The sequence below is a fragment of the Myxocyprinus asiaticus genome, chromosome 20 (assembly GCF_019703515.2).
Source record: "Myxocyprinus asiaticus isolate MX2 ecotype Aquarium Trade chromosome 20, UBuf_Myxa_2, whole genome shotgun sequence".
Taxonomy (NCBI): domain Eukaryota; kingdom Metazoa; phylum Chordata; class Actinopteri; order Cypriniformes; family Catostomidae; genus Myxocyprinus; species Myxocyprinus asiaticus.
The window spans coordinates 11,597,795-11,741,973 of NC_059363.1; the positions used below are offsets into that span (position 1 = coordinate 11,597,795).

Below are 144,179 nucleotides of genomic sequence, written 5' to 3' on the forward strand. Positions count from 1 at the left end.
TGCAGCTACACAATAGCTTTGTGTGAGAAACAGAGAAAAAATTCAGTCATTATTCAGTGATAATATCACCGTCCGCATAAGTCCAGAATGTGTTAGAAAATCAAAAATGGTTCACTGACCACATTGACATCAAAGCAGTATTGTTCTCATGTGTGTATTACAAAAAAAAAAAAAAAAAAAAAAAAAAAAAAAGGGAGGTGGCAATTTCTTGGTTTTGGACGTAAACACTGGTAGACCGGATTATCAGTGAATAATGATATACTGTATAATTTGGGTTGTTTCTCACACCAAGCTATCATATGTCTTTAGAAGACTTGGAATAGAGCATACAAGTGTGTTTGTAAGTTAGTATTACTTCATGGTGTTTTTGGGTGTTTTTATGTTTGTGTGTTTCCTTTTTGGAGCATGTAATTGTATGGAAAATTCCGCACAATTCTTCAAACATTTCTACTTTTATGATCTACATAAAAAAAAAACAAAGGGATCCAAATCTTCCAAAACCATTTCCATGGGTACAATAACACCTACCTGGATTCTCATTATGTTCCTTCTACGACAGCATATGGCAAAACAAAAGGATAAAAGAGTATTATATTGCTGCTTTATGCCTATAGCCAGCATGTGGTCATAATCTGATTACATCCAACTACAATTACATGGCACTCTTTTCTTTAGCTACTGTAGATGTAGCACACAGCAGTACCTACCGAGCTATATCATTTACATGCTTTGAAAACACAAACAAATAGGAACTTAAATGATGATACTAGGAAATTATGCTTTAGATTCTGATAACGGCACATTTTTTACCCTTCCAACTTCCTGCCTGCCGTCCTTAATGACAACAGGAGCTACAAGCACTTAATCAATGAATTAACAGTGTAAGATATGCAGAGTGGGCCTGGGGTTATAAGGAGATGAACAGGCCATTTGAGTTATGTGATGAACAGCGCGCAGTGTGCAATAACTGACCAGGCGGTAATTTGCTTAATAGCCCGTCAAATCTGTAATGCACAGCTCAGGAATTGGCAGACACTTTGAAGAGATGAGAGACAGTGACCTCTCTGTGATAAATTGACAACCTGTCTGGTGAGTTAGGGAGAGAGTGAGGCTTGCCTTTGGCCATGCCACTTTGCTGGCTAGCAATCGGACTAATAGAGAGTGCGGCTAGACAGGTTTTGTGTTTTAACCCTGTGGCACGAGCCTTGTGAGAAAGCTAGGCATAAGGCCAAGGTCATTGGAATGAGGTGAGGCATGAGTGCTTCAGAGGCTGGCATCATGTCTTCTTCTCTGTTAATAAATGTATATTATCTAGTTAATACATTATGCATTGTCTTCTTGAATTTAAACAATGGCAATATCTGATCAAGGCTGGGTTTTCTAACAATGTTGCAAATCATCCCAATGTATGTTAATGTTATTTTAAGATGAATTAAAAAAAAAAAAAAAAAAAAAAAAAACACAGATTGTGCATGCTTTATATAATAGTAGTTTGTGAAATAAATATTATTATTAAGAATATCATACCTCTATAGAGTGAAACAATGCAACACTTTTTCAAGTGTCTTGGTTCTGGAAGACACCTGAAAATTGGATTCCCATTCTTTTTTATTTCCCCATAGTGATTTTGTAAAGTACTTCACAAAGGAGTTGTAAGCCTTAAAACCATACTTACCAGCTCCATGGGGAATCATATCATTGCAAACTTAGATTTGAAACATTCAAGCATTTGAAAATCAGAAAAAAGACAAAGTTACATGACTGTGTACTTAACATCTTTAATAAGGACACAACCCCATGAAGCAATTCAATAATCTAATAATCAATTTGTATATATCTGATCTATTTTACTTCCGGAACCAGACTGTTGTGCTCTACTCTTGCAATTATTTAGTAATGCTTATTTCGGTAAGCCCACAAGACATAAAGTTCATAAAGATCATAAAGCAAGTGGCAAGCAGATTTTTTTTTTTTTTTTTTTTTTTTTGTAATTACATGTAAAAACTTTTTTACATGCTACGATGGCAATACTTTTGGGAAATATGTTATATGGATTATGTACTACTTCTACGTGCTTCTAACATTCTACTTGGTGTATTCCCATAGCTCAACTGGTGGCGTATAGCATTAATAATGGCAGGGTCATGGGTTCAATTCCCAGAGAACACATTCTACTGGTAAAGTATACAGTATGCCTTGAATACAATGTAAGTAGCTTTGGATAAAAGTGTCTACCAAATGCATAAATGTAAATGTAGTGCTTTGGTAAACCAAGCCAATTAAAAATATGACACATTGATTAGCACTATCCAAAAACTAAGCATTTTGCTAAATATTTCCAGGCCCATACACCAAATCCTTTAAATAAGAGATTGCAAAAACAAAACTCACTCCTCGAAACAGAGATACTGAGAGTATAATTTTGATGAATGTCCAGAAAAGCCAGTGTTTTTTGTTCAGCTAAAATTTCATGCAAGATTTATCTGTTTGCCAATAAGTAGGTGACCCACTGGTTTCTTTATGCATGTTCTGTTACAGTGGATAAAAAGAAATCAGACTGGATTTAAAGTATGCAACATTTAAATAGGATTGCATGGCATCTTAAATGAAGGCAAATTATTTCATGGTTGCTTAATTTGTGGTTATAATACAAGATTTCCACAGCTGATCTTTACATATAATTTATTTTACATCAAATGTATGCAGGGGTTACTAGTCTATCAGAGGGCTTTGCCACAGCAAAACATACAAATTTGAAATATAAAATTAGAGGCTATACATTTCTGTTTATATCCAACATTATATTCCACTTCTTGGATGAAATCTGCAACCTTTTACAGTAGAATGACTTAGCTTTCATTTTCTCATAAGGAAGTCTTTCACAGAGAGTCATTTTAGAAATGTTAGTTTTTAAACAACTGTACTCCAAGTGCAAAAACTCCGTTGTTACAAAATGAGAACCTGTACACAAGTAATTAGTAGTGCTGGGATGTTTGATTAGACAAGGGCATAGTCAAAGTGCAGAATTCAATTGTTTAGAATGAATAAATAGATAAACAGTTAAATTATAAAATTATAAATAAATAAATGGCACAAAAAGCTGATTGATGTCCATACATACAGGACTCCCTAATGAAATGGAACTGACAGTGATTGCAAAGGCCCATTTAGCAGTTGATGTGTTATTATGATTGGACATGTCAGTCTTTCTCCACTGATTAAAAAGAAGCAAATACCCCCAAAAATGTACCCAGTGTTCACAGTTTTTCTTTTTCTTTTTTTTTCTTTTTTTGCATCTGCAACATGATGAGTGCATATTATTCTGTCAATCTTGAGGAACCAGTGACATTCAAAGTGAAGCCAAAGATGACAAAGAAAAGGCGTTCTCATGTAGAACTTATGCCCACTCCCCCCAAGCCTAAAGAAATAAAAATAAAACAACAAAAAAGCTGAAATAATATTTAATGAGATGACAGACAAAAAGTCAAAGAAGTGACTATAATTTTCTGGATCTCAAGTAAAGAAATGTGTACTTGAAGCATATTTCTGTAACATTTTCAAGGGCAGACTGACAGTCGATCGACCCTGCCCATACCTACTGGTGTCTGCTTGTTTGTTAAGAAATACAGACACATGTCTTTCCAGAAGACGTGCATTGTCTTGGAGCTGAGCTGACGGCAGGGGTCCACTTGTCCTTCTTATCTGGTGGTTTTCACTGTGACTGCTGAAGTTTCCTGTTGTGTTAGTGTGTCTATGTGTGTGTGTTTTGCGCTCGCATGGACTGACGTGGTTTTTAGACCTCTCACTGGCACTACGTAGACAGTCCTCCCTGTCACTGAAGAAGAAAGTACAGCGGAATCAAGACATGTCTCAACCTGGTCTCATAGAATCACATTACTATACCTACATTTTTGCTAAATGACTCGTTGTACGTATCACTGCCCTTTTGTGGTGAATGAACACTAGAGGGTCTACAACAACAATGACATTAATTTCCTTTCATATAAATCACAAGATAAACAGCAGATTATTACAGTTCGTAAATACCTACTTAATTTTCACCTTGTTTCTTACACAATGCTATGCTATGACATATTAACACCTTTACTATAGTGCATGACTTACATTTATACATTTCAACATTTGTATTACATAATCAAATTGTGGGGTCGCTCAACTGATGTAACTTACACTGATTGCACTTGCTATGCAAAGGACCAAGAAACAAATCCTGAACACCTGTGAACCTGAGTCAACACGTGAGCCAAAAGTGTCATAGAAGCACCTCTGAAAGACGTAGTTGCTTCAGCAATTGTGTTTTTCATCTCACATTTGCTTTTTATGACACTTTCAGTTAGGTTTAGGTTTAAGGTTTACATTGTAAAATAATTGACATAAAATCAACAGTAACTTACTGGCAACAAATAGCCAGCAAGCTGCTGCATTCCATACCACAGTAAAATTACTGTTAAACTATCAACAGTAGTTTACAGCATATTGTATAATGATTTATAGTATGTGCTGTATTGTCAAATTAATTACAGTAATTGTTTGTATGTTGTATATTAAATTGCAGTGTCCATACCGTATAACTAACCACAGTAAGCACAGTTTTAGAGTAACAAACTTCTATCTATTACAAGTAAAAAAAAAAGAAGAATGAAACAATTGAGGCCTTTTTGCAAACTGAACATTTATAACACAATGGCACTCAAATATCATATAAATGTTACTCATAAATGTAAATTATGACTATACACACATAAAAGTCCATTCAAAAACTTCAATATTAAGTTTACCAGATACCAAATAACTCTCCAATTCTTTGCATGTCCAGACCTAGAGAACAAAATACAAAAATCAATTCATATCTTGTAACTTCAGTCTTGTTTTTATATCAACATGACATATACTGTAAGCTACAAGGGAGAAAATACACTCTCAACTACCAAGGTTGTGCATTATTCAGAAAGGACTGAGATAGAAGTTACTTACATACATATCGAATAAAATCCAGAGCAAAACATTGACATAAATAAAGTGGCCGGTATAATACCGCAGATCAAATAAAATAAAACAAAATTTAAAAATTTAAAAATTTTAAAAAACGGAGCATCAAATGAGTTGCACACGTTCGACTGGTGTAAACAACATTTGTTCTTAGACAAGGTAATTTGGTTGGTTACGTCAAAACTTGTAAGTGCTTACTTCAATACTAAATAGAATGGTCATTATAACTAATGCTAGTATCTGTTTGAGAACGTAAACTTTATAGTTACAAAGCTAAAATTACGTACTGATTTTCATTGTCAAATGATGAATGTTTGAAAAATTATTGTAAACTGCTAAAAGATGTTTTGTGCGATTTTTGGTGCTCACCTGGTTCAGTAGAAAAGAGATCGCCTTGCTTCTGCTCCTCTCAAGGCTAAAGTGACGAAGAGTCGAGTGCAGGCTCAATGTTCATAGGTTACCAGGTGCATTCTCATACAGTTCTACTTTTTATGCAATTGTATGAGTAAATCCAATGCAGAGAAGGCATCTCCTGAGTTTCATCTTTTTGATAATAGATCACTGAATAATACCACAAATTTTCCCTCTAAATTGTGTATGTGCAGGTTTGAGATTGGGCCAGTTCTCATGCAATTTAAAAGTAAATTACTGTAATTATTTTCCTGCTCATTTTTTTCCCCAAAAATACAGCTCAGTTTGATAGTAACATACTGTAAACAGTTTCTACAGCAAGGCATGGTGGAAAATACAGCAATAATACTGTAAAAACAACAAAATTGACAGCAACATTCTGTAAACAGTATCTACAGTAAGATGCAGTTGGAAATACAGCAATAATACTGTCAAAACAACAAAAATCATTTACAGTGTAGGGTAGGGAGTTCAGTTATGTTGCTTTAAAACGCCCTACAGTATTAACTTTCAAAACCTCATCTGTTTTTTTTTTTTTTAAATCTCACATCTGCTTTTTTTGTTTTGTTTTTTTTTAACACTATCGGTTAGTTTTAGGTTGAAGGTTTAGGGAAGTAATAGTAAGGAAAGTAGGTTTTGTTGATTTACAGCTTAATTTTTACTTGAGCATAAACCTTAATCTGTTTGGGAGGTAATTTAGCTCGCTTTTAGCGCCACACAGTGGACATTGGAAATTTTGTGAAACGTATAAGGAACTTATTAATATTTTTAACCATGGTAGTTTGATAAGCGTGTTAAGCTTTAGCTGTTAGAAAATTGGCACAATGCAGACCTCACGGAAAAGTTGAAGTTCTTCCCTTTTTAAAGCACTTCTAGTACAGCCATAGATATTCAGAGAGATGTCTTTGACTGTTGCGTCTTGCACTGTTTTTGGAGCATCTCACAGTGAGCTTTGTGGTTTTAAGATAGCGTGTCAAGTTTAACATAGACAACTTTAAAAACGCGTCTCGAGGCCACTGCATTCCATCTCGTTGTGCTTTGTCTAGCTGTTTTTGAACACGAGAACATGTAATATGTAAACGCCCCTTTAAGAAACTCATCCAATCGGGATCAGGCAAAACCAGCCTGATTATACAGGGCTCCTTTAAGACAACAGACTAGTCGATTTTGAAAATAATAGTTGTGCACATTCTTATATTACGCGCATACACTATTTTATTCATGTTTCATTATCTCTAACACCGTGACACCATTGATTGAGTTGTACAGGCTTTGAACTGTCATGTTTCTGCCATTTAAGATCTGACTGACAGCAAACATCATGACTCAGTAAGTGCAAAGTTACAAATTACTTTAAATATGGTCAGATTTATTTTAAGATTATATAAATCTCACACCTTCTCTATAAATGTGACCATGAATATGCCCAAACACACTTAGCTGTTGCACTTTGCAACTGAGATCATTTAAACTGTCTGTCACGCTGCAGCAATCAGCATATATAAAGAAATGAAAATGGCTAATGTTACCCGGTCAATAAAGGCCACTGTAATAAATTACGCAGACTTTGGTTCAAGAGAAGAGAGCAAGAATGAGTTTCCACCACCCATGTCATTTTAATATTGTGTTTTAATCATTGCAGGGGTTGTTAAAGGCTTTGGCTCACATACGCTGTACATGCCATTTCTGGCCCAGTAAGCTCGCCACGGAAGAACGCTAAACCATCATCTATATTTTCATCATTCGCATCATGCCGAACTACCACGGCACATTCTCGGCAGTCAACACAGACTGCTTGATATATTCATTTTTTAAATTAAAAAGACAAATGCCACATGTCTGGCAATAAAAGGGCTTTGATGGGAAATGATTCCAGGGGCGCCCATTTATCCTGTTACAAAAGCCTTTGTGCGGCGCTGGAAAGGGAGCGTGTGCGGGAAGGCTGGGACGGGGTCACGAAGACAATTCGAGCAGAAGTTGAGTGTTAATACGGAGATTGGCCAAAGATTATCGCAGGTTCAGGCAGATTCAGTCACATGGTTTAAGTCACTGCTTTTCCCCACTGGTAACCATGCCAACCGTGCCAGGAAACTATTAAATGTCTCTGCATCCAAAAACAGAGATCTTCAAAAGCCAAAATGCATGTCTATCACACCCAAAACAGGATAAGTTCTTCTGCGTGCAGGACAAAGCATTTTGGGTTTTTTTTTTCCTCAGAGAAAGGGAGTTGGGATTCAAAACTCATTTTCATACATATTGTCTCTCCTACATTCTGGTGGGTTTGAAATGAGAATGTGCGAAATGGTGGTATTCAAAGCGACTCATTTGTTTAACATCTGAATATGCTGCATTGAATGCAAAAAAGGCATTCAAATGCATCTAACAGTCAAAGTGTTTCAAACTATTTTAATTTACTAAAATGTTTGCTTTGGTCTCTTAAAGAGGGATATGTTGTGGATTTGACAGAATGATCAACTGTGCAAATGCAAACATGGCCCTGAGGAAGTGCTTAAGGCCAGCGTGACAGAAGCCCTCCCTGCATAGGCTCTGTGGACACTATTGTCCCTTAAAACAAAGAGCCCCCACCTCTCCGTCCCTTTCCCAGCTAAACCGAACCCATCCTACTTTCCCTTCTCTTTTCATTGACCATAACAAAACAAAAAACAAAACAAAAGAAAACAAACAACAAAAAACCCATAATTATGGCCTAGGTGGCATGCAGGGGTAAGGGCCTATACATCCTGCCCAGGCCACAAGCTGTGTAAGGCAAGAGCTGAGAGTATAGAGTCTCCCAGGACAGGTAGGCCTGGGTACTCAACCGTGCCAGCATTCCCTTACCCTGGGTCGTAGCATAATGATGCCCCATGTATGCCCCCTTGTGCATCTCTATGGTTTTATGCAGGCTTGACAATGGGCTGTTTCTGGCAGGAAGCTGGGGTGGGGTGTAGGGGTTAACCTGGCTCACTCCATGGGAAAGAAAACATCAATAGAACTGGGTATTAGCAATAACCAGCCATAGGTTACTCAGGAATTAATGAACTTTCAGGCAGACTCCTTATCCCTGTATTGACAAGATGAAGTTGAAAAGCAGCTCAGGTCTCGAGTGGAGAACCATGTGGAGGAGGGGTTGTGAGTGATTGCCTCCAGAGGAAAAAGAGCTCCCTGAATGGGGAAAAAGTGAAGAGAAAGAGAAAGAGAGATGAAACACCATTTCATTCAGCCATCGACCATGTTTTTATTACCTTAACAAGTCTAGTCTAATGTTAAATCTTAATATGTTAAATCTTAATGTTAAAGGTATAGTTTACATTTTGCAATCATTTACTAAACCTCATGCTGTTCCAAACTCATTTGTCAAATATCCGTGGAACACAAAAGGATGTTTGACAAATTGGGTTGGCACCCATTCACTTGCATTGTATGGACCTACAGAGCTGAAATAATCTTCTAAAAAATCATAATTTGTGTTCTGCAGCATAAAGAAAGTCATACACATCTGGGAAGGAATGAGGGTGTGTAAATGATGTGAGAATTTTCATTTTTAGGTGAACTATTCCTTGAAGGGTGACTGAGAAAAACATACTGCCTAACATCTCCTTTTGTGCTTGAGGGAAACAAAAAAGTCAGAGGTCTGAAAGAACGTGAGGATGAGTATGAGACTGGGACATGAAGTGGGCCAGATTTTAACTCGTATTCCCCACATGAGCACCATGGCTCCATTTATCTGGAACATGTGTGCCAACTTTAGTCCAATTTTTCTACATTTTTCAATGTTGTTTTTCTGTAATTATTTTATCATGGTTTCGTCTTTTACAAAAATTATGTTGTGTGTCACAGCTCCCATTTTTCAATGAGAGAGAGACAAGAGTCAGAAAGAGAGAATGTGTGGTGAGAGAGAGATGTGTGTACCTGTCCTGGCGGTAACACAGCTGTGTGTGAGACTCCCGTGGTGTCAGTGGTGGCAGGGGGAACCTCCCACCTGAACAGCATGGGCTGATCGGGGCAAGGCTGTCAGCAGAGTTGGGTGGTTGTCAGTCAGCTGCTGCCCCTGCTGAGGAGTTTGGCCCATTTTGCATTAACACCCTGCTGAGATAACGCCTCTGATCGTGCTCACCACTCCTATCACCACACCGCAGCACCGTCATGCTCCGTCTTCATAATTGAGTCATTTATTCTACGTATTTCAGATATATCATTGTTCCTCGGGTGTACACCCAGAGACCAGAAGTGAAATGGATGGGGTGACAGACCAGTAGATCACAGTTTTGGCAATGATCTAGTGTGAAAAGAGATTTGACTAAAGCAGAGATGTAACAACTAGTATTACTGGAGAGATGTGTCCCACCAACTTTTATAAACCTCTAAAATCATTGTATTTTGAGATTCGTTTTGCTTGGACGCAGTGAAAAGAAAAATGCCGGCCGCAAAAAACTATGACTTAAAAGGGATAGTTAATCAAAAAATGAAAATTCTGTCATTTTTTACTCGTGTGACTTTCTTTCTTCTGTCAAACACAAAAGCAAATGTTGGGCACAATGTTAGCCTCAGTCACCATTCACATTCATTGTATGGAAAAAGATGCAATGGAAGTGAATGCTAGCATCAGTGTGGATTGAATGAATGTGCAAGTGGCAAGCAGTATCATACAGTGGCTTGCACCTATTTACCATTGTCTGCCTTTCAGCAAATCAGTTAGGACTACTTGTCAAACCTATCATTACATAATATATTAATATTAATTAATGTTCATGAGAATATACATATACAGTGAATATACAGTATTTAATGTATAAATATAAATAAAGTCTCCTGGTTGAATGCCATGTCACATAATTAATATTCATGATTAATATTTATAATTGTGTCCCCACACTTTTTCAGATCGTCCTTACACTCCTGGATTAGAATAAGTAAACGTATGTGTGGATGAAGACTTTTGCTCTGTATGTTGGCAGAGGGGGAGATAGAGCAGCAGTGGTTGGTCTGACCAGGGTAGAGGGGTGGGGGGATTGTACATGCCTCAGGGGACATAAGCCTCACACTCCACTATCAGTGCAGCAAGGTGAAAGAGATGTCCAGCTAATTATACTAGCAGTGCTGAGGCATTCTGCATGAGTGCCTTTACCCTGATGAGCTGAAAGGGGAAAGCCAAGGATGCCATTTGAATAAATGGAGGGAAAAGAAGAAGAAGAAGAAATGAATAAAGAAGAAAGATGAATGCCTTTGGTCATGAAGTGTAATCCCACGCTTGCTTTTATCAGCCTTACTCTGCTGCACCTGAAATGTTGCCCGCTGCTTGCGCGCACTAAGCCTTAGCATAGCAAAGAGGAAAAGCCTGCGAAATTTCAGCTTCCATAGTTTTTTTTTATTTTTATTATTTTTCCTGCCTACCTTTTGTTGTGTGACTACGATGCATAATTATTCAAATCCCTGCATGTTTTTTTTTTTGTGTGTGTGTGTGTGGTGGTGGGTGCAAATGAAAGCAGCCTTGGTTCGGATACCCTGGGGACCAGCGGGGCGTGAGGAGAGCGCTGATTCAGACTACACAGTGCCACCTTGAAGTTGTACTGTTTGTCCTACCTGGTACCAGGCTATTCGCTCGGCTCTGGGTAGAAGCCCTGAAGACTGGGCGGAAAGCAAAAGCTAAGCCCTTTAATATGACCCAGCCACTGTGCTACTCTTTCTGCATATGAAAAATACCTGCATAAACATGCTGTGCCTGTCCTCCAGTGGCTGAAAAATGACTGAAGTGCACTTTGCTCTTTATGTATGACAGATTAAGCTAAAGAGAGGTTTTATGGCCACATTTAAATTTCACCGTCTTAAGCCAGGTACACTCTGGGACATTTTATTTCTGTCCTTTACGATTGTTGCTTGTCAGACTGTATGATATGGCCCCGGTGAGATCTTGCGAAAAAGCCAAGGCAGACCATGCGACACAAAGGCGTGAATTCATCACAAAGCCATTTAATCGGACATCAGTGAGCATGTTGCACTAAGCTATCAAAGATGGCTAAATATTTCCCAACGGCAAAGGAAACAGTTCCTAAAATTAGTCTCAAATGGTAAAAAACTTACTGTGTACACCGGGCTCTAGTTGCCATAAAATATTGAGTGTAATAATAAAGTAATTTTCCACTATTAGGCCAAATGGTTCTGAGCACAGTAACTTAGTAACAGTTCCAGTAGCATTTCTACTTGAGTATGGTTCGGTATGGTAAGTTTACAAATAACAGGAATGCCTGTAATTATGTTGCAACTCATGATTGGTCACTTGCCTAGTCAGACCAAACTTATCCTGATTTTGCTACACCACAGTGGAAAAAGAACCCATAAGCGTGCCAACGAGCCCTGATCAGTAAGGAACGGCATGGTTATGCAACGAGAACAGTTCGTCCCAATGGTTAAAATGCACCTATAGTTTACTTGCTACAAGAATATTTGCAGACATTGATGAAGCCCCTTCTTTAGGTCTTGGCATGCATTTTGTTGAGGGTTTGGCGCTCGAGGAGCTTGATAAACACTTGGACTTGCTTTGCACACACTAGCAAGCAGATTGTATCTTGGCCCCTTTGTCTTGCTGTATCAGGAAACAGAGCGTGAACATGCTTGGATAGCTAGGACCAGATGATCAGGTCAAAAGGGCCCCGGATCACCAGATTGGAAGCTTCTGGGCCAATGTGATCCCCTCATTCTACGAACACCTTGAACTTCTCCAACCCTTCTGTCACAACAATGAATACTACATCCACCAGCAGCTTACTGCCTCGGTCCAGGCCATGAAACAATAGGGCTGGCTATCACCGGAGGCTGGTGGGCTCAGTATCTCTAAGGTTATCTCCCGGTCTCACCGGCCCTTCAGTGTAATTATGCATAATTGCCCTGCCACATGGAGTACAAATGTAGCAGATGAGAAAAGGTCCATGAAAAGATATACACATTACACTGAAGATTTATAAGTCTGTCCCCTCTGAAAAATCACCTTTGACTTTGACTTCAGTGTGCCCTGTGTGGTCATTAAAGGCCATGACTTTTGAGGAGGCTGACTCTGCCAAAGGGTCATTAAATGCAAGAGAGTTCTCTCTTGTCAGCCCTCTAGCTACTGGCTGGGTTGCATATGGCCATGTCAGAGACCTTACTCTGAAGATCTGTCCTGGACAGGGGCCACTCTTAATGGCCAGGTAAAGGAGCAGCAAATAGCAGGAGTTGACAATGGAAAGCCTTGGGAGGAGGGGATGGAAAGGAAGAAAGAGTTCGAGAAGTGACCTGAAGTAGGACGTGGGTAATGGCATAAGACTGTCCTTTCAGACAGACATGGTGCCCTCCAGTAATTAGACAGGAAGCTGATGTCACCCGCCACCTCTTGTGTGGCAGAGAGATGAAAGAAGGGGGCCAAGGTGGCTGCTCTTTTCCTTTGTATCAACCGAAGTAGACAAAAGCAATTGCTACCTTATTTACATTTTAGGGCATGGAATCCTTCATAAACACAATGTTTCTTCCACATGCACTGCTTGTGAGTCAGTTAGTGGCAAACATTCATTCGTTCGTTTGTTCGGTCGTTCATTTTTTCGTTCGTTCATTCGTTCATTCATTCATTCAGTGGTAAGGTATAGATGAAAATCATGATTCCTTCCATTTTTGCATTGTATTTTAAGACCTAATAAAATCAAAATTGTAGTATTGTGACTTGTCTGTTAGCTTTGAGGCCGTCTATATTTTGGTTTCAACCTAGTCTCATAGAATGTGCTTTACTATAACACAGTTTGAGCAAACTGAGTTTTACGTGCCACAATCTCCAGTTTCCTGGTGAAATTAACACTAGGGGCTCTATTTACATGAGTGCATAAAGCGCAGCGCTACACGATACGACCATGCACAGCGTATTATTCAATTTTCGTGAGAGCGCTAATTTTAATCGCAATTTTCATTCCAACGCAAAGTGCAAGTGGGCATGGGTGGGAGTGTTTGCGCTATTGTGTGTGTGCCAGCAAACTATGGGTGTATTGTATGTTAGTGAAGTGGCGCAAAGCAAAATGTACTATTTTCCTGAGAAATAGGTCGTTGCACTAAGACGTTTGAAAACCACTTCTTAACTCAGCGCAAAGTCTAAACTCAGTTTCTGCATTTGCAGTTTGGAGATTCCATCAGCAGATGGTAAAAAGTTAATGTCCAAACTCTGAAAATATAGTTGAACATCAAATTATGTCCCTTACAATCAGAGTTGTAGCCATCTTATATAAAACGAGAATTTATGAGATATGTGTTAAACTATCTATAGGTCATTGTTTTATTTTTCAATTAATATTATTATGTTTAAATTTACAGTTGTATTTATGATCTAATTTGTAATGGAATATTATCAACTGTTATCGTAGAGTGATTTCTAAAGGGGTTATGACATGAGGACTACAATTTTCCTTGATCTTTTGACATATAGGAGGTCATTGTACTATAAAAAACATTAGGGTGACCATACGTTATCTTTTTCCCGGACATGTCCTCTTTTTCGGACCTTAAAAAAGCATCCGGCCGTAATTTCTAAAATGCATTTTGCAAAAATGTCCAGGATTCGGCTTTAGTTGCATTATGATGTGCATCTGATCTAATACTTCATTGTGTGTGCGCGCATATTTGCATTGCTTTAACCCCTCTTTGTAAGTCCCACCTTCTCGCACACCAATTGGTTGATTTATAAGAGGCTTGCAGCAACTATTGGCCAAATTCCTGACTGTCAATCTCTCCGTGAACGCGCGAAGTGCTGTTGTGTTCGGCCTCAAACAGTTGCTTGACAGTAGCAGCAAATGACGGCTGAGTGGAAACAATGCCCAAACGAAAAAGCAAATTTAGAGAAGATTTACACAAAAAATTCCCATGCTTTCGTCCAGGTCGAGAATGTATGACATGTAAAGCTGGCACTTATGTGTCAGTTGCTAATAAAGGTGCAAGTGATTTAGAAGCACACATTAGCTCTACGAAGCATAAAGGGTCAGCAAAAGGTGAAAGTTCATCAGGCAAATTAATGGACTACTTTTTGCGACCAGGTAAAATTGTTATCACATTGCTTCGTTTTCCATGGCCATTCAAAATAATAGTAATAGTAAATGAAGGTACACTCATGGCATCAAATATTTTAGTACATGGACATTCAAAAGAGTGTTGGACATTTTTATTTATTATAAATATTTATGTTATGCTAATAGAGTGTATTTTTCACTGTATTAAAATTTGCATTCATAGTAACACTGTTTTGAACCCTATTATTCCTAAATACCAAAACTTCATGGCCATGCCCACTGACTTTGCACTTATGACTTATGGCATAGCGCTACGCTTAACGCTAGCTTAAAATAGGGCCCTAGAGGTGCTAAAATAACAAATGTGCGTTTTATTCACTTTCACACAAATCACAAGTACAACGACTTATTTTTCACCCTATTACTCACACACTGCTATGTTTTTATATCAAAACACTCTAATGCATTATTTGAAAAAAAAAAAAAAAAAAAAAAAACAACAACAACATACATTTTAGGCTTGTATTACAGACCCATTGTCATTTACACACTTATTCAAACATGATTATCTTGCACGGTAGCTCACCTGATAGAGTGTTTGATATTGGACATGGAAGACTGAGGCTCAGGCCCAGCCAAGCACGCATGCTGACATGTGAGATGAAAGTGTCATAGAAGTGATACGAAATGACATGGTTGCTTCAGAAGTTGCTTTCACAGGATTTTTGTCTAGGTTTAGGTGTTTACCTCTCATTTGCTTTTAAGACACTATTGCTTAGGTTTAGGTTAAGGTTTTAGGTATTTTTTACCCTGGTTTACCCATTAAAACCTCCATCTAATGTTCACCTTACCCTCGTCTGATTAAGACACCATTTCACTCGCTTTCCACACCCCTCGCTGAACATTTCACTGGGAAAATTCAGTGGAACGTGTAATGAAGCACATAATTTTGTTTGGCAAAAATGTTGCCAAGATAACATTATTTTCAAGAGATCAGGCTGGTTACTTTACCCATAATAGTAGAAAAAAATAAAAATAAAAATGATAACCATTATCAGATGTGAACAGAGTACCTGTCCAAATATCGTACTCATGAGCATATACAAGTATTTTGCTCAATAAAATGCTGTCTATAATGAGAATAGAAGAACACTTCGATATGTCCTGCACGAGTGTTGTTGTTTTTTTCAAGAGGACATATATCTACTTTGGAAGGAAACCTAATATTGACAAAGCCATTTCATGGGTCTTTTAATGTTCAACATGGTAGTGTCATTAGTCATAATTCTAGTTCTCTAAACCTGTCCAATTCACCTGATAGCTTTTAACACTCTTCATCTTGTGTATAATGGAGCTGCCACACCTCTGGACCACTAAAAAGCACTTATGGAAAAAAATAAAATAATAATAACGTCACTTTTAAATTCAAAGTATGGAGGTCAACAGCAATTCTGCCCACTATTTCCTGAAGTTGGCTTGCCAGCGGGTCCCTCCATTGGCCTTTCAGGGTCTTTTCTTGCCCTGCAAGTTACTGGCCCTCACTGTCACTCTCTCTGTGTGTCAGGGTCTTATATCCATTCTACACTCGTGCACTTACTGTCTCCTTCAGGCCTCCCCGAGCCACGACTGCCAGAATTAGGGAGCAATTAATGTCAGTGCTGATGGCAGTGGTTATGTTAAACTGACTTCTGTCTTCAGAATTTAAGCACATTCACTCCATTATTCATTAACTGTGAGGGTTGAAATTACTGTCAGATAAAGAAATCAGTGTCAGGTAGAAATGGTTGGGCTGTTCGGATGGTGACTCAGTCAGTGCTGCGTTTCCGCTACTGGTCTTGTCGGGTTCTCACAGTGGCCCTTAATGGCCCTTGTGACTACAACGCCTGGGTATTGTGGGTATTTGAAGAAATAAACTGGCTCCATTGCATGCTAAAACAACTCTTTTAATCCTGCATTTTTTATTTTTTATTTTTATATATAGTAAGCCAACTATAACAAGAACTAAAATATAAGAAGGGAACAATGTAAAGTCAGCTTGTTATCAATGCAAAATAATTTTCTTGTATCATCCTAAAGGGGTTAATTTTGCAAAAATTACCAGCTGAATGTACATTACCCCACTTAAAACTAGGGTTGGGCATTTTTGAGTAATTTTGTACCCACTAAAAGCGAGTACCCGATTACTCATAAATTAAAATGCACGTAAAAAAAATAAAAATAAAAATAAACACCATACATACAAGAAACTTATATTTTATTTTAATCACAAAAGATACCAAGAACAGTTTCAAAATAAGATAACTTCAACAAACTATGTTTTTCTTTTGGGAATAAATAAATAAATATTGAACAATATGTTAATTAATTAATAAAAATGGAAAACAAAAACTCACCTGGAGTATGTTCTTTAGGGGCGTATGGGGACTGTGGCAGACTGCGGGAGGTGCTGCAGCCTATAATTGGTCTACACATATGACACACAAATAGAATTGAAAAAGGAGAGGAGTTCCACAGCCGCCATTTGTAAACAACTAGCCACTAGCCTGCTACTCAGAGGATTAAGCAAATTTTGCAATTCCCTTAACAGAAATAAAATAAAACCAGCAAAGTATACAAAGAGGATCACCTGTTTCACATGTGTGTGTGTGTGTGTGTGTGTGTGTGTGTGTGTGTGTAACTTCATCGGGAGATGCACTTTAAATTTTCATCACATCTGTACTGTTTGTACTGTGTGACTATACAGAAAATAAAGTTATTTCTATATTACTACATCGAAATTTTCCTGGGATGATGGATATAAATATGAATATAAAATTTGTTTATTGAGAGTGGGTAACTTAACTATTATACTAAACCGTCATGAAATCTAGTTTACATAAGCGTAGTATTGCGTGCCTGTCACTGTGTGGTTAACTTGCATCAAGATGTCTTTTTTAAGTCAATGATGAGTATTTCAGTACAGTAATTTATGTTGAGTCATAAAAGACTTTATAGTAAAAGATCATGTTGATAAATAGGTTTAGTGCATTTTCATCATGTTGTCCACTAAAGTCAGTGCGTGGTCCGTGGTAGTCTGACCGCCTCCCCTTTCCTCTCACTCCGGCTGCAGCAGCACGGAGCTCCGTACGCACAGCTCTCATGCCCAGTTTAAACTGTCACCTGAAGACACAGATTGCGTCCGACAACAGCAAAATGCTGCCTTTGGGGGATGTATAAGGAGGTTGGATGAAATAAGGTGCTTTTTAATCAGTTTAGAGACCAGTTTTACTCTTTTGTTTAAACCATTAATTGATTAGGCATCTGCCTATGTTCCCCTTCTGTCACTCACTCGATGTTGTGTCGATGTAGTGACACTAGGGGTCGATCTTGAGAGCCCGAGACACCTTCAGATCTTTGAGAAAAGGCCAATGAGAATTGGCGAGTAGAATTTGCATGCCACTCCCCCAGACATACGGGTATAAAAGGGAGGCTGGAATGCGGATTCATTCCGATTTTTTCTTCAGAGCCGAGCGGTTGTATTTCAGCGAGCTGAATACTACTACTGATCCATTCACCTCTTCAGAAGCATGTGCTGTTGCATATACAGCGCATTCCAGCGGCTTTCTCTCCACTCTGCACTCCACTGCAGACTACGCCCCTGGGCCCTTCGACTGCGCTTTAAAAGAGTTTATTTCCTCTAAAAAGTATATTTCCTCTATTAGAGCAGGCACAGTGACGTTGAATGTCTTTTTAAAAATGCATCTTTTTAAAGATGCCCTTCCGTCTCTGTGCAGTTCCTGGATGCGGTCGTTACCTCTCTGCCTCTGACGGTCACGATCACTGCCTCACGTGCCTGGGCCAAAATCACATTGAGGAAGTGTTCGTGGATGGTTCATGTTCTCATTGTGAGAACATGACAATGTCAGCGTTGCAGTCGCGGCTTTCCTTCTTTCGAGGGAAAGCCACTTCAGCTGTCCCCCCGTTGGTCCTTCTACCTACAGGTATGAGGCCGCCCTGGTTGACGCTGAAGGTGATTCGGGGGCTTCAATGGGTACGGTTCCGCCGGGTAAACCCCCACGGACCGCCCACTCCCCAGTACGCTCTTTGCGCCCATCCAGTTCTGGGATGAGACAGGCAGCTTGCCTCAGTGCCAGCCTAATGTCTCTTTCGGAGCTCGTGAGCCGGATGAGATGTCGATCGCTGCATCGGAGAGCACCTTGGTGATGTCGGACGCCGAGGACTCCACCCGGGCCGCCACAAGCTTGACGACTGGTTTCTGGGTTCGGTGCACCGTTTGCGGCAATGCCCCCCTCCAGTCCCCTTCTTCCCGGAAGTGCATGACGAGCTGACACAATCGTGGAGGGCACCTTTTGCTGCCTGGACCCGATCCTTCAGTTCATCCGCTCTCACAACACTCGACGGTGGGGCGGCCGAGGTTTATGCCACGATACCACAGATGGATAAGGCAATCGTGGCACACATATGCCCGCTGAGCGCCACCACCTGGCAGAGTCACCTGGCACTCCCTTCCCGAGCCTGTAGGACGACATCGTCTCTGGCGTCTAAAGCCTACAGCGCTGCTGATCAGGCCGCCTCCGCCATGCACGCCATGGCCCTCTTACAGGTCCATCAGGCCAAGGCTTTGAAAGAGCTACACGAGGGTAGTTCTGACCCCGGTGTGCTACAAGAGCTTCGCTCGGCGACCGATCTCGCCCTCCAAGCGACTAAGGTCACAGCGCGCTCACTCAGGCAGACGATGTCCATGCTTGTGGTCCAGGTGCGCCACCTGTGGCTGAACCTGGTCGAGATGAGGGACGCGGACAAGGCGCGGTTCCTTAACACGCCAATCTCTCAGGTTGGCTTCTTCGGTGGCACCATCAAGGACTTCGCCCAGCAGTTCTCGGTGGTGAAGCAACAGATGGAGGCCATTTAGCACATCTTGCCCCGACGTGGCTCAAGAGTGCGCACCCCGTCTGTTCACCAAGGGTGTCCCCCTGCGGCGACACAAACTCAACTGGCTCTGCCCCAGCCCGAGCCCTCGGCCCTGGCGTAGAGACCCCCACAGGAGAGGGACACCCCCCGCTTCTCGGCCAGCTGCGAAGACCCCCAGGAGGGCTCCCAAGCGCCCCTGAGATGGGACACCCAAGGATCGAGATGTCTGCAGGTACTCCGGAGCTGGTAGCCAGACCACTCCATCCCCCGGTGGAGGGCCGGGAGGAAAATCTTTTGTTCCTTTTTCTTTTCTGTTACCCACACCTGGTACGGGCTGCGGTACCCACATTGTCAAAAAAAGAGCAGTTTCCTCTCTCCTCAGGTCACACTGCCAGTTCTCACGGTGACCTTCGTGATGATGCGAGGGGACAGGGACAAGCCGAAGGGGAGGACCTTGTACTTTTCTCAGCAGTTAGACTCGGCGTACGGAGCTCCGTGCTGCTGCAGCCGGAGTGAGAGGAAAGGGGAGGCGATCAGACTACCACAGACCGGTTCGTGTTCGACGGTCGGGCATATCAGTACAAGGTCCTCCCCTTCGGCTTGTCCCTGTCCCCTCGCATCTTCACGAAGGTCACAGAGGCAGCCCTTGCCCCATTAATGGAAGTGGGCGTATGCATACTCAATTACCTCGATGACTGGCTGATTATAGCACATTCTCGAGAGTTACTGTGCACACAGGGACCTGGTGTTCACACTCCTCAGCCGTTTGGGGCTTCGGGTCAACTGGGAAAAGAGCAAGCTCTCCCCAGTTCAGAGCATCTCTTTTCTCGGCATGGAGTTAGACTCGGTGTCAATGATAGCGCGCCTCACATGCAAGCGCACGCAGTTGGTGCTGAACTGCCTGAACTTATCCAGGTGGGAAATGTCGGTCCCACTGAAATACTTTCAGAGGCTCCTGGGGCATATGGCATCCTCAGTGGCAGTCACGCCGCTCGGGTTGATGCATATGAGACTGCTACAGCACTGGCTCCAGACCCGAGTCCCGAGGTACGTATGGCGCCACGGCACACACCGCGTGGCTCTCACGTCCGCCTGCCGCCACTATTTCAGCCCTTAGACAGACCTTGCGTTCCTGCGGGCTGGAGTCCCCATACAGCAAGTGTCCAGGCACGTCGTGGTTACGATGGACGCCTCCAAGGCAGGCTGGGGCACCGTGTGCAACGGGCATGCAGCCGTTGGCTCCTGGAAAGGACCTCGCCTGCGTTGGCACATCAACTGCCTCGAGTTGCTGGCAGTACTGCTCGCCCTCTGGAGGCTATTGCCATTGATCCAGGGCAAGCACATGTTGGTCCGGTTGGACAACACGACAACAGTGGCTTATATAAACCGCCAAGGTGGTTTACATTCTCGTCGCATGTCGCAACTCGCCCGTCACCTCCTCCTCTGGAGTCAGTGGCGATTCAGGTCGCTGCGGGACACTTATATCCCTGGCAACCTCAACACCACAGCAGATGCTCTGTCCCAGCAGGTGACGCTCAGGGGAGAGTGGAGACTCCACCCCCAGGTGGTCCAGCTGATTCGGAGCCGATTCAGCAAGGCACAGGTAGACCTGTTTGCCTCCCGGGAATCCTCCCACTACCCGCTCTGGTATGCCCTGACGGGAGCTCCCCTCAGTACAGACACACTGGCACACAGCTGGCCCGGGGGCTGCACAAATACGCATTCCCCCCAGTGAGCCTACTTGCACAGGTTCTGTGCAAGGTCAGGGAGGACGAGGACCAGGTCATTCTTGTGGCTCTGTATTGGCCCACCCAGACCTGGTTCTTGGACCTCACACCCATCATGACAGCACCTCCCTGGCAAATTCCCCTGAGGAAGGACCTTCTTTCTCAGGGACAGGGCACCCTCTGGCACCCATGCCCAGACTTCTGGAATCTCCATGTCTGGTCCCTGGACTGGATTTGAAAGACCTAACTGGTTTACTGCCCACAGTTGTTAACACGATCACTCAGGCCAGAGCTCCTTCTACAAGGCAGCTGTATTCCCTGAAGTGGCGTATCTTTGCTAAGTGGTGTTCTTCCCGTAGCAAAGACCCCCAGAGGTGCGCAGTCAGGTCAGTGCTTTCCTTCCTGCAAGAGAAGTTGGATGGGTGGCTGTCCCCCTCCACTCTCAAGGTCTATGTGGCTGCTATAGCAGCACACCACGACGCTGTTGAAGGTAAGTCTCTCGGTAAGCATGACCTGATCATCATGTTCCTGAGAGGCGCCAGGAGGTTGAACCCTCCTAGGCCACGCCTCTTTCCCTCATGGGACCTCTCCGTGGTCCTTTTAGGCCTATGGAGAGCCCCGTTCGAGCCCCTAGAGTCAGTCGAGTTAAAGGCCATCTCATTGAAGACTGCCCTCCTGGCCGCACTCACTTCCATCAAGAGGGTCGGGGAACTTCAAGCGTTCTCTGTCAGCGAAGAGTGTCTAGAGTTCGGTCTGGAAGACTCTCACATGATCCTGAGACTCCGACCGGGCTATGTGCCCAAGGTTCTTTTAGGGATCAGGTGGTGAGCCTGCAGGCGCTGCCCTCAGAGGAGGCAGACCCAGCCTTATCGTTGCTGTCTCCGGTGCGTGCTTTCACATCTACTTGGATCGCACGCAGAGCTTTAGATGCTCTGAGCAGCTCTTTGTCTGCTTCGGCAGACAGCGGTAAGGGAACACTGTCTCCAAAGAGAGGCTTGACCACTGGATCATGGATGCCATCACTTTGGCCTACCAGACCCAGTCCATGCCCGCCCCCTTGCGGGTTCGAGCACACTCCACAAGGAGTGTGGCATCCTCATGGGCGCTGGCCAATGGCACCTCTCTAGCATCTGTAGAGCAGCGGGCTGGGCAACACCCATTACCTTCGCAAGATTTTACAATCTCCGGGTTGAGCCTGATTCGTCCCGTGTTCTTTCAGGTACAAACAGGTACGTTTCGTTATGCGGGGCAGCTGGCCGGGTGTACCGCTTGTGTATAGCGCCTTTCCCCTCCACGAGGTGAAGCCGTGCACTCTTCTCTCCCGTGCGTGTTCACGACCTGTGAACCCTGGATGTCCTTCCTCCTAGCCCTCTGGCTCACGAATTTAGTGGAGGAATTTGTAGTCGGAGCACGTGTGCTAACGTATCCTGTACTGGGGTAAGTGCTCCACAGGTGTCGGTTACCCTGGTAACCTCCTGTGATGTATCTTACGTGGTACGGTCTCCCTTTTTTGGTAGACCCACGTCTCCCTTGGCAGAGCCCTCTCTGCCCCAGTCACTGCATTTGTAGAGCTCCTCCCCTACGAAAGGCAGGACCTACCGCCGCACCTCTTCCATGTGCGGCCTTAGGCCCATATGATCTATTCGCCACTTTTTTACCCTCCCCTTCAGGGCAGGGTGTGGCCTCCGTGGGGTCTTTTCCCCCTGAAAGAATAGGAACGGAAAAGAACACCTTCCCCGGCACATTTTATGAGTATTAAAGGCCCCAGCCGAATCTAATTTTCTGTGGAGAGAAAAACTCGGCTGGCCCGGCCTGCTCCCATACTAGATACATCTCCTTCCCCTCCTCAGGGTTGTTAAGAATTACATGACGTTTTGGGGTGTCTGGGGAGGCTACGTGCAGTCTGAGTGCATCTGTTCCTATGCTCACAGTAGCTTGCCTACACCTGCATCAGCAGTTCACATAACACAGTTCAGCCATTGTGGCATTTCGTATAGGGACCCCTAGTGTCACTGCATCGACACAATGTTGAGTGAGTGACAGAAGGGGAATGTCTAGGTTACTGTTGTAACCTCTGTTCCCTGATGGAAGGAACGAGACATTGTGTCCCTCTTGCCACAGGCTGAACAACACTGCTGTAATGGCCAGAACCTTGTCTCAGCTCCTCAGTGCAAAAACCTGAATGAATCCGCATTCCAGCCTCCCTTTTATACCCGTATGTCAGGGGGAATGGCATGCAAATTCTACTCGCCAATTCTCACTGGGCTTTTCTCAAAGATCTGAAGGTGTCTCGGGCTCTCAAGATTGACCCCTAGTGTCACTACATCGACACAACGTCGAGTGAGTGACAGAAGGGGAACGTCTAGGTTACTGTAGTAACCTCCGTTCCCTGATGGAAGGAACGAGACGTTGTGTCCCTCTTGCCACAGGCTGAAAAACACCACTGTTATGTCTGGGAACTTGTCTCAGCTCCTCAGTGCAAAAACCTGAATGAATCCGCATTCCAGCCTCCCTTTTATACCTGTATGTTGGGGGGAGTGGCATGCAAATTCTATTCACCAATTCTCACTGGCCTTTTCTCAAAGATTTGAAGGTGTCTTGGGCTTTCAAGATCAACCCTAGTGTCACTACATCGACACAACGTCTCGTTCCCTCCATCAGGGAACGGAGGTTACAATAGTAACTGAGACGTTTTCAGATGCAGCCCTAACAAAAGTGTAACTCTGATTCTGACTTCCTCCGTTGGTGTTGTTGATTTCATTGTTGCTGCTACTGAATCGCACGTTCCAACAACATCAGAAGAAAAATGGTCGATACAAGATGACGTCACTATGGGGTACTTTTGGGAAGGCGAATGCAACAGGGGAAAAGTCTCCTCGGGTGTTCCGCTCCTCATAAGAGTTCTCATCTTTAAAGTTACTAAAGGAAAAGTATCAGGACTATAGGTTGTAAAGGGCCTATAATGGTCTGATCAGCTTCCGAGTTCGCTTTGCATTTTTTCCAACAAAAAAGCAGATCCTTGTCTGTTGGTTTGCACGACTCCAATAAGAACCGAATACAAATAGAGTAGAATTCAATAAGGATCAAAATACTACAAGTATTGCCTTGTAATATAACTTGGCTTTGCTTTAGAAGCACAGACACCATGATATATTTTCTTCTCTCATCCAATACCTCAACAACACTTATCCACAGCGCTCCCCCAGGGGACACAATTGTTACTGCTTGATTAGGTGAGCGATTCAGAGGGAAAACAGTGTAATTCTGCACTGCTCAAAGGCAGGGAAATGTGCAAAGGAAAATGTATTTGTGATATTCGAGTAGTGTTTTTAATACTCGAGTAGCTGGTGCAGAACGAGTACTTGATTACTCGTGTACGTCCCTTACGTCCCTACTTATTTTATGGCTACTTACCAAATATAGTAATAAATGGACATGACAAATTGATTTGAGTTTAAATGATTTGATTAAGTGAGAAATGAAAAAAGAGTGGTACGAGACACAGGAATTATAACGGCAAGTTCATGTACATCTTCAATTATAATGCAATTGATTTCAGAATTTCAGAATGAATTCATGTGGGGTGGGTGTAATAGAATGGACCGAATATGGTTTAGGAAAGATTACACACATATACACATTCAAATCTACATGCATTGTTAGTGTTGTGTTTAGTTGGCTCAGAGCTTATTCCAAAACAATCCATTACAAAATGGTTTGGATGTCAGCAGCCCAAATTCATTTGGGTATAGTTGGCTGCAGTTGTGTCTACCATGTAGACCATCATGTGGCCAAATTTACAAGTGTTGGTTTTACAGAGAAATGGAAGAAAGGAAGGGGAAAATGGATTTAATTACTCACAGATAAAACAAAGCACGCAAACCATTTTGGTTTTCCATTAAATTCTCTCTTATTTCAATACCTATTTTTTCCCTCTCCGCCTTTCTTTTCTGTGGTGCGACTGGGGAGAATGTTGGTCTCACACGTTTTTGCGGATGACCAAGGCCAAGCTGGTAACACAAAGAGCGTGGGGCACGAGCCAACAGTTTCAGGCAAATCATAAAAGCAATCCATAAAAAAAAAAAATTACAAAAAATTTAAAAATAAAAAAAATTAAAAAACGAGAGGACTATTGAGTGGAGCAGAGCTGGAAGCCACTCATTAAGGTAAAATGTGCCAAGGTCTGCGCTCACAAAGGACTCTTATGCGCACACCCCTAGATCCTTTTTGTGCGAGCGTGATGTCATTCATTGTGATACAGAATCCAGAGAGAGTGCCACACACAAGTGACTAGCCCTATATGAGTTTTATTTCCTTATAAACACATTCTCTCTCTATGCCTCTGTGTCTCTCTTTCTCTCGCTCACTCACACAATACTCACACAAGCATACACACACTTTCACACTCTTTTTACTTTTCTTGATATAATTCTTCCAGATTACTACAGCAGGGGGCAGTTTGGCATCTGCATGGATCACTGGCACTGCCACTGGCTCATTGGCTTCCTGAGATGCCTGTTAGTGTTCTTGTGTGTGTGTGTGTGTGTGTGTGTGTGTTTGTGTGTGTGTTTCTGTGCTCACTACACTATGAGTGCTTCTAAGGAGAGGGTAGTAAGAGGCTGTCTAGCCACCAAGACACCTGTAAATACCACCTACTTCACCTTTGTACCTTTCCAAGAAAGCACGGAGTAGCATTGAAAACAGGATGAGAGAAAATGTACTTTGTGCTGTCTTGAAAGTGCTGGAGGGCAGATAGACAAGTGTTACCAGTGGTGATCAGATACTGTATATGTAATACACAGTGTTGCCTTCTTCACAGTAATCTCTATTTCTAAGGAGTTTATTTCAAAATACTGGAGACAAACTTTTCGTAACCATAGAATGTGGCCTTAAAATCACAATGTGATTTATTACAATGTTTTAATTAAGTAAAAAAAAAAAAAAAAACACACACACACACACACACACACACAAAAACAGTCTAGGGCCTAATGCAGCAGAATTGTTAAACATTTTGTCAAAACTTAATTTCATTGTGTGCAATCCATTTAAACTTGTACAACAGAAGGTTACCTAATCTATTTGTGCTGGTCTTCATAAATACTTTTTGTTGGCATTAATGTAGCATTGTCCAAACTCTGCAATGGATTTCCAGTTTTGCATGGGGATGGGGAGAGTAAATGTTAAAATTATTATTATTTTTTTTTATCAAAATAAGAAAATGGGGAAATTTACTACTGTATAATGTACCGTTACTGTATGTTTGGATTTAGAAGAGATTCTGTTATGTTTGAGCCTAGATTTAGGATGTGTACAGGAAGACAAAATTAGATGCTGCTTTACTCAAAAGCACCTATAGCGCGGTAATCAATGCAAGGACAGAGCCCGTCATCCTTCTTGCCAACGAAGAAGAACCTGACTGCCACGGGTGAGGTGGATGGTCGGATGAAGCCCTTTGCCAGTTCTTCCTCAATGTAGTTTTTCATAGCCTCAGACTTGGGTTCAGACAAAGGAAAGATCATACCTCAAGGTAATGTAGTGCCGGGCAACAGTTCAATAGCACAATCACTGGAACGGTGAGGAGGAAGTTGAGAGGCTTTGGCCTTGCTAAAGGCTTCAATAAGGTCGTAATACTCAGAGGGTAGGTTAAGCACTGAAGAGGGAACCTCCATGACAGTGGACAGTAGGGTGATATCCGTAGTGGTGAAGTGAACATGGCTGGTTCCCAGGGGGCATCCATCTAATGCTGCCACTACCAAAGGGGATTCACAGGGGATTAGTGGTATCTCAAACTTCTTGGCTAAGCCCTCATCAATAAAATTGCCTGCGGCACCAGAATCGATCATGGCTTGGGTGGTGATTATATTCTGACAACCAGTTATAGTGACGGGTACCTTAATACAGGAAGAAGTGAATAGAGGAGTCAAGACGTCACTCACCGCTGGTTTAGGTGATTGGACTAGCCGTAAGGGACAGGATTCTCATAGATGTCCAGCTTGAATGTATAACACAATTTGAATGTCGACTTAACATGTTTAGAAAGGTTTATATATCTGTAACATCTTGTAAGTTCAGTAATTATGTGACAAAGCGCTCCCTCACTATGTGCGCTTACACTAAACTCAGCAACTGCTCAATGCACTGCTGACAGCTGCATTAGGGAGAGAGGGAGATGCTTGCGGGAATGATTAAAATTGTGTGCAATACCCGCAATTCCACACCAAATTTCATGCCCTGTGCTCTACTAGTCATTTTAAAGTGGTGGGCATGCCTTTGACCTATATTAACCCTCTGCAACAGTGCCTTTTTCTGGTTCTAGGACTCATATTATGAACAGCAATAGATAATGTTAATCAAACAGATGCACAGGTAGCTGTAATAACCTGACAGACATTGTTGCCTGCCGCACCTCAAATTACTTGCAAACAGGGTTCTGTATGTCATAATACCTCGACACGACCATATGCGCCAACCCGTTGACCAACTGGCACCGAGATGCACACTCAGTGCCCTACTGGCACTGGCACCATACCTCTCGGTAACTCAGTGCCACCGGTTCCGTATGGCATACTACCTCAGCACAAGCCCTCACCACATATCACACAGGTTCCCTATTCCTCAGTTTCCTACTTCTGAACCTCCCACTTTTTGTCCTTCCTTCTTAACCATTGCCAGAAACTCCCTTTCTCAGATTCCTCTGCTAATTCCCCTTTTTTGAAACTGCTCCTACGATGCCAATGTCTCTAAAAAGGTGCTGCATTGATGTTCCCATAAATCCAGTAGGTGGCAGTCCTCCATCCATTTTCCCTGCACTCTGCGGTCAGATCAGCATATGTTAGCTTCTTCCCCTCATCTTCAGACCCTCTTAAGCTCAATCATTGCTATTTTCCTAACTGAAGCCGACTACAACACTACATCCAGCCTCAAGGAGGGAATGGCAACCTCAGTAGGAAAGTTTAGCTGCTGGCCAAGGTCGACCATCATTAACTAATTACTTCCAGGTGCCAAGATTGATCTGGCTTCCCTCCGTGCTGTGCCTTGAGCATGGATGCCTTTGTTTGCCTTCACTCTATGTATCTCTAGGATATCTGCCAGCTTCTGCAGGACCTGATCATGCCGCCACCTTTACCATCCTTGTGCTAGGGCTAGTGCTAGTCTTGCACCCAACCAATATGTGCTGCAAGTTTGCTCTTGGGTCCTCACAGAGGGGGCAACTCTTTGCCATACCACAGAGACAAAGTCCTAGGGCTTGGTAAAGTATTGTAGGTGGATCTTATTAGAAAACTTAACCTGCCCTGGGGCACCTTCCACAGGTCAGCCCATCTTAACACTATCAGATATCCCCTCCTATATGGTCCAGTGCCCTTGCTGCTGCTGGCTGACTGCCCTAACCTTATATCCTTCCTCTTCCATCCTAGTTACTCCTGTAACTACCATTGCTTTCCTCTGTTTTTGGGAGGCTGCTGACCACAGTTTGGGAGCCATCCCCCATCCAAGGCCTGTACTTCCTGACTGTGTTCTTCCAACAATCTCTTGATGCTTCAGTCTTGAAACCACCTGGTTTACGACCTCCTCTGCCTTCCAAGTTCTGCCTGTTCGGACTTGGACTTGACCTGCCCTCACTGCCTGGTCTGTTGATTCCCATAGCTCCAAAACAAGCCTGGCATTCTCCTGCTAGTAGCCCAAAGTGAGTGATTTTAGAGGCAGTTGTAAAGCATTTCTTCCAAACAATGCTACATCTGAGAGACAACGTGGCAGGCCTAGCCACTTCCTGATATAACTTATGGCCTTGGCGTCCATCCTTGCCACTGCTGCTGCAGAAATCTCACACATTTTTAGCAGCCACATCAGGCGATGGTAGAGTGTAAATTGATAAATTGGCCCTCTTTCAGTTGCTTCAGGACAAACTCTGCCATGTGTTTGTCTGAAAGATCTGCTGTGTATTATCTCCCTAAACTTTGAATAGGCTGCTCTCCACAATCGGGATTCATTCCCCCTCCACCTCGAATGAAATCCGATCGTCCCTCACCCCCTTTCTAATAGAAAGACTACGTGATTTTTTGCCTTAATCTTCATTCTGGCCCATGCCAATAGCTCTTCCAGCCTTTTCAAGAGTCAGTTTGTACATGCAGCAGTTTGGAGGATGCTCTAACTACGCTGAGCTGGCAATCTCACCCCAGATTGTACATGGATTCCTCTGACCATTTGTCTTGCACCAATTAGGATGATCTTGAACACCCAGGAGAGATTGAACATCCCATCGCTATTCCGTTTTCCAGCTGCTGCCATCACATTATGTAGTCCAGTGTTGCATGACATATCTTCAAGTCCCCATAGTAGCTGTCTACCAAGCTCCTAATGCACTGTGGTACATGGAAAACTCCAGTGCATAGCTAACAAGCTGGTGTGGAACTAATCCATAGGCATTTTTCAAGTCCAGCCAGACTACATGGATGTCTTTCTTATCTCTCTTGGTAAACTGAATCTGCTCTCATATTACTGACGCATGTTCCACGCACACAGGAAAACCTGGTATGCCTGCCTTCTGGCAGCTTGTGTCTATGTATCCATTCTTCAGGAGGTAGTCAGACATCCTCCTTGCTAGCACCGAAAATAAAAGCTTTCCCTCCATGTTCAATAGAGCAATGCTCCTAAACTGACTAATGTTGGTGGATCCCTGCTCTTTGGGTATGAAGACTGCCCTTCACCACTCCACAGGTATGCACTGCTTCTTCCAGGCAACCCTCAACAGTTTCCACAACATTTTGAGAACTGTGGGGCACTTCTTATACAGCTTGTATGGTATTCCATTCGGGTCTGGGGCTGAAGTTGCCCTGGCTTTTTCTACCACCTGCCTCACCTCACTCAGTTTAGGCAGATCTACATCGAATTCCACTACTGGCTGTACTGGCCGTGGGATATATCCAGGGGAGCCAAGTTGGTTGTCTTTGTAGGGGTCCCTCTTCCTGCCTCTCGGAGGACCACTGGGCTGTTTTCCTTTAATTGTGCTCATAGTTGGTATAGGTGTCCCCTGTGTATGGACCTCTGGGTAAGGTAACTAGCCTGTCCACCCCTGTGCAGACTTTCACCAAGTTGCTGTTCCATGTGGTCTTCTAGTTCCTTTTTTGACATCACCAGCTTCCCACTCCTCTTTTTTTCCAGCAGGTTTCTGGCAAACTTAAAATGATCCTTGATGAATTTCGCCCTTTCATGCTCCCTCTTCCTTGCGCCCTCCTCAAGACCACTAATCTAGCCCTCATGCCATCCCACAATACCTTCAAGCCTTCCTTCTTCTGCTCCTCTGCCTTTCTCCAAGTCTTACGAAGCTGCTTCCACTCTTTCACAAGCTGAAGTATCTCCTTCTCCCTTCGACACTTCACCCTGGAACACTCTTCCATACTACTGTTTCACCAAATCTACCTATGAATTCTTCATACACAATATCGCTAAACATATTAAGCTTGGCCTCCACCCTTCCAGTGATTAGCCTCCTTCTCCCTGGTTTCTTCTCATTGTCATGACGTCCCTGTCTTGTCTGTGGGTTGAAGGTCTTCTCTTCTTGCAGCTCACCTTGTAGGCTTGACCTCTCCTGCTGGCGGTACTGGTCTTCTTGATGCCCTTCCACAACAGTGGATTCAGTAGTGCTGTGGTGCTCAACCAGGCTCTGTATCTTTCTTGTCTGACCTGCTGCTGCAGTGCAAGGTTGTGTCTGACTGCTCCCACCACACTTCATCCTTCCTTGATGAATCCGCAGGCCTTTGTAACTGTTACCCTCATCCACCCAAAACTGCATCCTCTAAGGATCCTTTGCTCATTATCCATGGCCATTCCATTTGTGTCCATATTGTCTGTCCTAATTGGTCCATCTTCCATCATGCTTCTCGGAAGACCACTGGGCTGTTTTGCTTTAATTGTGCTCATAGTTGGTATAGGTGTCCCCTGTGTATAGACCTGTGGGTAAGGTAACTAGCCTGCCCCCGTACAGACTTTCCTGCTGTCATCCAGTCTTTCATGACAGTCCTCCATTCTTCCCTGAAATCCAACTGCCCTATTCACAGTAGTCACTGGTTTCCCAGAGAACTAAACAGATGCACATGTAGCTGTAATAACCTGCCAGGAGTTATTGTCTGCCGCACCTCCACCAGTGCCTTCAGCCCAGCTGCGGGTTCATCAGCCGGGAGCCACCTATCTTCAATGTTTCACCCCATTAATCCTGGAATATCTCCTGGTGGTGGGGCAGCGGTCAGGATCCCCTCCAACGTCTCTCATCCTTTCCTTCCCATCCAGACATTATTCCTTCACAAATTACTAATATACTAATATACTGATATACTAATCAGACCTTATATAACCTGTCATTTGGTTAGGGACAATGCCAACAGCAGTTTAATGTGAGCATACAATACACCCAGACACACACACACACACACACACACACACACACACACACACACACATGGAAATAGTGGGAGGCAGCGCATGTGCTCTTAGTAACTGTGTCAGTGGAGCTCACAGCAGTCAAAGGCCAGATAAAATACTGTAACCTCATTATTACAAACCATATTCTCTTTAAAAGTCCTCATTTTTTATATCACATCATGAATATTTAATGCTGTGATATCTGGGCCAATTAGGTGTCATATCCTTTGTCTGAGAGTTCTTTATTTTTCTTATTTTCTTCTCATCTTTGCCTGGCAGTAGCTGTGTTTAAGAGGCAAGTGTCTGTATGTAAAAAAAAATAAATAAAAAAAACACAAAGTGAGCACAAAATAACAGAAAATGTTCTGCTGTGTATAGAGTGTTTTTAAGGGTGTGATTTTGTGGTATCATCATACCAGATAAATATGAATTGGGATAGCGCTCCTACCAGCTCACCTGGAAAGTTCATATTGCCAAAGTGGCATTGCAAGGTGGGAGTCAGAAATCCAGTCAAAGAACATAGTTGGTAATGTACAATGGTAATGCAGAGAATTCATAGCATTATGTAGTAGGGCTGGGCATTGATACAGATTTCCCAATTCAATTCGATTCAGATTCACAAGCTCTCGATTCGATTCGATTCAATATTGATTCATATGGGTTAATTTCAGTTATCTCCCAGATAATGCTGTTAATTATACAGGAGACCTTTTAACTAGGTATATTAGGAAAATATTAATTTTACTAATGATATTTTATAGGGTTTTCTTCATTTTGGTCACATTTTGGCTTTTTAAAAATGAACAAATAAATGTATTCAGTCAATAAATAAGATATTATATTTCATATATATATACAAATATACATATTTATAAACAAGTACTATTTACAAATATTTACATTGAAGTATTACACAGAAATTTGGTTGCAAATGCTATTGATTTCCTCTCATTATATTGGAGGGAGTGACAGTTCGATCTTGGGATTTAAGAATTGATATCGAGATCGTTCAAATGAAGATCATGATTAATCTGAAAAACAATATTTTTACCCACCCCTATTACATAATAATGTCATGGTAATCATAAATTAAGTATCATGTCTTTCTTTCTTTCTTTCTTTCTTTCTTTCTATATAGTCTTGACATGTTTTAAGAAAGTGCAGACACCACTATGACTTAATCAGTTTCCTGTAAATGCTATAATAGTGGCCCATTAGGAGGAAAGCATTGATATGCAGGTGCTGATTATGACTAACAAGGGCCCCGGGACCAATTTTCATTTAGGGACCCACCAGGCCAGTTATCTTTTGGACTGAATTATCTTTTAAAGCTGAAATCCACGCAATCCATTTTTGTTTATTTATTTAAGTCTTTTTTACATAGTCGCAGGAAGTAGGGGTGCTAGTCGGCGTTGCAGCACCCCCTGTTAAGTGCTGACAAACCATCGTATTCTGTATTAATCTCATTAAGGAAAGTAATGACAAAAATGTTAAGGGGTATTTTTTACAGCATCTATGCATTGGTTTGGTGAAACTCGGCAAAGAGTTCAGGCAGTTCTGGCTTGCGCTGCCATATCTTTTCTAACTCATCAGCATTCCGTTCAGAAGTGATCATCCCTATACCCTATTTATACCCTATTTAAAACAATTGAAAACTTTAAGACAAGGTTTTGTCAAACCATCATTATATTTTGTCTCGACAAACTTTACGTACTGTATCTAGTTAAATCAGTACTTTTGTACCACATAAAATAAAATATCATAATCTTATTTTTCCCAACCACCTAAGCCAAGTTATTTTTTTGTAATGTAGGGCAAACATGCAGTTATAGCAATGAATAGTATATAGTTTGTGTACCTTAAGAGGACACCCTGGACTTTTCAGAGATGCCAAATATTTCAGAGTTTGGCCATGACAACTTCCTCTCCTTGCTCTATAGAAATGTATGACATTACAGTTCAGCAGTTCAAATGCAATATTATTTTTTTTTTAAATTTTTTTTTTTATCAATTATCATGTTTTTATATACCAAACACTATACTGATGTTTGAAAAAAAGTTACATTGTAAAACTTTTTTTTAATTTTTTTATAGTAAGATCACATTATAATAACAAACCATGAGATATTTATAAAAACCATGAGATCTAAATTATGACAGAGCAAGCTGCATATGTAAAATAAATCACACTTCAAATATATAATTAAAAATTATATGTCAGTATTTTAAAAGCGTTTTTATATGGTGGACATGAATGTAATGGAATGATGATTTAGAGATATACCTCAAAAGCCTGTTGTATCATATTTGATGCACACATTTTCAAAATGATTTGTCTATCAGATTATGAAATTTAAAGTGAGCACATGTTGCTTCAATTTAATAAATCCTAATTTTGAAATATCAGTAAAAATATAACCGTTATTGTTTATTTTACTTTATCAAAATCAGCAAAGATTTCACATCAAAAAGACGAGTGCATCACAATGTGAAGGTAGCCATTTTGGAAAATATATTACTAGGTCTTCTACTTCCAGAAGAGCATGGAAAATTTCACCAGGAGGCAGTAAACATCTAATACATAGCATACAACAGTTTTTTCAGCTAAGTTTTAATCATGTTGATGATGTAGAGTCTCTAGAATGTTATGTATCAAATGTGATACAAGCAGTGTTATAGGGTTAACGAGTGGCTCAAAAAATTTAATTAGAAACAGTAAGGCAAAAGGTTCTATAAGAGAACTGAAGGCCCTCATAGTCACAGGGGCATATTGAGGGTGCCTTGTATAAGCTGTGGGGCCCACATATTCAAGCTTATATTAAATATTTGTTTTCAAAGTAGTTGGGCCGTTAGACCTTGCAGCCCAGGGCCATCCCGGGCCCCTGGTAGTCAAGGGCCCTTGGCACTGGCCCTATTGGCCCAGTCCATAATTCAGCTATGTTGATATGTACTGTATGAACAGATCAAAACAAACTGATAAAGGCAAAAGGGTTCTATAAGAGGTTAAAAGAGTTGCATCTATGTAAGTTCATCCCTCTTGTGGGCAGTTTCATCCGGGAAGCTGCTTGACATTATTTAGAAGCAATTATTTTAGAAAGCTGCATAAATACCTCTAATTTACTGTTAAAGGAGGCGTATTTTCATTCTAAACACACTGCTTAATGATCTTTGCTAGACGGTAAGTGACAGCCTTTAAATATTTGATGAACAAAACAGTTGATGTCATATGACATAAAAGAAAGAAGAAATATAAATTTTGCAAAAAGGATTTGAGTCAGTTGCTAGATTTTGAATGGATCTATATGCTCAAACTCAGAAATAAAATACTGTTTAACTCACATAAACATATATACATACATAAGTGTTCCAGCACACACACACACACACACACACACACACACACACACACACACACACCTACACACCTACACTTAAGTTTCCTGATATTAACAGCCAGTGACAGAGGTGGCAGAGTTTGGTGCAAGACTCAATGTACGGCTCTACAGTGAACACCCCACCACCCGGGTCCGCTCTGGAAACTGGATCAGGGGAAAGTGTCACGTTTAATTATGCTCATTGCTTCAGCTCAGTGTGGAACCATCTGCCACAGCGAAATATGACTTCAATAAAGAGAGAATTTTCAGTGCATAATTTAGTTGTAATGGCCAGACAGTTATGTTACAGTCATACATTAATGCATGTGAAATGCATGCTGAGACTGAAGCAGAGAAGTTTGGATAGGGTTTCAGTGATATACAGTGACATCTCACAAACACTGTGATTTCATTGACGACATCCTCTTGTTGGTGATCACAGTACTGGCATTTGAATATAAAGTTTGGACTATTTGTGCATGTATCGTAAAATTAAGGCATGACTGGTCATATTTATAGATAAGCACATTTATAGAAAGCCATTGTGATTTAAAGGAATATTCTGGGTTCAATGCAAGTTATGCTTAATTAACAGCATTTGTGGCATCATACTGATGACCACAAAAAATACTTGTGACTCCCTCCCCACTTGTGCTTTTATTTGGCCATCAACTTTCATAAAAAGCACACCAGTAAACTAATTTCACAATCCTTCAGGGCTGCACAATTAATCAAAATAACATCAACATGGTGAGTTGCTGATTTGTGATTATTAATCCACAAAAGGCTGCGATTTAAAGACAGATAAACATGGTCTGTGTGCAATTCAGAACAAACTGGTAACATGCTGACCTGTGTGCACATGCATGGCTGCGATCTCAGATCAATTCATGTGCATTGTTAAATTTAAAGTAATGCTGGTTCAAGCATTTGCACAATTCCAAACATTAGTAACCACTACAAGTTATTATACAAATTTACAAACGCAGCACAGAATAACAGAAAAGGAGGAGATTATAGCATTCCAGGAAATGCAGAACATTGTAAACTGTCAAATACACATTGCCTTTTCTGTGTCGAAATAAAAGCTCCTTGTGAAGTTGAAGTAAATACAACAGCACTTTCTATGTCAAAATAAAAGCCACAGGTGAAGGTGAAGTGAACAGGACAGAAATGTATTACTTTTGTATAATGTAAATCTAATCAAAGAAATGAAATCACTGCACTCTACTAGTTCAGGTAGCGTAGATCAATAAACCTTACTCCTTTTTTTCAAATTTATTTTTATATCTCACAGAACAGGAGAACACAGACGTTTCGGTCTCACAGCCTTCCACAGTGTCTGTGTCTATTATGCAAATCTAATAATCAGAATAATAATGATAATTCAGCATTATATTATAATAATCAACCTGATGTGCCCACAGTAATAATTTAGTATTATGCAATGTTCAACTGGGTTTCAAAAATAAGTGAAGTAGCTTTGCACACATTGTTCATTCACAAAAATGTATTAGTAAAAACATATGAAGGTAAATAATGATTTTTATTAAGCTACTATGACTCATTGTATATGAAATATACATATCAATGAAAATGATTGAATTTCACTCTCCCTTTGGTTTATTTAGTGAAAAACTAATAATATTTGAATATATTTTCATTTATTGTCTTTAAAATATTGAATCTACTTGGTTACAATATCTACAGTGTTTTGGATGAAATGATGGTTCCTCTGATAAAAAAAAATAAAATAAAAATAAAACAGAAAAACCAAACAATTTTTAACCATTTTAGAGCAAATACATAATTATCGAGAAATATATCGAAAATCACAAATAGGCTAAAAAATATAAATATATATATTTTTTTTAAACATATCGCCCAGACCTAGTTACAGTCATACTTTTATGATGCTTTTACTGTATGTTCTTTTTGGAGCTTGACAGACACAGTCACTATGAATTTGCGTTCCACAAAAAATGTGAATAGTTCCTTTAACTATTAAAATTGTGCTTTTAGAAATGCCAAAACACTTAGGTTCTACCTCTTTCTTAAAAACCAAATCCTTTACAATCTGTCTAATTTTAAGCTCATACCTTGGACAGTCTGAAGAGATGAATATGTTTAGTTCCTTCAGTCATGTTTCTCATATATTACAAAAATATCCTAGGCCAGCTTTGGTGCATTTAAACCTCATGTGAATAGCACTGATTCCTCAGTCAGAACCCCTGCTCTTGACAACTTTCTCAATGCCTTGAAGAGAAACCAAGAGCCACCCCTGTCTCCAAGCTCCTGTACCACATCAATGGCTTCACGTGTTTCACATATCCATTTTATTGCAAATTATTGAGTTTTTTATTTTTTTATTGCTATTCATAAAAAAAAGCATATTTCCCTTTATCTGCAATTTACGGTGAAGCTTTGGTTCAATTTCCGATACTCGAGTTTTATTTCCTGACATTAGTGCTCTATTTTGTGGAATGAAGGAATTTTTTTCACCCGCTATTCACTTGACTGCAAGGACCTTTCAGCTGACGTCGGGGGCGGAGGGACACGCACACAAAGACCAACAGCTGCAGCCACTCGGCACTCCTGGTACCCCTGTCAGATTCAGGGTCTCGGAGCATCAGTAGCCCAGCTCGGTGAAGTGCAGGTTTTCAGGCATCGTAGTCATTCACAGTGGAACAATGCTCCCTATTAGTGCCTCTCCGTCACAGTTTTATTACAACCGTGGTGATGTAGGATGTCTATTGATTAGGCACAAGCCCTGGAAATTGTGTTGTTTGTGGTGAATGTGGTTGTTGTGTCTTGTGATGCGTTTTCAGCATGCATTTGCATATAAATGAAAATAATCACAGTGCACTAATGTATGCAAGTAGACATGATATATATACATATATAAAAGCAAGGTAACACATACAAACAAACATGCATACAGTCAAGTTTTGTCACACACACACAGCAAGACAACACATTGTCATTGAAGGTGTAAATGCATGTGAGAATCAATGTGCCATGTAATCCCATTTCCAGACTTAACAATGTTTCCTTTTGTTTGGGAACACACTTTAGTTGGTTCACGTTTCAAAGGCAAAAAAAAAAAAAAAAAAAAAAAAAAAAGTTTTTTTCTTTTATTTTATTGGACATGACATTGACCAGACTCAAACACTGGTCTCCCACATGAGCACTACAGCTCAATGTGTTGGGACACATATTCCAACTACGAGGCCATGGCTCTAACCCACATTTCATATATTTATATTGTAACAGTACATTATATTTTTATATTTAAAAATATACATTTATTTAATAAACCCAAAATCCTAAAAATACTATAGATAAGCAAATGTCCATATATTTTAAAGGTTATGTGGAATTTTTTTTTTTTTTTTTTTTTTTTAAGTCACATCCCATCTTAAAGGAATATTCTGGGTTAAGTTAAGCTCAGTTGACATAATTTGTGGCATAATGTTGATAACCACAAAATTAAATTTCAACTTGGCCTTTGTTTTCTTTAAAACAAGCAAACAGGGTTACAGTGAGGCACTTACAAAAGAAGTAAATGGGGCCAATCTGCAAACAGTATAAATTCGTAAAAATATATAAGCCATAATGCCATAATATGTATAAGCCATTAAGTATATAAGCCATCAAGCCATAATGTGTGTGTTCACATGACTTTAGTGTGATTAAATCACTAACTAACATGTCTTGTATAAAGATATATCCAATTTTACAACTTTGTTGCCATGACGACATAACGCTGTAAACCCTAAAACGACCATAAAAACACAGATTTAACAACTTTGCAGCTCAAATAATACACACGTTTCAACAGAAGAATTAATGTTAGGACTTTTATAAAAATATAAACTTTACATTTCTGCTTTTAAACCATCCAAACCGTACCGTTCATGTGTTTGAAAACAGTCTGAATGTCATCAAAATTTGATTTAATAGATTTGAGTGTTGATTAACTACTAACCGGTTAAGAATTACCAATATGTTTGCTACTGGCAAATGGAAGTATAAAGTGTCATCAGTATATTTTTAGTTTATTAGATGCTCATAAAAGTGATCCATCAGGACTGATGTTGTTTGGTGCTGCCTGTAAGGTTAACTTAAAAACATATCTTGAAAAAGATTTATCAGAGAAGGTGCATCTTGTTTCTGAATTCTGTAGTAATTCTTTAACTGTCTTTAAAAAAAAAAAAAAAAACTGACCTATGAATGTGCTCCTAAAAGTTTTCACTTAGGGGCACCAGTGTTCCTAAACAAAAATCTTACCGTAGAGAAGAGATAAATTACTGTTTCACCTTTTGGATTTTTGGGGTCACAAGATGAAAAGATGTCAAGTTTATTGTAAAATCAAGGAATTGTTGTCAAGAATAGAATATGATGGGATGCTTTGAACACCTCTAATCAGATGGCTCTGAGATTGATCAGAAAAACACACTGGTCTTGGTCAAATTATCAACACAGGTAAATGTCACCTCACCTGATGATTGAACTGGATACAGATTTGATTCTGACTTTCTATATGATTAATTTTAAGTCCATGATCTACTCTATCCTGTCCTGTAGGCAAGTTGAAACAGGCATTTTCATGTCTCTATTCCTATAGGGTTGTTGTGTCTCTCTCACCATCTCTTTCTTTGCCCCTCTGCCCCTTAGCCAGCAGCTCCCATAGCACCAGGGAAAACATTGCTTTAGCTTAACTGATGAAAGCAATGCCCCCATCTCATAGCATTAACTTGTTTATCTTTTGCAGAAGCCAAAATAAAAACCTAAAATAAAAAAAAAAAAAAAAAAAAAAAAACTTTCAAGCTCCATTGCTCATTCTGTGCGAGAGAGATAGATGGAGATACATGCAAAAACAAAAGGCAGCCACTGAAATTTGCATGGTGCTCAATTATACATTAGCGAACATCACTTGGCAATCTGTTCATATCAGTTTAATTGGATTTTAATACTGCCTCTGATCTTGTTTTCTAATTAACAGCAGCGGCTGGCAATAAAGCAGAACCATGCACCCAGCAACACCTTTGATCCTGGCCATATGGAGTTCCTTAGAGCTCAATAGAAAAAAAAAATATCAGTCACCTAAATATGGGTCCATGACAAGCCCAGTGAAAAAGGGGGTGGGGCAGATCAGGGCAGGAGTGAGTGCCCAGGAGTGAAGCGGCATGTCAGGCTGAGCCCGTGATAAGTGTGACCCCCAGATGGCTGGATATCACTCCCGCTAACGCTTCCATTGATTAATTTCTCCCCTTATTGGTTGTGATTACTGATAAATAAAACATGATCTCTGAATCGGATGCAAATCAGCTCCTGAGCTTTAGGGAAATGTTGATTGCTTTTTCAAATCTGTTTATTTCCACCCTTGTTGCCCTTACATTTGTATTTGACATGGGACTTTGAGAGTGTTTTTTCATCTTTTGGTTTTATGCTGTAAGAGTGGGGATTTAAACTCTTCAAGAGGAAGAGTTTGCTGTTTTGAATATCCGTTCGAGGAAATCAAACATTTTGGCCACAGGAGGAATGTTTCCTGCATTGTAAACAGCCAACTAATGCTCGATGTTTGATAATGCTCAACAACATTTGCGATGTTTAACTAGACTCACAGAGTTTTTCTGATCATCTCTGTTGTTACGTAATTAATGAAATTAAAAGATTCACATTTTAGCAATATGTTTGTGCCTTTATTTATTATTTGGTTATTTATTTATATACGTTCGTCAACACTTTGACCACTCAAAGAAAACCTCTAAATAATTCATAGGCCATATCATTTAAGAACATTTTAAATCTGTGAATCTGATTTCCCACGAAAATAGAATTTTCACTGCCACAGAGACTTATTCTGTCTTCATTGAGCCACACAACAAATCTGACGATTCCGCAGTCTAATGATACAATTCTTCATATTAATGTCTTATCAGAATTAATTTACCATACTGCATCCTCCCCTTTTTCCAAAACATTGTGAAAGGCCTTGTCGAGATATTCTGTCTTCCCCTCGTTCCCCGTATTTGAGGCAGCGCCACCTAACGATCTTCAAGTGCTGCCAATATTCCCTGATGAAGAAAGACAAGGCGAATCGGTTAGGCCCCACCTCACCATTTAGATTCCTAATTGTTATTAATGCTCTTGATCAAAACACACTGATCCAGCCATGTGTGTGTGTGTGATGGAAGAAAAGGATGCCAATGCTGGAGACTCGTTTTTGCACTACCCCTCCACCCTCCTCTCTGAAGCAGACAATTGAGGGGGAAAATGACAGAAGAAAAGGAGGTGGAGAGCAAAATCTGCTGTGCGTCAGACGGTCCGCGGAGGAATTAGAGAGCATGGCTGATTTACCGTCCCTGGGAAGCGGGGGTGTTAATTTGGAAATCTAGGACTGGTATGTGGAGAATGCTAATTTGTAATTAGGAAGATTAACTAAATCTATGGAATAGAGAAGATTATTGGCTTATATAATAAAATCAACAATGCTGCCCTGGTTAAATAATCATCCTCTAAAATTGCACATTCCAAATGTGCTGGGCAGGTTGCACTGTGTGCCAGCATGGGAGCTTTGATCCGTACTATCCAAAAATACCATTGTATGATAAACGTGGATAAAACCTCCATCAGACCAGGCTTGCTAATATAACTTAGAAGATAGTTCACGATTGGAATGTTATTGTGATTATGGGTGTCAAAATTCGCTCCTTAGTGTACGGTTTAAAATTACACCATCGTTCAAAAGTTTGGGGTCACTTGACTGAAACGTTTCTCATGATCTTAAAAAACTTTTGATCTGAAGGCGTATGCTTAAATGTTTGAAATTAGTTTTGTATACAAAAACATAATTGTGCCAACATATTAATTGATTTAATTACAAAACAAAAATTTTATATTTAAAACAGTTTTTGAAATGGATGACTTGGACCGAATAATAAAGAAAAGCAGCCAATAAGTGCACAGCATAGATGGGAACTCCCAATGTGATACCTCAAGAAGTTGGTTGAGAAAATGCCAAGAGTGCATTTCTGCAAACTCTAAGCAAAGGGTGGCTACTTTAAAGATGCTAAAATTCCCATAATTCCATTTCTGTTATTCCATAGTTTTGATGACTTCACTATTATTCTAAAATGTGAAGAAAATATAATAATAAAGAATGAGTAGGTGACCCCAAACTTTTGAGCGGCAGTGTACATGGAGATGTGCGGTGTCCAGTAGCTTAGGAAGACAAATTAACCCTCTTATTTTGCAATGCAGTGCTTTCAACTGGTGGGTCGTGACCCAAAAATGGGTCGCAGGCCTGTTCTGATATGCTGAATTCAAGTAATAAAATACAAATTACTATGTACTGTAATCTTGCATTTTTAAGATAACAATAAATAGGCTAACCAAATAAAAGGGAGGAGAAAATGCATTGCACATCTTCAGTTGTTTATGTCAAAGGTAGTGCATCTAATCAAACTTGCGTTACATGCCTTCACATTTGAAAACTATGAACAAAGCTACTGTATGCCAAAAAAAAAAAAAAAATAAAATAAAAAAAATATATATATATATATATATATATATATATATATATATATATATATATATATATATATATATGTGTGTGTATTTATACAGTATATACACCGATCAGCCACAACATTAAAACCACCTGCCTAATATTGTTTAGGTCCCCCTCGTGCCGCCAAAATAGTGCCAACACGCTTCTCAGAATAGCATTCTGAGATGATATTCTACTCACCACAATTGTATAGAATTACTGCATGCCAAAACCAAAATATACAAATTACAAAATTTGCTAATTACATTAGAAACCACAATTGTCAGTCAATTTTGCATAGTGTTGGTCCTCTGCAGTTTGTGGTAATATTACTAAATTTCAGTGTTCGATTTTAAGGAAGTTTTGTTTGCTTTTTTACAGTAAAACTATATGGTACTGTGCTAGCAGGGTCTCTACTTGTTGTTCAATATAAAATCTGGGTCCTAAAGCAAATCCAGTGGATAACTACTGGTGTAATGTAGGAATATTGAAAATGATCGTAAATTGCATTTTCAAATATATAGCAATTTGCATTAACAAAAGAGTTATAAAGGATAAATCAGAGGACATATTAATTATTTACTGTCAAAGATATCGCCTGCTTTTTGTTTCATCAAGTTTTAAACAAAACATTGAACTCTGTTTAATCCTTGCTAAGGAATTCTTTGGCTAACTTTTGACTGAAGGGAAAGTTTTCATTTGATGAAATGTTGTTTACATACTCTCAATTGCTTCTCTCCAGTGTTCTGTTTTCATCATTTTGTTGTTACAGACATTGTTTAAAATCATTCTCCCTCAAATAACCTTTATTCAAAGGCATCTGGCAAATCCTACTGTAGGACAACATGATACGTACAGTGAGATCATGATCTGTACAAAAAACTGTGTGACATTAGGCACCTCATTTTTAAGTCAATGCATAAATCTGCATTCAAATTTCAAATTCCTCCTCAAATTATTGTACACTCAGGTATTGGCAACATTAGATGCAAGATGGAGCATTTTACAGGAGATGAAAAACAGAAAAGAACCTTTCTTTTAAAACAATCACCCAGCGAGGGGGAAAATTATCTCTAAATGTGAAATGTCACAGCAGTACATGTGCACAGTATGAAATACAGATATTACTAACAATGCATGTATGTCCAAGATGTATGAGATAATATAATATTTTCAATACATAAAGCTATGATCTTGTCTGTCATATGCTTTTGCAGTTATTAATTTGAGATTTATTAATAATTAAACTTAACTACAAAATACCAATTGGAACTTTAAAAACCATATGCATGCAACAGAATTGTCTTAACTTGCAACATGTCATGGCAGTAAAAAGCACAACAAATAGAGTCTGAATACATGAAATGAAAGCCAGCTTAATTACAAATACTGCTGCATCTATTAAAAAGGCTAACCTATTAAAATATAATGCTTGTTCTTCGTATTCATTTGTTTTTAATCAGATGATGTTTTTGTGGCTTAATTGCACAATATTTCACAGAATATAGGTCTTTTGAAGAATATTATGTGGAAGTATTCAAATCTCATTAATAGTATTCTATGAAGTCAGAAACTTAGTCATAAAAAAACATGTGATATTGAATAATGAATAAAGTAAATGCATGTTCCAGACAAGAATTTAGGCTGATATATTTAAGAGCATTTGGTTAAGTGAATAAGGGCATATTTATGTAAACCACATACATATCAACATTAGGGCTGGGTTTGATACTTCCTGATTCAATTCTAATTCAGAAGCTCTTGATTTGTTTAGATTCTGATTTTGATTCAATTTGATTCAATATTGATTCCTATGGGTATAATTAAGTTAAAAAGTAAATTTTGCTTTCATATGAAAGAAATTGTCTTCTAGCTAATGCTGTTAATTATACAGGGGACCTTCTAACTAGGTACATTACGAAAATATAAATTTTACTCATTATATTTTATTCATTTTTCATCATTTTGGTCACATTTTAGCTTTTTAAAAATTAACAAATCCAAAAGTACATGTTTATTGTTTAACTGCATAATTTGTACTTTTACAAATATTTGTAAATATTTGTAAATATTTACATTGATTTGTTGAACATGTGCTAAAAACCGGTACTGTCGCTTTAAGAAAACTGGCTGTTTTGTAAAGAGCATCTGTAGACTCCAATGGCATTACATCATCTCTGCTATTCATGATTAGAATTGAAATGTTAATTTTTTTGGTTGTTTTTGATCAACAACTGACTGTAAAGAATAGAAAGGAGACATTATTAAATGGCAAATGGATTGTGTGGATCTCGTCTTTGGACACACAGAACGAGTTAAACTAAACTTTTACTCTCAACATGCAGTGAAAGGATCTCGCTGCTGAAATTCCCCAATATATTTCACAATCATTGGTGAAATCTTAACATTTACCTGTTGGTGGCTAATCATAGACATTTTTAGTCACACAGTCTGAAACTTGGTTGCAAATTTGAGTGATTTCCTCTCATTGTAGTAGAGGGTTACACATAGAGTAAAAGATCGATCTTGGGTTTTAAGAATCGATATGGATCAGAAAATTTATAATTTTACCCAGTACTAATCAGCATTCAGATTACTGACAAATTAATTGGTGCTGTTTGTTAACCTTGAATATTAAACCTCTGCATGTAACTCGTCCCGCACCATTTGTGCTGTGGACATGAACGATACCTCAAAATGTTCAGCTCATACTTTTCTATGTGATCACACTCACCTTTTTCCGCCTTACAGACGAGCCTGCCAAACCTGTTTTTTCTTTCTTTCTGTGGAACAGAAAAGATGTTAGTTAGAATGATAGCCTCAGTCACTGTTCACTTTTATTGCATCTTTTTTTCTCCATAGAACAAAAGTGAATGGTGACTTAGACTTCATTTTGCCTCGCATCTTGTGTATTCAAGATGAGGGTGAATAAATTATGCCAAATTAAAATTTTTGGGTTAACTGTCCCTTTAATGCATTACAGGGGCACTGTGGTCCAGTTTTCAGTCTTGATCGACTAGCCATTGGATCAGAGGGTCATTGCTGATTGGTGTTGTGATTTGAGCTCACAACCCACGAACACATGACAGGTCACACAGTGGGCAGGCGGTGATGGTTTAGGAGCAGGCTCGGGGTCCCTCACCCTGTTCCTGCTCACCCCCAACTCAGCGCAGTATGCTGTCTGACAGCTCAGTCAGCTGACACCCGATGTGTTTCTCATTAAGCTCTCATCCCCTAATCCTCCAGGCCCATTTGAAAAGCCATCCACACCTCTTCCGTCCAAGACACAGCAATCCTGTTTGTTAGAAGATGCAGCTGCCTCCCTTTCTCCTTCACTCGCTCTCTCCCTCTCTCTCTCTTTTCATAAATGAATATGCCACTCTTGACACTAAAGACTTAACATCAAATGTGCTCGGGATTCTACTTCCATAGTTTAACTGCCCATTCTCGAAGCTTTGTTTTCAAAGGTAAGGAAGTGGAATTCACAGGCATAAAGTTATCTTTGTTCTTGTGCCCTCTGGCCCTCCGAGCCCATGCGGACCCTACCCGGGAAGAAGCTCAGATCAAAAAAATCACCCCAAAAAAGCACTATTACCTAGCCCCCGATGATGCCCCCTGGCACTCACAATGAAATCATTCGGGCTGGAACTTTCCCTGTAACGTCAATCAAAATGATTTCCTCTGGCATGGTCACCTTCTTAAAGACACACTGCTGTTAGTCTAAGGGGTGCTGTCCACTTAATTCAAAGCTCTTTATTCGAATCAGGCTAAAGAGAAAGAGTTGATGGAGAGGGCCGTATTCCTCTGGAATGCAGTTGTCTCCAAAAATAATGTAGCTTGGAATAAAAAAAATAGTACAATTTTCCAGAGAGGGACTGTGCAGTTTAAATTACACACTGGACATATTCTAGTCCATGAAAACATTAGAGGATCGGTCTAATACCAGGAAAGACAGCTCTGTGCTCTTGGTGGCCTGCTCTGTTCCTGGAATGCCACTTAATAAGATGGTTGAGGTAGGATATATTGACCAGAAGGGTGAGTGCTTGCATCAAAAGATGTTCTCCATACACAACTAATGAGATACCCAAATCTTGATCACAAGGTGCATCATTTAGCAAAGAAAAAAAAGAAAAAAAAACTTGGGAAAGGATGAATGACAGATCAAATGCATAAATGAATGAATGCTAGATCCATGATATATATTTTTTTCTTTTTTTCATCATTTTAATGAGCCACATTGACCATCAGAAAAAAGTGCAATATTAAGCAGAAAAAAAATCAGTCTGACAATCCTGCTTTAAAGCTTAAAAAACCTCAACAATCCCCTTTGGGCACGTACTGGAAGGCCAGCACTATTGTTCTGTTATCTTTGGTTCTTGTGGTATACTGTAAATCATGGCTTGCCATTCTCCGGTTTTCATTTTCTACTTCAGCTGCATCTTAGGAATGAGAAAAAGGGTTTTCCTAATGCTTTGTGTTTTAGAAGGCTCTGTATTGTTGCCTGATGTAGACAATGTTGGGTTGTCATGTTGTGATATGGTTAAAAAATTTTCTTTGTGTACTGGCACCATTAAAAGTGTGCTTGTGTCTGATTGTGCATGTGCGTTTGAGTGCCATGAGTATGTGCATATGTTTGTGTGTGCATATGCATGTTGTTTGTGTGCATGTGCATTAAGATGAAATGCATAATGTCCTCAAAATGCCATGGCACTGCACTGGCAGATACACTTTTCCTCATCACCTTGATTTGGTGTGCATAAATTTTGTAAATATAAGGCAGCTTGATATAGCAAACATCAATGAGGACCCCTTATTTTAATATGTCAATGGACCTTACCAAAAGTAAAACGAGTGGCTGTAATTGACAGGAACATGTCTAGATTGTGCACAGACACCCAGGGGAGACTTGCGACGATGACTAGAATATTGTTTGACATGCCAATGAAAATGTCAAACCGCAATGAAGAATATAGCACAGATGCTGCGGTATACCCAGAGAAGATAGGCATCAAATAAGTTGTGGACTTAATGTGGTATACACAAATAAGAAACAGTCCTTTGCATTTCTTTTTCTATTAAAAATTCAAAAGTGATTCATCACTGACATAAAACACAATGAATCTTTGACAGTATTGAGACTACTTTTATTTAACGCATGCTTAAATTCCACAAACACATGGCCAATGACAACAACGAGGCATTTGTGGCCTGATTTAGACACGTCTTAGTAGAAACCAAAATGGTTACCTTCATTTATCATAGTGTAACCAGTTTTGCACAACCTGCTTCGCACGGGATTCGAACCGGCATCTCTGGCATGGGAGATGGCTGCGCTAACAAGGAGGCTAAAGCCTCTAGAGTCAGTCATTAGTGTGCCCCTTGAGGCCAATGGAGTGAGGTTTACACATACCGCACAACTATCACTTACCAGCTGGCTCCCGTTACACTCACCCCCCTAAACCTCACTCCCATCTGGGTCATGGCACCACTGTAACCAGTCCTGCTTGACCCGCTCTGAACAGGATTCGAACCAGTGTCTCCGGCATTGGAGGTGGAGAGTCAGTCGCTAGTGCGCCTCTTGAGGCCAGAGGAGTGAGGTTTACACATACCACACAGCTATCATGAACCAGCTGGCTCCCATTACAATAGCAGCATTAGACTTAGACATCAAATTGAATCTATGCCTTTGTAAAGTGTTTTGCATTCAAAAACTCTGCTGCTCTTTCCAGGGGATGAATGTAACGTTTTTATCATAAACTAATTTCAAATGTTGCCTGTGTCCGTCAGTGTGCTTAGTGTATTCATATAAAGGAAGTAAAGTTAACGAGATGCTCTGAAATGAAGAATTTAAAACACACTCAAATTTCTTGAAGAAAGAAACAATAGATAAAAAAAAGAAAGAAAGGGTGGATGGATGGATGGATTTTAAATAAATAAACTATTCAACCTGTTAATAAAATAAACTCCATAACCTTCTGTTAAGTTGTGGAAAAGTTAAGTTACTGACATAGTTTTATAGTTACTGTAAACACATGTGCCAGCTTTGCACCAATCAGAATGTAAAACAACATAAAAGGGGCTACTTCATTGCCAAGTATTCCTCACTTCAGCAGGAGACCTCAAGATTTGGCAGTGTGAATATTAGGGAAGAGCCCTCCGGTCAGAATTTGAGGCAAGAACATCCGATAGGGGGATCGTGGCCCTCCCTTGATGATTAGTATGCAGATCTCAGAGGACTATGGGAATGTTGGTCCCCAGTCTGGCAAATTACTTTTACATAAATGCAATCCAACAATCCTTCACCGCTTAGAGGGTGTTAATTGGAATTCACTTTATTGTGCATTGTCTTCATTTCTGATCCAAGTACCAAAAGATCCAAAACTAAATCCTGGCATGAGCGTGGTCTGGGAGAGGTCAAAATCTCTCTCTCATGTATCCTCATAGGGCATGAAATAGAAAAGTTCAAACAAAGAGCTACCGTTTACTTGGAAATAGTAATGTCCTGCGAAAGCATTTACATTTTCTAAACCAAGGGTGTCCTCAAAAGGCAATTATTTATTTATCTCAAACAGATTTTTGTGAAAAAATAAAAATATGCCTTTAACCATAAATACAATATTAAGTTCACTTCAACCAAATCGAAAGTAAAAAAAATAAATAAAACTTAAATAAATGTTAAATAAATAAATGTTAAATAAATGTCCCTCCCACATTATAATGTAAGTTAAAATATAACGTATATGACTCCTGTACATCAATAATGGTTAATGATTATTTGAAAGTTTTGGAATATATATACACAACATATGTAAATACATTAATATGTAGTATAAGCATGTATTTATTGGCCAGTCTTAAAATGTAACACTTTCATTTTCTAAAATATTAAAAATAATAGATATTTTGTATATATTTTCCTTCTCCCTACAGAAAGAAATTCAAAAGCATTTAAGACTCCTTGTTGCATGAATTTCACATTCAACTCTAGGCCATTTTCTTAGTTCTGTGGGCATCACATTACCAGTAATAACATTTCTGGTGTAATCACGCATATATATAGTTTGTCTTCCCTCAGATGGGATGGAGTTGTTGGAGCTAATATTTTCGGAGTCAGACCAACTGCCGTTCGCAAAGGGAAAAAAAGAGACTTGGTTGAGTAACCGTAATAATTGGAAAATTATTTTGATAGCCTGAAACAATCTAATATATTACTGAATTGTATTAAAATAATATCAAATCAAATTAACTGCTATTCCATAATGATTTAGGTAACAAGGTATGCAGATATTAATCGTCCTTCCCTCCCCGGGGCCAAGATGAACGGGGAAGGGGGGAGGGGTTTGTTACTGAGTCTGATTTTGCAGCTTGTTAAAAGTCAATGGAAGGCAGTTGGGAAACTCCTTCAGGAGAGAAGCATAGCACATTTATGAAATACAAGTTTTATTTTTAGCAAGATGGTGCAGTATGAGCTTATTCCATCCTACATTCTGGAGAGTATGGATCATGGGTAGATCCATCTGAAGTATCATTGCTTTTGATAATGATGTTGTATAGAGAGGATTATTTATGACATAAATATAAATGTTATATACATATAATATGTGTGTGTGTGTGTGTGTGTGTGTTTGTGTGTAGATAGATAGATAGATTGATAGATACAAATAATGTCTTTTTATATCATAAATAATCCTCTATATATTTATACAACACTTCCATTATTCGAATCTGATTGGATGAGAGACGTTCCATTAGTACTGTTGTCCCAAAACATCAGCACTTTTGCTTCACTGTTTATATCACTCCGCTTGTGTTTGTGGCATTCTAAACTAAAGTGTAAGAGCAGCACAGATGTGTAAAAGAGCTACTGTAAGGTTTTAGCCAGCAGGTGGTGACAATAGGCCATTTTTATGTGATATGAGCCAGTTAAGTTTGATGTGCATTGAGTCAGTGCATGTCAGTTAGCGAGCGGTTTCTTTGAATTCATCAGCATTATCTCATACTCCATGATTGCTTGGACTACTACTACACTGTCTACAGCTGGGAAATAGAGTTAAACTAACAGCTTCAGCATTAAGACTTATTACTAGCGTTGGGTTCGATTCCACCTTAGTCGAGTCCAAGTCAAGTCCGAGTCTTTAAACAATCGAGTCTGAGTCCAAAAGGGGCAGAGTCAGACTCAAGACCGAGTCCATAACAGGCGAGTCCGAGTCGAGTCCAAATGAATCTGTTCAAGAATCTGAATTAAAGATTCCGTAAATAACCGTAACTCAACATCAATATTTTAAGCTTATTTTAACCTTCACAACAAAGAAAAACAATTTGTTAATACAAATGCAAAAAACAAATGATTAGTATCCTGCTGAACAATTTTCAAAGTGATTTCAGAATTGAAAGCATATGCTTTAGGTGTATGAAGACAAAACTGTCCTTCAACACACTTCTTATTGCGTTCTGTTGACCTTTCAATTATTTGTTGCTTTTCCCTTCCACTCAAACATACACCAAAGAAAGTGAAAGCTGTGTTAGTCATTACAACCAGAGTTATTATTATTTAGAATTTTTATTTAGTTTTTATTTCTACTTCAGTTTCAATGTGTCCATTCAATTTAGTTTAGTTTTATCTAAAATTATGGGTGAAATACATTTAATATAATTAATTAAATACATTCAATGTGTTTAATACATTTAATAAATGGTAATATTAAAACATTTAATAATCCCCATAAAATTAAATACAACAACATAAAATAAAAACAGAAAAGATCAGATACCATTAAAAATATATATATTTATATAATACAGTACTACACTTCACACTTTTCAGTCATCCTGCTGTGTCCAGGTGTAGCCTACTTCCCTAAAGTCAAGATCAAACTCACCTTGGGCTGATGTTTCGTTCTTTTCACATTATATTTAGTATGGATAATAGGTGAATAGAGACTTCTCTCCTCACTAGAGTTCTTCATTGTATTTTCTGACTTTTAGCCATTGAAACGCAAGTGCCAGCTTTACAGGTAACACACAGAGGTTGCACTACAAATATGTGACAGACTGAGTTGTACAATTTCCATCATGGTCTATTTCATCCGTCATATTAGTTAAATGTCCCTGATACATAGTAAATTTGATTTTGTCACAATATAGTCAACATTTTCAGTCAGAAATGCCTAAGCATGAGTCTGATAAAACATTTGTTCTATTTAATAATTTGCAGAGTTGAGGAATGTACTTTTTTAAAGTATACTTACGTTATTGATATTTCTGGATGAGAGCAGCAGAGCACGTCTGGAGAATGGCGATCACTTTCCCGCACACACATACAGCACGGGAGCGTTGGGCGAGAGAGTTAAAAAGTACTTTGAAAGAGTGCAAGCTGCTGCTCTCAGTCAGAATAATCACATGTAAGGACATATACATGTGGAAACTGATGCACAGTACTAACTGTAGAGAGCACATCAATATGAAGACAAAGCCAAATCCCGAACATTTAGAGGCAATTTTGAAATCCCGGCCAGATGCTTTTTTCAGGTCTGAAAAAGAGGACATGTCTTGGGAAAAGAGGACATATGGTCACCCTATGTTACATTATTTTTTTGTTTGTTTGTTTGTTTTTCATTGCATCATAAATGCCATGGACTCAGCCGGACTCGGAAAAAAATCCAAAGTCCAAAAGGCTCAAGTCAGAGTCAAGTCTGAGTAAAAATGCATCTGAGTCCTTGACTAGACCAAGTCCATTCAAATTGGACTCATGGGGCCTGGGTAGCTCAGCTAGTAAAGATGCTGACTACCACCCCTGGAGTCGCGAGTTTGATTCCAGGGCATGCTGAGTGACTCCAGCCAGGTCTCCTAAGCAACCAAATTGGCCCGGTTGCTAGGGAGGGTAGAGTCACATGTGGTCACTAAAATGTGGTTTGCTCTCGGTGGAGTGCGTGGTGAGTTGTGTCTCCGTGGTAATGCGCTCAACAAGCCACGTGAAAAGATGCACGGATTGACGGTCTCAGATGCGGAGGCAACTGAGATTCGTCTTCCGCTGTCTGGATTGAGGTGAGGCACTATGCCACCACAAGGGCTTAGAGCGCATTGGGAATTGGGCATTCCAATTTGGGGAGAAAAAGGGGAAAAAATAAAACAATTATTGGACGCGTGATTCGGATTCGAGTCCGAGTCTGAACTTGAGTACCACAACTCTACTCATCACAGCTGAGAGACACAACAGACGGAGTAATCAAAAACATACTCAAGGTGCTTACCTTTTTCCAAAGTTTAAGCATTGTGAGGAGATTCATATATTCAACATGGTGGAGGAGAGAACGCTTTCTATAGTGAATGACTCTTGAACTGGCTACAGGAAATACTCAGGGGGGACCCTGCTCAGAGGGCTATTTTTACACAGAGAAAATACGATGTATTTTACCAGAATTCCCAATATCTTCAGCAAACTGCATGACTAACATTACACTACTGCTTGGGACAGATGCAGGTAGTCGCACAAGCTCAATCGCTGTCTCTCTCTCTCTCTCTCTCTCTCTCTCTCTCTCTCCACACACACACACACACATCCTTGTTTCTCCAATGACTTGTTAGAAAAATCCCAAGCCGTCGTTACTAGTTCTAAAGTGGCATTTTCTAATTAGATATTGAGGCTTGTGCACATCTTTTGAACTAGCAATGGCAGATCCTGATCTGTGGCGTAAGAAAGCTCCTTGCACAAATGCATTTTTTAAAAAAAATTTTTTTTTTTTTTTTGTGACAGTCCTTAGTTTTTCCTTTTTGTTTTTCTTTCTTTTTTTTAACTAGTGATTTTTAAAATGTATCTTGTGCCATTGATGTGAAAATAATGAACTGCATTATCAAATTGTTGTGTAGGATATGGATCTATTTCACCTTCAGCAAAATCATTAAGATAATTGGGCCAGTTAATGGAATTGTACTCTCAATAAAGTATTCAGCCTATTTTTAAGATTTACACATTTCAATTTCAAATTTTCAAATACAATTGTAACAGTCTATTTTTATACATTTTATCTTCAAAGAGAAAGAAAAAGAAAAAAAATATGTATCACATTAAAATAGATTAATCTGTGATATTGCCATTGTCAGTACTTGGTATCAGATCGAAAGGGAAAATAATATGTATCACAAATTCCTAATTTGGATCTGAAATCTCAGTCAATCAATGGCCAGCTTTAGCCCTGCCCATTTCCAATAAAGCTAATAAATGATAGGCTGTTTGTAGCCCATTTATAGGGCTACACTCTGTTATAAGCATGGTGTGCCATGACTTCATCCCATGGTGCTGCTTTCTTTAGCTTTTTTAGCATTGCTGCATAGGGGGCTTCAGACTATACATCTGGACTGTTGATTTTAATCAGCGGCATGTCTGTGCTTTGAAATTGTAATCAGATGCTTTGCTTGGCTATGCCAGACACATTTAATGTATCAGCCCCATGCCAGGCCTGTTCTTAACCTTGCAAGACTCCTGTAATTTCAGCATGCCAATCAATTATTGCACATGTATGGTGCACTTCCAGCAGAAAAAAACAAGTTGCAGTGCTGCATGTGGCATTCCAAATCATAGCACGATAATCTGGTCTTGCAGGATGCACCAATACCACTTTTTCTCTCCCGTTCTGATTCCGATACCTGAACTCTCAGTATCGGCCAATACTGATACCAGTGCTGGGGTGGGTGGGGGGGGGGGGGGTTAGGATATAAGTCCGCTTCCTTATCTGTCACTCACTCAACGTTGTGTCGATGTAGTGAAACTAGGGGTCACTCCTGGGAGCCCCAAACACCTCTGCTTTTTTTGAAAAAAGGCCAATGGGAATTGGCGAGTGGAATTTGCATGCCACTCACCCGGACATACAGGTATAAAAGGAGCTGGTATGCAACTACTCATTCAGATTTTCTCTTCGGAGCCGAGCGGTTGCATTCAGTGCACTGAATACAATTCCTCCAAATTCACCTCGTAAAACTGCTGGATTTAAGGCGCGTTTCAGCGGCTTCTCCCCCTCTGTGCCTGTGGAGTGCAGAGAACGCCCCTTGGCACTTCGGCAGAACGAAAAAAGAGAGTATATTCTAAATGAGTATATTTTCATTCACAAAAAGAGTGGCACACACGGAACGTCTTTTTAAAGATGTCTTTCCGTTTGTGTGTTATTCCTGGTTGCGGTCGTTATCTCTACGCTTCTGATGGCCACGTGTCTGGGTGCTGCCCACGCAGAGACATCGTTCATGGATGGATAATGTCCTCATTGCGAGAACATGACCATGGCAACGTTGCGGTTGCGGCTTGCTTTTCGTAAGAAAACCGGTCCTTCTACCTATGGGTTTGAGGCCGCATCGGCTAGCACTGGGGGCAATTTGGGGACATCAATGGGACCACCTCCACCAGGTGTCCCCCCACAGACCTCCCATTCCCCAGCACGCTCGCTTGCCCCGGTCGGGCGCTCGGACGAGACCTCCGGCTCGTCTCAGGGCAAGTTTAACCTCTTGTTCAGAGCCCAGGAAGATGATGAGTTATCAAGCGCAGCATCGGAGAACGGGCTCGTCCCGTCGTGCGCAGAGGCTTCGGCTGGGCTTCCTCCTTTGGGAATGGTCGCCCAGTCTCAGGCCGAAGCGGAAATGATGGACATGCTTTCCTGGACGGCCGCGAGCATCGGGCTAAAATGGAACCCTCCACTCTCCCCTGAACTCTCGCGGCTCGACGATTGGTTCCTGGGCTCAGGGTGCTGCCCATGGCCACGACCTGCCCCGGTTCCTTTCTTTTCAGAAGTGCATGAGGAGCTGACAAGATCGTGGGAGGCACCTTTTACTGCCCGGTCCTGGTCTTTCAGCTCCCCCACTCTCACTAACATTGATGGTGGAGCGGCCAGGGGGTATTCGGTGATCCCCCAGGTGGATAAGGCGCTCGCAGTGCACTTGTGTCCGCAGAGCGCCACCACCTGGCGCGGGCGCCTGAAGCTCCCATCCAGGGCATGTAGGTTTACGTCATCTCTGACGACTGGGGCCTACGGTGCCGCTGGACAAGCCACCTCTGCCCTGCATGCCATGGCTCTCCTGCAATTACACCAAGCCAAGGCGCTAAAAGAGCTGCACAAGGGTAGTTCTGACCCGCGATTGATGCAGGAACTGCGCTCAGTGACCGACCTCGCTCTCTGAGCAACGAAGGTCATGGCGCAGTCTCTCGGGCAGGCGATGTCCACCCTGGTGGTCCAGGAGCGCCACCTTTGGCTCAACTTGGTTGAGATGCAAGAGGCTGACAAGGCACAATTCCTTGACACCCCTATCTCCCAGGTTGGCCTGTTTGGCGACAACATTGAGGACTTTGCCCAGCAGTTCTCAGCGGTGAAGAAGCAGACGGAGGCCATACAACACATCCTGCCCCGGCGCGGCTCAATACCCCGCACCCTGTCTGCTCGTCGCAAGGTCGTCCTCCTGCAGCAACAACACCAGCTCTGCCGCAGCCCGCCCCCATGGCCCGGCCCCAGCGTGGAGCCCAACGCAGGAAGAAGACGCCACCTGTCTCATGGCCGGCCACTAAGAACCCAAGGAAGGCTTCGAAGCACCCCTGAGATGGGCAACCCAGGGGCGAGGAGACCCCATCCCCTGGTGGAAAAACTTTTTCAGAAGCTCCTGGGGCATATGGCATCCTCAGCAGCGGCCACACCGCTCGGGTTGATGCATATGAGACCGCTTCAGCACTGGCTTCAGACTCAAGTCACAAGATGGGCATGGAGTCGCGGGACACATCGCATGGCAATCATGCCGATCTGTTGCCGCCTCTTCAGTCCTTGGACCGACCTTGCATTTCAACGGGCAGGTGTTCCCCTAGAGCAGGTCTCCAGGTGTGTCGTGGTTACAACAGACACCTCCAAGACGGGCTGGGGTGCTGTATGCAATGAGCACACAGCCGCCGGCTCCTGGACTGGCCCGCGGCTGCGTTGGCACATCAACTGCCTAGAGTTGTTGGCAGTACTGCTCGCCCTGCAGAGGTTCCGGCCGTTGATCCAGGGTAAGCACGTGTTGATCCGGACGGACAACACAGCGACGGTAGCATACATCAACCATGTTGTACTCCTCTGGAGTCAGCAGCACCTCAAGTCGCTACGAGCCACTCACATCCCTCAACACTGCAGCAGAAGCGCTGTCATGACAGGTTACCCTCAGGGGAGAGTGGAGACTCCTCCCCCAGGTGGTCTAGCTGATTTGGAGTCAAATTGGTTGAGCACAGGTAGATCTGTTTGCTTCCAGGGAATCCTCCCACTGCCCGTTTTGGTACGCCCTGACCGAGGCACCCCTTGGTATAGATGCACTGGCACACAGCTGGCCCCCTGGACTATGCAAATACGTGTTTCCCCCAGTGAGCCTACTTGCACAGACCCTGTGCAAGGTCAGGGAGGACGAGGAGCAGATCATCCTAGTAGCACCCTACTGGCCCACCCAGACGTGGTTCTTGGATCTCACGCTCCTTGTGACAGCTGTCCCCCTCCACCTTGAAGGTGTATGTAGCCACTATTTCGGCTCATCACGATGCAGTAGATGGTAAGTACTTGGGGAAGCACGACTTGATCATCAGGTTCCTGAGAGGCACTAGGAGGTTGAATCCCTCCAGACCATGCCTCGTCCCCTCGTGGGACCTCTCTGTAGTCTTTCGTGGTCTACGAGGAGCTCCCTTTGAGCCCATGGAGTCAGCTGAGCTTAAGGCACTCTCTTTGAAGACTGCCCTCCTGACTGCGCTCACTTCCATCAAGAGGGTATGGGACCTGCAGGTGTTCTCTGTCAGCAAATCGTGCCTTGAGTTCGGTCCAGGTTACTCTCATGTGATCCTGAGACCACAACTGGGCTATGTGCCCAAGGTTCCCACGACCCCTTTTAGCGATCAGGTGGTAAACCTACAAGCACTGCCCCAGGAGGAGGCAGACCCAGCCTTGGCGTTGCTGTGTCCGGTGCGAGCTTTACACATCTATTTGTATCGCACACAGAGCTTTAGAAGCTCCGAGCAGCTCTTTGTCTGCTTTGGTGGACAGCGGAAAGGAAGCGCTGTCTCCAAACAGAGGATTGTCCACTGGGTCATTGACGCCATCGCGATGGCATATCAGGCTCAGGACATGCCACCCTCTGTGGAGTTACGAGCCAACTCTACCAATAGTGTGGCGGCCTTCTGGGCCCTGGCCAGTGGTGCCACTTTGGCAGACATCTGTAGAGCAGCGGGTTGGGCAGCACCCAACACCTTTGCGAGGTTCTACAATCTCCAGGTTGAGCCAGTCTCGTCCCATGTATTGGCAGGCATGAGCAGGTAAGTTCCAGGACAGCTGGCCGGGTGTACCGCTTGAGCATAGCGCCTTTCCCCTCCCTTGAGGTGAAGACGTGCACTCTTGACTCCCAGTCGTGTTCACAGACTGTGATCCCTGGATGATTTTCCTCCTTAGCCCTCTGGCAGTTGAGTTTGCGGAGAAACTCACTGCTGGCCCAGTACGTGCGCTAATGAGGCCCTGTACTGAGGTAGGTGGTCCACATGTGCTGGTTCCCCGAAGGCGACCCCATGTGATATCTTTCACAAAATTGTTTCCCTGTCGGTAAACTGCATCTTCCTTGGGCAGAGGCCCCTCTGCCCCTGGTCACCATGCTTTGTAGAAACTCCTCCCCCTTTGGGTAGGACCTACCATGGGACCTCTCCACATGACATACTTCTGACAAGATTTGGTAAGACCATGTGATGTATTCCACTTAAAATACCCCCCCCCCCTTTGGGCGGGGTGTGGTCTCCGCGATGTCTTCCCTAGGGAAGGACACCCCCCAACGTAGACACTTATGGCTCCCAGTCGGTTAATAAATTCCACTCTTTTTGGGGAGAAAAAAAGAGGAAAAGAGGCCTTGGCTGGGCTAGACTTTCCCTATTGTTGGGCAGTCGACTTGTTCCTGAAGGACCGTTCGACGCTCATAAGAGCATTGGGGGAGGTTACGTGACGGCCTGGTGTGCTGGCTACGAGGCACACAGCGGTCTGTCCTTCTTGCACCGCCAGTCCACGTAACACAGTTTGGATAGTTGTGGCGTTTTGTATAGGGACCCCTAGTGTCACTACAACGACACAACGTCGAGTGAGTGACAGATAGGGAACGTCATGGTTACTTTCGTAACCTCCGTTCCCTGATGGAGGGAATGAGAAGTTGTGTCCCTCTTGCCACAACGCTGAACTACCTGCTGAAATGGCCGGGACCTGGTCTCGGCTCCTCAGCACAAAACCTGAATGAGTGGTTGCATACCAGCTCCTTTTATACCCGTATGTCCGGGGGAGTGGCATGCAAATTCCACTCACCAATTCCCATTGGCCTTTTTTTAAAAAAAAGCAGAGGTGTTTGGGGCTCCCAGGAGTGACCCCTAGTGTCACTACATCAGCACTTCTCATTCCCTCCATCAGGGAATGGAGGTTACGAAAGTAACCATGACATTTTCATTCACACATTTATTTTTGGAAACCAGTCAACTTATATACAAAATATTGTTGTAATTTGTAAACTACTACTACTACTACTACTACTACTACTAATATTTTTAGAATTAAATTTTTTTAGAATTTTATTATACAATAGTAATACTCTATATATTCAGTCATGCCTTCTTAACTTTAAAACCCTCAGGCTTTTATTTTGGTGGAACACTCCAGAAAGTCCTTTGAGTGTGTGTATGTTGCCTAGTTCACAGTATTTTAATACGATTCTTATAAACAAATCTGGTGAAATGCTCCTCCGGTGCCATTCTCGATGCATGTTCTAACTGAATCAAACTATCCATATCTACATCTGAGATGTTGTTTGTGGGCACATATCACGTCACATATTGTGCGCCATTAGCTAAAATAGAAGCTCATCAAATTCCCCTGAGTGTGAAGTGTGTCTGAATGCTATGAGTGTGTGTCAAGTGAGCAGCGCACATTCACTGAAACGTGCTGCACATGTACTGTACACTATCTATTCACTTATTAAACACAGCCGTTTGCAATTCACAAACCTATAATTTGTCTTCAAGAGACTTAATAAAATACACAAGTCAAGTCATATGGACTGCTTTGATGGCACTTTAATTGTTCTTTTATGTCATTTTTGGAGCTTGACTGTAACGATCATGACTAACACATTATCTTATTTGAATCAGGCTGGACTGGGATTTGGATAGACGATCCAGTTAAAAACATCAGTATCGGAGCCAATACCGATCCAAGTATCAAATCGGTGTATCACTATGCAGAACCTCTAATGGTGTTTAAAGACCTGACTGATTGGTATGTGGGAATTCAGAGTCTCTGCAGAAGTCAGTGAGACATTATGTCAACATGCATGATGTCAAGCTATGTTAATGGAAGTAATCAATAAGAGAAAAGACCCAATAATTGACATTTTCTTCTTATTCCTCATAGGGCTGGACAAAAAGATAGATTTTCCGGTTAATTACAATCTTCATTTGAACAATCCCAACATGGTTCTTAAAATTCCAAGATTCATCTTTTACTTTTACTTTTAACTTTACTTCAGTTTTTGTTATGTTGATTATTATATCGGCTAAGCAAATAGCAATTGAACCGCACAGTTTGGGCCCTGATTTAAATTTGTTAAATTCTAATTTTCGAAATGTACAAAGTCAGAAGCTCAGCATTAGCTGAATGAGAATTATTTTCTTATGTTAGCAATATTGACATTTTAACTGGTATATGCCCAAATACAGTAAATTGTATCGAACTTCAGTTTTTGTTATGTTGTTTATTATTATACTATATCTGGTAGGTACATAGCAATTGAACGGCACAGTTTGGGCCCTGATTATTTCTTTTTTTATTTATATTTTTAAATGTACCAAGTTAGAAGGTTACCTGTATAATTTATAGCATTAGCTGAGAAATAATTTCTTTCATACGTCAACAAAATGGACATTGTAACTGAAATATGCCCAAATAAATCAGAATTGAATCTAATTCTATTAAAATCTAATCAAATCGAGAGCTTGTGAATCACAATCAAATCAAATTGTGAAATATTTATAGATACTTTGCTCTAATTCCTCATACTCAGTAGACATGGTCTGAAAATATCCATATATATATATATTTGGTATAAGCATTTTGACCAGTGGCTCAGGAGTTCCCATAAATAAGCCTTGGGCTATTCAAGACATTACATGAGGTTTGATTGGCTTTTAAAAAACTCAAGAGACAGCATATGTTCAGAAAATGTATTTGTGCTCTCTGGCACTTTGAGCCATGGCGCCCATGCAGGCCATGCACGTATGAATCCCATTCTTCCCCTTTCTCCCATCCTTTCCTGTCTGTTCTCTCACTGTTCTTATCCATAAAATTCACAAAATGCCCAAACTTAACAGTGAACTGAGCATCACTTGTATGTGAGTACAGTGTATGAGAGAGTACTACTTTCTAAAGGTGATGAGACCAAAGTACGCAATCCACCACTGCTGAAAATGTTCATTCTAAAAGCCTGGTGTTAGTTGGAGAAAATGAAAGTGATTGCATGTGTCTTCCACGAGTGATTTATCTCCACTGTGAGTCCACCTGTCTTCATAGGAATGAAGACGTGAATCAGAAAGAACATACGGTCTTGTTTTGGCACAGGAATCAACACCCTTGTCACCTTTGCAGCTCAGCCTACCTGACTTGAAAATGAATATATATATATATATATAATTATTGTTATTTTACAGGTTTTATGGCTTTATTTTGGCTGTCACAGTCAGTGGGGTGGGGGGGCGGAGAGGAAGTAGATGAGAAAGCAGGCAGAGGGAGGACAGCTAATTTTTGATCCAAGGGGTGCTTTGCAGGCCAGGGGGGTGACAGCTGCACTGTCTTTAGCCCGAATTTGAATTTGAATTCTATCTAACGATGCAGCGACGCGCGGACTTGGCATGGCAGTCTGGTAATCTTCTTGACACAAATGCCTGGGCTTTTCTTGTGTGCCCTCACAGAGATTTGGGTAATTAAAGTTAAATTGAAGGAATAAAAAATATCCTTCTTGTACTGAAGCTATCTCGCTAATGCCAAGTGTGAATAGTCAGGGTTGTCCTTAGAACTATAATCCCAAATGCTATTTCTCCTGTAACGGGGAACTGCCATATTTTTGGGGAGCTCCAAAAGACAGTGATAAGGCCCACAGAGTTTTCATCTTACAGACATCTTTTTGGAGAGGTAGGAACCGAAGAAGTGAAATGAAAGTCGAAAATGTCAATGGTCGAGTAGTCTATAACCAAGTCTTTATATTTGGGCTATTTTATGTATGAGTTATTTGCATGTATGTTGACAGATGTGATACAGTGGCCTCAAAAAAGTATTTAGACATTTAAATCACTCTCAGAATGTCAAAATTGCATTGCAAAGATGTGCAATCTTCAATAAATTACACTTTTCTCAGAACTAACTTCACTTTTCTTAGCCATTTTTGCATTTTCAAAGTCATTTTAGTGAATGTATGAAGACAGTTCCCCTCAAGTCCACATAGGTGTCCTTACAGAGTAACCACAGGTGTAGTTCATTATTATGGACATGTACCACAAAGTTAGACAACTAGGAAGTGTCCAAAACGTTATCTTAAAGTATGTCTATTATTCTGAAATTGAAACCTAAAACTTTTTATGAAATGTTTTGCTTGAAAACTATCCCTGTGCTATCTTCCTTTAAAATAAGTGTCCAATTATGTTGTGGAGCCACTCTACACATTACAATGTGAATTGAGTTCAACAAGATTACAAAGTCTGTTAATTCAACAGTTGTTTCACATCCAATATGGCTTAATCTGAAGTTTAATGTTAAATAATTGTGTGACAGTTTTGTAAACACAAATTCATTCTAAACTAATACTAAATAAATAAATAAATAAATAAATAAATAAATAAAAAACTACATTAGCAGATTAAGTCTAGATAAGATCTTTTTGGGTGATACAGAGTTCATGCAAATCTCTAATAAACTTTTTTCAACTGGATATTATTTTGCTAAAATAATATTTATACAATGTGCATAGGCGGGACGTTTAAGATAGGAAGTTCTGAACCATTCAAAGACACAGACAAAACTGTAACATACATGCACGCATTACACCCTGAGAATGCTTTAACATGCCCACATCACACACAATATTTTAATGCACGCTCCTCGCTCTCAGAACACTTTTACACACACAACACATACCGAGAATGCTTTAAACTCACTCACCTCAAATGCACTGTACAAAATGATATAAAACACGTTCCTTACACACATAAAATACTGTAACACTTCTAAAAAACACACATACATATCACACACTAGGGATATTATAACAACTTCTCTACAGTCTAAACACCTTTAACACACAAACCACATGCTGAGAATACTTTAACACATGCACCTTACTTGCACAGAAAAATAAACCTTAAAACAAATCCCTTTCTATCAATGTTTAAACAAACTTAATATTTTAATAAAATGTGACCAACTTTGCATTTGTGACAAAGTACTTTACTGAAATTTTCCTTAAGATAATTACATAATTATTTATTTACTGGATACTTCAGTACTGTTTATATATTAAAATGTGAGAATTAAATAGTTTATCATTAGAAATTTGTTTGTAACATTCAGTCCTAAGTATGGGTTTACCTGTATATTGCACTCTGCCTCATGGTCTATGAGAAAATGATTTCGAAATTTGACACAGCCCTATAGTAATTGCAAATGTGTGAACTAATGATACAGTTGTGGAAGCCTAATGCATAAAAACCTGGTCTGCAAACACAAAGTTTGTAGACTCAATTGTGTGGGTGCCCCAGTCAGTTTGTGCTTTCACAATCATTTTAATCACAGGTTAAAACAAGCCTTTAACCACAGGTTGCTTCAAAGTGCTGTCTTTGCAATAAACTTACAAGTATGAGTCAATGAGAGAGTTGTGGAAGCCAAATGTGAAGTATCTGGGGACAAGTTGGAGGTTCAGCTCCAGGTGCTAATGACCCAGATATTGTGCTCACCTACAATCATTTTGGGAGAAGCATTTTACTCAATATAGTCTCAGGACAACTTGTGATAATTCATACAAGATGGCGAAACAAGATATCGTATGACTTGGCTCGTATGAAAAGGTACAACTTTTATTCCCACAGAGACCAACAAATCAACAAATATAATTTAAAATGGATAAAACACCAACTGATATTGATACAGCAACAATTTTAGCTAGCTTCTTATCCAAAACTTTATTTTAAGACAGGAAACATCTAAGAACAAATTTGGTTTCTCATTCCATATTTATGTATGCTATACAAAAGACTGATCAATAAAATAACCTGTAACATGCTTTCCTCTTCTTGTTCCAAACCCCAATGTTTTCTTTCTTCCGTGGTACACAAAAGTTATTTTCCTATTGAAATCATGGTTAGGTTTAGGCTTTGGGTAAAATGTAACACTTATTGTTAGCTTTAGGTGTGGGTTAGATATTAAACTTAGGAGAAATCATACCATCAGTGATTGGTTTGTTTATTTTTCTCTAAGGGAGAAAAGGTAGTGCAGTTTTTACCATACTTCTCACAAGACAGAGTTGACTTTGCAATAGTTTGTGTAAATAAGTGAGTTGCAGTGTAGGTCAAAGGTAATGTTGCTCCAGAAACCTTTCTTTTGTCTATCGCTACTGATGCGAGCCAAAAGTTTGACTTTACAAACAGTAAAACAGTTCAAAGGAATGTGTGTGAAAAGCGTACGTTTGTGGCCTGAAAATACAAAAGTTGCAAGTTCAGTCCCAGGCAAATACAGGCCAGAAACTTGAAATGACTGTGCATGTGGCAGTGGATGTGGGTTTATGTAGAGGAGGTGTCATTGTGAAGTTGCAGGCATGCAGACAAAAAGGTTACAGGTAAAGGACTCCAGAAAATTGGAGTTCACCCAAAAATGACAAATTTGTCATAATTTATTATCATGGCATTTCAAAACCGTATTCTCATGGTGTTTCAAAACCGTACTTACTTTTTTATGAGGATGCAAAATTAGATGTTTTAATGTATATCACATCCCAACATTATGAACGTTTTTTGAGTTTCTTTATATTTTCATTTTCATTGGATATTTACAAAAACATGTGTGTACGCCAGTCACACATTCCAGGCTGGCCACAGTTTTTGCTAGACACACTCGTGATGCACACACACACACTACAATCACAATTTCTCATGCATGACGTTGCTGAGCAATGTGGCACAAACAGACACCCAAACTTCTGAGTGCGTTGGTTTTCATAACAACTCTGCTGATCTGGCAGTGCGCTTGCGGCTCATACTTTGTAAATGCAAGAGGAATTAAGTTCTCCAGCTACCATCTGGTTTGTAATAATAGAAAGGAGACCGCAAAGAAATTAACCTGTGTCTGAAGTGCAGACTTGTTGACTTGACGTGCCTCAAGTGGAGTAGCAGCACTTCAATTTGAGTGAGTGGGAAGCAAATAATTAAGTTGGGCATTCACTAAAAATGAGTTGCGCTCACTGATAGCCCTGTTTGTTTGCATGCATGGTCTGCTATGTTTTAGCGGAGGTTAAATTATGGAAATCAGGTAACAGCACTAAACATGTCCCAACATGTTGTGCTAAACGCAATTCATCATGTGGGTCAGTTTTGAGTGCTTGGTTGTGGAGGATGCAGCATCGCTTTACCACTGCGATCCAGTTACCTGAATCGGCTCTATAAAATGCCGTAAATACGCAAAACTACACCACATTTCTGGATATATGCCTATTGTTAATGATGTTCTGTATCATTTTATCGTCATTTTATAAATTATCACTGCTATGATCAAGAGCAAATGTACATAAATATTTTAAGATAATTCTGTTTTCCGTCTACTTTCCATGTGCGGGTTATAGTCCAACATTAAATGTGGCAAGCAAATAGTTTTGTGAACAATCGCACTCTATATAAAGCTTAATTTACATAAAATAGAAAGAAAAGTTAATTTAAATACAGCACAGCACTATTTCAGCACATTTAGTGCCTGGTTAAACTGCATTGTTTCCACTGATTGAATGAAATGCAGTTTTTGTATTGATATACCGCATGCAAAAGTGGTGCAACTGTTTAGTGAATTCGCCCGAATATGTCATAATGGAAATTCGTCTCCAGATTTTTTTTCTTTTTTGTAACAACCTTCAACCTGATTCCTACCTGAGACACCTTTTTCCCTTTAAGTTTACAGGGGCCTATTGCTTGGGGCATAATACCTCTGAAAATACTGCATAGCTGTCTTCTCAGTAACCACAGTAGGGAGAATGTGGGAGGCTGGGCAACAAGGCGCTCATTGTTACCCCTTCAATAGCTCAGCACCTCCTGTGTCACATTGCACAAAAAAGGACAGCAGTATGAGTGTGTGTTAGGAAGGAGGCCCAAAGTTTACCTGGTCTGCTGTTGTAGACACCACGGCAGCCAAGAGGCATCAGCAGGCAGCAGAGCATGACAGGCCCCACATCAAAGCTCAAGCACCACACCTTGATCCAGAACTCCCACCCCACGGCCCACACCTTCTCCCGTCAGGGCACACCTGAGAGAGGGGCCACCCCGCACCTTCAAAGAGAGGCTAAGAGACATGAGACGCAAATAAACGTCTAGACACTTTCTCTTACAGTGACCGAATGGTGTGGAATTTTGCTCTCTTTGCACCACATCTCTGTCAAACGGTTAGAAACAATGTGATTGATTTGGGGAGTGTCATTTTTGATTTTTTTTTTTTTTCACCATCAGAGAGGAGCAATTGAATTGCTTATGCATTTTATGTGTGAAACCTACTGCATGTGCAATGGTAAATAGGAGTGGTGATAGTGTAGTGGGCTAAAGCACATAATTGTTAATCAGAAGGTTGCTGGTTTGATCCCCACAGCCACCACCATTTTGTCCTTGAGCAAGGCACTTAACTCCAGGTTGCTCCGGGGGAATTGTCCCTGTAATAAGTGCACTGTAAGTCGCTTTGGATAAAAGCGTCTGCCAAATGCATAAATGTAAATTTGAGTGAGAAATTCAAGTATCTTAATCTGAGTGAAATACATACAAATATCTGCTTTAGGCAAAACAAATATGCTTAAAGTAATGTTTTGAATGTTAAACAGTAGAATACAAGTAACATTTCGATTAACACACACAATAAAAAATACAAAAAATAGCAAAAATCACAGTTACACTAAGGCTCTTAAAATAGAAGTACATGGGGCCAGGGAGTAAACATTAAAATACACTGTTTCAGAAGTAAGGCCACCAGACTTAAACATTATATGTATTGATATAGGATATTGTAAGTCTGCTACAATCTCACACTGACCTTGTCTGGAAAGTTATATTCAAACTTCAGCATCATGACTGTAACAGCAGTAAACTCTGTAATTTTGGATTATGTCAGTAATGCATAACTTGAAGTTCATCCACTATTTAGATCATTTTACAGCTAAAATATTAAACAAGTTTTACAGAATGCTTTTAAAAAAATATAAGCTTTACATGTCTACTTTTAAACTCTGAAGATGGCCCCATATACATCAGTTGTATGTGCTTTTCTGTTTCTTTTCTTTTTTTTGTTTTTTCAAAAAAACACAACCATTGAGGTTAATAATTTTCTGTGGGTGTCGACATTATGCCACTAATGCTGCCAATAGAGCTTAACTTGTATTGCACCTTGGAATAATGCTTTAACTGCACCTAAACGTCTTGTACAAAAAATAAATAAATAAATAAAAATAAAAAAATAAAAAATAAATCCATTTTTATTCAACATTAAAAAACATATGAGCAATATTTGGCTTAGTTGCTATGAGATTTCAGTATTTATGTCTTTGTTGTAAGGTATTTGAATATATCCACTGATCTAAATGGCTCAGAGGCGTGGATGAGAATGTTTTCAATACATACCTGTCTGAAATAATTAATTATGTTTGTTAAAGCCTTCAGCCAAGAGCATTTTTTTTTCTTTCTTTCAGACGTTTGCTTGTCTTAGCACCTCTCGCCACCCAGTGTTAGGAGACAGATTTAATTGCCACATTAAAGCCACAAAAAAGAGAGCTCAGTCTCCTCATAAACAGAAGCCACACCTAGCAGGGTAATAGTTTCACCTTTAAAAAAAAGCTGTCCACACTGTAATTAAAGAGAAAGGGTTCCACAGAGTAATCTGACTTTATACTGCTGATGGAATAATGTTCAGCCAAGAATGCGAATAAGTGTAGGGCTTTACTGGTTGTTTAGATCAGTGTTACTATCAGAAATAATTAATAATTATTTATTTAGTTATTAATTAATATTTAAATTAATTAATTGAATCTAACTCATTAAAACCTCATATGGGGCTCCAGTAAATGTAGTGCGCTACGTTTAGGAGCGGGTTTGGTTATTAGCAATAATTAATAATTATCAAAGATAATTATTAATTATTAAAATCAATAGAACATTGATGAGAATCAGTGTTAGCTTTTTTAATCCTTTAAAATCAACAATTATCAAAGATAATCCTTAATTATTAACATCGATGAAACATTAATTAAAATTAACACTAGCTTATTGATCATTCAAATTCAACAATCATCAAAGATAATTATCAATTATCAAAAATCAATAGAATATTAATAAGGATTAACACTGATGGAGCACCACCCTGGAATCAGGGACTAATAACCAGATAGTAAAACAGTCTCAATATTAGATTGTTTTCTTAGGAAAATCGACATCCGAAGAATATCGATTTTCGGGAAAAAACAATGAATGAAGGCTTGAATCCGAGCACTGACATCCCGTCAGCATGACACAGGCGTATGCAAAACAAACCAAAACACTTCTCTTTGTAATATAACAAAGTTTATTTATGCAGTAATATCAATTAATAATTAATACAATGCAGGCAATAAACTTCCGACTTACAACTACAAACAAAACAGTGATATGATTAGATATGGAAATAAAAATAATCCTATAACACATAAGGTGTGTTTGTGTGTGTATGTGTGTGTGTGGTTAGTACGAGAGAGAGAGAGAATAAAGTGATGGCCCTAAAGCCGATTTCGCGATCGTGGGAGAGAAAGCAGCTGTTAGTTTATATCTCAAAGATGCGGTGGATGGCTCGTAAAAGTCCCGCGTTCTTTGACTCTTTAATGGATAACTCAGTTTGCTGGTTTCACCCGCGATGGCAAACATGCACAACAGTCCAATTTGGTTGGACCACAATACAGCAAAACAAATTTGTGATAATTAATACCCTGAGTATTAATAATGAGCGGACATGGCGGTCTGTAAACTGTACAAGAAAAAACCTTGAAACACAAGAATAACACACTATAATATTATATCTCTGCACAGACGTAAACCTCTTACTTGAATCGCATGAGGACAGAATGTGTGTTCATCCGTCCTTTAATTCCGACCCGGTTCCTTGAGGCTCGGGTGATGACGGGAGGCCGTTTCCTCGCTCTGTTGGCAGGCATGGCTGTTGATTCTCGGCGGGCTGGCGGAGAACTCTGAAATGCTGACTTGATTGAAGATGGAAGAGAAATCTTGAATCTCTTCACTTCTGCAGGCAAACGGATGAAGATGCAGATTGCTCGGCGGTCTCCTTCGGATCCGTTAGAGTGTTCGGTTGAACACAGAGTAATCTCAACTCGTCCAGCGAGATGGAGATTGTATGGCCACAGTTTCAAGTCGGACTTACTTCCTTGTGCCATGAGGTTGCACCTGAGAGCAGCGATGAGCTGCGTCTACACACTGCAAACAAATTTGCTGGAAGCAAATCCCGGAAGCACTTCAGATTTCAACTCCTGATGATGTCATGTTTGAGGGACGTTCTGTTGTGTGCATCAGCCAATAGGAGTTGAGAGTTCGATCCTTTAGTGAGCAAGGCTTCATGGGATTTGTAGTCTGTTTTGGACTCCCTTTGTTTGATTTTGGTGTGATTTTTATCAGTAACATTTACGACTTGGTGTGTGGGGGCTGAGTTGGGTTTTACGACTTGTGTTAGGCCTGCCTTTGTCTTCTATCTGAATACATGAGACCCAACATAATCCTTGGTCAAAATAATTAAGGACAGTTTTGTTTCCTGTTTTCCCTGTAACTGAAATATGATCACAAAAATTAAAACAGAGAAGCCAAAGATTGAGGGTGGAATTCACCACGAATTGTGCCCGCTGATTGCATCGTTTATCTGCATATGCTGTCTGTGTTGTTTTAGCGGCCAATTCACTGAATAAATTATGCAAATCAGGTAACTGTACAAACATGCCAAAAAAAATTTAGTGCTAGGTTCAATTTACCTGGTGCAAATCTAGCAGGTCGGTTCTTAGTGCTAAGTCATGGGGGGATACAGCAGACTATCAATATCTGGCATATTTACTTAAACTGTACAGCACTGATCCAGCACTACAATCCAGCAAATCAAATCAAATCAAAATCAAATCACTTTATTGTCACACAGCCATATACACAAGTGCAATGGTGTGTGAAATTCTTGGGTGCAGTTCCGATCAACATAGCAGTCGTGACAGTGATGAGACATATACCAATTTACAATAACATCAAATTAACACAACACAATTTAAACATCTGTTATACACATAATTACACTCAACAATATACAAATAATAACATAACATACACTGTACAGTACACAATACGCTTTTTTTCATTTTTTTTTTTACTATATAGATACACATTATTCAATAAAAATTAAAAATTAAAATATATATAAAAAAGTATATATATATATATATAGAATGTACAGTATTGTACTGTACTGACATTCAGGCTGTCGGTTGATAGTCAGTTGTTAAGAGAGAACATAATATAATAATAATATAATTTATGACAGTCCGGTGTGGGATATAAGAGTAAGGGTAATAAAGTGCAGTGCTGATGAATTTTGATCGTGGGAGATCAAGAGTTCAGAAGTCTGATTGCTTGGGGGAAGAAGCTATCATGGAGTCGGCTGGTGCGGGTCCTGATGCTGCGATACCGCCTACCTGATGGTAGCAGTGAGAACAGCCCATGGCTCGGGTGGCTGGAGCAGTGATGGCCATTAGCTTCGCTAAGGTTTCTTGCTGACAAACAAGCAAATTGAATATTTTAAAATATGGAAAATAAAGATAATTCTGGTTGCAGTGGATATTTAACTACAATCAATGGAAACTAAATCTGCAAATGTGTCCTATCATTTGCTAGTGATGAAAAAAGTCTTGATTATGTTTGTGAACAACTAATGCAGGTAAAGACATTTTCCAACCAAAAACATATCAAAACACTTAGTAGCTTACACAAAAACACATCAAAAAAGTACCGTGGCTTTGCCATGTTTTTGGACCTTTACAATTACCTGGGAGCACCATGCAAACACAATAGTATATGTAAATACAATAGTAATAGTAAAATAGTATATACAATAGTATATAAATAAGGTAACTATATATGAAAGTACAATGGTTGTACCATGGCATTCTTTGAATTACTTTGAAGCATCATGTAAATTCAACTGAATGTGAATATGGTAATCATATATCTAAGTAGTAACATGGTATTCTTTGAATTAACTAAAGGCACCTTGTAAATACAAGAGTGTAGAATATGGTAACCATATATCAAAGTACTATGGTAGTACAATGTTATTATTTAAGTACATTGAAGAACCATGTAAATACAGAATGTTAAATAAATATGGTTGTTCAATGGTATTACCATCTGGTACCATCAGATATTAGAGTGTTATTGCCCAGGTTTGCTCACATATACAGGAATTTGGCCTCTGAATTGAAGCTTGAGGGTAAAAACATCCTGGTTACTTGCGTAACCTCCATTCCCTGATGGAGGGAATGAGATGTTGTGTCAATGTAGTGACACTAGGTGTCACTCTTGGGAGCCCGAAACATCTCTGGTCTTTAAAAAAAGGCCAATGAAAATTGGCGAGTGGTATTTGCATACCACTCCCCCGAACATACGGGTATAAAAGGAGCTGGTATGCAACCACTCATTCAGGTTTTGTGCTGAGGAACCGAGACAAGGTCCCGTCCATTTCAGCGGGTAGTCCAGTGTTGTGGCAGGAGGGACACAACGTCTCATTCCCTCCATCAGGGAACGGAGGTTACGAAAGTAATCATGATGTTCCCTATCTGTCACTCACTCGATGTTGTGTTGATATAGTTGATATACAGCGCTTCCTTTCCGCTGTCCACCAAAGCAGACAAAGAGCTGCTCAGAGACTCTAAAGCTCTGCGTGCAATCCAAATAGATGCGTAAAGCACGCACCGGACACAGCAACGTCAGGGCCGGGTCTGCCTCCTCCTGGGGCAGTGCTTGCAGTTTCACCACCTGATCCCTAAAAGGGGTCGTGGGAACCTTGGGCACATAGCCCAGTCGGGATCTCAGGATCACGTGAGAGTAGCCCGGACCGAACTCCAGGCATGTTTCGCTGACAGAGAATGCTTGCAGGTCTCCTACCCTCTTGATGGAAGTGAGCGCAGTCAGGAGGGCAGTCTTCAAAGAGAGTGCCTTAAGCTCAGCTGACTGCAGGGGCTCAAAGGGGGCTCCCTGTAGACCCTGAAGAACTATAGAGGTCCCATGAGGGAATGAGGCGTGGTCCTCCTGGTGCCTCTCAGAAACCTGATGATCAGGTCGTGCTTCCCTAAGGACTTACCGTCCACTGTGTCGTGGTGTGCCGCTATAGCAGCTACATACACCTTCAAGGTGGAGGGGGACAGCCGCCCTTCCAACCTCTCCTGCAGGAAGGAAAACACAGATCCGACTGCGCATCTCTGGGGTCTTCGCGTCAGGAAGAACACAACTTAGCGAACAGACGCCACTTCAAGGCATACAGGCTCCTCATAGAGGGGGCCCTAGCCTGAGTGATCGTGTCTACCACCGCGGGTGGTAGGCCACTTAAGTCTTCCGTGTCCCGTCCAGGTGCCAGATGGTGCCCCGCCCCTGAGAAAGAAGGTCTTTCCTCAGGGGAATTCACCGGGGGGGCTGTCACGAGTAGCGTGATGTCCGAGAACCACGTCTGGGTGGGCCAGTAGGGTGCTACCTGGACGACCTGCTCCTCGTCCTCCCTGACCTTGCACAGGGTCTGTGCAAGTAGGCTCACTGGGGGAAACACATATTTGTGTAGTCCAGGGGGCCAGCTGTGTCTTCTTTCAAGAGGTGCCTCGGTCAGGGCGTACCAGAGCGGGCAATGGTAGGATTCTTGGGAAGCGAACAGGTCTACCTATGCCTGCCCGAATCGACTCCAAATAAGCTGGACCACCTAAGGGTGGAGTCTCCACTGAGGGTAACCTGTCGTGACAGCACGTCCGCTGCAGTGTTGAGGTCGCCCGGGATGTGAGTGGCTCACAGCGACTTGAGGTGCTGCTGACTCCAGAGGAGGAGACAGCAGGCGAGTTGTGACACACAACGGGAGCATACACCGCCTTGACGGTTGATGTATGCCACCGTTGCCATGTTGTCTCTCCAAACTAACACATGCTTGCCCTGGATCAACGGCCGAAACCTCCGCAGGGCGAGCAGAATTGCCATCAACTCAATGCAGTTGATGTGCCATCGCAGCCGTGGGCCCGTCCAGGAGCCGGCGGCTGCATGCCCATTGCATACAGCGCCCCAACCCGTTTTGGAGGCGTCTGTCATAACCACGACGTGCCTGGAGACCTGCTCTAGGGGAACGCCTGCCCGTAGAAATGTGAGGTCAGTCCAAGGGCTGAAGAGGCAGTGACAGACCAGCGTGATGGCCACGCAATGTGTCCCGCGGTGCCATGCCCTTCTCGGGACTCGAGTCTGAAGCCAGTGCTGAAGTGGTCTCATATGCATCAACCCGAGCGGAGTGGCCACCGCTGAGGATGCCATATGCCCCAGGAGCCTCTGGAACAGTTTCAGTGGAACCGCTGTCTTCTGTCTGAACGCCTTCAAACAGGTCAGCACCGAATGTGCATGCTCGTTCGTGAGGCGCACCATCATCGAGACTGAGTCCAACTCCAAGCTGAGGAAAGAGATGCTCTGAACCAGGAGGAGCTTGCTCTTTCCCCAGTTGACATGAAGCCCTAGTCGGCTGAGGTGCGAGAGCACCAGGTCCCTGTGTGCACACAACATATCCCGAGAGTGAGCTAGGATTAGTCAATCATCAAGATAGTTGTGGATGCGGATGCCCACTTCCCTTAATGGGGCAAGGGCTGCCTCTGCGACCTTCGTGAAGATGCGAGGGGACAAGGACAGGCCGAAAGGGAGGACCTTGTACTGATATGTGTCGAGGTAGAATCGAGACGTGGAAGTACGCTTCCTTCAGGTCTACCGCCGCGAACCAATCTTGATGCCGGACGCTCGCTAGAATGTGTTTTTGCATCAGCATCTTGAACGGGAGTCTGTGTAAAGCCTGGTTCAGTACTCACGGGTCCAAGATTGGCCGCAACCCACCGCCTTTCTTCGGTACAATAAAGTAGGGGCTGTAAAACCCCTTCTTCATCTCGGCCAGAGGGACAGGCTCTATCGCACCCTTCCGTAGGAGGGTAGCAATTTCAGCGCACAAGGTAGCGGTGTTCTCGCCCTTCATCGAGGTGAAGTGAACGACGCTGAACCTCCGCGGATGCCTGGTGAACTGAATCACGTAGCCGAGTCGGATGGTCCAGACCAGCCATCGTGATGGGTTGGAAAGCGCAAGCCATGAGTCCAAGCTCCGAGCAGGGGGACCAAGGGGACAATCTCGTCGGATGTACCGGTGGGTGGGGCCTCGCGGTGGGGCGGAGCCTGAGGTGCCAAATCATATCGTGGCTGTGCTGAGTTCAGGGACATCGAAGCACTTACCTGGCTCCTTGTGACCACCCCCGGAACAGCCAGGGACTTCCGTGTCCAACTGGACAAGCCCGCTCTCCGATGCTGTGCTCGAGAGCTCATCACCTTCACGGGCTCCGAACAAGAGGTCGAACTCGCCATGAGATGAGCCTGCGGACTCATCCGGAAGCCCGATCGGGGCAGACGAGTGTGCTGGGGAATGGGAGGTCCGTGGGGGATACCCAGCAGAGGTGGTCCCATTGGGGCCCCCAAATCGCCCCCAGTGCTAGACGCGCTGGCCTCATACCCGTAGGTAGAAAGACCAGGTGGCAAGCCATGACCGCATCGTTGCCATGGACAAGTACATGACCCATCCACGAACGCTGTCTCTGTGTGGGCAGACATGAAAAAAAGACAGCGATCGTGACCATCAGAAGGCGAGAGATAACGACTGCAACCAGGAATAACACACAAACGGAAAGGCATCTTTAAAAAGACAATCCGTGTGTGCCGCTCTTTTAGAGAAATACACTCTTTTTTTTAGAATATACTCTTTTATTTCTGCCGCAGCACCCAGGGGCATTCTCTGCAGTGCACCAGTGCAGAGGGGGGACAAGCCACTGAAATGCGTCGTCAGATCCAGCAGAGGTGAATGAACAGCCGTTCGGCTCCGAAGAGAAAATCTGAATGAGTGGTTGCATACCAGCTCCTTTTATACCCGTATGTTCGGGGGAGTGGTATGCAAATACCACTCGGCAATTTTCATTGGCCTTTTTTCAAAGACCAGAGGTGTTTCGGGCTCCCAAGAGTGACCCCTAGTGTCACTACATTGACACAACGTCGAGTGAGTGACAGATAGGGAACTGAATTACAACAGCTAGACACGAATTACAGGAAAAGGTGAATAGTATTCTGTATGTACATAGAGTTGTTATATACAGGAATGTGCAAAGGAAATTTTGTTCAAATGGGTTCGTAGAGGTAGTAGTATAATTCTGAAAAATAAAATGTTAAAATAGTGTTTTTGCATATTGTACATGTAGGTTTGTATAGGTAGCATGCATAAATATGAATTTACATGTTTTTTTTTACGTGCACATACATTTTATATTGCACCATACTGTGTACTTTTATACTGCATTGCACTATACTATACTATACTATACTATACTATGATAAAGCTAACATGAGTAATCTTTTAGATATTTTGTCTTTGACTGTATATTCCGTGCATCTGGTTGAATAATAATAATAATAATAATAATAATAATAATAATAATAATAATTCAATGTAGCAAGCAACTTTTGCCATGTAGTTTGTAGTGTAACTTGCTACTTTCTTGAAGTGTAGCTTTTAGCTTAGCTTAACAAATTTTTCTGTTGAGTAGTTTGTAGCTTAGCTAGTTGTATTTTTTGAGTAGCTTGCCCAACACTGCAATCTAGGCACCTTTATCAGCTCTTTAAAATACCAAAAATACGCTGGACAATATCATTTGATGATTTTTTGCTTTCATAATAACTAGAAAATGTAAAAGCACATCTTTTTTTTAATTTATTTCCATTTACAGCCTGTTTTCTATGTGGAGTAATAGGGAGACTTTAATTGCGGCAATCAAATAGCACTGTTTTTATGTGAATAAGGCAGTATCATTAATAAGCCTAATTGACATGCGTGGTTGTGCTACAAAAATTGACAATAATTTAATTTAAACATGCGCAGTCAGCACCTGGTTAACAGGATTGCAGGTGGTTAGTGAATGAGATCAATAATAAGCCTAATTGACATGCGTGGTTGTGCTACAAAAATTGACAATAATTTAATTTAAACATGCGCAGTCAGCACCTGGCTAACAGGATTGCAGGTGGTTAGTGAATGAGTTCAAATAAAATAAAAATGTGCACAAAAGTGGCACAACTATTTAGTGAATTCACCTCTTGAGACTTTGGAGCGCCACTGTCACACATGGCCGTACGTCTCTAAGTTAAACATTTCACAATGAGCAGGACAGATGTTAAGAGTGTTAAAACCCACCAGAGCACTGTGATAAAGGGTAAATATTTCTGAATTTACTGCTAAAGTTCTGATAACCCTACTTTATCACCTTTTGTGCAGGACTCTTCATAAGACTGATTGATGGTAAGCACCTTGCTCTTATCAAACCAATTTTTCTTCAGTCTTCTCTTAGGAATCAACCCTAGATGCCCTCTAACACAATGGAGATTTCCTGCTGTCTTTGTCCTGGGGATTTTGCATGCCAGTGGAGGGTACGGTGTGAATATAGAGGGAAGGGAAACATGAAGAGATCTGCTATGCTGGGACTGGAACTCTCTGGCTCTGTGGTGGAATAAAAATGGCAGTGAGGATTAGAGGAGAGTTCTACAGCTTGTGGGATAAGCTGATCTTCCACACTTCAGGTAACTCTTTTTTTTTAAAATGGGGTGCTTTGGGGAAATAATGTGAGACATGCCTAAGGAGACAATCTGGTCTTCCAGAAAAGAGGACATTTAAGTCAGGCTTAAAACAGTGTGGTCACCACTGCAGCTGGTGAGATCAGAACTGTGATCAGGACCTTAAAACAGCAAGAAACACCTAAGGATGACAGGCAGAATTTAATGCAAATGTCTCTTTGAGATTTCATTCAATAGATTATTTTAGTGACATAGGGTCAGCTAATCTCTAAGAGGATGAAGACATTCTAATGAAAGAGACAAGCTAGTAGAATGTTCTGATATGAAAGGCTTCAAATGCCATACTGGTTTAAATGGGCATAAGTTCCTAGTCTCGGCTTCAGACAGAGCGCCCGCAGTCTTCTCATGGACTGTCTGATAAATATTGTACAGAAAATGGTAAGAGCTGACTAAAATAGCCAGTTCCAATATGATCATCTGGCTCACCTGCCATTTCGAGGAGTCAGGGTAAACTACTGTCTATTATGCTGCCTTCAGTTGCAACTGTGGAGCTCCTACATCCAACTTGGTGTTTTGTTTTTATGATGTCATGCATTCAGATAAAAAAATAACAGTCTGATCTCATGGAATCCACATGACTGTGGCAACATTTTTGCCAAATTATATTATTACCTGGTTCATTGGACATTTTAGTCTGGGGAGCTGCGGTGCTGTACAAGCGTGCTAAAAGACACAAGCGAGGGAAGCGAGCCAATACACTGGTCAAACTGCATCAATGCGGCTTCCGAGCCGCGCTGCCAAGTATACATCTATCAAATCTCCTCTCTCTTCCTAACAAAATGGACAAACTACTTCTGCTAACCCGTAAAAATAAGGACTTTGCTAACTCTGCTACTCTGTGCTTCACGGAAACCTGGCTGAGTGAAACCATTCCAGACAGCATGTTACATCTACTGGGCTTTCAGCTGTTCAGAGCGGATTGCATTGCGGAGTTAACAGGGAAAATGAGAGGCAGTGGAACATGTTTTTACATCAGTGCAAATTGGTGTACAGATGTAACAGCGTTGAAGATGTGCTGCCCTAATTTGGAAGTGCTCTTCCTCAACTGTAAGCCTTTCTACTCGCCACAGGAGTTTTCCTTATTTATTCTGGTGAGTGTTTACATTCCTCCACAAGCGTGTGTGAATGCAGCACTGCAACAGCTGACTGATCACATCACAGACACGAAGCAACATCACCCAGACTCACTTATTCTTAATCTTGGGGGTTTTAACAAAGCAAACCTCACACGTGAACTGCCCAATTACAAACAGCACATTACATGCCCAACCAGAGACAGAAATATACTGAATCACTGTTCACACTACATTAAAGGATGCATATCGCTCTGTTCCTAGAGCTTTGGGACTCTCTGATCACTGTCTGGTTCATCGTCTTCCAACCTACAGGCAGAAACTAAAATCAGCTAAACCTGCAGTTAAGACTTTAAAGAGATGCACCAATGAAACAGAGCTGGAACTACAAGCCTGTTTTGGCTGCACTGATTAAAGTGTTTTTGAAGCTGCAGCCACCAGCCTGGATGAGCTCACAGATACTGTGACATCATATATTAGTTTCTGTGAGGACATGTGCATTCCTACTAGGACTTATTTAAGATACAGCAATGGCAAACCATGGTTTACAGCAAAACTCAGGCAGCTTTGTCAGGCCAAAGATGATACTTACAGAAGTTGGAATAAAATATTACAGTTGTGCTCAAAAGTTTGCATACCCTGGCAGAAATTGTGAAATTTCGGCATTTATTTTGAAAATATGACTGATCATGCAAAAAGCTGTCTTTTATTTAAGGATAGTGATCATATGAAGCCATTTATCTTCACATAGTTGTATGGCTCCTTTTTAAATCATAACGATAACAGAAATCACCCAAATGGCCCTGATCAAAAGTTTACATACCCTTGAATGTTTGGCCTTGTTACAGACACACAAGGTGACACACACAGGTTTAAATGGCAATTAAAGGTTAAATTCCCACACCTGTGGCTTTTTAAATTGCAATTAGTGTCTGTGTATAAATAGTCAATGACTTTGTTAGCTCTCACGTGGATGCACTGAGCAGGCTAGATACTGAGCCATGGGGAGCAGAAAAGAACTGCCAAAAGACCTGCCTAACAAGGTAATGGAACTTTATAAAGATGGAAAAGGATATAAAAAGATATCCAAAGCCTTGAAAATGCCAGTCAGTACTGTTCAATCACTCATTAAGAAGTGGATAACTTGGGGATCTCTTGATACCAAGCCAAGGTCAGGTAGACCAAGAAAGAATTCAGCCACAACTGCCAGAAGAATTGTTCGGGATACAAAGAAAAACCCACAGGTAACCTCAGGAGAAATACAGGCTGCTCTGGAAAAAGACAGTGTGGCTGTTTCAAGGAGCACAATATGACGATACTTGAACAAAAATGAGCTGCATGGTCGAGTTGTCAGAAAGAAGCCTTACTGCACCAATGCCACAAAAAAGCCTGGTTACAATATGCCCAACAACACCTTGACACACCTCACAGCTTCTGGCACACTGTAATTTGGAGTGACGAGACCAAAATAGAGCTTTATGGTCACAACCATAAGCGCTATGTTTGGAGAGGGGTCAACAAGGCCGATAGTGAAAAGAATACTGTGAAGCATGGTGGTGGCTCATTGGTGTTTTGGGGGTGTGTGAGCTGTAAAGGCACAGGGAATCTTGTGAAAATTGATGGCAATATGAATGCAGCTTGTTGTCAGAAAATACTGGCAGACAATTTGCATTCTTCTGCACGAAAGCTGCGCATGGGATGCTCTTGGACTTTCCAGCACGACAATGACCCTAAGCATAAGGCCAAGTTGACCCTCCAGTGGTTACAGAAGAAAAAGGTGAAGTTTCTGGAGTGGCCATCACAGTCTCCTGACCTTAATAACATCGAGCCACTCTGGGGAGATCTCAAATGTGCGATTCATGCAAGACGACCAAAGGCTTTGCATGACCTGGAGGCATTTTGCCAAGACGAATGGGCAGCTATACCACCTGCAAGAATTTGGGGCCTCATAGACAACTATTACAAAAGACTGCACGCTGTCATTGATGCTAAAGGGGGCAATACACAGTATTAAGAGCTAAGGGTATGCAGACTTTTGAACAGGGGTCATTTCATTTTTTTCTTTGTTGCCATGTTTTGTTTTATGATTGTGCCATTCTGTTATAACCTACAGTTGAATATGAATCCCATAAGAAATAAAAGAAATGTGTTTTGCCTGCGTACTCATTTTTCTTTAAAAATGGTACATATATTACCAATTCTCCAAGGGTATGCAAACTTTTGAGCACAACTGTATATAATCAGGCCAAAAACACACTGACCAAGGAGATTAGAGCTGCTAAAAGAAGCTACTCTGAAAAGCTGGGAAACAAGTTTTCAGCTAACAACCCTGCATCAGTGTGGAGTGGCCTGAAAGACATTACCAACTACAAGACACCATCCCCCAACACTGTAGGGAATCAACAACTGGCTGACAACCTGAATGTTTTAATGTAGATTTGAAAAGCCCAATCTCACACCCCACAACCGCTTTGACCTTCACTTCACACAAACACCAGCACTTCCTGCAACCCCCTCCCCTCCACTCAACCTGCTCTTAAGATCTGTGAAGATGATGTGTGCCAGGGCATCCGTAAACAGAAGACAAGGAAAGCACAGGGCCCAGATGGTTTTTCACCCACTTGTCTAAAAGCCTGTGCTTGACCATCACTGGAGCACTGTGAAGTTCCCTGCTGCTTCAAATGCTCCACCATCATCCCTGTCCCAAAGAAACCCAAGACTGCAGGACTTAATGACTACAGACCTGTCGCCCTGACGTCTGTAGTCATGAAGTTATTTAAGAGACTGGTGTTGGCCCACCTGATGGACATCACTGGACCCTTTCTGGATCCCCTGCAGTTTGCCTATCAAGCTAAAAGGTCAGTGGATGATACAGTCAATATGAGACTGCATTTCATACTGCAACATCTAGACAGACCAGGGACTTATGCAAGGATCCTATTTGTGGACTTCAGTTCGGCTTTCAACACCATCATCCCTGCTCTCCTATGCAATAAATTAACCCAGCTCTCGGTTCCCACCTCTATCTGTCAGTGGATCACCAGCTTTCTGACAGATAGGCATAGTTAGCGAGACTGGGGAAATTCACTTCCAGCACATGTACAATCAGCACTGGTGCCCCCCAGGGATGTGTGCTCTCCCCACTGCTCTTCTCCCTGTACACAAATGACTGCACTGCCAAGGACCCCTCTGTCAAGCTCCTGAAGTTTACAGATGACACTGCAGTCATCTGCCTCATCCAAGATGACGATGAGTCTGCTTACAGAAGGGAGGTTGAATGGATGGCTCACTGGTGCAGTCAAAACAACCTGGAGCTGAACATGCTCAAAACAATGGAGATGATTGTGGACTTTAGGAGGAACACTCCAGCATCTACCCCGTTCACCATTCTGTGGCAGCAATGGAGTCATTCAGATTCCTGGGCATAACCATCTCACTGGACCTGAAGTGGGAGACCCACATTGACCCACATTGAACCAAATTGACATTGATTTTGAAAAAGGCCCAGCAGAGGTTGTACTTTCTTCACCAGCTGAGGAAGTTCAACCTGCCACAGGTGCTGCTGATCCAGTTCTACTCAGCAGTCATTGAGTCTGTCCTCTGCACTACTATAACTCTCTGGTTTGGTTCAGCTACCAAGTCAGACATCAGAAGACTTCAAAGGATAGTCTGGACTGCTGAATGGATTATTGGTTCTCACCTTCCCACCCTCCAAGAACTGTCCACCTTCAGAGTGAGGAAAAGGGCTGGAAAAATCACTTTGGACCCCATTCACCCAGCACACTACCTTTTTGAACTGTTGCCCTCTGACCGACGCTACAGAGCACTGAGAACCAGAACAGTCAGGCACAAGAATAGTTTCTTCCCTCAGGCCATTCATCATATGAACAGTTAAAACTGCCCCCAATACTCTCCATTGTGGCAATACAGTCATGTGCATATTAGACTATTCATTCATATTTAAATTCCATTTATATTTATTTGACATATCCTACCTCTTCTGCACAATACATTAAATCACCTTTCACATAACTGTATATTTGTATATAACATATTTATACAACATTATTTTTGCCCTACTGTAGTTTCCTCTATATAGTTATCTGTTGTATCTTATTTTTATTCTTATTTCACTATTTACGTGTATATTGTAACGTCTGTGTAAGATCAGTGATGGCTAATTACACTTTGTTTAAAAAAAACCCTTTTAGCCTTTTGACATTTGCATATAAATTACTGACCTGGCCTCCGCGTTTACATTTATATGGGTGCTAAATTGCAGATGGTCTTTATCACTATCAAAAGGATGCTAAAACAGGTCGCCTCTGGAGTGTCTCCATCAAGCTTCAAACACATTCCACAGAAAGGGGGGTGACCCCCGTGCCAGGCACCAGAGCAGTTGTCTGTCTCCAGTAATTCCAATACACGTCACACACACACACCTAAAGACATTTTCTCTATTTAGGCCATAGTAAGCAGTTATAAATGTATCTGCTATATGCATGTGTCGTATGTATATTCCCCTATTATATTAACTTAGTTAAAACCCTTTACTTGTATTAGTTAGACGTTAAATGCCTATATTCAAGTGTATGAGTGTATCTCTGCTTTAATATCGTCTGGAGGTTACCTTCTTGGTATCAAAATGATCTTCTCTTTATTTCTCACACAATAATGTACACCATGTGATCGTGAAATGCATCGAACAATTCTTACTATGTTTTGAATTAAAAGCTGCACTAGCGGTCCAGATCAGCAATAAAATGCGCATGGGCCATAAACGGAGACAAAGGATGTCTCTCCCGCTCAAAATGCATGCCTCTGATTGGCCACTCCACCCACAAAATGGGTGCGGCAATGAACTATTAAAACTCCAGAACGCAGACTAATCATCGCTCAAAACTCTTCTTCTTGAGACCAACACACTCCAAAACTCTCCTCTTGAGTTTAACCTTCTGGCAGTGTTTACCTTCAAGTAACTTTGTGGATTTGCTGTGGACTTCTTCAACTCACTCCTAAAGAAATCGTCGAGAACCTCGTCTACCGCATCAAGACTCTTATTCAGCAACAAACCAATGCAAGTAACCATTTACAACTGATTAGATGCGCGTTTAAGTTTGAACCCCTTTTAAGGTGAATTGTGCCTCTGATGATTCTCATTTAGGTTGTGGTTAATTGATGTGAAATACTGCCATTCTTTGCTCTTCTCTCTCCTTTCCTTACTTTCCTTCATTCTATATATGTATGTTTTGCTTAGTTTGTTTGTATGTTAGTTATAGTTTCATTTATTAAATCCCTTATATTCACAATTGATTGTCTCTGTGTTCCGCTCACAATTCAAAGTCACTGAATGTTGCTCCTTGCTACATGCTAAACTACTGCTAGCACTGTATAAGTAGGAGGGCTATTGTTCCTTGGCCAGGAAAGTAATCTTCCTAGAATTGATAAATAATTATATTGTCTGCTCGGTGGACGGACAGATCAAGTAACTGTAATATCGATTCTGCTACAGTTAATTCTAAGATCTAATCTAAATATTTATTATTAATTATAACCAGTTATAATTAAATTATAAATAATTCCCTTTTTAAGCTAATTTGCTACAATATATGTTTATATTTCAAATGTTTGTATGTATATGTTGTATATGTGTGTATATATATATATATATATATATATATATATATATATATATATATATATATATATATTTTTTTTTTTTTTTTTTTTTTTTGTATTCTCTTTGCACTGGAAGCTTCTGTCACCATGACAAATTCCTTGTGTGTGTAAGCATACTTGGCAATAAAGCTCATTCTGATTCTGATTCTCTGAATGTCATTAGATAGCATTGTGTTAAGGAAAAGGTGAAACGTAATTGTTTGTGAAATGATAATCTACTGTTTTACTTGTGAGTTGTCTGAACTTTAATAGATGTAATTTTAGTGCCTCTAGTGTTTATTTCAACAGAAAACTGCTGTGATATGTATAACAAGCCAAATCATTTTGCATGAAAAATCATTTTGCAAAAATGGAGGTATAGTAATGTGATTATATAAGACCAGGCTGGAAAATAAAATACTGAATTAGTCAAACTAATACAAATACACAATGAACAAAGAAAAGCTCTTTTTTCCTGGTATACTGGTAAATAAACACAAGTAAATACTTCTGCTTGAATTTTAAATGACCTATGATTTATTAATGCATATCAAATTATTAATTAATTTGCATAAAATAAGCCACACAACTTACAATTCATAGGCCTTAGCTTTACATTAGCTGAATGTAAGATCTGTCATATATACTGCAACAAATTAAAAGTATCTAAATAGAGCACTGAAATTAAAATAATTTTGTAAAATCATTACATACCATGCCTCTTCCAATGTCAGCAACTCAGATATCATCTAGAATTCAGAGTTTCCCACTGGTAAATGTGATTTTGCTTTGCCGACTTTACTTTCCGACTCCACTTGAATGCTGCTTGCGTCTGTTGGGAAACAAAGTCATGTTTAGAAGTTACCAGGCTGCAATGACACAATAAGATCTTCAGTTAGCAAAGTTTTTGGTATATAATTTTGAAAAGATATTCATAAGTTTTGTTTGAGACTCTTTGAGCAAGTAGATAAAATATGCTTGAGCACACATGTATTTTCTGCTTTGGTTTCAGAGTTATGCCCGATTTCTGATTTAGCCACCCCTAAAAGTCACATTTAAAACCAAATGTGATCAGTTACTTTACATGTCAGTCAGATAAGATAAGTTAATCAGATTCTAAGCAAAGTTGACAAGACTCTATACCAATAGTCAAAAGTCTGGCAATGCACAGACTAATTTACATCGAGCTAGATCTGTCTTGCGGGTGAATATGTTGATAATAAGCATGAATGTGCAGTACTTTCATCATAGTGTGTGCTACAGTCAGTGATTGTGTCTGTATGCGAATAATGTGCATGTTTGTGCGTGACTAGGTATAAATCGACTCATCTACTGCAGAAGTTTGATTCTGAGATTATGTTTGTGTGTGTATGAGGAAGTCTGGTGGGCTGAGGCAGTCTTGGCTCATATGCATGGTGAGACAAGTTATCAGAGGAAGCCATGAGTGTCCTCTTCACTCCAGGGACTCAGCAGAACAACAGCCTCGGTGTGACGCATGACTACACTCTGGCATGGCACAACTGCACAGGGCCTAATCTCGCTGTACCTCCTGATCCACCTCCTCACCATCTCTCTGGTCATTATCACTCCACAGTTTAGTATGCATCACAGCGGGGATGGCACAAGCAGGTTTCCACAATTTACTCTGCCATCGGCTGCCCTACACAGTTTAGGGAGGATATGAATCTTATTGGCTCAATGAGAGAGTGCCAACTTGTTGGTGGAACATGCAGAACCATAATGGGATATGTTCAGTTAGTGTTGCTGAAGAGCTGCATGACATTTTAGTGACTTTGTCTTTTGATGTAGGTACATTTTATCTGACCTTAAGATGGAAAACACTTTAGTTAAAACAGATACTTCAAAGAGGACTTAATTTAGCTCTTTATATAGTGGTGCCATAGCTTATGAATTTAATTAATACTTTGTAACAGCAAATGACGGCTGCAGAAGGATGATTTTGAAATCTTTATAAGTTCATTCCTCAGGTTGTTTTTGGGATTTTAAATGCATGCAAGTGCAGTAAGAAGTTATATGCCTCAAACACATTTACATTCAGTTTTTAAAGGAATAGTTAACACAAAAATGAAAATTCTGTTATTATTTATTCACCCTAATGTCTCTTTTCTTCTGTGGAACACAAAAGGTGAATATTTACAAAATCTTCACAGGTTTTATTTTCCATAATGTAAGCGAATAGTGACTCTGGGATGTTAAGATTAAAAAAGTACAACAGAACATAAAACCACAATAAAATTAAATACGAGGTTTGATGATGTCAACGTAGTCGCCATTTTTTTATTAAAGCACTTTAATTTATTAATATTATTTTATTTTAGAGTTAATAAACTTAAATTATTTTGCACAAAGTGATCATATTGCTTCAGAAGACTTGGAATATAGTGCGTAATCCACGGTTACATGTACTGTTGCCTTTTTTTTAGGCCTTTTTCGAGCTTGACAGACCAGGGACAGTATTCACTTACATTATGGCAAAAAAAATCATTTGAAGACTTTTTAAAAATGCACATTTTGTGTTCCATGGAATAAAGAAAGTTATACAAGCAACATTAGGGCGAGTAAATAATTACAGAATTTAAATTTTTGGGTGAACTATTACTTTAAAGAAAAAGAAAAATAGCAATATTTTACAGAATAAAAAAAGCACTATACTGTAATAAAATGTTTGTATGTTGAATTAATACTGTGGCTTCGATTCTAAGCAGAAGGAAACATTCTCACTAGCACAGCAGTAAAATGCCATGAAATTTAGGTAAGCAAATAAGCATTTTCTCTGAGTGACAATATTATAGCAGGGAACACGAGGACTGAAATTTTCATCAGTAGCGAACATATTCAAATTAACTCTGTTTTGTTATGGAGGCAAAGGTGGCCTTATCAACCTACCTGACAAGGACAAAACTCAACCTGACAATCAAAGATGTTTATGTTTTTAAAGGGATAGTACACACAAAAAAATTTATTCTGTCATCATTTACTCAACCTCATATTGTTCCAAACCCTTATGACTTTCTTTCTTCCATAAACACAAAAGGAAATTTTAAGCAGAATTTTAGTCTCAGTCGCCATTCACTTTCATTGTATGAAAAAATAAATAAAAATAGCAACATTCTGCCTAACATGTCCTTTTGTTGTTCCACAGAAGAGAAAAAGTCATACTGGTATAAAATGACATGAGGAGGAGTAAATTATGATATTATTGGTAATTAATTTTTTTGTGAACTACTGTATCCCTTTAAGAGGAAGGATTTTGTCACTTGAGTTTTACACATGCGGCTCTCCTTCCTAAGTGATTAAAACCTGTTTAAGAATAAATAGACTCCCTGGTGAGATACTCATACTATTTAGTTTGACCTAGTTGTTAAACTACAGGAATAAGTCAGCAAAATGTTGATTCCTTGGTTTGAACTCCCTCCCTTTAACAGCATGGTTCTGTTTTGACTGCTGCTCGTATTTGGAAGGTCTGTGTTCACATCAGGAACCTGTTCCAGGTATTAACACACCACCCTGCTGGAATAAATCCAGTGTGATAGCTCAGTCCTCTGGGATGGATTTGATCTCAGACCTGTCATTTCTGGACTGCCCTCTGTTCCATAATCTCTCTATAGCTCAAGGAAGGTTGTATCTTAAGGTTAGGAGCAATGTTGGTCAATATGTTCTGTAAAGTAGTTATTTTTTGCAAGACACTTAGGCTTTTTGAGGTTACACAGTGTAATGTGATTTTCTGCTCATTTTCAGATGTATAAATATGCAAGAATATATTAATCTGTTGCAGGAATGGGACATTTTACATAACTACTTAATTTCCATTGGCATAATCTTTTGTATTGATTAATGTTATTCCAAGCAGAGGGACATGGCCATTTGAACATTAACCAGATTTATTTTGGATTAACGCTTAGCTGACTTTCTGGAAATGTACTAAATAAAAATAAAATATTAAAATAAATCAACTATCCCTGAGAATTTTAATACCATAAACATGTAAGTAATGTTACATTAATTCCCTTAAACACCAAACAGGCTTGTATTCAAATGTGCTCTATTGCAATGAAATAAAAAAATTTAAGCTTTTTTCATAAAGTGCCAATTTCTTCAAATACATTTTATTCAAAATGATAGCTGTTACACAACAATTGTTACTTTGAAAGTGACAGGAAATAATATTATTGCAGTTAGGTCTAGTCCTTTAATCAGATTGGAAAAGCAGTGTTACAAGGGTTCTGATATTTTGGATAACAGCACAGTCTGTGTTTAAGGCAATCCAGATTGGCTGTCAGTCTGTGTGTTAAAAATAAGAAATAAACAAGCCATGTTGCTAGCCATGTTGTGTCTATAAAGCAAGTTAATCACAACATTGACTACGTTCACATGGACACCAGAAAGCGGCTTATTGCGACAAACCGGGTTTCTCATTCGTTGTCTTTTTTTTTTTTTTTTCAGTAAAAATATCTAAATAGGCTTAAACAAGATACATTTACCTAAGAAACAAAATGACATTCAGAAACATCTAATTAAATTTTGTGAGGTTTATGCTTAAAACTAGGATAAAATATTTCCCAATATAGGGCAAGAATAATACAATTACTTAAAAGGCAACAATTCTATAAACAAGACGTTAATATTAAGTAACCATCCCAGTCTCAGGAAAAGTCGTAATTATAATGAAGTTGGCTTGTACTTTGAGTTGGATCGTACAAAAATGTACAATTTTTACTTTCATTGAGAAAAATAAACACACCAATGCACCTATGGTTTTAACCTAACCATAAAGTCTAACCCCTTACCCAAACTCTAATCCTAACAATCATTTAACAGGAAAATAACTTTTGTCAACCGTGGAAGAAAGCAGGCTTTGAGTTTTAGAACGAGACGAGGGAAGCGCATTTCAGGTTACTGAACAGCCTGATCTCATGAACATCACGTGACCATGGCGACATTTTTCAAAGTGAAATTACGTGCTTCATTACACGTTTCACTGCAGTTTTTGCTACATGTCCAGCAGAGGGGTTCAAAAGTGAGTGGAATGGTGTTGTAATCAAACAAGATTTTTAAGGTGAAAAATAGATAGAGGCCATACTAAAAGAAAATGAGAGGTCAACAAAACAGACCCTAACCAACACCTAAACATAACTGATAGTGTCCTAAAAGTAAATGTGACATGAAATTTATTTTTTCTGAGGCAACCATGTCATTTTGTGTCGCTTCTTTGACACTTTCATCTAACGTGTCAGCTTGCGTGCTTGGCTAGGCACGGTCTTCCGAATCCAAAGTTCAACATTCTATCAGGCAAGCTACCATGGGAGATAATCAAGTTGGAATAAGTGTGCAAATGTAAGTGTTAAAGTATTTTTCAAATGATGTGTTAAAGTAAAAGTGTTTCGATGGGTAATAGTGCGGAAAATGTGTTTATAAAGTCATAATCAGCTGTTGTAGTCATGATCTGTGTTCAAGTGAATAAACACACAATTGGTGTGGCGCCTCTAGTGTTCACCAGGAAACTGCAGCGAAAATGAGGCACGTAAAACTCAAGTTTGCAAAAATATATAGTAACGTTCATTCTGTGAGACTAGGTTGTTGTTGACATACATCTGTCATTTCGGTTGGATAAATAAATATGGAATGAGTAACCAAATTTCTTCATAGACTTTCTCTTTCTTAAAATAAAGTGTTAGGAGGCTAACAAAAATTTGATGCCTGTTTTATACCAATTTGAAATTATATTTACTGATTTGTTGGTCTCTCTGGGAATACAAGTCGTACCTATTTGTATGAGTTAATAGTACGATATCTTCTGATTTTGCCATCTCATGAGTCATAAGACAATGCACTTAAGAAAATTATTTATTCCAGGGTTTTAGCAGAAAGCTACGTCCTGAAATGTCATGTAAATAAGAACGCTGATTTCCTTACGCCGTTTAAGGGATTAAGAGAAAGCGGGTTAACACAGGTTTCTCTCGGAGAACACCGCTTAATGTGCTCATGTAAACACATAAGCAGCATTCTGATGGTTGTTTGAAGAGTGCGCGTGCATGGAACGAACCGGGATAACAAACATCATAGGATGGAGCAACACAGTCAACAACGTGTCAACACAACGGAAAGAATTCAAAATTTCTGGGAGCAGAGTGAGAAAATCACTAATACTATAAACTATACCCATTTATACACACGAATGTAAAATATTGACTGTCCCTAACGTCGGCATGCTGTATATGGGCTTGTACACTGGGGGAATCCCAGAGTTTTATGTAAGAGGGAAACCCCAATACTGCATCGCAATTCAGCTGCAGATCGTGATAGTAAGTTAAGGAAACAAACATAGCAACAACTCTGTTGTTACTCATGTAAACCTGAACGCTGTTTTAAAAATATCTTTTTACAGTGTAACCGTGGATGTAGACATCCCATCAAATTCTCAAATCTGACTGACTGACCCTGTGTGGTGAGTCTTTAAACTAAGTACATAATATCCTGGGTTCATAAATTTTGGGTTGGGATGCCCAACCTTCCCTCTCTCTGTCTCTCTCTCTCTCTCTCTCTCTCTCTCCTTCTCTCTGTCTTTCTTCTGTACTGGCCACAGATTTACTGCAGCAGTAATAACTGTCATGGCAAATGCTTGGTAAAGTGCTGGACAAGGGACCAACAGAAGGAGAGTATTTATCACGGTATTGACTTTCTGACTGTGGTGTCGTGAACTCTTTTGTCATAAACTGGAGCACTCAGAGCGAGCGTGGCGATCGATAAGGGGGAAAACTGCTGTAAGGTTCTCTCCCAGGGAGCATTGCTTTTGTTACAGCCACTTAGGGGGCTGATAAATGCTCTGCTGTGGATAGGGCTCGGCTTCCGTCCACTTGCCAAAAGGGACTTCTCATACTAGTTTTTATATTGGGGAAAAAATCCATCTTCTACAGGAATATTCTGTGTTTTGAAAGGTTTAGTGGGAGAATAACATAAAGAGAATAGGATTGTGTGCTTTAAATATCCTAAGAATTGACTATATCTGGCACTTTTCATTTAATAAAGGATTAAATTATTTTTTGGATTAAAGCTGCTTTTTAAAATAGAATGTACAGTTTGGATAAAATTAGGTACCATAATGCAAGCTTAATTTTTTTTACAGCTTTATCAAGTAATTTAAGACATCCCCTGATAGTCACAATACTTTGGCATAATGTCTATGATTAATATGGGTTGTGTGGTGGGCGTGGCATTTGCTGAATGGTAAATCAGTGGTGTGGTTATTGATGGCAGTGCTGATTAGGGGGTCGGGAAAAATGGCTGTGTCTGATTGAGGGGGTGTTAAAGCGCTGACGATAAGCAGACAGACTGCTTGACCGTGATCTCCAGAGCTGACTCGCAGTGGAGGTTCAAAGGTGAGTCAAGTTTACTTCCCTGAGGGGCCGCAGCCCTAACGATATTCCTGAAGTTAACATAACCTTTGACCTCTCCAGACGAGAGGCTTCATATTATCCCTGAGTTTATAGATAAGCATTTGCGTATACACAAGTAGAGCTCAGAGTTGTATGTTCCTCTGATCATTTCTGTAATTAAGCCCAACATCACATTTATGAACACCACATGTGGTTACCAACTCTGCAGAACTATTTAAAATGTTATTAAAACATTTAAGGTTGAAGTGTGCAATTTCAAATTGCAAAATGAATGACTTTTTACACGTTAAACTGATAACCCCGCTTCAAAGTCACACCATTGGTTGAGTCAATGTTGCTGTAATCAGGCCAGTTGGCATTCTCAAACAAACATTACAAATATAGTTTTTACACTTTTCAGGGAAATCAACCTATGAATGGCTCACTTAAAATTGTCTGCATATTAAGCTGGGGTATGGAAAAGTATTTTAACATCAACAAAATTACACCTTTAAAGGTGAGGCAAAGAGAAACACTTTTCCAATAAAATTGTCTTAAATGTGTACAGAGTGCATTGTTGACAGCTGGTTGGTTGAAAAGAAGATGACATGAGGCGGCACTAAACACTGACAGATCTGTGGTGACCTTTGACCTAAAAAATAAGAGAGGTGAGCTGGGTATCAAGTTGACAAATTGATGAATGTTAGACAGCAAGTCCAAAGTGAGCTATGCTATTGCATAAACATTCAGTGGCAGTCCAAAGTAACATTGTCCATGGGTAGTTGACAAATGAACAGGAACGTGAACTTTTTCCAAATATCGAGAATCACATTTTTCACCACTTTTAACCAATTTTTACTTTATTTCACCAGTTCATTTTGGTCCTGCGGTGTGTCAAATTCAAATTCAGTAGTCAAATTCAGAAGGTTAGTCCCCCCAAAATGTAAAAAAAAAACAGGTTATGTAGAAATTGTAGGCTACTCAGAGATAGTTCGGAGATTTAAACAATATACCATATATTTTTTCTATGAATTATGTTTAGACAAGTTTAATCTTTTAACACAATAGACCCCTATGATATATATAGCCAAGTGTTTTATTTATTTATTTATTTATTGTATATATATATATATATATATATATATATATATATATATATATATATATATATATATATACGGGTGCATCTCAATAAATTAGAATATCGTGGAAAAGTTCATTTATTTCAGTAATTCAACTCAAATTGTGAAACTTGTTTATTAAATAAATTCAATGCACACAGACTGAAGTAGTTTAAGTCTTTGGTTCTTTTAATTGTGATGATTTTGGCTCACATTTAACAAAAACCCACCAATTCACTATCTCAAAAAATTAGAATATGGTGACATGCCAATCAGCTAATCAACTCAAAACACCTGCAAAGGTTTCCTGAGGCTTCAAAATGGTCTCTCAGTTTGGTTCACTAGGCTACACAATCATGGGGAAGACTGCTGATCTGACAGTTGTCCAGAAGACAATCATTGACACCCTTCACAAGGAGGGTAAGCCACAAACATTTATTGCCAAATAAGCTGGCTGTTCACAGAGTGCTGTATCCAAGCATGTTAACAGAAAGTTGAGTGGAAGGAAAAAGTGTGGAAGAAAAAGATGCACAACCAACCGAGAGAACCGCAGCCTTATGAGGATTGTCAAGCAAAATCGATTCAAGAATTTAGGTGAACTTCACAAGGAATGGACTGAGGCTGGGGTCAAGGCATCAAGAGCCACCACACACAGATGTGTCAAGGAATTTGGCTACAGTTGTCGTATTCCTCTTGTTAAGCCACTCCTGAACCACAGACAACGTCAGAGGCGTCTTACCTGGGCTAAGGAGAAGAAGAACTGGACTGTTGCCCAGTGTTCCAAAGTCCTCTTTTCAGATGAGAGCAAGTTTTGTATTTCATTTGGAAACCAAGGTCCTAGAGTCTGGAGGAAGGGTGGAGAAGCTCATAGCCCAAGTTGCTTGAAGTCCAGTGTTAAGTTTCCACAGTCTGTGATGATTTGGGGTGCAATGTCATCTGCTGGTGTTGGTCCATTGTGTTTTTTGAAAACCAAAGTCACTGCACCCGTTTACCAAGAAATTTTGGAGCACTTCATGCTTCCTTCTGCTGACCAGCTTTTTAAAGATGCTGATTTCATTTTCCAGCAGGATTTGGCACTTGCCCACACTGCCAAAAGCACCAAAAGTTGGTTAAATGACCATGGTGTTGGTGTGCTTGACTGGCCAGCAAACTCACCAGACCTGAACCCCATAGAGAATCTATGGGGTACTGTCAAGAGGAAAATGAGAAACAAGAGAACAAAAAATGCAAATGAGCTGAAGGCCACTGTCAAAGAAACCTGGGCTTCCATACCACCTCAGCAGTGCCACAAACTGATCACCTCCATGCCACGCCGAATTGAGGCAGTAATTAAAGCAAAAGGAGCCCCTACCAAGTATTGAGTACATATACAGTAAATGAACATACTTTCCAGAAGGCCAACAATTCACTAAAAAAATTTTTTTTATTGGTCTTATGATGTATTCTAATTTTGAGATAGTGAATTGGTGGGTTTTTGTTAAATGTGAGCCAAAATCATCACAATAAAAAGAACCAAAGACTTAAACTACTTCAGTCTGTGTGCATTGAATTTATTTAATACACGAGTTTCACAATTTGAGTTGAATTACTGAAATAAATGAACTTTTCCACGACATTCTAATTTATTGAGATGCACCTGTGTATATATATCTTAACAAGATAATTACTTATTTAATGAGATTTTTATTTGCTTTTCAACGCTGAGGAGATACAAGCAAAATTTCCATATTCCGCTCAATGATGAAACTAATGCATACTGTTTGGAGAGAGTTGACAATTGATTATATATATATATATAAACTGTTCATCATGAAATTCCAGATGTACTTATATTTTTAATTATTTTTCTATATATTGTTTAAGCTACTCTGAATACGTCACATCAGCTGCCCCTTTTTTTAAAGATCTGCGGGCAAAATGCTTTTTGTTGAAATAAATGGAACTAATTTTTCTGGTTAATGTATATACTTGTTATTCAATGCAATACATCACATTTATTAAAGTAAAATTTATTTGTTTGAACAGCAGTACAGCTCTAAAGTAAATAAAGGAACAAACAAATAAATAAATAAAAATGCTCCAAAAATATGAATTTGAATAGAATTGCAAAGAATACTACAGTGATATTACCACCTGATTGTGGAGGCTGGTGTCAATGTGAAGTGTTTCCACCACTGTGATGATTTGCAATGCATTTAATTTCTAAAATCTTAGAGGAGTTTACTTTTAATTAGGAGTCAGAGAGAATTTGAAAGTCACTTTCTAGGTGAAATGTTATCCTGCTACATTGGTGGCAGAGGTTTCATTTTAAGGTTTAAATAAAAAAATTAACCTCTCCCAATTAAAGCCCCCAATCGCTGAAGAGTGTCATGCCATGTATTCAACCGACTGAGCATATTGACATTTCTGAAAGTTTAAATGTCAGGATTAATATGTGGAATACAGGAATAATTATTTTCAGATGACAACTCACAACTAAAACCATCAAAATACATTTAAATTCTGAGCTCTCTGTTACAAACCCGTTTTTCATTTTTTATAGTCTCAGTTTTCTACACCAACTGAATGAGACTGACGCATATTTAATAAATCATTTATTTATTTAACATATGCTTTATCTGTTATTTGTACAAAGCTTGTAAAATTTATGTTGAAAAAGTTTATCTACAAAACAAATGACAGAAGATGATGTTATCTGAAAACCTAACTACACTCTACAAATCTAACTACCTAAATAACAATCTTGTCTCCTTTTTTTTTTTTTTTTTTTTTTGAGGCTCAGAATGTGGTATTTGTGCAGAAAATGTACAGTGAAACACTGTGGTGTACATGTGTCTGGCTCTGTGTACACTTACGCCAGCCCTTAAGCTATGGAAGAATGTAAGACGTTCTTTCAAAAGCCAGTTTCTGGAGTAGGCTAGCCTATGACGTAGGCTTACTGTTCAAGTTCACTGGTATCCAGACAGGTGTGTAATAGCTTGTAATTATGTCTGAGAAAGGAATGTGGAAAGGAATGACTCCATGCTGCGCAACAGATCTGAATCTCATCAGTTTTTTAAGCTAATTTACATTGCCTTCTCATTTATGTACAGTATAATGTTGTTATTGAGAGAACATTCTAGATTGGTTGTCAAGATACCAAAATTTCAGTAGTCGATACTAGTCGAACTTTCACAATTGTCAATACCAATTTTAATACCACAACAAAAATGTCTATGTTATTGAACACATTTTGTTTTTTTGTTTTTTTTTATTGTTTAAAAAAATAATATTTAAGTTTTTCTAAATTAAATAATATTAAACAAAATAAAATAAAAATGAAATGAAACACAAAGAAACAAATTACAAGCAATACAAGTAAAAAAAAAATAAAAAAAAATGGAAGGACACAAATTTAGTAAACAGTTCTTTTAAATATCGAACAGCATTATCAAGTATTTAAGTATACCATATATGCAGTATATATACAGTACATACAGTACTGTGCAAAAGTCTTAGGCACATAAGATGCTTCACAAAAACATTTATCTTAAGATGGTTATTTATATTTTCAGCTTTAGTGTGTCAATAGGAAATATACATTTTAGACTCCCAAACATTTCTTTTGCAAATAGAATAGAATGGAATAACAGGGAGCCCTGCAACAGATGGCATGGTCCCCACAGAGCCCCCCACTGAATATTGAGTCAGTCTGGTATTACAAGAAGAGACAGAAGCAGTCGAGACAGCCAAAATGGGTAGAACTGTGGCAAATTCTCCAAGAAGCTTGGAACATCCTATCTGCCAACAACCAAGAAAAACTGTATCCAGCTGTACCTTGGAGAATTGGTGCTGTTTTGAAGGCAAAGATGGTCACACCAAATATTGATTTAGCTTTTTTATGTTTACTGGACTTGTATGACGTTAATTGATAAATGAAATTTTTTTTTTGAAGACATCCTCACTATGCAACATTTTCACAAGTGCCTAAAACTTTTGCACAGTACTGTATACAATATATACTGCTCAAAACAGTAGCATGTACCCTTCATGTACAAAATTTCTAAACTGAGATAAGACCAAATAAAAAATAAAAATAAAAAAAAAATCACAAAGAAAAAAATTACGACAAATACGACAAATAAAACAATAGAACAAAGACACAAATTTAGTGAACTCCGTTTCAAGTTTTCCTTATCAAGTATTCAAGTAAACATTCAGAAATTGATAAAACGTATAAGTACAGAAAAGGATAAACTCAAAACAAAGGATAAACTCACACATACATTTAATAGGCTATCATTATACAAAACATACAGCTATGGCCTTTGAAAAGACTAACAATGTAATTTTCTGTATTTTTTTTTTTTTTCAATGTAATATTCATGATAGACAATATAGTCTCATTTGTGTTTTTGTTTTTGAAATGAGAACATTTTAATTGTGGATTGTTTGTATTTTAGTCATTGAAACGTAGACTTAATCCCATATGGCATATAAAAATAAAATAAAATAAATAAATAAATAAATAAATAAATAAATTACTCAGCTCAGTCTCTTTAAATAATAAACCTTATTCCCGAGCAAATTTTGAGTGTTTTATGGGGTCCTTTGCTAAGTTCGACACCAGAGTGCCTCAAATATATAAATAAAATAAAAATGGCTCCCAGGTGATTTTCAAAGACACATTGTGGTGCAGAGTGTTACAGGGCAATGTTTGATAATACACAGTCATACATTTTGCTGGGGGGTCAAGGCAGTATGAATTCTGGGAAGGATTCCATATACTGTCTGCTCATTGTTCTCGTAAGAACTACAGGTAAAATGATAAATCACTGATGAATATTTGACAGCTACATTCAGTGGATGCAAATCTCAGTTGTGCATCTGTTTGTGTGTGTGTGTGTGTGTGTGTGTGTGTGTGTGTGTGAGAGAGAGAGAGAGAGAGAGAGAGAGAGTAGGTGGGTTTGAGCGTACTGATGCACAAGTTTTTGTTTCGTGTACTTTTTCCTTGAAAGAGTGTCATCGTGAAAAAAAATCACACATATACACATTTATCCTTGAAAAAACAAAGCATGCTCCTTGTGGTGAGTTTTGACATTCCTCTTCAAGGTGATGGTCCTTATGAATATGCATAAGGGCCTCACCTTGAATTATAGGAATGTCTTTTAGCTTTGGTGAGCATGTCAGAAGAGGGAACAAAATTACTTTTGATGTTGATTTTTGTTTTTCTGGCATTGTGTGATTGAAGGGCAAACACACTCTTACCTTGATGATCACAACATTAAAAATATCAGAATCAGAATCAGCTTTATTGCCAAGTATGCTTACACATACAAGGAATTTGTCTTGGTGACAGGAGCTTCCAGTGTATAACAATACAAAAACAATACACAAACAGCAGCAAGACATAGATAATAATAAAAAATAAAAAATAAAACTAATTATACACATACGTACAGACACACACATACACTATATTGCCAAAAGTATTCGCTCACCCATCCAAATAATTGAATTCAGGTGTTCCAATCACTTCCATGGCCACAGGTGTATAAAATGAAGCACCTAGGCATGCAGACTGCTTCTACAAACATTTGCGAAAGAATGGGCCGCTCTCAGGAGCTCAGTGAATTCCAGCGTGGTACTGTAATAGGATGCCACCTGTGCAACAAGTCCAGTCATGAATTTTCCTCGCTACTAAATATTCCACAGTCAACTGTCAGTGGTATTATAACAAAGTGGAAGCGATTGGGAATGACAGCAACTCAGCCATGAAGTGGTAGGCCACGTAAAATGACAGAGCGGGGTCAGCGGATGCTGAGGCGCATATTGTGCAGAGGTCGCCAACTTTCTGCAGAGTCAATCGCTACAGACCTCCAAAGTTCATGTGGCCTTCAGATTAGCTCAAGAACAGTGCGTAGAGAGCTTCATGGAATGGGTTTCCATGGCCGAGCAGCTGCATCCAAGCCATACATCACCAAGTGCAATGCAAAGCGTCGGAATCAGTGGTGTAAAGCACACCGCCACTGGACTCTAGAGCAGTGGAGACGCGTTCTCTGGAGTGACGAATCACACTTCTCCATCTGGTAATCTGATGGATGAGTCTGGGTTTGGCGGTTGCCAGGAGAACGGTACTTGTCTGACTGCATTGTGCCAACTGTGAAGTTTGGTGGAGGTTGCTTCAGCATACCAAGAGATTTTGGACAATTCCATGCTCCCAACTTTGTGGGAACAGTGTGGGGATGGCCCCTTCCTGTTCCAACATGACTGCGCACCAGTGCACAAAGCAAGGTCCATAAAGACATGGATGAGCGAGTTTGGTGTGGAAGAACTTAACTGGCCTGCGCAGAGTCCTGACCTCAACCCGATAGAGCACCTTTGGGATGAATTAGAGCGAAGACTGCGAGCCAGGCCTTCTCATCCAACATCAGTGTCTGACCTCACAAATGCGCTTCTGGAAGAATGGTCAAAAATTCCCATAAACACACTCCTAAACCTTGTGGAAAGCCTTCCCAGAAGAGTTGAAGCTGTTATAGCTGCAAAGGGTGGGCCGACGTCATATTAAACCCTATGGATTAAGAATGGGATGTCACTTAATTTCATATGCGTCTAAAGGCAGATGAGCGAATACTTTTGGCAATATAGTGTACATACATACATACATACATACACATATACATGGGTAGTGCAAATCTAATACAATCTGTTATCTGTTATGTACAGTGCAAATACAAATCTGTTATGTACAGTGCAAATGTTTTTGTTTTGTTTTTTAAGATGAATGACAGAAGAGGTTGGATGTGTTGGATAAATATAAGAAAGACTAAACTGTGTATTGCACATAGGTATTGCTCAATGGGGCAGTTTAACTGTTCATGAGATGGATAGCCTGAGGGAAAAAATTGTTACTGTGCCTGACGGTTCTGGTGCTCAGTGCTCTGAAGTGTCGGCCAGAAGGCAGCAGTTCAAAAAGGTAATAGGCAGGGTGAGTGGGGTCCAGAGTGATTTTTCCAGCCTTTTTCCTCACTCTGGAAGTATATAGTTTTTGAAGGGGGGGCGGGGGGAAACCAATAATCCTCTCAGCAGTCCGAACTGTCCTTTGTAGTCTTCTGATGTCTGATTTCATAGCTGAACCAAACCAGACAGTTATTGAAGTGCAGAGGACAGACTCAGTGACTGCTGAGTAAAACTGTATCAGCAGCGCCTGTGGCAGGTTGAATTTCCTCAGCTGGCGAAGGAAGTACAACCTCTGCTGGGCCTTTTTCACAGTGGAGTCAATGTGGGTCTCCCACTTCAGGTCCTGGGAGATGGTAGTGCCCAGGAACCTGAATGACTCCACTGCTGCCACAGTGCTGTTTAGAATGGTGAGGGGGGTCAGTGTTGGGGTGTTTCTCCTTAAGTCCACAATGATCTCCACCGTTTTGAGCGTGTTCAGCTCAAGGTTGTTTTGACTGCACCAGACAACCAGCTGTTCACCCTCCCTTCTGTATGCAGACTCATCGTCATCTCGGATAAGGCAGATGACAATGGTGTCGTCTGCAAACTTCAGGAGCTTGACAGAGGGGTCCTTGGCGATGCAGTCATTGGTGTAGAGGGAGAAGAGTAGTGGGGAGAGCACACATCCCTGGGGGGCACCAGTGCTGATTGTACAGGTGCTAGAAGTGAGTTTCCCCTGTCTCACAAGCTGCTGCCTGTCCGTTAGAAAGCTGGTAATCAACTGACAGATAGACATGGGAACAGAGAGTTGGTGTAATTTATTCTGGAGTATAGCTGGGATGATGGTGTTGAAAGCTGAACTGAAGTCCACAAAAAGGATCCTTGCATATGTCCCTGGTCTGTCCAGATGTTGCAGGATATGATGCAATCCTATGTTGACTGCATCATCCACAGACCTGTTTGCTCAATAAGCAAATTGAAGGGGATCTAGAAAGAGTCCAGTGATGTTCTTCAGGTGGGCCAACACCAGTCTCTCAAATTATTTCATGACCACAGATGTCAGGGCGACAGGTCTGTAGTCATTAAGATTTTTGGTTTCTTTGGGATGGGGATGATAGTGGAACGTTTGAAGCAGCATGGGACTTCACACTGCTCCAGTGATCTATTGAAGATCTGTGTGAAGATGGGGGCCAGCTGGTTAGCACAGGATCGAAGACACGCTGGTGAGACGCCATCTAGGCCTGAAGTCTTCCTTGTCTTTTGTTTTCCGAAAGACGCGGCTCACATCATCTTCACAGTTCTTAAGTGCAGGTTGAGTAGCAGGAGGGGGGAGGAGGGGGGTTGCAGGAGGTGTTGGTGTTTGTGTGAAGTGAAGGTCAGAGTGGGTGTGGGGTGTGAGATTGGGCCTTTCAAATCTGCAGTAGAACACATTCAGGTCGTCAGCCAGTTGTTGGTTCCCTACAGGGTTGGGGGTAGGAGTCCTGTAATTTATGAGTTGTTTCATGCCACTCCACACTGATGCAGGGTCGTTAGCTGAAAACTTGTTTTTCAGCTTCTCAGAGTATCTTCTTTTAGCCACTCTGAATTCCCTGTTCAGTGTGTTCCTGGCCTGATTTTACAAGACTTTATCCCCACCCCTGTAAGCATCCTCTTTGGCCTGACGAAGCTGCCTGAGCTCTGCTGTAAACCACGGTTTGTCATTGTTGAACTTTAAATAAGTCCTAGTAGGAATGCACATATCCTCACAGAAACTGATATATGATGTAGCAGTATCTGTGAGTTCATCCAGATCTGTGGCTGCAGCCTCAAAAACACTCCAATCTGTGTAATCGAAGCAGGCTTGTAGTTCTTGCTCTGCTTCATTGGTCCATCTCTTTACCATCCTTACTACTGGCTTGGTTGATTTAATTTCTGCCTGTAGGCTGGAAGAAGATGAACCAGACAATGATCAGGGAGTCCCAAAGCTGCTCTAGGGACAGAGCGACATGAATCCTTTATTGTTGTGTAACAATGATCCAGTGTGTTCCTGTCTCTGGTGGGGCATGTGATGTGCTGTTTGTATTTGGGCAGTTCACGTGTGAGATTTGCTTTGTTAAAATCCCCAAGAATAATAATAACCAAGAATAATAATAACTGAGTCCGGGTATTGTTGTTCAGTGTCTGTGATTTGATCAGCCAGCTGTTGCAGCGGCGCATTCAAACACGCATTTGGCGCGATATACACACTCACCAGAATAAACGAGGAAAACTCCCGCGGCGAGTAGAAAGACTTACAGTTAATAAAGAGTGCTTCCAAATTAGGACAGCACATCCTCTAATGTTGTTATATCTGTACACCAACTTTCATTGATATAAAAGCATGTTCCACCGCCTCTCGTTTTCCCCGTTAACTCTGTGATGCGATCCACTCGAACAGCTGGAAGCCCGGCAGATGTAATGCGCTGTCCGGAATGGCTTCACTCAGCCAGGTTTCTGTGAAGCACAAGGCAGCAGAGGTTGAAAAGTCGCAGCAGAGGTTGAAAAGTCAAAAGGAACAGGTTGAAAAGTCAACAATCCCAGATTGTTGTCCAAATCCACACCATGTCTTTTCCTTATCCATTAAAAGCATAGTTCTCCCAACAATAAAAAATCCTGTCATTATTTACAGTACTCACCCTCATGTTGGAACCAAACCTGTTTGACTTTCGTTTTACCGTGCAACACAAAAGGCAGAATGTCACGGACTGTCAGCCTCAGTCACCATTCACTTTCATTGTATCTTTTTTCCATACAATGAACGCAAATGGTGAGATTTCCTTCATGTGTTCCACAGAAGAAGAAAAAAGTAATTGGGGTCTGGAATAACAGAGTTAATGATGAAATAATTTTATTTTGTGGGTGAACTATCCCTTTAAATCCTGGTTAGGACACTCATATGCACATGCCCACACACGATTACACTGATTACATGTTTTTACAGTAATAATACTAATAAAACGGTCATGGAATGTTATGTCTGCTCACATTGTGCTCATAAATGACTCTTCTCTTAGAAACGCACTATGTGGATTTGTTTCATAAGAATAAGTCCATGCTGAGTGTGAATCTTTTTAAACCAATTGGGTAGCAAATGAGATAGCTGGAGTTAATAGCCATAATTTTGTTACTGTTTATTTAGAAGCACAGCAAGCTCTTGTTCAGAGCTCCTTTGCAGTGTTTGGGAACTGAAGTGTTTTCACTAGTGAATATGCCTGCGGAACAGTACACACTACACAGTCTTGTATGCTAAAGAGATATTTCCCTCCCACTGTTATGGATGTGATTACTTACATAGTAACTGTTTTACTTTTGATAACTGTATTAATCTATGCAATATGTTTGTAATATGTAAGGCAGGGCTGCCGATAGTTTAAAATAATAAATTAATAATAATTTAATTTAATTTAATTTTTTTATTTAATTAATTTAATTAAAAATGTTTTGTTTTGTTTTTTTAATTTTTTTTTAATCTCATTATCATTGATCAATTATTTAATTAATATATATATATATTTTTTATGCATTAAAGTCAACATGAAAAGGTTTTTGCAACCCATTTTACATACGTCGAGTGATGTATTCCAAGTGAAACAGGATATTTAATGTAGAATGGGACTTTTCACTGAATTCTCGATTTTATCCTTCAGGAATGTTTGGGGATTGTGAAAAATGGTCACTTTATGGAAGGTGGTGGAAGGGAGGGGTTAAAAAGTAAGAGGACTTGGTGGCGTCAGCCAAAATGTAAAGTTGTTTCAGAGGTGGAACAAGTAATTATTTTTTTGGATAAAAGATAATGAAGATAAACATTTTTATTTTATTTTGAACAGCTTGCACCAATTAATAAGATCATGAATGTGTATGCAGAAAGTAAATAGTATCAAGTATGATTCATGTGACTTTTACCGCCATCTCAAATTTGCCTCTAAATATACTGTATACGTAATGTGTTCCTTTTAAAATGTAGTGTATTCAGTTTTGATGCATTCAGTTCCTACTTTAAGGAAAAACAATTTTAATAATTTGTTAGATTTTTGCTAATTTAAAGCATTAAACATCTCAAAAGTTAACTTGTTAACTCACAAAGCCTTAGTATAAGCAAAAAGTCCCCCTTTCATCCAGTTAATCAATTCCAAATAACTTTTGAATACTGTCGCATCTTAAAGTTAAAAATGTCACAAAAAATTCCAATATTTGATCCCAGAATGGACACTGCTCAAATGTCCATGTGCACTGGTGGTAATGCAATTTCATGAGGACAATTCCAAGATAAAGTTTCAGTATTGTCCATCTTTATGACCCTGAGGCCCAAGCTACTCAGCCCCTCTCTCATCGACTGGTGTCAGTTGGCCATTGCTATGACAACTGAAATGTCCTCTGGGCTACTATGACATCATACCCCCTTTGACCTTGCTCCCATATAAGACAGTACAATAGAGAGTGTGTGAAAAGACACTCAATTGTTTTGTCCAATTTGTGGTACTGACACAGATATTCCTCAATGAGGATACAGAGAGAGAGAGAGAGAGAGAGAGAGAGAGAGAGAGAGAGAGAGAGAGAGAGAGAGAGAGAGAGAGCACACTCCTTCTACAACAGCAAATACTTCATGTGGTTCTCTCAGCCCTGGGGACCCATAATAGAAACCCAGATGCCTATTTAAAATTTTCATCTGATCCTTTTAATTATTGTGAAAAGTGTGTGTCAAACTCAGGTTGATGGTAGTCAAGCTCTTCCTGCCATTTTGGGGAGATAAGATGTCAGTTATCTCTTTAGGAGGTTAATAGACCAACCACATAATCCTTTGCCTTCTTTGCAGATTTTGTGGTATTTGCATTTGGTAAGCTGATATGGTCATTCACTTGAGAGTGTGACTGTATTACTAATGAATTTCCACACTGCCTAAACCCAAGCGAGAGGACAGGAAGCATCTCCACTCTCATTCATTGTCTGTCTTCAGACATCCTCTCACATATGTTGCCACTTCATCAGGAAATCTCTTCTTTTCACTATAATTTAACCTCCAATCATTGGATTCTTAATGAACAATACACTAAGAATCCTTTACAAGGACCAACAGTTTAATTATTACCATTGGCCAATGAAGAAGGAAAAGGGTCATAGTTTTTATTTAATTTTTTTTTTTTTTTCTCACCTTGAGGTTAACTACAGTACTTAATAGTTTTTTATTTTTTTATTTTTTCAAACCAGTCATGGTTCAGTTTTCCACTCTCTCTTTCTGGCCCTTACAATTAACTGGCTGTATTGTTTTGTTTTGTTTATGGACACTTTTGTGAAGAGTGGCTGGTGCTATTCATTTCACTCTTAACAATAGTTCTTCTGAGGCCTATTGCACGAAGCTCATGATGAACCCTGAAGCGCGTGCACATGATTGAGTGACATTTGCCACGAACAGCCAATGTGTGAAGGTTGGAGAGAGTCTGTGCAATTTAATTCTTGCGAGAAATTCAGCGTGATTTGCATCTCTGCTGAAGATTTTGAGATCATTATTAAAATATGATGAATTTGAACATTTACACAGCATGAAGAAACGCTGCTGCTGCCACAGAATTTGAGATGACTGCTGGAAAAAAATAACAGAATTCAATATAATGTGTAACTGAATTTAAAGCCCATTGGTTCACAATAAGAACATAAAGGCTTTTTTATTTTAAATGCATAAAAATCTATGTATTTATGTAAAATGTAAAATATTTCATATTCATTTAAATTAAAAACAATATATTTTAATGAAGTGCAAGCCATGTCAATTTGTGTGATAGTCTACAATACAATTTTACCAGTATACTGTATGTGTTCAGGTGGAAGGACTCGTCACACAATAATTGCGTCTTTAACCTAGTGCGACCCAGCGTCCACTTGTGTGGACGTATTTTGGCTTCACTATATGCAATGCATTATTTAAATTAATTTAAACCGACTGAATACTGTTCACAAGACTGTACACTGTCATTTAATGGTTAAACTTCTGGTGCACCATGACACAACAGCATGCATCGATTTCCGTGAAGCACTTCTATGGGCACAGCGCAAACAAAAGTGCCTCTCGTTTAGTTGTAAAGAGTAGCATCTCTAGTTTCCTTTAATATTCCACTTTAAAAAATCCATTCGTGTCAGCTCACTGATAAACATGAGCTCCACATATGTGGAAAATGGGACCTTATTCCCTAAAAAGTAAAAAAAAAAAGTATTACAACCCCAATTCTGAAGAAGTTGCGACAGTACGATAAATGCTAATAAAAACAAAAAGGAGTGATTTGTAAAATATATTCACCCTTTGCTATATTGAAAACACTACAACTAAACATAATATGATGTTTTACCATGTGAATTTCATTGTTTTTTTTATGTACAGTAATTTAAAATCAGTTGATTGCAACACACTCCAAAAAAGTTGTGACTGTCGAGTGTTTACCACTGTGAAACATCACCATTTTTTCTAATAACACTTATTAAGCATTTGGGCACTGAAGACACAAGTTTGTTAAGTATAGAAAGTGTAATTTTCCCCCATTCATCCATTATGCAGGTCTTCAGCTGCACAATTGTATGGGGTCTTCGCTGCCGTATTGTGTGCTTCATAACATCCAAACATTCTCAATTGGAGATGGTCAGGACTGCAGGCAGGCCAATCTAGCACCCACACTCTCTGCTTATTCGGCCAGTATGTGGTTTGAAGTTGTCCTGCTGAAAATTCCTGGACGTCCTTGGAAAAGACGATGCTGGATGGCAGTATATGCTGCTCTAAAATTTTTACATATCTGTCTGCATTAATGGTGCCCTCACAGATGTGCGAGTTACCCATGCCATGGGCACTGACACACCCCTGACCTGTACAGACACTGTCTTTTGGACCTGATGCTGATAACAGCGTTTCTCCTCATTGGCCCGGAGAACATGACAGCTGTGTTTTTCAATAACTATTTGAAATGTAGACTCCTCAGACCAAAAAACACAGTTCCACTGTTCTACTTTCCATCTAAGATGAGACCGAGCACAGAGAATTTGGCAGAGCTTCTGGACAGTGTTGATGTAGGGATTCTGCTTTGCATAGTAAAGCCTTAACTTGCATCTGTGGATGCAGCGGGGAGTGGTGTTGACTAACAAAGGTTTACTAAAGTAATCCCAAGCAAATGTTCATGATATCCATTACAGATGAATTACGTTTTTTAAGACAGTGATGTCTGAAGGATCAGAGATCACGCACATTCATTTACATTTACATTTATTCATTTGGCAGACACTTTTCTCCAAAGCGACTTACAAAAGAGGTATACATTGTAAGCGAATCATCTAAAGGAGACAATGACACGAAAAGTGCTGTATTACAAAGTTTCACTAGCATCAGAATAGCAGTATTCAAGACAGATTATAGTGCGACAAGATTTAAAAAAAAAATAATTTAATTTATTTTTTTTTGGTGACTGGTTAAGTGCTCATGGAAACGATGTGTTTTTAGCCATTTTTTGAAGACAGAAAGGGAGTCAGCTTCATGGATGGAGTTGGGAGGGTCATTCCTCCAACGTGGTAAGATGAAACCGAAAGTTCGGGAAAGTGTTTTGGTACCTCTTTGTGTTGGTGCAACAAGGTGCCGTTCCTTAGCCGACCACAGGTTTCTGGTGGGAACATAGCTCTGCAGCAATGATTGCAGGTATGCTGGAGCAGACCCAGCGACTGTTCTGTATGCCAGCATTAGAGCCATTCAGAAGTGGCTTTCGTATTGCCCTTTATGCACCAAAATTTGACCAGATTCCTTGAATCTTTTAACTATATTGTGCACTGTAGAAGGTGAAATGGCCAAAATCCCTTCCAATTTGTCTTTGGGGAACATTGTTTTCAAAGTGCTGGATTATTTGCTGAAGTATCTGTTGGCAAATTGACAAGTCTCGAATGATCCTTGCTCTTTAAGGACTAGGCTATTTTTGGAGGCTTCTTATATACTATAACACGATTGCCTCACCTGTTTAACATCTCCTGTTTCACATTGCCTTGATATTTTAACTCGTCAAATTGTTATTAGTCTTAAATTGTCCCTGTCTCAACTTTTTTGGAGTGTGTTGCAATCATCTTTTTGAAATTACTGTACATAAAAAAATAAAAAAAAATAAAAAAAATGAAATTCCTAAGGTAAAACATAATATAATGTTTAGTTGTAGTGTTTTCAATATAGCAAAGGGTGAATATAATTTACAAATCACTCCTTATTGTTTTTATTAGCATTTTCCATACTGTCCCAACTTTTTCGGAATTGGGGTTGTAGTTATTTTTAATAACTTTCAACATTTACACATCTGTGGGTCATGTCGCTTCATTTTAATATAAATATTGTTATATTTTATTTTATTATCACTGTAAAATATAGTTTTATTCATTAACATTAGTAAATGCATTCCTATATATTTACTGTGCATTTTCACATTGAAAATCAATGGGTTCATTCAAATGCTGAAAATTTTTGCTTTCAGAGGCTTTATATGGCGTTAGGATGAAACTAAGACGCATTTTGAACTGTTTTGAGAGACAGACAGCACACTGGAGGTTAAGTCATTCACTAAATAGGGAGCAAGGGTGCATCCTATAGCTTTCTATGCAGCTAAGTGCATTCACTCCTAATATCTGACCAAAAGTTCAGTTTCAGGCTGCAGATGATGTTTGGATCACTCAACATGTTTGACAGACAAGGGTCAATGGTAATTAGTACATAGATTCAGAATTGTTTTATGCTAAATTTTATTTTAACATGTTTGGCAGTGATTGGATGATGCTGGCCAATACTTTTAATAAGAATTATAAATTCAGCTTTATAGAAAATCAGCTGTAATGTCTATAACGTCTCAAAAACATGAATAACCAACACTCCTGGACACATAATAAACTACGTATTTGATGATAAAACGTTCTATAGTTTGGTATTATTTAAAATTGTACAGCTTAGTCCCGCTGTCCACATATGTGAACATACATTTTTAGGAAATTATTTATTTATTTATTTATTTATTTTTTTGCTAGTTTATTAGGTCCTACTAGTTACAAATCAAAAAGGAAAATGGAAAATGCACAAAGCAGTCACGCTCGGGTCTCAGGAGGTTAAAGTGTGAGAATAACCTCATGAGGTTTTCAGCATTAGGCACTGCACACAGGTACAGTATGTAAAGAAATGCAAAGAAATTCAATAATACATTTTTAATGTGCTCAAAAGACAAAAGGCTCCTGGATCTCTCAAATAAACTATTTTATTTGTTATATTAATATGTATGTCTAAGATATTAAATCATAATAATTAAATCTAAATGTATTAAATATATACATTTCCCAGTGAAGTGTGCTTTAATATTGGAGCGAGAGATACAGGGGGAAAGATTATTGCATCAGAGATGTCACTTAAAGCTGATTGGTTCACTGTAGAGCTGTACAATTAATCGTATTTTAATCGCGATCATGATTCTGCCTCTCATGGTTAATTAAGCATAACCATTTGCGATATTAGTGAGCTAGCAAACAGAAATGATCAGCCAGGTAAAGTTGCAAATTGTTGTTTATTTTCATTATAGGCTGTCTATGGACAATAGATCACAAGCTCATTCGTAGTCTATTTTTACCTCACCTGACCAATCACGCTCTCTTCAGAAGTTCACCACAGACCAATCACCATCTCACTTTTGAGCACGCACTGAAATACAGAACCGCAGATGTTTTACAGGTATCGTTTGTGGGCCACACTGATCTGTAATTAATTACAGATATTGAATGTAATTACACATTCTCAGAACACACATGAGGATAATGATACGGTGAGGGGTAATGCATGAGATTCCATCTTGTGCTTTGATAATGAATGTAATAAACAGAACAGCTGTGCTTTGAGTTTGGTTTGGTTTGTGCGCGTCACTAACGTGCGCTGACAGCGTTATATACAGAGTGCTCAAGATTTACTTAAGTTGCACATTTGCGTAATTCCAAATAGGTTTGGCCATTTCAAGTGTGTAAACAAATCTAAAGTAACCTCATGGCACCGGGGTTGTGTGGAGCGAGGAGGAGATAAGAGCATTTTACAATGTATGGAAGGAGCACAAAGCTGTTGCCACTTGCTGAGTTCAGAATTGCATACTACTCCTACTACTTCTGCCATATCTGTCTATGGCAAAAATAGTGAGTGTAGCATAGTAGTATGCAATTCTGAACTCAGCGACTGTCATCTCTGCTGGTAACACACACACACACACACAAAACACACTGTCTTCCTTCAAAATAAAAGGCTTAATAAAATAATTAGGCTTCCTTCAAAATAAAGGCTTGAGACTGTATAGCAATTCTGCATGCTCAGCTATTACAGAAATACATTACTATTATATATTACTTTAGGGTATGGGAATATAATAATGTTAACAATTAATAATAATAATTTAAAGAATTGGTTTGCAAGTGTAATCAAACTTCAGAGAAACTGTTTCTATTAGCTGTAAAAAATGGGCAAAACATCACTTAATTTTGATCAAAAGAAATCATTTACTAGTTTGCAACTTGTTCAGAGCTTCTGTTTAATATAATTTTATGTTTTGTTTTTTTTTTTGTTTTGTTTTTTTAGAATCAAGCAGTGGCAGCAGTAAAAAAAAAAAAAAAAAAAAAAAAATCTAATTGTGCAGCCCTGTAACAATAATATATACTGTGTGTATGTATATATATATATATATATATATATATATATATATATATTAAATGACAGAATAATCGTGATTAATGATCGTGATTATAATTCACCTGTTTGCAATCTGTAACCCAGAAAAAAATCTGCTCTGGAGCAGGTTAGCCATGTAGCATAAGTTGCTATGGTGATAAACACCTAAAAAAATGGACCCGGCTTCTTGAGACTGAAAAAAACAGAGTTTGCACAAACTAAACTCAAACTTACCTGTTTAGCCACTAAAACTGGCTTTGTGCAACAGCCCAGGTAGCAAAATACACTCGGGTCAGTTCAGTTTAGAATCTCTCCTGCCGGAGCCTATCCTTTTGAACAGCTTCTCTCTCCTGTACTTGGGCTGGACGCCTGTTTACTCACTCCCCGATTATGGGTTGAATCAATCGACCCAGATTTGGCAGCTGGTGATGTGTTGATGCTGCCGGAGTTAAGGTGGAATTGGCCCGAAGCTGTAGTGGACAGTGCGCCAGAGTTGGCCCGAGTTATGTAACTATGTACGGTTAATAAATGTTACCTTTTAAAATTAATATTCATCCTAAAAGTTCTCTTGCATTTTAATTATAGTTTATAATACATACAAGTGCATCCGGAAAGTATTCACAGCGCTTCACTTTTTCCACATTTTGTTATGTTACAGCCTTATTCCAAAATGGATTAAATTCATTATTTTCCTCAAAATTCTACAAACAATACCCCATAATGACAACGTGAAAGAAGTTTGTTTGAAATCTTTGCAAATTTATATATATAAAAAAAAAGACAAAAAGAAAGAAAAAAAATGTCACATGTACATAAGTATTCATAGCCTTTGCTCAATACTTTGTTGAAGCACCTTTGGCACCAATTACAGCCTCAAGTCTTTTTGAGTATGATGCTACAAGCTTGGCACACCTATTTTTGGGCAGTTTCTCCCATTTTTCTTTGCAGGACCTCTCAAGCTCCATCAGGTTGGATGGGGAGCGTCGGTGCACAGCCATTTTCAGATCTCTCCAGAGATGTTCAATCGGGTTCAAGTCTGGGCTCTGGCTGGGCCACTCAAGGACATTCACAGAGTTGTCCCGTAGCCACTCCTTTGTCATCTTGGCTGTGTGCTTATGGTCGTTGTCCTGTTGGAAGATGAACCTTCGCCCCAGTCTGAGGTCCAGAGCGCTCTGGAGCAGGTTTTCATCAAGGATGTCTCTGTACATTGCTGCATTCATCTTTCCCTCGATCCTGACTAGTCTCCCAGTTCCTGCCGCTGAAAAACATCCCCACAGCATGATGCTGCCACCACCATGCTTCACTGTAGGGATGGTATTGGCCAGGTGATGAGCGGTGCCTGGTTTCCTCCAGACATGACGCTTGCCATTCAGGCCAAAGAGTTCAATCTTTGTTTCATCAGACCAGAGAATTTTGTTTCTCATGGTCTGAGAGTCCTTCAGGTGCCTTTTGGCAAACTCCAGGCAGGCTGTCATGTGCCTTTTACTGAGGAGTGGCTTCCATCTGGCCACTCTACCATACAGGCCTGATTGGTGGATTGCTGCAGAGATGGTTGTTCTTCTGGAAGGTTTTCCTCTCTCCACAGAGAAATGCTGGAGCTTTGTCAGAGTGACCATCGGGTTCTTGGTCACCTCCCTGACTGAGGCCCTTCTCCCCCGATCGCTCAGTTTGGCCGGACGGCCAGCTCTAGGAAGAGTCCTGGTGATTTCAAACTTCTTCCATTTACGGATGATGGAGGCCACTGTGCTCATTGGGACCTTCAATGCTGCAGACATTTTTCTGTACCCTTCCCCAGATCTGTGCCTCGATACAATCCTGTCTCGGAGGTCTACAGACAATTCCTTAGACTTCATGGCTTGGTTTGTGCTCTGACATACACTGTTAACTGTGGGACCTTATATAGACAGGTGTGTGCCTTTCCAAATCATGTCCAATCAACTGAATTTACCACAGGTGGATTCCAATCAAGTTGTAGAAACATCTCAAGGATGATCAGTGGAAACAGGATGCACCTGAGCTCAATTTTGAGTGTCATGGCAAAGGCTGTGAATACTTATGTACATGTGATTTTTTTAATAAATTTGCAAAGATTTCAAACAAACTTCTTTCACGTTGTCATTATGGGGTATTGTTTGTAGAATTCTGAGGAAAATAATGAATTTAATCCATTTTGGAATAAGGCTGTAACATAACAAAATGTGGAAAAAGTGAAGCACTGTGAATACTTTCCGGATGCACTGTACTGTAAATAAAACATTTTAACAAATCTATATAACCATCTCATCATAATAAAAGTACAAGAACTCACTTGAATGGATAAATAACATTTATTTACAACATTTTACAAACATATATGCGTTTCATGTGCATGAAAAAATACAAAATGTTACAAACAGCAATTAGGCCCATATAAATATGCAAGATCTTAAATAAAGTACATATTATGACTTATATTATGACTTCACAATATATGTGAAGTATTTAAATTTAAACTTAAATGAAGAGTATGAAATTAAAAAATTTAGTTGGTCTAAACAAAATAAATATGTTTCAACAATACAGTTTGATAAAGGCAAAACAGCTCTTTCTTTGCCATTGATTGACCTAATTTAATACTGAGCAAACTTAAACATATTTTAATAATTTAAACCATTTGTTTGAATTCAACTGATCAGGAAGATTTCTTTTTAAATATTTTATTTTGCATAATAACATGCATATGCTCTTTTTCTCCTTCCAGCATCTCGGGAGCTGTGCATCACATGGTCATTGTGCAACATGTCTTTCCAAATCTTCATCCCATGAGTTCTTTGTTTGGGAGTTTTTCTTTACTGTACCTGTAAATAGTAAAGAATAAAATACAATGAATTATTACTAAAAGCAACATGGACTAACTGAATGTCTTAATGAAATCATATATATGTAAAGGTAGACCCAATTTTCATGCAAGTCCAATTATTTAACAATAAGTCGCTGTATCCAGCATAAATTATATTGAAATGTGTGTAACATCAAGTACACCTAGTACAGTATATACACTTTTTCTCCTTATGATCATGGTTCAGACACAATAATAGCGAAACAATGCTAACACTTTACAATAAGGTTTCATTTGTTAACATTAGTTAACAACATTAGTGAACATGAACTTACAATGAAGAATACTTTCACAACATTTATTAATCTTAGTTAATGTAAATTAAAACATATACTAATACATTTGTAAACATTAGTTAATGTACTATGAACTAACAATGAACAATTGTATTTTTATTAACTAACATTAACAAAGATTAATAAATGCTGTAAGAAATATATTAATTGTTAGTTCATGTTAACTAATGGTGTGAACTAATGTTAACAAATGGAACCTTATTTTACTGTGTTACCGAAAAAATAAAAAAGTTTTTTTAGCAGCAAAAATACACATTCAACATAAGTATATCCAAATAAACATTTATCCATTCTCAGTCCATTCTTACACCACTGACTCTCACCTTCCTCCCTACTTGTACTTCTCTGAGCATTTTGAAACTTTGTATTGCAGCTCATATTATTGCAAATATTATTGTTGCTGTATTCCTCATATTTAAGTCACTTTGGATAAAAACGTCTGCTAAATTAATAAATGTAAATGTAAGTAAACTAGCCTTAAACTAACTGCTGTCTCATATACTACACAAACATGTATATGTATAGTGCATTAACTTACAGAATACAATAATCCCTCTGGCCAGTTCCTCTTTAGCCAAGGAGCTGCAAAAACCTCCCCATGATCCGCTACACAGTCTCCTCTGTTGAGATTCCCCCATTATTCCATATTATACTTCCTGAAGCAAAAACATGGTATTAACATTGTAAAGTCATGCTGACATTTACTGCCTCTAAGTTACAGTACATTTACATGCATGTTCACAACTTACTAGTTCAGTCAAAGTAGATGAAGGAGGATGAAGTTCAGTCTTATTTCTTAAGGGTTTGGAGAAAAGCAGTGTTTGGTTTTCACAGGTGTCTGAAGAGTAATGTCAGCCATTTCTTCAGGGTCTTCAGTGATGATTTCTTGACTACTGAAAATAAAAACAAGCACACTACATCAGCCATGAGCCTGTAGTCTTTATCAGTTTGTAGCATGTTAAGAGAAATAGTAGCTGTAATTTATGCGTCTCTACATGTAGAATGAAAAGCAACAGAATAAAGTGACAAAATGTGATGCTGTTTGTGTTTTGAGTCAGTTTCACTTCTTGTAAGCAGATCAGAGCTATTGAAGAGAATAATTCTTGTACTGATACACACTGATTTGACTGACATTATTTTTGATAATAAGAATATACTGTAACTACTGAAAAAAGCTTTTTAATTAGTACATTTGAATATTTTTAATACTTACCAGTACAAAAACAATCAATCTTTTCAATCTTACTGGCCTTTTATTATCTGAAAAAAAAAAAAAAAAAAAAAAAAAAAAAACATGGTATTTACACGATAAAGACACTGATATTTACTGCCTTTAACTTACATTTACATACACATTTACAACTTGCCAACATGTTCATTTGACTGGATGCTTCTTTTTTCGATTTCAGTCAGAGAATTTTAGGTTATTTAAAAAAAAATAAAAAACAATATACAAAAGCCTTGATGAAATTAGAAGGATGACTGTGGTACAGATGACAGAAACAAAAATATATAAATATAAACAAACCTGATGTTTTTTTCTGATACACTTCACCATAATCGTCATTGTCTTCATCCTCCTCCTCATCGACGTGTTCCTCATCTAAGTTAGTTTCAGTGCAGCATTAAGTGCTAAAAAAACACCACTTTCAACAATTCATAGATTAAACATTAAAATATATCATTTATTGGTTGTAGGTGTAACCGGTCCTACTCCACTCACTCCAAGTGGGATTCGAACCGGGTACTCCGGCAAGGGAGGCAGGCACACTAATGAGGAGGCTAAAGGCTACAACCTCTTGTGTCAGTCGCTAGTTACAAGTCACCCTTTTATTCAGTTAATCAATGGGCTTGACCTTTGTAGGTTGCGCCACGCTGAGTGATTAAAACCAAGCCTCGATATGAATGTGGTGCGGAAGCGGAAACCTGCTGGACAAGATGGAGTGCCTTCTGGTGCAGTTAGTGACTATTGTCATTGAAAATTCATAGATAACATAAACTTTAGCAAACTGTGCTAACTGATTACCTTTTCCCATGCTTATGAGACTTATCATGGGAAACATTTTTTATTTATTTTGTATGTAGTGTTTTGTTTTGTTTGCTGCTGTGCCTCTGTAAATGCCTTTTTATGCAGTGGCAGGCCTGTTTTCCATGATTGCTATGATGCACCAAGCACATTATCATATCACCGCCCACATTTATGGCTATTCAGCGCTGTTCCGTGTTCAACAACTTGGTTCACCCTGATTATAGACAATGTGAACTTAGCATGCAAAGAGGTTAGCAGTAAATAGGACAATTTCGTATTAAATTCTTAAAGGTATAGTTCCAAAAACTGGCTTTCTAAGTCTAAGTGTTAGAGACAAGATGGATATTCATGTAAAACTATAAAAAAAATAATAATAAAAAATAAAAAAAATTAAATACAAGAAACCTTGACTAGACTTGATTTCAGGAAAGCAAATGTTAGAAAAGTGTAGAACTTACCATTTAAGTTAAAATATATGGTATATTTTAATTATAAAATGTGTAAATAAAGGCAAGGAAAGTATAAAAGAGTAGTGTGAGCAGAGAGATTAAAGCCTGCAGTCTGATATGTCTACTTGAGCCAGAATTCACTCATCACTCCTGCTAAACCTTAAGATAATCCTGAAGTGGTTTTTCCTGGCCCATGTCCAAAAGGCTTTTAACAAATATGTCATAGGTGGATGAATGCTGGGGTAGGAGTGTCCTGAGGGTGACAGATTTATAATGACCATGTTATAAACCTCAATGTAAATCAATGCAAATGCTTTCAAGCTGCAAGTTTGACATTTATGCAAATCAAAACCAAGCAAAGGCAAAGAACAAGCTGGGAATGGCCAGGGAAGTTTGTGAGGATTTGTGCAGGTAAAAAAAAAAAAAAAGAAAAAAAAAGAAAAAGATTTATGTTGTGTTATTTAAAGTTAATTAACATTTGAATGCACTTTGTCTAATGCAACCTATATATGTAAGTATTATCGTAAGCATTTTCATTGGTCTTGTTTTTATGTTATAGAAAATAATTATCAAATTAAAATGTATTATTTTTATCCCACTGGCTTTATTTGTTTTCTTGTTTTAAGCATACAGCAAATCTATCAAAATTGGGTTGAATTTGTGCTTAAAACAAGAATAAATAATTTCCCTTCATAAGAAAAATAAACTTAATTATAAATATATATATATATATACACTATATTGCCAAAAGTATTCGCTCACCCATCCAAATAATTGAATTCAGGTGTTCCAATCACTTCCATGGCCACAGGTGTATAAAAGGAAGCACCTAGGCATGCAGACTGCTTCTACAAACATTTGTGAAAGAATGGGCTGCTCTCAGGAGCTCAGTGAATTCCAGCCTGGTACTGTGATAGGATGCCACCTGTGCAACAAGTCCAGTCGTGAAATTTCCTCGCTACTAAATATTCCACAGTCAACTGTCAGTGGTATTATAACAAAGTGGAAGCGATTGGGAATGACAGCAACTCAGCCACGAAGTGGTAGGCCACGTAAAATGACAGAGCGGGGTCAGCGGATGCTGAGGCGCATAGTGCGCAGAGGTCGCCAACTTTCTGCATTTTTACAGGATAACGCAATAAAAAATACTGATTAAGAAAGATTTTTTTTTTTTTTTTTTTTTTTTTTTTTAGTGTTAAGGATTCTTTTGACACAAAACAGGTTTTCAAACTTCATGGCAACAAAACTGAAAGGAAAATGTGAAAAGAGTGTTATTGAAACAAAAGCACCATTTGATAACACCCTAGGGTGTTGGGTATCAAGGGTCACTCGCAACTTGTCTGTTGCCAAATCTGGGCCAAATACTAAAGATACAATTTCAGTGTAAATGGTCCATCCAGTGTAGATTGTCAAGTGTTCCTGTGTTGTGAAATATATAGTTTCACATGAATGGTTGTGTAGGTAAACAAGAGATTGGCTGTTCTTACTGCTTTTCTCTTCCAGGCCTGTATATATTTCATAATGCACAGCATACCTTTTTAAGCTACAGTTTACAAAGAATTACAGTAGGTGAAGAACTGTTACTGCTGTGGTACTTTTTTGGCAGAGGAATTATGCTTTTAATGAATCAAAGACCAGAGATCAGTACTGTGGCAGATCAGTTCTTCATGTGGAAAGGAGGAAGCGGGAGCCAGGTGAACAATCCACATTTTTGTGGGGTGCATTTCAGCACCCCACAAAAACATGCACTGCTTTTCAGCCATCTACGTATAAACATAAAGACACACACACACAGACAGGCTTTGTGCATCTCTCTCTCTCTCTCGAACTGCGGCTCTGGCTCCTCTTTATCCCTCCCTGGCTGATTGCAATCATTCTCCCCCAACCGTCCCTCCTCATATATAGAACTGTATTATCATTTGTTTACTTAAAAAAAAAAAAAAAAAACCCACTGTAACAGAGATACAACCCTTGTGAAAACTATACCCGGTCTCCCCTATCTCCAAACATTTATGTATCATGATAAAGCTCCCCTCATTATGTTTCTGAATTGTAATTAATGAATTGACCACACAAACACGCACTTATTGAGAACAGGAGAGTGAGAAATAGTTCAAAAGATAGAGAACGAAACATTCTTGTCTTATTTGCATGTAGGGTTTGGGAAATATTGAAATGTACTAGCTCTCTAGAATCACAGTATGCAAATGCTGGGGTATGTCATGTGACTCTGTAACCCACTCTGCACAAAGAGAGTTCCTAATTGCATTAGATTAAATTAAGGCTGCCGACTGCTTGAGGTGTGCGGCAGTGACAGAGAGCCACAGACAATGTGCGTTAATGTCGTGACACTGTGTCCTGACAGGTTAACGGCACCCATCTGTGGCCAGCGCAGACACATCTAATTTGTTGGCCGAGTCAAAATTTCCATTGCTTTATACCCATTTAGCGGCAGTAGCTGTCAGATCTCTAAAGAGGAAATTCAGAAATTTTCATAGGCCTGTGGTCCTGAAGCTTTAAAGCCTGTAATTAAGGACTGCTGTGTGCAAATGACAAACCCCAGTTATGACATGCAGACAGAACAAGAAAGGGTCTTATGACACTTGGGAGACAGGTACTGGTCGAGGTTTTGCAAAATTGGCATTAACTGAGTGGCATTATTATCTCTAGTTATTCCCCAGAAAATACAAATACCAATTTATAGGCCTGCATGGGTATAATTTTAAGATTCCAAGAAAATTAGCTTTTCAGGAAGTGTTGATGAGTGTCAAGGGCCAGTGTAAAGTGTTTTGCATCATATTTGCAGAATCTGTCTCTGTAGCATTGGCATGTCTGATTCTTTTCAGTGAATCGGTTGATTCAGATGGTTTGTTTTAATGAATTGGTTTGTTCAGACAGGTCATTTAAGAACATTTCCAAAAATAGATTTGCAGATTTTTTTTTTTTTTTTTTTAGATTACTTTACCAGATCATTTATTGTACATTTATATGTTTAAGTATAATTTTGTCACCCTAATTGACGTCATCATTGATTTTGTGCAGAAAAAATATAATAATAATATAATAATATAATCTGTTACATAAAAGTATCTATTATATAATTTGATAATTATCTAGAAGATATTTTGCCTTTATCTTTGGTGTGGTTTGTTAGTAACCTAAAGTGTAGCTTATTACTTTATCAAAGGCTATTTTAACTGTAGCTTAACTTAGAATAGCTTGTTGCAATGTAATTGTTGTTGTCTGACTCTGAAAAGTAAGTCTTTTTTATTTCCTTTAATATCAGAATGGACAGCATATTAGGACAAACAGTCTGTAGCTCTCCTCATACCTCCGGGCTTGCACCTGTGACCACAAGAAGAAACTTGTTAGCAGATTATTTCAACTGGCCAAGTGCAAAGGACTCAAAGGGAGAGGAGATTGTAGCTTGAGCAGAGCCATAGATGAAAAAAAAAAAAAAAAAAGGTTAGACAGTAGTGCTAATCCACTTATTAAAAGCATCGACTGCAAGCTTGGAACCTGGAGTCTGATATTAATACCTAATCAGGAGTTAATTAAAGGAGGGTTAGTTAACGAATAATCATCTGTGATCAGGCTGTGATGTGGTGGAGAATGAAAGAATTCTTAGGGGAATATGACAGATCTTTTGCCTGTATTGGGTCCACAGTTGAAGGTCGTACTTAGAGCGAGAGATAGAGGAAATTATTTCAGAGTAGCTACAGAAGTTAAAATGGTTGGAAATGATTTTAGTATTTTCATGCAAAACAGGTCTAAAAACATGCAGAACAAATTTTGGCCATTTGAAATGTGTCCAACATATATATATATTTGTGTGTGTGTGATATGTAATAAAATAAAAATGACATTACCAGTACTTGTGATGTTTTATCAGTGTACCATCAGATAGCATAATGTTGCAATAGACAAATGTGACTTATTTCCACAAGTTTCTATTTACGCACTGACAAGTGAAAATACTTCAACACACTTTCACAGAGAAATCGTAAGGATTCGTATAACTTTTCTAAGTTTGTCTAATTCGTATGATATCGTACGACTGCACTTGACTTTCACTGCAGCCAATGATGTCGCTGGACATCGTTTTCATCTAATACGTGATAGTTACTTGCATCTGTCACACACAACAGCTTCCTGTCATGTTTACACACTCTACTGATCGGTTAGGTTTAGATAAGGAGTTTGGGTAAGGGCATAATATTAATAAGCATGTCCTTGACACCTCACACATGGAACTCACGCTTCCGCATTACACATCTGGGTGATGAAATCGTATGAATTCATATGAACGAAATCGTACGAAATAATACGAAATTGCCAACTCGTAAAATATGTACGAATTTTCGGATACTTCTAAAATCACTTTTGTGGTTACTGAACAACTGTTTGCAGATGCTGATATATGTATATATATATGTATATATATATATATATATATATATATATATATATATATATATATATATATATATATATATATATATATATATACACACACACACACACACAGTACTCTGCAAAAGATGTTTCACAAAAGCATTTGTCTTAAGATGGTTATTTATATCTTCAGCTTTAGTGTGTCAATAGGACATATAAATGTTAGACTCCCAAACATTACTTTTGCAAATAGAAAAGATTAGAATAGAAGAACAGGGAGCCCTGCAACAGATGTCATGGCCCCCACAAAGCCCCACACTGAGCATTGTGTCAGTCTGAGATTACATAAAGAGACAGAAGCAACTGAGACAGCCTAAATAGACAGAAGAACTGTGGCAAATTCTCCAAGAAGCTTGGAACATCCTATCTGCCAACAACCAAGTAAAACTGTGTCCAGGTGTACCTAGGAGAATTGGTGCTGTTTTAAAGGCAAAGGTGGTCACACCGAATATTGATTTAGCTTTTTTTTATGTTTACTGGACTTTGTATGACATTAAGTGATAAATGAAAACTATTTATGTAATTATTTTTGAAGACATCCTCACTATGCAACATTTTTCACAAGTGCCTAAAATTTGCACAGTACTGTATATGTAGAAAGGATATGTACTTTAAAGACACCTCGCTCCACAAACCTTTTGATACTTTAGACTGATTTTTTTTTTTTTTTTAGCTGGTAGAGGAACATGAATTTGTAATTATTAGTTCTATTTTATCACAGAGTAAGCAATTCAAGGTCTGTTTTTTTGTTTTTTGAATAAAATATTCCCAGTAAAGTAATTTCAGGGGTGTCCAACTATCCCTTGTTTACAAATCCAGATATAAAAAGGCAAATGTTTTTGTATCCAGAAGATATCTGCAAAAAGAAAATTAATAAACTGTTAAGTACAGTGCACTTTGAATAAGAGTTGAATAAGTACCCAATAAATAAATAAATAAATAAATGTGATTCTATGCATACATTCTTTTACAAATTTGTTTCTTTCCAAACTGTACAGTTTGGAATGTTAATTCAATTGTCCAAAAGTCTTGCTGTTTAAAAGAGATGTTTTAAAGCTGGCATTGTTTGCTGTACTTATTATTAGCAGATTCTGAACTTATAATACAATTTAATTAAATCTATAAGGCATAGTCTGAACACATTTGAAAGTCTGTCTCTGGAGCCTTTCCAGTAAAGTTTAAGCATGTGTGAGACTTCTCTCCTTCTAGCTGGTAGAAATGAAATGGCTAACAGCCGGCCTTGCCTCCCCCTTGTGGTCTAACACTCTTTTATGACACAGATTGAGTGTCCAGTCTTTATCCAAGGTTCTGAAATGGGTGTAAGGAATTGAAAGTTGATGGTGGCAATGTGCTTCTACTAGAAATATTAAAAGTATTCTAAAATAGTAGTATTCATCCACCTTACATGGCATGTTGCAACATGATTCAGAATAAGCTCTGAACAGTGGTTATTGTAACAGTAGTAATTATAACCAAAATAAGTTGTGTAGAAGCAAATAAATGACTAGAGTAAAATTAGGGTAGAGTAATGAGTAAAATAAAGACAAATAAACTCACAGATAGAGAGAGAGAGAGAGAGAGAGAGAGAGAGAGAGAGAGAGAGAGAGAGAGCATAATTGTATATATATTGTATGTGACTGCTATGTTGCTCGGAACTGCACCCAAGACTTTCACCCACTGTTGCACTTGTGTATATGGTTGTGTGACAATAAAGTGATTTGATTTGATCTGACTTGATTATTACTTTAAATGTATGCTCTATACAGCAATCCCAATATTCAGACACTTTATCAACACTTAAGAAAGGTATGAATGATATCATTGATAGAACACAGACAGGTGGAGTGATACAAACTATAAAGCATCTCAGTGCTGTTATGTGCTGCTTGTCCTATCAGAGGACCGGTACAATCTTTTGTTGTTTTATCTTTTAAAACATTACAGACATCTTTTTGGTGAAATGTTTTGCTTGAAAAGTGGGCTTGTGCTATCTTTAAATGCTTCTTGGTTTGATGTTTTGTTATTTGATGCTATTCCATTTTTAAGTGTGGTTTAAGTACCCAGATATTTTTGGGGCCACAGTATGTACATTATTAATTTTGAGAGAGGGCAGGGAAGAACAGAGAAATAGTGAGCGAGAATGAGAGGGATGGGCTTAATTTCAGGCAAGAGTCTGGATGCATGGGTCAGCAAACCTTAGCTGCAGAAAAATGTGTGGGTTTAAGCTGGAAAGTAAACGGATGTAAATTCTAATATGGCAGTGGTTGGCAGCCATCCAAATGGGCATTTACCCTCCCTGAAATTACATTGGTCATTATAAAAATGACCATTAACTTTAATACGTATCGGAAGCAGGGTGCAAATTACAATGGAGTTTAAATTTGCAAAACAGAAGGTTGGGGGTGTCTTCAGAAATAATTACAACAGTATAAACAGTTTAATTCACAAGTTTGTTTGTGCATAATTTCATGTGGTGCCTAATAGATGCTCACAAACAGAAATTGCGATAGCCTAAAGAAGTTACTATAACAGCAGATTCCACTGGGTCTGTATCAGATGGCATATCGACAAAAAATAAATAGGTACTGTTTTTATTTCTCTAATTATACATTTATAAATGTCAATCAAATCACACACACACACACACACACACACACACACACACACACACACACACACACACACACACACACACACACACACACATCAGTCTTGCAAAAATCTTGCATTGAAAATTACCTATACACATTTCTTTAGACATTCACACAATGATTAGAAGTATAGCACAGCCATAGATCTGTGCACTAGCAAAAAGGGAACAATGAAAAATAAATAAATAAATAAATAAAAATGTGAAAACCAAAAGCAATTTCCTAAACTATTAGTGTAAAATATACAGTATACTTCACTTTTCCAAGGTTATCCCTATTTTGGAGATTAACCCTTGTGCGTCAATTTAAAAAAGTTACTCAGAGGTCCTTAGTGGACAAAAATGTCCACGTCAAAAACTGCCATAATAATATTATATATTAATATTATTTTCCACTTTCAATGAGTTAATTTTTTAACTACCAAATATTCATTCATTTTCAGGATTTTAACCCTTTAAATGGCAGTTTGTTTATATAATGCCACTGTTGTTTTTTATGAAAAAAATAAATAAATAAATAAATAAAATTAATAATAATTTTCCATATACTAAATGCTAAGGGGATTTTTTTTTTTTTTTAATGGATTATCACAGTCTGGGATATGTTGGTGCAGCTAGCATTATGAGGACTCTCCATAGACATGATGATTTTTATACTGTACAAACTATAGATTCTATCCCCTAACCCTACCCCTAAACTCACAAAAACTTTCTGCATTTTTACATTTTCAATAAAACATTGTTTAGTATGTTTTTTTTTAAGCGATTTGAATTATGGAGACACTAGAAATGTCCTCATAAACCACATTTATAGCATAATACCCTTGTAATTACCAGTTTGTAACCTACAAAAAAGTCCTCGTAAACCACTTAAACCTGCCCCCTCCCCCCCCCACCCCCCACCCCCACACACACAAATTTCTCAATACACACATAAAAAATCACTCTGACATCCATACCAACACACCCACAGAATTTTAGCAGCATCATTTATTCAATTGGCCTGCAGAGCTCTATAATACAGCAAACAGAAACTTGGACAAAAGCATGTATTTGCTCCATAGGCTAAACATGAGAAAAATGGCGCCATCTGGTGGAAAATATAAAAAAATGTACATTTTGAAGCCAGGGCTCTGGAATGAAAGCATAATATTATAGAATTCATGATTTTACGCTTTAATGGCACTGGCATAAAATATTGCAGTTTTAATGGGTTTCAATAGGGACATTTTTGTCCTTAAGGTCATCTGTGTAACTATTTTGTGTACACAGTGTATTATAGATGTGTTATAGGAACTGAGGTTGAAATATCAAAATTCCCCCCAAAATATGCCATTGGCATTAACACAGCCAAGATAATAGAAAAAACAAAAATGAAAAAGACAAAAATGTCTCGTAGGTCGCACAAGGGTTAATCTTCTCAGTGTTTCATCAGTGGCCGATATCAGCGATTTGCAGTCATTAAGCAGTGGACATGGATTAGCAGCCTCTGCTGCTGTAGAGGCCAGTTAGTAAAGACTACGAACAGTGCTGGGACTTAGTACAAGGCTAATTAGATCTGTCTATCTCCACACATCCATCTTCTCCTGCTGGAATCACACTGGCCTAATTCTAAATAAATTGCTCTTTATTATTCTATCATTCAGGTTATTGCATGTGATATAACGATTCACTCTTGGCCAATGTTAATTGATTTTTGCTATTTATCTCTGTTCATTTGTTCTTTTTTTTTTTTTTTGAGAGAGAGCAGATTAGCAGATTATATTGCTGTTTTACGATATTCAGTGGAGTCAGAGACAACTATTGAAAATGCTTCTATTTCTCATTGTTTTCATCTTGAATGCATTTTTTTTTTCTTTACAAATTGTATTACCATCATAACAATTATGGTTAAAAGTAAATTATTTGAAATATTTACATACATTTCTTAATATCTGTATGTCCCCCTTGTGCTTTAATGATCGCCTGCATTTGAACTGGCATGGACTCCACACGTTTGTGCAGAACCTGATGATCAACGTTTTCCCAAAATTATTTAAATTTTTTTTTCAAAAAGAATTCTTTGTGCTTCAGTAGAAGGAAATCTGTCCCCTTGTGCAAAGGAGTTAACATTGTAAATGCCACAAATTTTTTTTAATTTGATTAGCAGTGACCTAAAAATACTGTATAATCTTAAATATTTCTTATTCATTATTTGCACTTTTATTTTGATTTATTTATCTATTTATTTATTTATTCAAAATCCTAGAGCACTGTTTATATTCAGCTTAAAAAAAAAAAAAGTGGTCTCAGACAGATATAAGCAATGTTAAATTGTGCTGTTCGGATATTAAAAGAAACAACTGCAGTTGTTAGACCTCTAATTAGTGTACTGTACATGGACGTAAAACTCTGGAGAAAAAGTAAAGATGTGTGATTGGATTCAGAGAGGAGCTGGGAAACACGTTTTTGAAGCTTCTTGGATACCATATGTGTGTAAATGTGCAGAGGTAGAGAGTTATAGAGTCACTCATCCACACAGATGTCTGGAATCTCCAGATGTCGAATGTCACTCAAATGCTGTAATAACACATTGCTTTGCCCCTCAATACTGAAAATTAGACATGTCAAAAGACAAAATGACTGAAGCACAGTAACTAGCCTCACACTGTTGGTAAAACTGTGTATTTCACAGCACAGAATTTACCATGTTGGGCCTCATGTATTCAGATAGAAGACAAAGGCAGGCCTAACACAGTCGTAAAAACTGACTGAGGCCCACACAGAGTCATAAATCTTACTGATAAAAACCGTGCCAAAATCAAACAAAGGGAGTCCAAAACAGACTACAAATCCCATGAAGCCTTGCTCGCTAAAGGATCGAACTCTCAACTCCTATTGGATGAGGCACACGACAGAACGCCCCTCAACCATGATGTCATCAGGAGTAGAAATAACTCTGAGATCCTTCCGGGATTTGCTTCCAGCAACTTGTCGCCATGTGTAGACGCAGCTCATCGCTGCTCTCAGGTGTAGCCTCATGGCACAAGGAAGTAACGTCCGACTTGAAACTGTGGCCATAAAATCTCTATCTCGCTGGACGAGTTGAGATTACTCTGTGTTCCACCGAACACTCTAACGGATCTGAAGGAGATCACTGAGCAATCCGCATCTTCATCCGTTTGCCTGCAGAAGTGAAGAGAAAAAAAGCTTTCTCTTCCCTCTTCAATCAAGTCAACGTCGCTGATTTCTCTGCCAGCCCGCCGAGAATCAGCAGCTGTACCACCCGCCGACAGAGCAAGGAAACGGCCTCCCATCATCACCCGAACCTCGAGGAAACGAATCAAATGACAGATGAACACACATTCTACCTGCATCCTCATGCGATTCAAGTAAGAGGTTTACATCAGGGCAGAGATAGAATATTATAGTGTGTTATTCTTGTGTATCAAGGTTATTGCTTGTACAGTTTACGGACTGCCGAGTCCGCTCATTGCTGCTAATAATACTCAATGTATTACTGTAATGTACTGTTATCACAAATGAGATCTGCTGTGTTGTAGTCCAACCACATTGGACTTTTGTGTATTTCCGCCATCGCAGGTGAGACCAGCACACTGAGTTTATCCATTAAAGAACCAAAGACTGTGGGACGGTTTAAGAGCCGTCCACCGCGTCTCTGAGTGATAAACTAACAGTTGCTTTCTCTCCCAAGTTCGTGAAACCGGCTTTGGTGCCGCCACTTCATTCTCTCTCTCTCTACTAACCACACACACACGCGACCCCTCACAAACATTCTCGCACAAACTTTTGGCTAGTAGATAACTTCGTGATAAAGCTCAGCTTTGTCCCTAAGTTATCATACAAGCGGAGACACGTGGTAAATGGGCAGAAGCCGTTGACTGGCTTCTCTCTGCCCACATTCGCGGCCATATTCTCTGGCTGGAAATCTCGCGTGACATACTCTCCACGAGAGTCAAGTCCGCCATTTTGTGCGTGTCACACCTTACACACACACAAACACACCTACCTTCCTCTCATGTGTTATAGGCTTATTTTGGTTACCATATCTAATCATGTCACTGTTTAGTTTGTAGTTTTAAGTCTGAAGTTTATTGACTGCATTGTATTGATTATTAATTGATATTACTGCATAAATAAACTTTGTTATACTTCAAAGAGAAGTGTTTTGGTTTGTTTTGCATACACCTGTGTCAAATGCTGGCAGGGGATGTCAGTGCTTGGATTCAAGCCTTCATTGTTTCCTTTTGAATGTCGATTTTCTTAAGAGAACAAGCTAATATTGAGACTGTTATACTGTCTGGTTATTAGTCCCTGATTCCAGGGTGGTGCCCCGGTGATATTAATCCTTATTAATATTCTATTGAATTTGATAATTATCTTTGAAAATTGTTGAATTTGAAGGATCAATAAGCTAGTGTTAATTCTAATCAATGTTCCATTGATTTTAATAATTAATGATTGTCTTTGATAATAATTTATATTCTATTTAATTTGATGGTTATCTTTGATTGTTGATGTGAAGGATTAAAAGAGCTAACACTTATTCAAATCAATGTTCTATTGATTTTTATAATTTATAATTATCTTTGATAATTATTAATTATTGCTAATAACCAAACCCGCTCCTGAACGTAGCGCACTACATTTACTGGAGCCCCGTATGAGGTTTTAATGAGTTAGATTCTATTATTTAATTTAAATATTAATTAATAACTAAATAAATAATTATTAATTATTTCTGATAGTAACACTGATCTAAACAACCAGTAGAACCTACAACCATAAATATTAGATATTAAAAACTGCAATTCCCTTAATTTATAAGGTGCAAATTACAAGTGGATGGGGCTTTATTCAAACTAATGTGACATACATCATGTAAATGCCGAATATACTGTATATCCATCCATCCATCCATCCATCATTATAGAACTATTTAAACTAGATAGTGCTAATATTTCCAAAAATAACACTTTTCATCTTAATAAAACCTCACAGGTAGTAGAGAGAAATATTCTGAAACCCTCCCCATCTCCAAATAAAAAGAACATAAATAATTCATTTAACTGAATGGCAGGTTAAGTGAGGCTGCGATAATGTCCTGACAGTAATGGTAACTTTCATTTCCTTTTCTGATGCTGATATTTGTGTCAAGAAATTAAATTCCATATGCTCCCAGGGTCTGGAAATCATTAGAGCATTTCAGTCAGGAGATGTATTTTCTTTAAATATGTGCTGTATTCCCAAAGCCAGATAGAATCCAATACCTGGTGAATAAGAAGAAATCAAAACAATAGTGGTATTTAAAAGAAATACCTCCCTGTGTTATAAATAATCTCCCTGTTCATTGCTTTGGCAGGAAATGACATCACTGTAATCAGGAAAGGAGGGGAATGCACATTATATACACAATAAAACTGGTGAATAGCACGTATAGTGTTCCCCTTCTGTCACTCACTCGATGTTGTGTTGATGTAGTGACACTAGGGGTCGCTCTTGAGAGCCCCGAACACCTCAGATCTTTGAGAAAAGGCCAATGAGAATTGGCGAGTGGAATTTGCATGCCACTCCCCCGGACATATGGGTATAAAAGGAGCTGGCTCGCAACCACTCATTCAGATTTTTTCTTCGGAGCAGAGCAGTTGTACTATCAGCGAGCTGAATACTACTGTCATTCCATTCACCTCTTAAGAAGCGTATGCTGTTGGATATATGGCGCATTTCCAGCGGCTTTCTCTCCTTATGCACGACGAGTGCAGATTTCGCCCCTGGGTGCTTCGACAGCGCTAAAAGAGTGTATATTCCTGCTAAAGAGTATATTTTCTCTATTAGAGCACACTCATTGACGTTGAACATCTTTTTAAAGATGTGTCTTTATAAAGATGCCTTTCTGTCTTCGTGTGATTCCTGGATGCGATTTGGGGGCTTCAATGGGCGCAATGGGGTAAATCCCCACGGACCTCCCATTCCCCAGCACGCTCGTTTGCCCCCGGCGAGTTCCGAGAGGAGACCAGCTCGCCCCAGGACCAGCTTAGTGTCCCTTTCGGAGATCTGGAGTGGGATGAGTGCTTGATCGCTGCATCGGAGAGTGTACTGGTGATGTCAGACACCGAGGACTTGACTGGGCTGCCACCTTCGGGTCGGCCTGCCCAGTCTGAGGCTGACAGTGAGATGACCGCCATGCTTGCCCGGGCCGCCACGTGTGTTGGGTTGGAGTGGAACCTTCCACCCTCCCCTGAGCCCTCACGGCTAGATGACTGGTTCCTGGGATCGGGGTGCCGCTCACAGCCATGCCCCCCCCGGTCCCTTTCTTCCCAGAAGTGCACAAAGAGCTGACAAGGTCGTGGAGGGCACCTTTTTCTGCTCGAAACCGACCTCCCAGCTCGTCCGCTCTCACTACCCTCAATGGCGGGGCAGCCCACGGGTATACGGAGGTCCCTCAGGTGGATAAGGCGGTTGCGGTGCACCTGTGCCCACAAAGCACAGCCACCTGGCGGGATCGCCCGGCACTCCCTTCCAAGGCCTGTAGGATGACGTCGTCTCTGACGGCTAAAACCCACAGTGCCGAACGGGCTGCGGTACCCACATTCTCAAAAGAGCAGTTTCCTCATTCCCTGAGTCAATAGCCAGTGTTTACGACCGCCGTTATCAGAGCAACTGAGCACTGATCACTTGTGACTTAGACGGCGCAAACGTGGGCCCCCTGCCTTCGCGCGTCTGGTCCCTCCACACTCACACCCACAGCCAGGTGGTTGTGACGGACTACGAGGATGGTCAAAAAGTCCCTCCTCCCCCATCACCCACCCCCCCGATGCCGGGAACATGGAGCAAGATAAGTGCTTCGAGGGTCCCCTCAGTCTAGCCACAAGTTCGAGATGAAGCGAGGCTCCTTGACATAGCATCTACTGCTCCCTCCTGCCGCGAGGCCCCACCCACAGGTACGTTAAATGTGATCATCCCCTTAGTGCCCCTCGCCCGGAGCTTGGATGCGTGGCTAGCACTTTCCAACCCATCGCGGTGGTTGGCCAGGACCATCTGACTCGGCTACGTGATTCAGTTCACCAGGCGCCCGCCCCGGTTCAGCGGCGTCCACTTCATTTCGGTGAGGGGCGAGAATGCCGCCACCTTGTGTGTGGAGATCGCGACCCTTCTGTGCAAGGGCGCGATAGAGCCTGTCCCTCCAGCCGAGATGAAGAAAGGGTTTTACAGACCTTACTTCATCGTACTGAAGAAAGGTGGTGGGTTGAGGCCAATCTTGGACCTGTGAGTTCTGAACCGGGCCTTGCACAGACTCCCGTTCAAGATGATGACGCCAAAGCACATTTTGGCGTGTGTCCAGCATCAAGATTGGTTCACGGCGGTAGACCTGAAGGACAGAGTACTTTCACGTCTTGGTTCTACCTCGACACAGACCCTTCCTGTGGTTTGCTTTCGACGGCCGGGCATATCAGTACAAGGTCCTCCCCTTCGGCCTGTCCCTGTCCCCTCACATCTTCACAAAAGTCACAGAGGCAGCTCTTGCCCTGTTAAGGGAAGTTGGTGTCCGCATACTCAACTACCTTGACGAATGGCTGATTCTAGGTGCTCAGGCACCTTTGCCAGCTAGGGCTTTGGGTCAACTGGCAAAAGAGCAAGCTCTCCCCGGTTCAGAGCATCTCTTTTCTCGGCATGGAGTTAGACTCAGTCTCGATGATAGCACACCTCACGAGCGAGTGCATGCGGTCGGTGCTGAACTGCCTGAAGTCGTTCAAGCAGAGAACACTGAAACACTTTCAGAGGCTCCTGGGGCATATGGCATCCTCGGTGCTGGTCACGCCACTATGGTTGATGCATATGAGACCGCTTCAGCACTAACTTCAGACTCGAGTCCCGAGATGGGCATGGCACCTCGGCACACATTGCGTGGCCATTACGCCAATCTGCCGCCACTTGTTCAGCCCTTGGACAGACCTTACATTTCTACGGGCAGGAGTTCCCCTACAGCAAGTGTCCAGGCGCGTCATCATTACGACAGACACCTCCAAGCGAGGCTGGGGCGCCATGTGCAATGGGCACGCAGCCGCTGGCTCCAGGACAGGACCGTGACTGTGTTGGCACATCAACTGCCTCGAGTTGCTGGCAGTATTTCTTGCCCTGCGGAGGCTTTTGCTGTTGATCCGGGGAAAGCATGTGTTGGTCCAGATGGACAACACAGCGACAGTAGTGTATATAAATCACCAAGGTGGCTTACACTCACGTCGCATGTCGCAACTCGCCCGCCATCTCCTCCTATGGAGTCAGTGGCGACTGAGGTCGCTGCAGGCCACTCACATCCTGGGCAACCTCAATGCCACAGCAGACATGCTGTCGTGGCAGGTGATGCTCAGGGGAGAGTGGAGACTCCACCCCCAGGTGGTCCAGCTGATTTGGAGTTGGTTCGGCAAAGCACAAGTAGACCTATTTGCCTCCCGAGAAACCTCCCACTGCCCGCTCTGGTATTTTCCGATGGGGGCCCCCCTCGGCCTAGATGCGCTGGCATAAAGCTGGCCCCAGGGGCTGCGCAATTATGCGTTCCCCCCAGTGAGCCTACTTGCACAGACCCTGTGCAAGGTCAGGGAGGATGAGGAGCAGGTCACCCTCGTGGCCCCGTATTGGCACACCCAGACTTGGATCTCAAACCTCATGCTCCTCGCAACAGCCCCTCCCTGGCGAATTCCCCTGAGGAAGGACCTTTTCCCCTCATGGGATCTTGCCTGTTCCCCTCATGGGATCTCTCCGTGGTCCTCCTAGGCCTTCGCGGAGCCACCTTTGAGCCACTAGAGTCATCGAGTTGAAAGCCCTCTCCTTGAAGATGGCCCTCCTGAGAATTCAGAGGAGGAATTCACAGCCAGAACCAGTACATGTGCTAATATGCCCTTACTGAGGTAGGTGCTCCACAGGTGCCGGTTACTCCGGTAACCCCCTGTGATGTATTTTCCGCAGTACGGTCTCCCTGTCGGCAGACCTGCGTCTCCCTTCGACAGAGCCCTCTCTGTCCCGGTCGCCGTGTTTGTAGAGCTCCTCCCCTTTCAGGTAGGACCTACCACCGTGCCTCTTCCATGTGCGGCTCTGAGCCCACATGACGTGCTTGCCACATGTTACCTCAGGATGTGGGTCTTTTACCCCTGAAAGAATAGGATAGGAAAAGAACACCTTCCGTGATGCATATATTGAGTGTTAAAATGGCCCCAGCTGAATAACTGAATAATCTGTGGAGAGAAAACATAGAGAGAAAAGGCTGGCGCGGCCTGCCTCCATACTAGATACATCTCTCCCCCCCCCCCAGGGATGTGGGGAAGTATACAATGTTTTTTGGGGCGTTGGGGGAGGCTATGTGCAGACCGGTGCACCTGCTACTACGCAAGCAGCAGCTTGCTTGCACCGGCACTGGCAGTCCACGTAACGCGGTTCAGCTAATTGTGGCATTTCGTATAGGGACCCCTAGTGTCACTACATCGACACAACGTCGAGTGAGTGACAGAAGGGGAACGTCTCGGTTACTGTCGTAACCTCCGTTCCCTTATGGAGAGAACAAGATGTTGTGTCCTCCCTGCCACAATGCTGTACTACCCGCTGAAATGCCCGGGACCCTGTCTCGGCTCTTCAGCACAAAACCTTAATGAGTGGTTGTGAGCCAGCTCCTTTTATACCCGTATGTCTGGGGGAGTGGCATGCAAATTCCACTCGCCAATTCTCATTGGCCTTTTCTCAAAGATCTGAGGTGTTCGGGGCTCTCAAGAGCGACCCCTAGTGTCACTACATTGACACTATGTCTCGTTCCCTCCATCAGAGAATGGAGGTTACGAAAGTAACCAAGACGTTTTTTTATGGCATTAATTAATCAATAAACAAATCATATAGTCCATTCTGTTCACCATTTCTTTGAGCTTGTGATGTCTTTAATGCTACAATATTGATGTCAGCACAAATGTTCTGGTCTGAAGCATTTTGTGTGAGTTGGCCTGAACGAAAGATCTGCAGGTCTCAAATAAATGAGTCAAATGACTGTGGCTCTGAAATATGGAATCAGGGATAGCTTTCAAACAATAAAAAGAATAAATAAAGGGACCTTTCACCCAAAGGAAAATGTCCCTCTTAATATTCATTAACGCTGAGCAGTGGGGAGTCAGCAAGAAATGTTCACTGACATTGATACAGCCGTGAAATATTCAAGAGATGATGTTCCACAGTCTCGGGTGGCATGTGAGAGACAGTTTGTCTTTTGTATCTAAAGTTTTATGAGGAATGTTCCTTCTTCCTCTTGATCATTCTAAAGGCCATGGGAATGACCTACCCGTGATTTACCCTCTGCCATTAAACGTGTTCAGTGCCATGGTTCTCCACTGACAAGAACCACTGCTTAAATTTACTTAGCGGTTTGGTAAATGATATGTGAATTCCGATAAAGTCACTCATCAGATAATATCACCTCCACATTATTCATGCAAATTAAAATGAGTCTCATGATATGTCCATTTTTCAAAAAAAAGTGGTCAAAATTAGCAGCCAATCTCAGTTGAGAATAGTCCATCATGGAGTCTATTCTGATGTCAAAGGGGTGCTTCTTTTAAAGGCATGTACTCATGTCATGCCAACATCTAGAATATCTTGTCAGATTTGCTTAGACTGATAAACTGTTGGAAAGTAGCTGACTTAAATAGTGACACTTCTACATTAACTAAACTACATTTTTCTGTTGCTTAGCTCACTTTTTTTTTTTTTTAATAAGAGGGATGCGACAAGGTGCTACAGTCATTTGTGTCTTTTCGTTTTTGTACAATAATTAAAGGTGTTTTTTTTACATTTCTGAACCACTGGCATTTCCAAACAGAACTGCAAAAATAATTACTGTTTCCCAAACACTCCCCCCCATCTGCTAATGGTCAGATAAAATATAGTCCTGCCTCAAACTCACGTTACTTGTTGAGCATTTTAAAAAAGACATTCAGAAATGTACATGCAAACAGATTGCCATCTGCCATGACTACAAGAGCAGATGCTGTTTATCCTATATACTGTATGGTAGGCCTATGTTATGTAGTTATATTTTCCATCAGATCAACCATCAGATAACTTTTTACTAACCATCAAATAACCTTTCTCATTTAATTATGTCAGGTTTGGGATTGCATAATGAACATAAGAACATTTTATTTTTAATAAAACAGGGCAAATGACTGTTAAACATCAGGAAACTCACCACGCCACATCCTCTGGCCATGATTTTCTTGGTGGATGAATGTGCCTTTGGCCACAAAACCTCAAATGATTAGCTCGCAGAAAGCACTGCAAAATTGCCTCCTGTCAGAGACCACCACTGAACACATTATGCAAAGCACTAATACCACGTTCTTCAGCGATTTGCCACAGCTCAACAACCTTTTCAGCAAGTTCCAAAACACAAGGGAAGAGAAAACAAAAAACAGAGGCAGTTTTTTGGGTGGTTTTTGTTGTATTTTTGTCTTTAAAAAAAGGCTTTCCTGCTTATTCTGATAATGCCTCTTAAATAGGCCCCCAGAATGACCCCACGCAAGGAGGTGAGCACAACCTTTCTCTGTGGTTGTTTGTGACAAGCTGCATTTCATTCCAGTTTATTTAGCATTTTTATTATCTAACTGACACTTTCAGATAAAGCATTTGTTGTGTTTTGCCATGATCATCAAATGCATTGAAAACCTAAGGTTGCTCACCCTTTAACAAAACTACAGCTGCTTCAAACCACCAAGAGGACGTTAAACACCAGCACAGCAAGTGTGATATCGATCACGCTGAGCAAAACTCTGTGACAGAGCTGGCCACAAAGATAAGAGTGGGGGGCGGAAAAACACAAACTGTTATGTCAGAGATCCATACGTTATGGCAGTCAGTTAACCAAAATGTGGGGCAATATTTTTTTTTAATTTTTTTTTAAAGATTTTATTGATTTCCCACTTAGCTGTCATAAAAGACAATGTTTCAAACAAAGAAGCCCATTGTTAATGTATCTGACCTGCACAGTCAAAGAACACAGATCTTAAAAATATATATCTTGCTTGAGGATGAACATGAGTCAGCCTTCCTTGTGATAATCTGAATGAACATTTGACAGTCAATCTGTGTCTTTAGACTCCAATCAATAAAAAACCCTGCAGGTAAAAGAATGCCCAGAAAACAGCTGCAGGGAATTTGTAGCCAGGCCTGTGCTCTCCCCATAAGTTAAGAGCTTATTTTTTTCCACTTTTTTTTAAAGAAATAGTTGACCCAAAAATGAGAATTCTGTCATTATTAACTGAATGAGGACAGGGGCTGTCAAGCTCCAAAATGACAAAGCACCATAAAAGTGGTCCATACAACTTGTGCACCATATTTCAAGTCTTTTGAAGCCATACGATAACAATTGTGTATGAATTATTTATCTAAACCTTGACATCCATCCTAGTGCACTCATAAGATTCAAGACAGCCCCAGTCTTCATTCACTTTCATTTTACAGGAAATTGTGGTCAGGAAATGCTTCCAAAATTCAAATGTTTTGTTCCACAGAAGAAAGAAAGTCATACCTGTTTGAAATGACAAGAATATTAGACTATTCCTTTAACAGCAATAGGGAGGTCAATTTTCAGATATTTTCATAATCGATCATCGTGGAAATTAACGATCAATTAATTGATTAATATTAACGTTAATACCGCAAAACGCACATTGATGACTCTTAACCTATTCTAAGTTCAGTGTATTTGAATACATTTAGGCTATGTTTACTATGACTTTGTGTATTGTTTAATTACTGTTAATGAATTACTGTTATTAATAACTTATAAACATTATATATAACTTGTTTACATATATTTGAGTTCATTAAAACTTCACGTTGTGGATCGTGGGATATTTCGGACCTTTAGACATATTTTAATTTTAAATTAAATTATAACACGCTCAAACACATTAGCCTGCATAACATACTGTTTCTCTGGTGATGGTGAGATGTCAGCTGAATGTGCTTTCCCTGCGATGACTGACGCAATTGTAGGTTGGGATGAAATGGAGACCAGCAAATCAACTGTGGTTGTTTTTATGTTGTATTTTAACACACTATTACGATGAATGCAGAAAACATAATGTCCATTTATAGAGAAACTATACATAACATCTAAGCCGTATTGCCGTTCTTCTTCTCTGATGCAGACAAGACATCATGACATGCAGCGCGTAAGTGCATTATCAAAGTCTGCTGGTACGTTTACTGAATGCATTTGTCCTGAAATTAACTAATCAATGATCGATAAGCTTTATCTATCAAATTATTAACAATGATTAATCGATTATCAATTAATCATTAACATCCCTACACAATAGTGATATTTTGATCCATAATGTGTTGTCAAATCACTTTTTCCATCATAGAGGATTTTGCATGGATGAATGTGGTCAATGATATATCATATTATGGTGATTTTAATAATTTCAGAACTGCCTGCTTGTGCTCTAAATGGCAGAACTCATATAACTTTACATCATTTTGTGGTTTTAATGTAGCTGGAATTGTCCAGGGAATGCACCACTATTAATGTTTAAAATTCTAGACACTCACACAAGAAGTGTCTCTTTTCAATTATTCAGATTTTGGCCCATATATAAAAAAGCAAAAGTAGCTGCATTAATTTACAGATACATATCATTTATAGGTCGCTGTTCTCAAGTGGCCAATCTTGCACTTAAAAATGCTCTCACCTTGCTTTAGCCACTGACAGCTGTTCCAAGGTTGACTCGCACAATACAGCTCCAGATGACACGTTTGCCTGTAAGTGCCTTGAACTGTGAAAATCTTTCAGGCAAGTTCCTATTCCACAAAAGCCTCCAAATAGTGGCATACATCTCAAATGCATATTCAGGCCATGTAGTTGTCAGGTTTTACAGCTTTCACTTGGAGTTTTTGAACAGAGAAAGGGAATTTTGTATTTTATCTGTGGTAGAACCTTGAAACATGTCTGTATTATATGAAATGAATGAACTGCTCAAACCAACCATAAAAATAAGCAATAATATCATGTGCTCTCCTATTTGTAACTTGTCTTAATCTGTACAGTGATGTCTGGTTACGATCCAGGCTCATTGGGGCCAGGACTAGACCTGAGTATAATTAGTGGTGGTTGTCCTGAGTGACAGTGAAAACATTGAGAAGTAAATCCCACCTTCTGCTTAGCACCACCCACATAAAAAAAATAAATAAATAAAAAATAATAATATAAAAAAAAAATAAAAAAAAATAAAAAATAAAAAAGGATGACATTAAGAGGTTGTTAGCAAGGAGGCAAGACATTATGAGATAAAATCAGGGCCAGGGGTACAAGTATGAGCCAAAAAGTAAGGGGACACATTTTAAATCTTACCAGTCTCTCTTTCCATCAGGGGTGGATAGAATTTTGTTTTTATGGGGTGGCATGCATACTATGAGGGGTGGCAACACTAAAGGAAGTGCCCAGTGCATAGTTCTTATGGATTAAGGTACCAAGCTTCATTGCAACAAGTACTAGTTCATTAATTGGAGTCACTATCAAATTATAAATGTCCATGAATTTGTGATACAACTGCATTTCCACAGGAACCACATAGTAACCATTTTGATACTGATTTGCCAACATTTAAAAAAAAAAATCTATTTTTGCATAACAAAAAATAAGCAGCAATCTGGCCTAAATGTCACCATATTTAAGTGTACCCATGGATGGAAAATGAATGCATATCCCATGTTATTCTGCTAATTAAGTCCTGTAGGCCTGTCACCCTTGTTACAGCTGGAATAATCAATTTGAAAGCAAAGATTAATGCAAAGTTAGGTCTAAATAAAAATAAACTGTACAGAAAATTGTACTGTGGGTATTGTACTTCTTTTAAATTACCTGTTTTGATCAACAGTGATACTTAATGACCGATTCAAGCACCCAAATAAATATTTCACATAATATGGTAATTTCATTTCTACATCTACCGCTATCAGTCTTGGGATTTTGTTAGTCAGTAGATTAATACATAGATCAGCATTTTGATTTAGAACATGACTGATTGTTCTAGTGGTAACTTTTTGCCTTTAGTTTTTAGAGGTTTTGGATTCTAATTCGCCCAAATATAACTTTTTATTTTAATAAAACCAGATTGCATCTGTACATCAGTGAATGGGTGTTACACAAAAAAAAAAAAAAAAAAAAAAAAAAATGCAATAAAAGATGCGGGGAGACGAGAGTAGCGGAAACACAGACACATTTATTGACAGTTCTGTATATGATAAGAACAGCAAACTCAGAAATTCAGACAGTGACAACCACAAACTCTCCGCTCCAGCAGCGGGAACCAGGAATGCACATGAGCGCCGTGAACGAAATGACTCAGTTCACGAACAACTGTCTCCCATCACACAACCCAGCCATGAAACACTCAGCTTATATAGGGTGGAAACACACTGCGCCCCATCAACAATCAGCTCACCTGGTTATCCCACACCTAAGAGTGATTAAGAGAGAGGGAGATAAAGAGAAAAAGACAACACACACAAACACACACACACACACTACATACACACAAACAATACGGTTGAGAAGGCCCTCACAATGGAGGACAAGGAAAAGAGAGCAAGCTGTGGAAAAACTGCCGATACAAAACGACACCGATAACAGCCACAACGAACACTTATCATAATATTCAAAATAACACATTCCTGACAAAAGCTATTTCAAAAAGTGGTGAGGACACGTCTCACCCTTCTCAGCGCATAACTGATGCCGATGTATCTAATAATCATTCAGTGACTACTTGGAAACAAATGAGAAATTAATCTTTTACCTCCTTTTTTTCCATGTATTTGTCCATGTGGTCATTGTTGTTGAGGAAATAAGCTCATCAACCCACGAGAGCCCAAACACTGTACACTGAAATAGTAGGCAGGCAATTGGTCGATACTGTGATTGGCTGCTGCTGTAAACAAACATGGGATTGGTTGCTGCTGTAATCAGTCAATGGGTCTGCAGTCATTTGTGCGTTCATTGAGAGTTTAGGTAGTTTGACATGAATAAACCCCTACACAATGTCAAATTCAACGATAATATACTTACATTTATATTTAATACATTTGGATACTTATGCTGGGGTGGCAGATGGGGTGGTAATGGTTTTTCTTGGGGTGGCTTTTTCCCAATCTATGACACACTGTTTTATTCAACTTGGTCCCAATTTACGTTATACCTATATTTTTGCAAAATGACTTTTACATGGCTTGTTGTGTGTCTTGGCAGTTTTTAGTGGCATACAGTGGACATTTCACCTCGGAACTGCCGTGATATGTGTAATGAACCAAGTAATATAATTTTGCTAAAATGTTGCCACAGTCACATAATTTCAAGAGATCAGATGGGTTCAAATAAACTCATTTCAGATAATAATTAGGCCTTAAACATTACTGTGGCAACTATGGATAATAAAATGCATATTTTTATTTATCTTTTTTTTAATTATTATTAAAATGTATCTTTTTATATTGGTAGATGACTTATATTTTATTATTCATGTCTTTTCTGTTTAGGAAGTTTACTGTCTTTTGACAGCTCACAAAAACTGTGCCAAATATAGGAATATCACTATGTAGCGTTCAAAGGTGGACGTTGGTAAGTGAGCACTAGCAATAGTGGGAATGGCGCTTACTACTGCACATTAGTTTATCCTCCTGAGACCCCTGCGTGACTGCTGTGTGAATTTTCAAATCCATTTTTGATTTGTAAAGAGTAGCAGCTAATAAACAAGCAAAATTTATTTTTATTTTTTTCTAGAGCAAATAGTTTTTCTAAAAATGTATGTCCAGCAGGATTAAGTTGTGAAATACCAAGCTATTGAAGTCTTAGTTTTTTCATCAAATATTTTATTATGCATCCAGGAGTGTTGGTTATTCATGTTTTTGATATGTTACAGACATATCAGCTGATTTTCTATGAATCTGATTAAATAATTCTGATTAAAAGTAATTGCCAGCACCCTCAGATGTGTTATAGTTGAAAATTATTCAAAATTACATACATGTTTTTTCAACTTTCGAGGGAAAATGGTTCCATTTTCCACATATGTGGACTTCACGAGAAAAATGAATAGCTTTTTTAAAGCGGCATACCAAACGAAATTAGAGAGGCTACTCTTACAAGCAAACAATTAAAAAAATTAAAGAGGTTTTATTACCAGAAGCACATTTGCACATGCTGCGCCCATAGGAGCACTTCCTGGAAATCAGCGTCATGCTGAGAAGTTTAACCCTTAAATGACAGTGTAAAGTCTTGTGAACAGTATTCAGCTGGTTTTAATTCATTTAAATTATGTATTGTGTATAGTAAAGCCAAAATACAATGTCCACACATGTGGACACGGAGTTGCACAATGTTAAACCACTGCAAAATCAACCGGTTGTTTTTTAGTTTTTGTCCTGCAGTTAAGCACAATAAACTTGAAAAAAAAAATAAAAATAATAATAATATTATCTCTCCAAAACTGTGGCTGTGTTGCGGTTGGGGGTACAATTATAATGTTTGCCACGTCTCTGGGCAAAATACAGTTGCAATCAAAATTATTCAACCCTCTTGACCAGCAAAACATTCTGGTGATGTGAATTAAAACACATCAACTAAAACCTCAGTAAGGAGTCAAAGTAAGTTTTTAATACACATTTGAGTGATTTTGAGAACAAAGAGTTCAGTTTACCCAAATTTTAAAATAAAAAATAACTAATTCTCTCCACAAATGTCATGTCAAAAATATTCAACCCCCAAAGTCAATAATTTGTGGAGCATCCTTTATCCTTAATAACAGCAAATAAATGTTTCAGGTAAGTGTTCTCAGGCTTCCGACGCCACTCTGTTAGAATTTTTACACATTTCTCACAAGCAAAAGCTTCCAGCTCATTGACATTCTTTGGTTTCTGTGCTGCCACTGCTTCCTTGAAATCCCAACAAAGGTTTGCAATAGGATTTTAATGATGGACTGAAAGGGCCATTTAAAGACATTCCACGACCTATCCCTGAACCAGATTTTGGACAATTTGGATGTATCCTTGGTGTTATTGTCTTGCTGGAAAATCCAGTGATCACCGAGCTTCAATTTACACACTGAAGGCATCACATTTTAAATGCCAAAATGGCCTGATACCTGAAAGAATCCATGGTGTCAGTCACATGGTCAGGATAGCCGTTTCCTGCAGCTGCAAAACACCCCATAACAGGATTGACTCACCTCCATGCTTGACTGTGGGTATGGTGTCATTTTTGTCATCACCTTGTCATCTTACTCCAGACATACTGCTGACCCATGGGTCTAAAACTCATTTTCAGTTTAGTGTCATACGTCTATAAAACCTTCTTCCAGGACTCCACAGGTCTTTCCTAATTACTTCTTGAATATTCAAGTCAAAATTTCCCTTGGTGAAGTTTTGCTTTCTTCCACACCCCAAGAAGGTTGCTGTTGTACCATATTTAAAAAAATGTATGAATGGTGCTGCCAACTTTGTCTGCAGGAAAATGAAGTGCCTTGGAAATGTACTTTTAGCCATGACCTTTCTTGTGTAATGAAATAATCTCCTCCATTAGCTTTTGCGACAACTTATTTTTAATTGCATTTTTTGCATAGAAATACATTTTTGCTTACAACGCTAAACTTACATTTTAAAACTTAAATAAGTGCCACTGCAGATTGATGACTTAATTTTGTTTTAAAACAATTACCTGTGTAGCCTTACATATTTAAGAAACAGCTACATGCAATAGGGGTTGAATAATTATGACATGGCTGTATTTTTTAAAAATCCTGCTATTTAGAAATATTAGGTTATATATTCACACTATGACTTTGAATGTGTCACTCAGCTGATATAGATGTAAAGTTAAAAAATTCTGGGTCATCAGAAAAGCTTACCTTTGTAAATCCTTACTGTCTTGGGGTGGTTGAATAATTTCGATTGCAACTGTAGGCTGTGCTAGTGTAAAAAGTATCCTGAAGACGCAACATTTTGATTTGATATTATATATCAGACTTCTTAACACATTCTTTATTTTTTCAATAGAAGGAGGAGCTTATTCTTATTTGGTGGTTTACATACCCATTGGTTGTCCACTAATTCACACTGAGCTCTTGGGGCCACTGGATGTACATACAGTGAATATAACACATTCCCAAATGTAGACAGAAGGCTCTTTTTTCATTCTGATGGAGACTCCGTCAAATGTGCCGTGCATAAAACACGAGCATCCCATTTTGCATCTTGGAAGCATATGTCTCTATCGTTCAGCCATAACAAACACGATTATGTTAGTGAAAGTGATCTGTCTGCTTGTCTTCCATTTGTCCTCCACAGACAAGAGTGTGACCTCTAAAGGGATGCAAATGGATGTCTTGGGGAGGCATCTATGTGGAAGAAAGGAGCTCACTCTCTCTCACATGGTTCTCCCAGGACACAATGTGCACCATAATCTCCTTGACCACTTTACAGTAACATGCTGTATATTACAGGCCCTTACATCACTGCATGTGCTTAAAGCGATAGTTCACCCAAAAATTTTAATTCTAATTCATACAGGTGTGGAACAACATGAGGGTGAATAAATGATGATAACATTTTCATTTAGGGGTGAAAATCCCCTCTTCCCATACAGCCCTCCACCTAAAATTCAAGAGAGAGATAAAAAATGAGGGGTCAGGTCAGAGGAGAGGTAGAGACTAAGACTTGTGAAAGGTGCACAGAATATATGAAGATACATAGAAATCCCCACCTTCCGCCTTCGCATATATACACCTTCAGCGTATAGGGCAGGAGAATGACTGTCATCCAATTAGAGGACCAAGGGCAGTTTGATTAATTCGGTGAGAGCTAAAGGTGAGCCCATTGACTTGCCCATGCAGAAGATGTAAAGGCATGTGGTGAACCTCTGAGGGCTTCACCAGACCTGCTTCATCTCATTTGTGCAAACAGCTGCAATTTCAAGAGCACAAGGGTATTCCCACAAACTGGCCAATAGTAGAGCATGGGCAATGCATCAGATGTCTTGGAGTTGAACAGATGTGGTGTTCGATGAGAATCACGTTTATAGCTGTCAAAATGTAGAAAGCATGTGTGAGAAACCATTAACCATCTGATTAAAATGCTTTCAGTCTTTGTGAGTTAAGCTTAAGTTAAAGGCAAAAGGTATGTGATTTCTTCTGTTAAACTACTTTTTATACTAGTTCTATGTGCAGAGACCAATGATTAAGCCACTTGAAGGTTGTCTTCCCTACAAAATTGAAAACGCTAAAACTCTCTCTAAAACATAGTTTTGTTTGTATGAGCAGTCTGAAATTTCAACTTCTAGCTCAACCAGTGGCCTGAGTTTGGGTCAGGACTACCTGTTCGTCAATGAAAGCAGGGGTTGAATGGTGGTAGGGGAAGAATGAGTGTTTGGTACAGTAATTCTGTTTGGAAACAATAATTTTTGCTATTCCGTCTTGTGTGCTAGTGGTGTAGGCCAGGTCCTTATTTCTACGTTTTCAGTTTAAAACTTGGTTTTCTGTCTCCTAATGCCATCGATTTCCAAGGAGAGAATTTTCGAAAGTCTTGTTGGAAAATTCCATTTAAGTGTGGATGAGTCATAACCGAAAACATATTAGTGTGAACGTCACCACTGACATTGCGCTTTCCACTTTTAAGAAATAAAATTATGCACAAGTAACATTTACCAAACGTTTGCTTTTCTGGAGCAATTTAGTGAGTGAATGTACGCTACCCTTCAAATGATTGGAAACACTTAAGACTATGTTGTTTTTTAAAAAAATGGTAGCAATTTACAATAAGGTTCCATTTGTTAACATTAGTTAACATGAACTCACAGTGAACAATACACTTACAGCAATTAGTAATCTTAGTTAATGTTAATTTAAATATATACATGTTTAAATTCAGAAGTTGGATTTGTTAAGATTAGTTAATGCACTATGAACAAACAATGAACAATTGTATTTTTATTAAATAACATTAACAAAGATTAATAAATGCTGTAAAAAAAAACAAGAAAAAAAAATATATATATATATATATTTTTATTTTTTGATTTTCTACCCATTCCCATGCCCAATTCCCAATGCTCTCTAAGTCCTCATGGTGGCGTAGTGATTAGCCTCAATCTGGGTGGCGGAGGACGAGACCGTCAATCCATGTATTTTATCAAATGGCTTGTTGAGCGCGTTTCCACGGAGACCTAGCGCGTGTTGAGGCTTCAAGCTGTTTTCCGCCGCATCCATGCACAACTCATCACGCGCCCCACTGAGAGCGAGAACCAAATTATAGTGACCACGAGGAGGTTAACCCAACGTGACTCTACCCACCCTAGCAACCATGCCAACTGGTTGCTTATTAAGCCTGACTGGAGTCACTCAGCACATCCAGGATTTGAACTTGCGACTCCAGGTGTGGTAGCCAGCGTCTCTACATGCTGAGCTACCCAAGCCCCCCGTAAAAATAAATTGTTAATTGATTGTTCATGATATCGTCATGGTTACTTTCGTAACCTCCGTTCCCTGATGGAGGGAATGAGACGTTGTGTCGATGTAGTGACACTAGGGGTCACTCTTGGGAGCTACAAACACCTCTGCTTTTTTGAAAAAAGGCCAATGGGAATTGGCGAGTGGAATTTGCATGCCACTCCCCCGGACATAAGGGTATAAAAGGATCTGGTATGCAACCACTCATTCAGGTTTTGTGCTGAGGAGCCGAGACCAGGTCCCGGCCATTTCAGTGGGTAGTTCAGCGTTGTGGCAAGAGGGACACAACATCTCATTCCTTCCATCAGGGAACGGAGGTTACGAAAGTAACCATGACATTCCGCTGCTGAGGA

General features: G+C 39.7%; 2 long non-coding RNA genes across 2 annotated transcripts; both read right to left on the bottom strand.

Moving 5' to 3' along the window:
• Nucleotides 1-2,708: 2,708 nt before the first annotated feature.
• LOC127411578 (uncharacterized) lies at nucleotides 2,709-63,081 on the bottom strand. Its single transcript, XR_007892307.1, has 4 exons — nucleotides 63,061-63,081; nucleotides 45,156-45,204; nucleotides 40,823-40,946; nucleotides 2,709-8,583 (listed from the first exon to the last, which is right to left on the bottom strand). It is a non-coding gene; the product is annotated as an uncharacterized LOC127411578 (long non-coding RNA).
• A 48,863-nt stretch (nucleotides 63,082-111,944) lies between these two features.
• On the bottom strand, nucleotides 111,945-114,952 carry LOC127411579 (uncharacterized). Its single transcript, XR_007892308.1, has 4 exons — nucleotides 114,239-114,952; nucleotides 113,924-113,970; nucleotides 113,249-113,603; nucleotides 111,945-112,373 (listed from the first exon to the last, which is right to left on the bottom strand). It is a non-coding gene; the product is annotated as an uncharacterized LOC127411579 (long non-coding RNA).
• Nucleotides 114,953-144,179: the final 29,227 nt, after the last annotated feature.